The sequence below is a fragment of the Budorcas taxicolor genome, chromosome 9 (genome assembly GCF_023091745.1).
Source record: "Budorcas taxicolor isolate Tak-1 chromosome 9, Takin1.1, whole genome shotgun sequence".
Classification (NCBI taxonomy): Eukaryota; Metazoa; Chordata; class Mammalia; order Artiodactyla; family Bovidae; genus Budorcas; species Budorcas taxicolor.
The window spans coordinates 42,353,802-42,497,980 of NC_068918.1; the positions used below are offsets into that span (position 1 = coordinate 42,353,802).

Genomic DNA, 144,179 nt, shown 5'->3' on the forward strand with positions numbered 1-144,179 from the left:
ATGTGATGGTGAGAAAAGAGATTGAAGTAGCATCAACCCAGGAAAGATGAAAATGCCCCTTCTGAGCAGAGAAGAATCAGCATTTCAGCCAGTGGGCATTGCCTGTTACTTAAAGATGTCTGGATGAAAATAGTAGTGTTTACACTCTTCTCATGCTAATTGGGTATAGAACATGTTCTTTTTTTTTTTTTTTTTAAGTCAATCTCTATGACTGGTGTCCATTATAAACCCTAAACACCAAGATTCAGTAGACAGGCTTTTTTGGGAAACATTTTGTATGTGTTGTCAAATATCATTGCTGGGAAAGTTAAGTGTGTCCTTGTGCAATTCCACTGGAATGAGGCATTTAGAAAATTGTGCCTGGTGTTTCCTGGACTTCACCCTATGCACCTTTACCCTTTTCCTGTCTTCTTCTTTATATTTTCTGTGTAATGACTCATAAGCATGAGTACAATGCTTTCTTGAGTCTTTCAGCAGGACATTCACCCTGGTAGTAGTCTTGGAACTTGTGACATGGCTGCCTAGGCATAGAAACCACCAAAGGGTATTTTAAAAAAGTAATCACGTGTATATTGTTACCCTGCTTATTTAACTTATATGCAGAGTACACCATGAGAAATGCTGGACTGGATGAAGCATAAGCTGGAATCAAGATTTCCGGGAGAAATATCAATAACCTCAGATATGCAGATGACACCACCCTTATGGCAGAAAGCGAAGAAGAACTAAAGAGCCTCTTAATGAAAGTGAAAGAGGAGAGTGAAAAAGTTGGCTTAAAACTCAACATTCAGAAAACTTAAATCATGGCATTGGGTCCTATCACCTCATGGAAAATAGATGGGGGAACAACGGAAACAGACTTTATTTTGGGGGGCTTCAAAATCACTGCAGATGGTGACTGCAGCCATGAAATTAAAAATTGCTTGCTCCTTGGAAGAAAAGTTATGACCAACCTAGACAGCATATTAAAAAGCAAAGACAGACACCTTTGCTAACAAAGGTCCATCTAGTCAAAGCTTTCGTTTTTCCAGTAGTCATGTATGGATGTGAGAGTTGAAGTATAAAGAAAGCTGAGTGCCAAAGAATTGATGCTTTTGAACTGTGGTGTTGGAGAAGACTCTTGAGAGTCCCTTGGACTGCAAGGAAATCCAACCAGTCTATCCTAAAGTAAATCAGTCTTGAATATTCACTGGAAGGACTGATGCTGAAGCTGAAAATCCAATAGTTTGGCCACCTGATGCAAAGAACTGACTCATTTGAAAAGACCCTGATGCTGGGAAAGATTGAAGACTGGAGGAGAAGGGGACGACAGAGGATGAGATTGTTGGTGGTATCACCTACTCAATGGACATGAATTTGAGTAAGCTCCAGGAGTTGGTAATGGACAGGGAAGCCTGGTGTCTTGCAGGGAAGCCCTGCAATCATGGGTAGCAAAGAGTCAGACATGACTGAGTGACTGAACTGAACTGAATCATATGTTTAGTTCAAGCATCAGCTTTTCATTGAAATTTATTGCATATGTAAACAATTTTCATCACCTCTTATAGTTTAATGCCTGGTTCATGGGTCTCCCTCTAAGGTTGTCTTTGCTTCACATAGTCTTTTCCCCAATTAGCGGTGGCCACAGTGAAAGGTTGTTTTCACGTGAAGTTGAAGCACATCTCATCCCAGCTTTTAAAGGGAGAAAAACACAAAGCAAGACAAAGCAGTTCAGGAGACATTTTTTTTAGAAGCGGGCAAAGTAAACCGCAGACCCTGCAGTCTTTATGGGCTTGTGTAGCATGATCAGTACCTCCCTCTTCCTTCATCCTATGAATTGTATGATGAACTCAGCTATAAATAAATATCCCAGACTAGAGCACATCCTCAGTGTGATTCCAGGTATGGTGAAGGTAACATATTTCTGTCCTGCCCCAGTTTGGATGCTCTTTTTATATTGAGCTGGATCACTGAATTTTTTTTCCTCTGTCCCCCACTGATCAGGTCTTCAGTCATCTATGTTAAATGAGCACTTCTCTACACCAGATCTGTGATGCTAGTTCCAGAGAATGAATAGACTGCATTAGCAGTTGCTTGATCAACTGTACTTTTTCCTGACGTCATGCCTTGAAATGCCTGCTGTGGCTGCCTGCTTTTCCAGGAGTGGGGCTTTCATACCTGTGCAGTGCTCTTGCTCCCTGCCTTGCCTCCCTGTGGTCTGTCTATACCTACTCTGGTCCAGGGCAGTTACATGGGAAGCACTTTACATCTCATGCTACATTTCTCGGGGGAGGGAGTAGACAGAATTGACTGAAAAAGGCTCTGCACAAAATGTATGGCATTTATGATACCTTGTGGCATCTCAGGGATTTATTGTTTAACCATTTCACTAAATATGGATTGTCTGCATTTTCCTAGTTTAAGTGTATCAAAATAAATGCTCTTTTTTCATTACAGGACTGTAATATGATTTTCCTCTTTTGATCTATTAATACATTTTCTACTATCGAACTATCCTTGCATTTTTAAAATTAACTTTGCTAGGTCATTCTGTAACATTTAAAAATATTCAAAGTAAACGGGCTTATCTTTTGCTTAAGAGTTTTGTGTCAGTTCTTTTAAGGGCATTTGGTTTGAAGTTTGTATTCTCCTTGTTAGAATGGATGCTAACTTCATATGAGGGAGAGAAACAGTTTCTTTCTTTATCTATGTTCTGGACCAGTTTATATAACATGGAAAAAATTTGTTCCTGGAAAGTTTGAAATAATTCATCTGTAAAACCATCTGCGTCCTGCACATTTTTGAGGAGTAGTTCTGTGACAACTTTATTTTTTCCATGAAAATTGATTTATTTAGATTTTCTACCTCGTCAAGGGCCAATTTTGGTAATTTATATTTTCTTAGACTACTGTTCATTTCTTTCTGATTTTATTATTATAGAGATGTGCAAAGCATTTTCTTGGAGTTCTTTTAATATCCTTTCTGTTCTCTTTTTCATTTCTATCTTTGTGTAGGGGCATTTCTGGCAGCATAATTGCTTCTTGTATGATTGTTACGAGTCAAGTCATTTTTAGATAAATTCTTTAGATAAAGTCCTATAGAGAACAGTGTTAAGAATTAGAGCTCTGGCCTTAATTGTACTATAAAAATACAATGTTAATCATAAAAGTATATGCAAGGGAATTACAAAATATAGGTAATTAGAAGCAAATATTTATAACTCCATAAAACAAATATTTAGAATAAAACATATATTGCAAATACTCCTTTTTTGAGTTTTTTTCTCTGTGGAATTACACTAGGTAAGTGTTCTTAAAATGAATTCAGAAAGTTTGGATTGAGATTGCTTTTCTCTGTTTCTTGAAAGTTTTCTTGAAGCAAAATACAGATGCTTTTTGTTGATCAGGGTAAGATCTTCTGCCTTGAGAATTCCATTGTGCAGAGTTTTTTGAATAGGAAATTCTGGACAGTAAAGTTATTTTCATGATACTTCTATATGACTGATCATAGGGTACAAAGGGTAGAGATGAGTCTGGAGAGAGAGGCAGAGAGCTTATTATGATGTGTCCTGTATGTTATGTACCATCTACAAAAATTTGGGGCTAGATGCTTATAGACAATGGAGAGCCATTGAAAAGTTTTAACCATTAGTGTAAATGATCATATCGCATTTTATAAATATAAGTCAATGTGAGGCATGGATTAGAAGGAAGAAAACATGAAGGCAGAGATACCAGTTACGAAGTCAGTTAGAAGGCAGAAGGGATAGATTCAAACAATATTTAAAAGATGAAATGGCAAGTCTTAAAGACCAACTGAATGTGAAGAGTAGAGTAAAGGGAGATATTTTTATATTGGTTTCCAGATCACCCATGGCATGAATGATTGGGTAAATGATGGCATCATTTGTTAAGGTAATTTGGAAAAGGAACAGATGTTAGTGGGAAGATAATGAATCACTTTGCACGTATTGAATGTTCAGTGAATGTTCTACAGAACCTTCAAGAAGAGCTATGTGTGGGAGCCAGCTGTATTAACTAGTCTAAAATTCAGCAGAGAGGTTTGAGTTGGATCATGAATTTTGGCACAATCATAATACACTAACCAACGGTATGAGATGAGTTTGCCTAAGGAGTGTTTTGTGGAAGAATGAAGAGGGCCCAGAACCAAATCTTGGGAAATACCAAATTTAAAAACAGTTATATTTAAATATAATGTTTCTCCACTCCCTTCCCACGTTAGGTCCTCTCTTCTGATAAATATATTTTCAAATGCTGGGGCTCAAAACTTCGAGTCATATTCCCCCCTCTCCTCTTGAGTCCCCTCTCATTAAGTGTCTCCTCTCTGTCCCTTACTGTCCATTCTCTCTGCCCCTTCCCTAGGGCCCTAGCATCAGCCACCTGGCAAGAGCCCTCTAGATACCAAAAGCTCTTTTGCCTGAGATTGTTTGGGTCAATGGCTTGTCAATGTTGTTTTTAAGTCTATGTAAGCAAGGAATTATAAAAATACAAACATTCATATACCTTCAGTTCAGTTCAGTCGCTAAGTCGTGTCTGACTCTTTGCTACCCCATGAATCACAGCACGCCAGGCCTCCCTGTCCATCACCAACTCCCAGAGTTCACTCAAACTCACGTCCATCGAGTCGGTGATGTCATCCAGCCATCTCATCCTCTGTTGTCCCCTTTTCCTCCTGCCCCCAATCCCTCCCAGCATCAGGGTCTTTTCCAATGAGTCAACTCTTCGCATGAGGTGGCCAAAGTATTGGGGTTTCAGCTTCAGCATCAGTCCTTCCAATGAACACCCAGGACTGATCTCCTTTAGGATGGACTGGTTGGATCTCCTTGCAGTCCAAGGGACTCTCAAGAGTCTTCTCCAACACCACAGTTCAAAAGCATCAATTCGTTGGCACTCAGCTTTCTTTATAGTCCAACTCTCACATCCATACATGACCACTGGAAAAACTATAGCTTTGACTAGATGGACCTTTGTTGGCAAAGTAATATCTCTGCTTTTCAATATGTTATCTAGGTTGGTCATAACTGTCCTTCCAAGGAGTAGGTGTCTTTTAATTTCATGGCTGCAATCACCATCTGCAGTGATTGTGGAGCCCCCCAAAATAAAGTCTGACACTGTTTCCACTGTTTCCCCATCTATGTGCCATGAAGTGATGGGACCAGATGCCATGATCTTCGTTTTCTGAATGTTGAACTTTAAGCCAACTTTTTCACTCTCCTCTTTCACTTTCATCAAGAGGCTTTTTAGTTCCTCTTCACTTTCTGCCATAAGGGTGGTGTCATCTGTATATCTGAGGTTATTGATATTTCTCCTGGCAATCTTGATTCTAGCTTGTGCTTCTTCCAGCCCAGCGTTTCTCATGATGTACTCTGCATAGAAGTTAAAGAAGCAGGGTGACAATATATAGCCTTGACGTACTCCTTTTCCTATTTGGAACCAGTCTGTTGTTCCATGTCCAGTTCTAACTGTCTTCCTGACTTGCATATAGGTTTCTCAAGAGGCAGGTCAGGTGGTCTGGTATTCCCATCTCTTTCAGAATTTTCCACATATACCTTAAGAACCTATATATTTACACTCATTCATCTTTTGATGTAGCCATGATATTTTCCTGACTGTTGATCCATTTATTGCTGTTCTTTATTATCCTCTTGAAGCCATATCCATAATGAATACTAATAACAGTAATAATAAATCTTTTTGTAATACTTTCAATACAGCCGAATCTTTTGTATATCCTTTTAACTCAATCCTTACTGCAGTCTATGAGGTAGGTACTATTATAACCCTATTTTACAGATAAGGAAACTGAGGCACATAAAGCTTATGTAAATTACCCAAAGTCATAGATAACAAATGGTAGAATTGGAATTGGATTGATTAAGTTTAGCTCTGTAGATGCTTGATTATTGTGCTGTACTCTGAAAGTGGAAAACTCTTACAAAGTAACTTGATTATAGAATCTTTCTTGTTGTTCATTTCCACGTCCCTGCCCAATCTTTTGCCTGCCTCAGCCACCCTTAATCCTACAGTGTTTATTACACTCTTAGTCTTTCCCAAAGCTGGTAGTTTGGTTTTCACAGAAACAACCACTCTCTTTCGTTTTGCACTCAGTTAACTTTGTCTTAAAGTATTTAATTAAGTAATGCGTTAGCAATTAAAGTTCACACACATTTGGTAGCAAACATCCCGACTCTTGGTCAGCAGGCAGCTTATCTGGAAGGAGGAGGAGGAATACAAGGGCATGTTAGAATATGTCTTCCTGGCCTCAGCATCCAGAGATTTGAGAAGCAGCATTGACAGCAGGACCTAATGAGGTATTTCAGTGAACAGGGGTCAGTTAAGAGAACTTCTACTTTCTCTCAGTTTCCAGTCTCTTGCCATTCTGATCCATTTTGCTCAGGGCTTTCAGACTGAGTCATTTTTCTGAATGTTTATGTTGCTTGCTCGATCAGAAACATGCAGCCATTTCTCCAATGCCATGGAACAAAGTCCTGAGTCCATTAGAAAATCTAAATTCTTAGCATGGCATTTAAAATCCTCAATGATTTATCCCAAACCATCTCTCTAAATACATTTGCCTTTTCCATGCTCCAGAAATACTAACCTATATTGAGCTTTGGTTTTGAAAACTCATAATCAACTTTATTAAGAATTCCCCTAAGCAGAGTCAAGGCTTCCCCAGTGGCTCGGTGGTAAAGAATCCACCTGCAATGCAGGAGATGCAGATTTGATCCCTGGATTGGAAAGATCTCTTGGAGGAGGGCATGGCAACCCATTCCCGTATTCTTGCCTGGAGAATCCCGTGGACAGAGGAGCCTGGAGGGCTATGGCCCATTGAATTGCGAAGAATCGAACACCACTGTAGTGACTGAGCATACACCCACGCAAGCAGACTCCAGATTTCTGTTAAGTCCTCTGCCCCTCTGTAAATTCTAGATACTGTAATAGCTATAAGGGGTATAAGAAAGGGTCAGAGAAAGGCAGAAACAAAGCATGTAGGATCTGTTGGTTCTGTGATCTCTCCAAGGTTTAGGGGCAGATCTTCCTGATATGACTATGGTAAAAATTTCTGGTTCAAAGATGCCCTTCAGAACTTTCCCATTCTTCCCTCCAGGAGGTAGGATCTCTTGTTTTCTGGTCATAATTTTGAGCAGGAGCTTGTTAACTACTTCTGCAAATAGTATATGATAGAACTGATGTTATATAACTTCCAAAACCAGGGAATAGAAAGGATATAGTCTCCATTTGACTCTCTCCCTTAGGATGCTTGCCCTTTGAACTCTTCCACCATATTTTAATGAAATCAAACTAGCTTTTTTTGGCTAAGAGACCACATGGAGAAGCCCAAGTGGAGAGGAATTCCAGCCCCAGTTGACAGTCAGTATTAACTGCATGACATGTGATCAAATGAGCCTCCAGAAGACTTCAGACCTCAGCTTTGAAGTCTTTCAGCTGAGACCCAGAAAGTATAGGATACAGGCAATCTGACTCCACTATACTCTGTCCAAAAGCCCAACCCATAGAATCTGTGAACATGATTAATTGTTGTTTTTCTCCATCAAATTTTGGAGTAATCTGTTGTGCAGTCACAGTAACTGAAATAGGCCTTTTGTACAAATAAAGTAAATAATACGTTTAGGGATTCTTGTCCCAGAATTTTAACTTAGAAATGGTTGAAGAAGTCCCTTCATTTGAGGACTACTTGCTCAATGCTCTTATCCCCATCTCCTACTCTCATTTACTACTGGGTTGCACTGGACTATGAAGTGGTACCTGGGGCCAGGACTGGCAGTCTCAGTTGACAGCCCGTCACCCCAGGGCCCTCCTATGACCCCCTTGCCATCTTCCCTTTGCTCTAAGCTTGTCAGCTTGCTGCCAGGTCAGTATTGCCAGATGCTTCTTCTTCCCTCTTGGGCACTCCTTAGGCTCCCAGTCAACACTGACAATGTCAGTTACTACCAACCTCGGTCATCTTGGGCCATTTGAAGCTCTGAAATTATTGTGTATGTGCTTCTTAGAAAATCACTCCTGCTTTAGAATTTCTTCACATACTAATCTGCATTCAAAAACAATATTTTCACCTCATGGATAAAAAGGAGGTAAAATGATCACAATATGCTGTAAACAAAAAGGTAAAAAAAGGATTGGAGATATTTTGCTTCTCTTGGCAGCTCTCTCCCATCACCAGTGCCAAAATTCTTCCTGCCTCTTTTTGCCTCTGCAGGCTTTTCTTCATGTCCTTGCCTTTGCCTGGAAATCCCCAGAATTGTGAGTGAGTGAGTGAGTGAGTCTCTCACTCGTGTCTGACTCTTTGCGACCCCGTAGACTATACAGTCCATGGAATTCTCCAGGCCAGAATACTGGAGTGGGTAGCCTTTTCCTTCTCCAGGGGATCTTCCCAACCCAGGGATCAAACCCAGGTCTCCCGCATTGCAGGCGGGTTCTTTACCAGCTGACCTATCAGGGAAGCTCCAGAATTGTACCTATCTTTTTAGCTCAGTTAAAAACTTGTTGTTGTTTATTCACTAAGTCATGTCCAACTCTTTTGTGACCTCATGGACTTCACAAGACTCCTCTGTGCATGGAATTCTCCAGGCAAGAATACTGGAATGGGGAGCGATTTCCTTCTCCAGGGGATTCTCCTGACCCCAGGGACTGAACCCACAGCTCCTGCTTTGCAGAGCATTTCTTTACTGCTGAGCCACCTGGGAAGCTGACCAGCTCCTTTAAGTAGCCATGCTTGGTTTCATCTTATCCAACTTTATGCTCCCTCAGAATTTTGTTTTTAATACTTTAAAATCCTCTTCATGTGATTAAGATATCTGCACACATGGATAATGTCCTTGACTAGATAGTGAGTCTCTGTTAGTGTTTATTTCCTTTGCATTTAGCAGAATGCCTTTCACATAAGAGATCCTCAATACAAGCTCGTTGAGTTAAATTTATAAATGACAAGGAACAGTGAAATAATATGATAAGGTTATCATATTGTAATAAAGTTTATATGATATATATGTATTTCTTATATATTATAATAAGCTTCAGAAATTTAAAACTTATCAGATCCTTGACTTGAGTTTGGTGTATATGTGTACATAAGTATAAATATATATATATATTTACATATATAAATCAGTGTCTCATTTCCTTCACATTTCTGTAAATTATTGTTCTTACTATTGGGGCTTAACTTTGCATTTAATTTCAGAAATGACTTCAAGGAACTTACCTGGGAGAAACAAGGAATTTTAGTGATGGCAAATTATCACACACACCTAGTGTTTAATTTGGATAGTTGGTAGAAGTGTACCCTCATTATTTGGTTCTGATCAAGAATTAATAAACCCTTACAGCAGCTAAATTGTGAAAATTTGAACATGGAAAGTGATAGAAAATATGATAAGAAGAAGCAAGAAAAATTTTTCTATGTTTTAACATAATTTTACTTTAAGTTAAAAAGTGTTATTAGCATATTTCTATTTCAAATTATTTGTTAGATATATTGAATAGCTTCTATTTTGGGAGTGAGATAAACTACATAAAATAATTGCTTAGAACAAGTACACATGAATGAACTGTTCCTTACTAACAATATGATATACATCTTCCATTCAAAGGTATTAATATCAATCCTTTCATTATGCAAAATTTTTTCCAGCCACAGCATTTCAATTAACATACCCATCTATTTCCATATGAACAAGGATCTGTGCTAATTTTACACTAATTCCTAAGATGAATAATTGAGATATTGGATGCAATGTCTCAAAAAACTGAATCTTGTTTGGTGCTTGAAGTAACAAGTCCTGAGCCATGAGTTAATCAAGAAAACTATACATAGGTCTTCATTAACATACCAAGAATCAGCCCACCAATAACAAAATCACTGAACATGCACATTTAATGGTGCAAAATTCAATCACACTTAACTCAGCCTGAAAATATCAGTATCTTAATAATTCCTTGTGTTTATATAGACTAGAAACTTCCTGTGGAGAGAGTGAAGTTCTTTTGCATATCTTTGATTAACCACATTTTAAGAGCAGATGCCATTATCCATACTTGACAAAATATTAAAAAGGTGAAGTAACTTAGCCAAGGTCATAGTGCCAGAAAGAGATCTAAATCAGCTCTAGACGTCTTGGCTGCAATTAACACTCTTCTGAAATCAGAAGTAAACAGGACAAAATATATTTCTACATGTGGATGTTTCCAGGATATTATAAGGTCTCAAATGGTGCTGTCACCAACCTCTGCCTCCCTCCCAGTACTATAGGCAATGAACGAGGACGTGTGAAAAGGGAAGGGGGCACCCGACAGCAGTTTTGAAGCCTTGATTCTGGAAAAGGATATAAATGGCAACCAGAGAAGTTTCTATGTATCCAACTACTGTGAGCTGTGACTTGGTCATAAACATTCCATAGTATGATTCAAGGACTGCTGTAACATGAACATCTGTGATCATGGAATCAGGCACAAAGCACCCAGTTATAACACAGACCCCTTTAAAAATGCTAGAGGATGAAGGCTGCGATGTGGTTCTGGGGAGCCCCAGATGCTGGTCAGTCACTGGGATAAAGGGTAGAGAAAGTGTGAAGGGGAGATGAAATTGGCAGAGTTGTCCTAGGCTCTTGGTAAGTCCACAGTCTTTCCTCAGATGTAACTTTGAGGCCTGGTTAATATTTGTATCTGGAAAGAGAAATAAAAAAAGAGAGAGAGAGAGAGAAAGAAGGAAAGAGAAAAATTCAAGTTAGGGTCATGCTGTTGTATGGCAGAAACCAATAAAACATTGTAGAGCAATTAGCCTCCAATTAAAAATAAATTTTAAAAAAGAAGTTAGGGTTGATACCAGATCTGGATTGGAAAATGAAAGGCATATCTGCCCTCACTCCTCTGTCCTGTGACACTGGAAGTGAAACTTGTTTGTCAGCCTGGATTAGATGCTCTTTATAAATCCTTCTAGTTCTGTCATAATTGTATCTTGCTTAAGTAAAGAGGTGGGAGGGGGGTTTAGGATTGGGAACACGTGTATACCCGTAGCGGATTCATGTTGATGTATGGCAAAACCAATACAATATTGTAAAGTAAAATAAAATAAAATCTGAAAAAAAAGTTTTTGACAATTATAGAACAATGAAATTTATTCCCCAATGCTCTAGTCTGTTAAATGCCCTCCCTGAATGCGTGAAAGTATGGTTGTTCTCTTAAAGGGATAGCTTAAGGCACATAAAGTGCTACAAGGTCATCTCAACAGCAACAGGTAAAAGAGCAAGATGTGCTCTGTTTAGATATGTCAACAGCAAAGCTCACAGAGAACGTGAACTGACTTCATTCAACCCATTTCCAGAAGATGAAGGTATATTAGAATCCTGAAGGGAATAAGGCAGAGAAAACTTTGCCCATAAATCAGCAATTACTGGTAGTTGGTCAATATCAGGTTTGATGAAATGCCAGAGCCCACTAATGATATGAGACCATTAAGTCTTTGGTCCCAAAGTCACTTGCTCAGATTTACCCTGAAGCTTTCTGGGCTTCGAGCTGTTGCTGTGAATAACAAATCTTTTTCTTCTGCTCTCATTTCTGTGCTGCACTTGGGCTTGGTGAAAACAAAAGCAGGCCAGAGAACAGCCCCTAGAGACTGACATTACTGGTTGAGAACTTTGACACATAGAAAGCTAAACTCATCCAGTTCATGCAGTCTTGGCCCATGCCAGAATTATAGCTACAATTCTCTGCAAATACTGACTGCTGGCTTCCTCAGTTACCTTGAAAGATGAATCAGAGACAGTGTTCTGAGACTGTAGGGATGCCCGCTTGTGGCATCACTTATAGATTTTTCTCTTGCACTGGCTCTTTCAGTAAAATGAAAATAGAATCTGGACTTGGCTGTTATTGTTTAGTTGTTAAGTCATGTCTCGACTCTTTTGTGACCCATGGACTATAGCCCACCAGGCTCCCCTGTCCGTGGGATTCTCCAGGCAAGAATACTGGAGTGGATTGACATCTCCTTCTTCAGGGGGTCTTCCAGACCTAATGATCGAACCTGCAGCTCCCGCATTGCAGGCAGATTCTTTAACACTGAGCCGCCACTACTTGGCCTATTCCTAAAGAGATTTAAAACCATCTAAAGGATTCACACACATGTTTAACAAGATTCTATCCATTCAATACCTTGTTTAAGACTTCAGTCAAAGTTGAAATACTGCTCTGTAATATTGGTACTTGGTCTTGCCAAATCCTCATCATTCAGATACAATATTCACAAGTGAAATGGCCTAAAGTGTTCTCTTCAAAGTGTAGGTCAAGGCTCAGTAGCATCCACATTGCCTGGAAGCTTGTTACAAGTTCAGAACTCAGGATCCACCCAAAATCAGAATCTATACTTTAATATAATTTCCAGGAGATTCAAATGCTCATTAAAGTTTGGGAAGTACTGGCATATATGACTTTTACTATTTTTACTACAAATGGTATTTGTCAAGCATTCCCTGAAAAGAATGCCTACTTAGATTCCTACTTACAGTAAGAGGCACAGACAGAACTGAAATAGAATAAACCACCAAACACAATTTGTATGTGAGGTCCAACTCTCAGTCTAAATGAACATAAATGCTTATTAGTGAGAGAATGAACACTGATATTGTCCTCCCCCCCAAATGGCCCCTCCCATCCTCAAAATATGACCTTCACAAAAAGTAGCTCAAAAACCCACTCTTTTGAATTTCAAATACTTGTGTTGTTTCCCTAAAGAAGTACTTTTGAGTGATTGCATTAAGTTTGTTTTCTTGCTGCACTAAAGACTATGAAAAAATATTCATTATTAGGGAAGGAGAACATCCAAATATGAAATTAGCTCAAGACCTCTCATCCTACAAAATAGTCCAACACTATATGAATAGCAATCTACTTAGGAAATAGTAAATAAAGTGCTTGGTTCCATAACAGATCGATCCCACTGACCATTGTTAAATCTTGCTTGGCCCATCTCCAAGATGTTTGTGCTGTCCTGGCAGCCGCAGGCATTCTCAGGGGGCAGGAGGCCAAGAGGCAGGCGGAAGGGGGACCGCTGCCAGCAAACCATCCTGGCTTTTCACCTCTTCTTTTAATGACTTGCTTTGTCAGTTATTTGATTTGGAGGAAAGACCCCCTACTCTAAAGCAATCAGATCTGTCACCATTAAAGGGTGAAATGATAAACAAAACAAAACAAAAATAGCAAAAGGATAGTGTATAATAGGGAACTTAATCCTTGGTAACATTTTGAGAAACCCTTTAAAGAGGAAAGTCAATTTCTCCTCAAAACTTGGAAAACTTCTACAATTTATAATCAGAAGAAAGAGAAAGAAGGAAAGCTTTTTTAACATTTGTTCTCCTATGTTTCTTTGACATGGAGGATTTTTTCCCCGTAAGGTACTGAGGATTCTAGTCAAAAAATCCCAAACATTTATAGCATTATAAAGAGTGATACTTAAAAATGCACTGTTAGGGAGCTTCTTGCCAGATGACATTTGTCCCTTAACACACTATCCAAAAAGAAACATAATCTGTTGCATCTATTTGATTACATCATAGCAAATGGGTTTCCTAGGTGGCTCAGATGGTAACGAATCCACCTGCAATGCAGGAGACCTGGGTTCAATCCCTGGGTTGGGAAGATCCCCTGGAGGAGGGCAAGGCAACGTACTCCAGTATTCTTGCCTGGAGAATCCCCATGGGGAGAGGAGCCTGGGGTCTACAGTCCATAGGGTCGCAAAGAGTTGAACATGACTGAGCAGCTAAGCAGAGCAGAGAGGTGAGAAATACTGCTGGATGAAGGAAATGCATCGTCAAAGGGTACTGAGTTTGGGAGAAGCTTTGTAATAAAGATTCATCAATTATTGTAAAGATTTCATTTTAAATTATGCAGAATAAATTATTCTTGGGGCATGTATACTCACTATATAGACGATATTATTTAACTTATTTAACTTGATGGGGAAAATATGTAAGAATCATTGGTAAAAATAAGATATACTTCTTTATGTTCCAATGGATATAACCTAGGAAAAAATACTTCCGTATTTTTCTTTTAAATAAATACACACTTTATGTTACAGGGGGGCCAGGATATCCACACTTGTGCCAGGGCACAAATAAAGGAATGGATCCTGAGTGTTTATCTGGATAGTTCAGTCCCCCCAAGTCTTCTACTGAGGACAAAATAATTGTGAAGGATTAAAAACTTTGAATTATATGGAACATTACTACTGAAACTCTCAGAAAGTCACGTTACTTTTGCTTTATCTGTATGGCAGAGAAACTGATTTTTTTCTATTGATTACTACGTCACCCTGTGAATAGACCACAGGGATCTGCCTAATGCAGACACAAAAGAACTCTTTCAAAAGCATCTCCACTTAAAACAGGAATAAGTTGGAAGGAGAGAGATTGTAGCTTCATTTGGGCTCCGTGGAGGTCCTGACCACAATCTTCAGCTTGAAAATGAACCATAGGTTCATTGAAGAGAACCATAGGTGTGAAGTTACCTCAGGAAGAGATCTATTCTGTCCACTGCTTCCAGGTGGAGTTTCTCTTTTATCCTCCACCACTGACAATCTTCTATTAATGCTAAAAATTTTAAGTCAATGATCCAAGCTACAGAAGAAAGAACAGTACACGTGAAAACATTAAAAAAATTTTTTTTTGGCTGCACTGAGTCTTTGCTGTGACTTTCTCTAGCTGTGGTGTGCAGGCTTAGATGCCACGTTGCATGTCACTAGACCTTAGGGAAGTCCCCTAAAATATTTTTTTTAAGTATTTCAACATATCCCTTCTAGGCCTATGTAAATTGTCTAAAGGTTTATCTGGTTATTTTAAACCATGTTACTGGTTTGTAATTAGTATTCACTTATTATTGGGCTTCCCTTGTTGCTCAGATGGTAAAGAATCTGCCTGTGATGTGGGAGACCTGGATTCAGTCCCTGGGTTGGGAAGATCCCCTGGAGAAGGGAACGGCTACCCACTCCAGTATTCTTGTCTGGAGAATTTCATGGACAGAGGGTCCTGGCAGGCTACAGTCCATGAGGTCACAAAGAGTTGGACACAACTGAGCAGTTTTCACTCCACTATCAAAGACATCAGCAGTTGTAAGTTAGGAGACTTATATTCAAGTATTGGCTTTGCCAGAAATTTACCTTAAGCCTTTGATTCATTATTTACTTTTTCTAGGCTTTTCTCTCTTCTGATGACAATGGGAAGGGTTAGACTAATGTGAATTTGAAGGTTCTATTCTGACATTTTGTGCTGAAAAGACTCAATTTCTGATCTTCAACACATTTTAATAAATATTAATAATATTCATATATTTGCATACTACTTTATAGCTCACAAAGTGCTTTCACATGTATGATTTCTTTTAAACCTCCCCACTGCCTATGAGTTAGGCATATTTCATAGACCCGAGGACAAGCTCAGATAAGTTGTAGCTTACCCAAGATCACAGAGTTACTTACATAGAGGAGCAGGATAGACAGGTCTTCCTACTCCCAAGTTCAATTTTCTTTCTATTGTATTCAGCTCCTTCAAGGTTATGATAGAAAGACAGAAGCATGATTAGTAAAGGTTTTGTTAAATCATAAAATAATAACATGGTATCATAAAAAAAAAAAAGACTGGATTTAAAGTCGCAGAAGTAGGTTTCATGGACAGTTCTGACACTTTGATTTGGGGAAGTCACCCAACCTCTCTGAGTCCCAGTTTCCTTATCTGTAAAAAGGGGATTTGGACATGACTTTGGGGCTTCTTGCTTAGAATTAGTATTTTCTTTTTAATATCTGTGACTATATCTAGGGAGAAGACTATATCTAGACTAATTTTGTGACACATTAATGTTAAATTGAAGCTTTTTACTAGATTGTAAGAAGTTAAAAAATGGTACACGGAGAGACCACTTCTACTGCTGATTATTCATGCTTTTTCACCAGCTGCATATTAAAAATCTTGGACTAATATTACTGAGTGAAAGTCATTTTCCAACAAACTAGTTAACTTAAAATTTCACAGAGGGGTAAATTATTTTGGCTGAGTTATGTAAGAAATGTATAGGATTGCATTTTCTGAGAGGTCTTGACAGAAGAGCTTGTTTAGGAACCAGTAACAGAAAACCTAAGGGTTTTCTCTTCACCTGCCTGTGAAGACATTTTGGGTCCCCTGGGAAGAATGATGAATGAGATTTCTGCCTCTCTGGTATATTATCTCATTGCCATGCTTACTCCTTGCCATGAAAGCTTATTACAACTGGTAGACATTTCTTTCTAAGAGGAAGAAAAATCACTTGAAAATAGAGGTTATGATGGTGAGTGCTTCAAGAGTTAGAGACAAAGAAGGGTTTTGAACCTGCTGCTTCTTTGCCCGCCTCCCCATCTGAGTAGAACATTGTAACTTTTGAAGCTAACATAGAATAGATCATAACCAGCTTGCTGAGCTGGTGACTTTAAGCACAATTAAGCTTTGTTGGGACTTTCTTTATTTGTAATAGCACTGTTACGGCGTGGGATGCTATTCAGTTGCAAACAACAGTCCATTTAACAACCAGGCATTAGTTCATCTATCAAATCAGCGCCATCATGAACTGATAAGTATCACCCTTTTCCTTGGCCTCACTTGGCTCTTCTGCCCAGCAAACAAAGCATACAATGGCAAGGCCCATGAGATGAGAAGGTTGGAGGGAGAACAGATTGAACAATGATGATCAAAATTCCATTTACTCACAGAAATGGAACTTTGCCCTAGTCTTTTCCTTTCTTTAAATATAACCTTATATACATTCCAAGTAGGACTTCAAATGCCTTTAGAAACAAAACTAAACCAAAATACTACATGAAACAACAGCACCAACTACTACATTTCTTACACACCGAAAAAAGAGAAATGTATGGGAGGGCAAACAGAAGATAGGCACTGAAAGATACGAGTAAGAATTTCATGGCATCATCCCTTCTAATAATCAAAGCTAAAAACAACTCAATGTTGATCACGAGTAGAACAGGTAAATAAATTATGGCATATTTGGGCAACAGAAACTCAATAAACTACTACACTTGACAACATAAATAACTCTCCCAAATCTAATGTTGAGAGAAAGAAGCAAGATTCAGAAGAGTGTATCATGTATGAACCCAACTATATAAAGGCAAAAGTTAGCAAAATGCCTCTCTGGTGTTAGAAGTCAGGATAATAGTTACCTTTGAGGAAGTATAAACAGTACAGATAGGGTTCTGAGTGCTAGTAATTAATTTTTTTATCTGAGTGGTGAATATATGAGTATGCTCACTTTTTATTAAACTCGACTTATATTTTGTGCCTTTTCTGAATATATTTTAATACTTCAATGGAAAGTTTATTTAGAAATTAAATGAGAACCTGTTTTAGGAAGACTGAGTCTGAGTATTTTATGGACATCAGCTCAAGTCTCGCTGGCAACCATGAAAGGGTCAGTTTCATTTACTTGTAATTAATTTATTATTTGCAAGCCACTCTTTATTTTAGAATAGATCTAGATTTACAGAAAAGTTCCAGTGATGGTACAGAGAGTTCCCTTATATCACTCATCCATTTTCCCATTATTGTTAACATTGTTTGTTAAATAGTATGTTTGTTACATCTAAGAAACTAACACTGGTACATCACTATTAACTAAACTAAATTTCATTCATTACTCTACTACAATTAGTTTTCCCACTAATGTTCTTTCCATGTTCCAGGATCACATTAAAAAATACCATGTTACATGTAGTGGCCCCGTTTCCTAAGGGAGAGAGCTCTGGTCTGTGAAAATTTCTGTTTTTTTTTTTCCCATGAAAAAAATTTGGCATTGTGTTCAGGTTTTTTATTAGGATACCTGGACTTTTTGATGCTTTCTCAAGGTTAGACAGGGTTTATGGGTTTTGAGGAAGACTATCACATAGATGAAGTATCCTTTTCATCACACCATGTCAAGGTACATGCTACCAACTTGGCTTATTGCTAACAGTGTTAACTTCCATCTGACCAAGATAGTGTTTCCCAGATTTCTCCACAGTATAGCTACTTTTCTCTCCTTTTTATATTCTTTGGAAGCAAGTCACCAGATGCTGGCTACACTCAAGGAGAGTTGAGGGTACAATGGTGATTAAACTTCAATTTATTTAAAAATTTTCCAGTTTTGTATACAATTTATACTGTACATCATATATTAGTTCCGTTCAGGTATATAATTTAAGAATACATATACTTACTATTTTGCCTCTTTAGGAGTAATTTCTAATAGCAAGTAATGTGTAATTTTACCTTTTTTCATTATTAAATGTTTTCCATCTTAATGGAAACCGTGCAATATGCAAGGTAAATATGCAAACTAAAAAAAGGGTAGTATTGTATCTATTGAAAATACATTAAAATGATTAAGGGAGACATTTTCTTCAACAGAGGTAATAATCACAGGCTTTGGAATGTTGGGAGGGAGATGAGCCTGCAAAAAAGATTTGTATCTGGGACAGAAGAGTTTTGCAAACTTGGTGAAGTATGCCTTTAGAGCACCTATTATTTTTGTTCCCCTTTTCTTCTGAGAACATTAACACCCATAATCCTTGTGCATCCTCTGACCCAACAACTCTAGACTGAAGAAGCCCTAGCTCTACTACACTACTGATGGCAGGCCGATTAGAGGAAGAGATTATTTCCACAGCACATGTGCAACCACTGCCCCTTGAGGAGTAACTGGCAATTCGTAGGGTACCACTCAGGCCAGGACTGCAGTAGGAAGCTCCTCCCCTCAACCAGGGAGGGGGCGGTCCAGACGCCGACGTGGCCCCGCCCCGTCCCTGGCTCCGCCCCTCAGCGCGGCCCGAGCGTCTTCCTTCCGGGTCGCCCTGGGCCGGGCTCGCCGCGGTCTCGCCGCAGCGCGGGAGCCTGGGAGCCGCCCCCGCGCTCCGGCCTTCCCGCGCCGTCTGGTCGCTGGTGAAGCCCACGGCGCGCGCTTCTCCCGGACCCTACAGGGTACGGCCCTTCCTTTACTTCTCCCTCCTGGGGGTCTCCGTCTTCTTTCGGCGCTGGGGCTGGGCCGGGCCCGGGCGGAGCCGCTCTTTGGGGAGCCGGGGCGCCCGGCAGAGGTCCCCGCTCCGGCTTTGCGCTCCCCCGCCGCCAGCTTGCGTTTGCTGGGCTTGCTGGGGACCCTGCAAGCATCTAACTTGCCTCCGGCGCCGCTTCTCTGCACGACTGTCTGCTAGGCGTGAGGCGTCGCCCAATGCGGACGGCGCAGGGTTGTTTACACTGCGGGGTTGGCAGGTAGCGCTGACCCTGCAACCCCGAGTTGGCCACCCTCCCGCCTGGGTACTTGTTGCTCCTGCGCGTGCTACTTTGATTTCTCTTTGGCACCCTGATGGTTTTCGCCTAGTCAGGCCCGTGTCTTAATTCAGAACTGCCACGAGATGCCCGGCAGCAGCCCTGTTTCTGTGTTTAGAGCTATCATTAGAATGCAGTGAGATGATGAGCATTCACTTGGCCTCATTGTCAGCCTGTTTGCAGTGGGAGCGGTTTTGGATTTCCTTGATGGTTTCCCAAATACGTTCGTTGCCACAAAGCCTCTCATGTAGTCACTAGTTAAAATATACAAGTAATTAGAAAGTCAAGATGCTATAAACCTGTGATCAGGTAGTTGAGGGGGCGTCTGGCTTTATGCCCTGGAGGACTCCCTAAGTGCGGGGATCTTGCTTGCTTTGATGTGTTAGAGGACACAGGCTGCCTTTACTGCTTCTTGGCATGCAGTCTTTGGTGTCTTAAGTTCAGAATATAAGTACATTTCCCCCCCTTAAAGCTCACTTCATGCTTGTGTTGTCGTGTATTACATATCGCACCTGTTGGCTGAGTAGAGGGAGATTTTCCTGAGACACCAAGGCTTCTCTAGTCCTTTATTAGACACTAAGCTCTTGGGGGAAAGGGACAGGTATATTTAATCTTTCTAGTGGTACTGTGCATCACCCCATAGTATACACTCTACTTGTTCATTGAATTGGATCCTTCTTTCTGCACTTCCTTTCAGAGTACCATTTCTTTTCTTCCCTCTTGCTCCCTTTTTACTACTCCCCCCAAATTTGCTTTTTCTGGGCCCTGCATTTTCATACTCTTCCTTTTTATTATGGAGGTAAAAATCAAAGAGGTCAAATCAGTATAAGATAATTATATCCTTTTTACCAGCACCCATGATCTAGTCCTGTGTAGGAGGCATCTTAAAATGTTGCTATTTATCTTTTACTTCTAACCATGGCCAGTAAAGGGAAAACTCCCTCTTATTTCTTTACTGTGTTAGTTTCATTGCCACATCCTCTTTGACTTTTGCTGTGACGAACGTAATCAGTTTTAACTTCATGGGTCTAACTCTGGTATCCTCTTAAGAATGGTGTTTTGCCACATGACTTGTATATAAATATACTCCTTTATTTTCTTCTAGTACTTTTAATAGTCTTATTCTTCATATTTGGGCTTCCCAGGTGGCTCAGTGGTAAAGTGTCTGTCTGCCAATGCAGGAGATGCCGGAGATGCAGGTTTGATCCCTGGGACGGGAGGATCCCCTGGAGAGGGAAATGGCAACCCATTCCAGTATTCTTGCCTGGAAAACCCATGGAAAAAGAAGCCTGGTGGGCTAATCCATGGGGTTGCAAAGAGTTGGACATGACTTGGCAACCGAGCATTCTTCATATTTGTCTTTACCTCAGTTATATTTAATATAAGCAAGGAAATAAAGCACCCCTTTTTCTCTCATAGTTGTTAGCCATTGTCCCCACCAGCAATTGTAGAATTCCATTTTCCCCTACTGATAGCAAATACTGTTTTATCTGAGGCCCTAATTCTAGTATATTCTTGAAAGTTTTACTGAATTAATGTTTAGCAATCTCTGGCTTCCTGTGCTGATACCATGCTGCTCTTATTACTTTAGTTTTATAATGTGTTTTAATGTCTAGTGCTTCAAACAGTGCCTGGCATATTGTAGACATCTCTAAACATTTTTGAAATGAACTCATTTAGAGAGGGTAACTTGACTCCCTTTTTACCCCTTCCTCTCTACCCTACCCCTTCCTTAAAGTGTCTTGCCTCTTGAAATTATTTAGTTCCTTAGTGTGAATGCTTATACACAGTATTGCTGGGTCAAAAGTTATACCTTTTTTAAAAAATAAAAAGTTACATATGTTTTAAATTATGATAGATCGTTCCATATTTCTCTTCAAAAGGTTGTTGTCAGAGTCAGTTTACACAGTTTCTGAAAATGTTGCCTGCTGTTGCTGTATCATTGCCAGGAATTGTCAAGATTGAGTTTTACCCTATTTGTAAGCTCACAGTTTCATGGATGCTGGTAGAAGACAGGAGCCAGCAATAACAGTAGCCAGAGATTATTTAAACTAATAATTATTTAAATTAGATAAGTTTAGATAATTTTATCGAAGTATCTAAACTTTAGAAAGTTTAGATAATTATTTTAACTTTTACTTTATATTGGAGTATAGCAGATTAACAATTTTGTTGTAGTTTCAGGTGGACAGCAAAGGAACTCAGCCATACATATACATGTATCCATTCTCCCCTAAACTCCCCTTCCATCCAGGCTGCCACATAACATTGAGAGAATTTCCTGTGCTATACAGTTCTTATTGTTTTTTAGTTGCTAAAGTCTTTGTTGGTTATCCATTTTAGATATAGCAGTATGTACATGTCAGTCCCAAACTCCCTAACTATCCCTTTCCCCAGCAACCATAAATTCATTCTCTAAGTCTGTGAATCTGTATCTGTTTTGTAAATAAGTTCATTTGTGTATTTTTTGAGGCTTCCCTGGTGGCTCAGTGGTGAAGAATCTGCCTGCAATGTAGGACATGTGGGTTTGATCCCTGGGTACAGAAGATCCCCTGGAGAAGCAAGTGGCAGCCCACTCCAGTATTCTTGCCTGGGAAATCCCGTGGACAGAGGAGCCTGGAGGGCTACGGTCCATGGGGTCCCAGTCCATAGGATTTCAAAAGAGTCAGACACAACTCAGTGACTAAATGACAACAAATAATTCTTTTAATATTTTGCATATAAAAAATGTCCTATGATATTTCTCCTTCTCTGAGTTTACAATCTCTAGGTCCATCCATGATGCCGCAAATGGCATCATTTCTTTATTTTTAATGGCTGAGTAATATTCCACTGTATATATTTACCACATCACATCTTCTGTATCCATTCCTCTGTCGATGGACATTTAGGTTCCTTCCATGTCTTGGCTATCGTACACGGTACTACAGTGAACGTTGAGGTGCGTGTATCCTTTCAGACCATGTTTTCCTCTGGATATATAATTTCCCTGGTGGCTCAGGTGGTAAAGAGTCTGCCTGCAGTGCGGGAGACGTGGGTGCTATGCCTGGGTTGGGAAGATCCCTTGGAGAAGGGAATGGCAACCCATTCCAGTATTCTTGCCTGGAGAATCCCATGGACAGAGGCATCTGGTGGGCTTCAATCCATGGGGTCACAAAGACCTGGACATGACTGAAACGACCAGCACTTCCACTTCACTTTCATATGCCCAGGAGTGGGATTCTGGGGTGATATACTAGCTTTATTTTTAGATTTTTGAGGAACTTGCATACTGTTCTCCATAGTGGCAGTACCAATTTACATTCCCACCAACAGTGTAGGAGGGTCCCCTTTTCTCTACACCCTCTCCAGCATTTATTGTTTGTGGATTTTTTGATGATGACCATTTTGACTCGTGTGAGGTGATAACTCAGTGCAGTTTTGATTTGCATTTCTCTAATAATTAGTGATGCTGAATATTTTTTCATGTGCCTTTAGGCCACCTGTGTGTCTACTTTGGAGAAATGTCTGTTTAGATCTTTTACCTATTTTTTTGTTGGGTTGTCTGTTTTGATGATACTAAGCCTCATGAGGCTATCTAAAAGGGTTGTGCAAGCTTCCTGATGAGAAGGACTGGCAGTGAGAAGAACTGGTTCTTGCTCTGGTGGTTAGGGCCTTGCTCACTCAGTTCAGTTCAGTCGCTGAGTCATGGCCGACTCTTTGCGACCCCATGAATCGTAGCACGCCAGGCCTCCCTGTCCGTCACCAACTCCTGGAGTTCACTCAGACTCACGTCCATCGAGTCAGTGATGCCATCCAGCCATCTCATCCTCTGTCGTCCCCTTCTCCTCCTGCCCCCAATCCCTCCCAGCATCAGGGTCTTTTCCAGTGAGTCAACTCTTTGCATGAGGTGGCCAAAGTACTGGAGTTTCAGCTTTAGCATCATTCCTTCCAAAGAAATCCCAGGACTGATCTCCTTCAGAATCTGATCTTGCAGTCCAAGGGACTCTCAAGAGTCTTCTCCAACACTACAGTTCAAAAGCATCAATTCTTCAGCACTCAGCTTTCTTCACAGTCCAACTCTCATCCATACGTGACCACTGGAAAAACCATAGCCTTGACTAGATGGACCTTTGTTGGCAAAGTAATGTCTCTGCTTTTCAACATGCTATCTAGGTTGGTCATAACTTTTCTTCCAAGGAGTAAGCGTGTTTTAATTTCATGACTGTAGTCACCATCTGCAGTGCTTTTGGAGCCCAGAAAAATAAAGTCTGCCACTGTTTCCACTGTTTCCCCATCTATTTCCCATGAAGTGATGGGACCAGATGCCATGATCTTCGTTTTCTGAATGTTGAGCTTTAAGCCAACTTTTTCACTCTCCACTTTTACTTTCATCTGGCTTTTTAGTTCCTCTTCACTGTCTGCCATAAGGGTGGTGTCATCTGCATATCGGAGGTTATTGATATTTCTCCCGGCAATCTTGACTCCAGCTTGTACTTCTTCCAGCCCAGCGTTTCTCATGATGTACTCTGCATATAAGTTAAATAAGCAGGGTGACAATATATAGCCTTGATGTCCTCCTTTTCCTATTTGGAACCAGTCTGTTGTTCCATGTCCAGTTCTAACTGTTGCCTCCTGACCTGCATACAGGTTTCTCAAGAGGCAGGTTAGGTGGTCTGGTATTCCCATCTCTTTCAGAATTTTCCATAGTTGATTGTGATCCACACAGTCAAAGGCTTTGGCATAGTCAATAAAGCAGAAATCGATGTTTTTCTAGAACTCTCTTGCTTTTTCCATGATCCAGCAGATGTTGGCAATTTGATCTCTGGTTCCTCTGCCTTTTCTAAAACCAGCTTGGACATCTGGAAGTTCACGGTTCACGTATTGCTGAAGCTTGGCTTGGAGAATTTTAAGCATTACTTTACTAGTGTGTGAGATGAGTGCAATTGTACAGTAGTTTGAGCATTCTTTGGCATTGCCTTTCTTTGAGATTGGAGTGAAAACTGACCTTTTGCAGTCCTGTGGCCACTGCTGAGTTTTCCAAATTTGCTGGCATATTGAGTGCAGTACTTTCACAGCATCATCTTTCAGGATTTGAAACAGCTCAACTGGAATTCCATCACCTCCACTAGCTTTGTTTGTAGTGATGCTTTCTAAGGCCCACTTGACTTCACATTCCAGGATGTCTGGCTCTAGATGAGTGATCACACCGTTGTGATTATCTGGGTCATGAAGATCCTTTTTGTACAGTTCTTCTGTGTATTCTTGGCACCTCTTCTTAGTATCTTCTGCTTCTGTTAGGTCCATGCCATTTCTGTCCTTTATCAAGCCCATCTTTGCATGAAATGTTCCCTTGGTATCTCTAATTTTCTTGAAGAGATCTCTAGTCTTTCCCATTCTGTTTTTTTCCTCTATTTCTTTGCACTGATCGCTGAGGAAGGCTTTCTTATCTCTTCTTGCTATTCTTTGGAACTCTGCATTCAGATGCTTATATCTTTCCTTTTCTCCTTTGCTTTTTGCTTCCCTTTTCACAGCTATTTGTAAGGCCTCCTCAGACAGCCGTTTTGCTTTTTTGCATTTCTTTTCCATGGGGATGGTCTTGATCCCTGTCTCCTGTACAATGTCACGAACCTCAGTGCATAGTTCATCAGGCCCTCTATCTATCAGATCTAGTCCCTTAAATCTATTTCTCACTTCCACTGTATAATCATAAGGGATTTGATTTAGGTCCTACCTGAATGGTCTAGTGGTTTTCCCTGCTTTCTTCGACTTAAGTCTGAATTTGGCAATAAGGAGTTCATGATCTGAGCCACAGTCAGCTCCTGGTCTTGTTTTTGTTGACCGTATAGAGCTTCTCCATCTTTGGCTGCAAAGTATATAATCAATCTGATTTCCGTGTTTACTATCTGGTGATGTCTATGTGTAGAGTCTTCTCTTGTGTTGTTGGAAGAGGGTGTTTGCTATGACCAGTGCATTTTCTTGGCAGAGCTCTATTGGTCTTTGCCCTGCTTCATTCCACATTCCAAGGCCAAATTTGCCTGTTACTCCAGGTTTTTCTTGACTTCCTACTTTTGCATTCCAGTCCCCTAGAATGAAAAGGACATCTTTTTTTGGTGTTAGTTCTAAAAGGTCTTGTAGGTCTTCATAGACCCGTTCAACTTCAGCTTCTTCAGCATTACTGTTTGGGGCATAGACTTGGATTACTGTGATATTGAATGGTTTGCCTTGGAAACAGAGATCATTCTGTCGTTTTTGAGATTGCATCCACGTACTGCATTTTGGGCTCTTTTGTTGACCATGATGGCTACTCCATTTCTTCTGAGGGATTCCTGCCCGCAATAGTAGATATAATGGTCATCTGAGTTAAATTCACCCATTCCAGTCCATTTTAGTTCACTGATTCCTAGAATGTCGACTTTCACTCTTGCTATCTCCTGTTTGACCGCTTCCAATTTGCCTTGATTCATGGACCTGACATTCCAGGTTCCTATGCAATATTGCTCTTTACAGCATTGGACCTTGCTTCTATCACCAGTCACATCCACAACTGGGTATTGTTTTTGTTTTGGCTCCATCCATTCATTCTTTCTGGAGTTATTTCTCCACTGATCTCCAGTAGTATATTGGGCACCTACTGACCTGGGGAGTTCCTCTTTCAGTATCCTATCATTTTGCCTTTTCATACTGTTCATGGGGTTCTCAAGGCAAGAATACTGAAGTGGTTTGCCATTCCCTTCTCCAGTGGACCACATTCTGTCAGACCTCTCCACCATGACCCGCCCCTCTTGGGTGGCCCCACGGGCATGGCTTAGTTTCATTGAGTTAGACAAGGCTGTGGTCCTAGTGTGATTAGATTGACTCGTTTTCTGTGAGTATGGTTTCAGTGTGACTGCCCTCTGATGCCCTCTTGAAACACCTGCCGTCTTACTTGGGTTTCTCTTACCTTGGATGTGGGGTATCTCTTCACAACTGCTCCAGCAAAGTGCAGCTGCTGCTCCTTACCTTGGACGAGAAGTATCTCCTCACCGCACCCCTCCTGACCTTGAACATGGAATAGCTCCTCTAGGCCCTTCTGCGCCCGCGCAGCCCAGCCACCACTCCTTGGACTGGGGTAGCTCCTCCCGGCCGCCACCCCTGACCTCGGACACGGGGTAGCTCCTCCCGGCCGTTCCTGCGCCGTCGCAGCCTGGCACTCTCGGCCGCTGCCCCTGACCTCGAATGTGGGATAACTCCTCTTGGCCACCGCCCCTCGGCCATGGGGTCCTCCCGGCTTCTGCCCCTGACCTCGGACTTGGAGTAGCTCCTCTCAGTAAAACTTTAATCTGCTTGTCTGCTGCTGGGTGGGGCTGTGATCCCTCTCTATTAGTTGTTTGGCCTAAGGACCCAGCCCTGGAGCCTACAGACTCTATGGTCCGGCCTGTGGTGGCCTCCATGAGAGCTCACACCAGTTGGTACTCCTAGAACTGCTGGTGCCAGTCCCCTTGTCCTTGAGGTGAACCACTGCCACCCCACACCTCTGCAGACACCCTCCAACTCTATAGGTGGGCTTGGTTCAGTCTCGTGTAGGGTCACAGCTCCTTCCCGCTGCGTCCTGCTGTGCACAAGGTTTTGTGTGTACCCTCCAAGAGTGGAGTCTCTGTTTCTCCCAGTTCCATGGAAGTCCTGCAGTCGAATCCCACTGGCCTTCAAAGTCAGATTCCTTGGGGATTCCTAGTCCCTTTGCTGGACCTGCAGGCTGGGAATCCTGATGTGGGGCTCAGAACCTTCAATTCACAATAGTGGGAGAGCTTCTGTGGTTTTCTCCAGTTTGTGGGCCACCCACCTGGCAGGTGTGGGATTTGATTTTATCCTAATTGCACCGCTTCTGCGGTCTCATTGACTCTTCTTTGTCTTTTAATGTGGGGTATCTTTTTTTGTCAGTTTCAGCATCTTTGTGTTGCTGGTTGTTCAGCAGTTAGTTGTGGTTCAGTGCTTTCCCAGGAGGAGGTGAGCGCATGTCCTTCTACCATTCTTTTCTTCTGTAACTTCCTTTATCCCTGATTTCCACAGGGTGATGTGATGAGGGCCAGGGAGTTCAAGCATATGCAGTAGATTAGATTATAGGAGTAAAACCCTGAGTTTAGGGAACCTGACTGTTCATAATAGGCTGCAAGCAAGTCTGCGTAACCTTTACCCTAGAGAGAGACATTATCTTTATTATGCTGGATAATAAAAAAACAAATCTGTCCTCTACTCCAGAGGGAGACTTCTCTGTATCTGCCAACAATGTTCACTGTATAAAGAACCTTTGAAAGGATAGTCTGGAACAGAGATTATCAGTGTCCCTGCTTATGAGATGTGCAGAAATGTGAGAGACCTGTGAAGAATTGTTCTGAAACAGTCACTGCTAAAATGATATCATTTCTTTACATTTTATGATTTTATGGATGAAAGGTACTTTTACTGTTTTAATTTTGCATTTGTTTGCTTATTGATGGAGTTGAATATCTACTTGCCTGTTCATATTCTTTGCTTAATTTTCTGTTGATGTTCCTCTTTTTCATGTTAATTGGTAATAGCTCTTTATATGTCATCTATCAGTGACTTGGTACACCGTTGGCTAGTATTTTTTCATAGTTTATTCTTTAAATGCTTTTTCTGGGAGCTTTTGCCGTATTGTTTTTGTTGTTCAGTCACTAAGTGGTGCCTGACTCTGTGACCACATGGACTGCAGCACACCACGCTCCTCTGTCCTTCTCTGCCTCCCAGAGTTTGCTCAAACTCATGTCTGTTGAGTTGGTGATGCTATCTAATCATCTAGAAAGTTTTAATATGTATATTGTCAGTTCTGTATTCTCTTCCTTTATGGCATCCTGAGTTTCTACCCCAAGGTTATTAAAATGCTCTTTGTACATATTCTCTGACTGGGTATTTTGTGTTACTTATTTAAATTTTAAAAACTAGTTGCTTGGATAATACAGTTGACCCTTAAATAACATGGGTTTGACTTGCAGGAATCCATGTAGGTGTGGATTTTTTTCAGTAGTAAATGCTCAGTACTAAACAAGTCACTGTTGGATGAACCTAGGGATAGAAAATTGTGGATAAGGAGGAACTGTGTATATACATGGCCAGTTGTAAGTTATACATGGGTTTTCAGCTGCACAGAAGGCTGGTGCTCCTAACCCCTGCATTGTTCAAGGATCAACTGTGTTTTAAATTTACTTTTCTAAGTGTTTAGACATTTTCCCAAAATATTTTTGATAAGCTGTCATTTCCCTGTTTTTTTTCTTGACACATTCCTTGTACCATATCACTATTTACTGTTTTCTCAAAACTGATAAATCAGTAAGCAGAATATATTAGTCTCTTACTGTGACTATGAATTTGATTGGATTCATCTTTGTAGGTGTTTGTTCTTAGTGGATTTCAATCTTACAAAATATAAATATTTTTTGCTCTGTTTGATGATTTCTGATATTACTGTTGCCATCTCTGTCAGTTTTGTGTGTATTGGATAGATTTTTATTGCTCATATGTTTCTTTCAGTTACTTACATTGTTTTGTTTTACTCTCTTATAAATATCAAGCATCATTTAGTCAGACTTTCATTTTTCCTTCCAACCTTCGCCCTCCCAACCTGAAAGTTTGTGTTTATTATTTATTTTGTATTGTTAAAAAAACTTTTTATAAAAGCTAATTATAGGTTCACATGCAATTGAAAGAAAGAATAAAGGAATATCTTATGTATACTTCATCCAGTTTCTTCCTGTAGCAACATCTTGCGTGACTAGAACACTATAGTACACCTGCGAAATTGACATTGACCCAATCTACACACTTTGCTCAGATTTCCTCAGTTTTACATACCTTTGTGTGTGTGTTCTCTGACATTTTATGTAGATCTTGCCACCACCACCATAGTCAAAATGTAGAATCACTCCATTACAAGGATCCCTTGTGCAAAAGGACTTACTTTTTCACAGGAAAATTTAACCTATTCGTATTTACTTTTTTTTTTTCTGCCATGAAAGTTTGGAAATTCTAAAATGATGTAGAACTGACTTTCTTTTGCCTTTATTCCTCCATTTAATGAGGCAAGACCTTGACTCTTTGCCTTCCCCACATTCTTGGTTCTATTGATTTGATTTCCTTTTATATCACTTGTGTTTTTCCCTAGCCATCCTTTTCAACTTTACTACTACTGCATCTAATGATTTAAATTTAACTATAAGGTCACTGGTCACTTGAATATTGTGTCTTCCTCTTTTAAAATTTATTTAATTCATTTGTTTTTTGACTGGAATACTTTCTTGAGTAATGTTTTTAAGATGAGTTATGGGAGGAATACTTGCATGTCCAGAAATAGTTTCTGGCTTGTTGTTTGTTTTTCTATGTGAATAAAACTTTGAGTCAGTTCTTTTTCCTTTGTAATTTCTAAAATGTTCCATTATCTTTTAGCATTTTTTTGAACTTTCATCAGTTTCAATCTCTTCTTGAATTCACTTTATATAGATGCTGGGTTTCTTGCATCTGTGTTCCTATTTTTTCATTTAAATCTTCAATTTATTTTGACTACAATGATTTTAATTTCTAAAAATTAGAAAAGAATTAAATTAGCTTATACTTATTTTATGGAGCCTATGCCATGTGAATCCACACTAAAGATAATAGTCATTATTTAAAAACGCTTCTCCTATTTTTTGCATTAATTGTTGTTGGAGACCAGTTGCTCTAATTGGCCAAGTTGCTTTTTGGTCTTTAGGGTGGATGTCTACGGCCAGGTGAGTTGGCTGGGGCTCTGAGATCAGGCTTTGCCCTGAGCAAATGCATGGGCAGAACATGTCAACTCTTAGATATTTTTCAGGGTGTGCTGGTAAAAAACTGATTAATAAGTTAGGATGCCCATAAACAGCCCAATTCTGGGATACCAGACCTCTAACCTGTCTTGGTCCACAGCAAAGACTAAAAATAAAAGCATGCAGAACAGTTTCATTGCCATAAGAATTCCTTTGTGTGGCCCCTTTGTAGTCATCAGACTCAATCCTGTCTTCTTCCCTAACTCCCCAGTAAACACTGATCTGCTTTCCTTCCCTATAATTTTACCTTTTCCAGAGTATCGTATACATGAAATTAAACAATTGTGTAGCCTCTGTGTGTGTCTTCTTGCACTTACAAAATGCATTTTAAGTCATCTTTGCCGTTACCTGAGTCAGTAACTCATTCTTTGTTATTACTGAATAGTATTTCACTGAATAGGTGTACCACTGTTTATCCATTTGCCTGTTGAAGGACATCTTGGACATCTCCAGATTGGAATGAGAATGAATAAATCTGCTCTAAACATTTGTGTACAGGTTTTTGTTTGAATAACTGAACTGATAGGTTTTAATACATTTGAGTAGATATCCTAGGAGTGGAATGCTAGATGGTTTGGTAAGGGTATATAACTTTATAAACTTTCAGACTTAACCAAAGTGGCTGTACCATTTCGTATTCCCACCGGAAGTGTTTGTAGCATCCAGTTTGATATCATCTTAGAATTGATTAATCTGTAACTGTTCTCAGATTTAAGATATTAAACACTGTCTGTCTTAGGGTTGATTCTTTTGAAACTGCTCCTGAGTAAAACATTTGCCAGGACACACAAAGTATGTCATAAAAGAAAAACAAATGATAAATTGGACTTAAAAATTGAAAACTTTTCTAAAGAGAAGCTATTTTCTAAAGATAAATCTATTATCAAGTAGATGAAAAAGCAAGCACAAATAGGGAGAGACTGGAAGAAGCTATTTGAAAAACATATATCTAGAAAAGATTGTATTTAGAATGTATAAAGAACTCTTATAACTCAATAAATAATAAGAAAACAAAAAAATGAGTAATAAAAAGACAATTAAAAAATGGGAAAAATACCCATTTCACTAAAGAAGATACATGTGGCAAATAAGGACATGAAAATAAGGACACATCATTACTAGTCAATTGAGAAATGCAAACTAAAACCATAAGGTATCATGACCCACCCACTGGATGGCTAAAGATTGACAATAATAACTGTTGGTGAAGATATGGAGCAACTAGAACTCTCATACATTGTTGGTGGGAATGTAAAACGTTACACTCATTTTGTAAACAGTTTGGTTCTAGAAACAACCCAAATGTCTATCAGCAGGTGAATGAATATGTCTGCTTATAGAGATGATTCAGCAATAAAGGAACAAACGACTGATAAACATAACAAGAGGGATAAATCTCAGTTATGCTGAGCCAAATAAATTAGACACAAAAGTACAGACATATTTCACTTTATGTAACTAGAATAAAAGGTAGTCTAATTTATAGTGACAACAACAGCAGTATGTTTTATTTTTTCCTGGCACAGGGAGTAGATGGGTGATTCAGTTCGGTTCAGTTGCTCAGTTGTGTCTGACTCTTTGCGACCCCATGAATCACAGCATGCCAGGCCTCCCTGCCCATCACCAACTCCTGGAGTCCACCCAAACCCATGTTCATTAAGTCAGTGATGCCATCCAACCATCTCATCCTCTGTCGTCCCCTTCTCCTCCTGCCCTCAATCTTTCCCAGCATCAGGGTCTTTTCCATTGAGTCAGCTCTTCACATCAGGTGGCCAAAGTATTGGAGTTTCAGCTTCAACATCAGTCCTTCCAATGAACACCCAGGACTGATCTCCTTTAGGATGGACTGGTTGGATCTCCTTGCAGTCCAAGGGACTCTCAAGAGTCTTCTCTAACACCACAGTTCAAAAGCATCAATTCTTCTGCGCTCAGCTTTCTTTATAGTCCAACTCTCATGTCTATACATGACCACTGGAAAAGCCATAGCCTTGACTAGACAGACCTTTGTTGGCAAAGTAATGTCTCTGCTTTTTAATATGCTCTCTAGGTTGGTCATAACTTTCCTTCTAAGGAGTGTCTTTTAATTTCATGGCTGCAGTCACCATCTGCAGTGATTTTGGAGCCCAGAAAAATAAAGTCTGACACTGTTTCCACTGTTTTCCCGTCTTATTTCCCATGAAGTGATGGGACCGGATGCCACGATCTTGTTTTCTGAATATTGAGCCTTAAGCCAACTTTTTCACTCTCCTCTTTCACTTTCATCAAGAGGCTCTTTAGTTCTTTTTCACTTTCTGCCATAAGCATGTTGTCATTTGCATATCTGAGGTTATTGATATTTCTACCAGCAATCTTGATTCCAGCTTGTGCTTCCTCCAGCCCAGATGGGTGATTGGGAGAAGAGAAATTTTTTATTGGGTTGGTCAAAAAATTTGGGTTTTTCTGTAACATCTTATGGGAAGACCCAAACTAGCTTTTTGGCCAACCAATGTATCTTGGTCCTAGTGGTGGTTTGCATTGTTAAATGTCTTTGTCAAACCTCATTGAACTGTGCACTTAAAATGGAGTACATGTTTTAGAATGTAAATTATACTCCAAAGTTAATTTAACAGTATTATGCCATTTTAATTAATTATTCTTTTAGCCTGAATGGCTAGCAGTGACATACCTATGGTTTTGTACTTGGATTTTTGTTAGGAAGGCTAACTAAATTCAGTTATTTTTTTATTAGGTAAAATACTTTTTATTTTAATGTACAAATGTATCACTAGTATTTGGCTAAAATAAATTTACATTTACCTTACAGTTTTAAGAGCTAGAAAGGTTTTTTTTTTTCCTTTCTTCAGTGCATGCATTAAAATTATGTGCAACCAGATATTCTTAAATTTTAATACTCTAGGTTTTAGTTAAATATATATCATGTGTTTGTTAAAGTTTTCGGGTTATTCTAATTTATAGTTCTTCCAACTCAGATGATTTATTCTTACTCATCATAAATAATTAGAAAAATGTAAAACAGAGATAGCACTAGTGGCATTTGTAACTAAGGTACTTTATAGTATCATGCCTGTGTGACTAGAAACTTCCTTATTTGTCACTTGTGAAATAGTATCTTTGGTGGGAAGAGGGTTTCCATGTCTATTGTGTCAGAAAATTACAATTCACTTAGCCTACCGCTATGTGGCTTTTTTTTTTTTAACATTGACTCCTAAATTCCTTTCTCTTGCTACTAAAAGATTGCTTGTGAAATAGTTCGTAAATTTAGATTTGCTTGTTAAAGTCTAGGAAAGAAAGAAAAGAAATAAAGCATTGTACAGAACTAACCATTGTCAGTTGCTAGTTTAAGGTGGTTCTGAACCTCATCCTTTGTTTTCTGACAAGTTTATTCCTAGTTTCGCTTGTTAGGCATTTCCTGCTTCATCCTCACCATTTGCGCGTTAACTCAGCAGAAATTCTGAAGAGCCCATTGTGTTCCATACTTTCTGTATTTTCAAGGCCTACTTTGATTTCTGGAAGATTTTTGTTTATCTCTTTGGTTTTCAAGTATTTTCCCTGGCCTTCAGGTATTTTTTCCTGGTTGCTTCTCCTTTTGCTTTATTTGCCTGGGTTTTCAAATAGCCATGAAGCTGGATAGAAGGCTCTCTTTTCTTTGTTCATCCACATGGTTCAGTTGAACTCTACCTGTTTATTCTGTGTTGGGACCTTGTTGATTAAAACCTATAGTCATAATAAAAATGTTTCAACTGGAGAAGAATTTACATAGAGGAAGAGAGAGGCACTTAATGTCATAATATTCCACCCACAATAGTCCCCTTACTGACACTGCTGTATGTTTTCAATGTAGTTCATTGTGAATAATGATGGAGGAAGAGGGATGCTTTTGTAAGACTTGACCTTTGCCCCTCCCTAGTGTATCTAATAGAAAAATATTAACCTGTCTTTTTTACCCTTACTGTTACATTACTGCCCTTTTTGGCTTATCTCTTCTCTTTCACTCTGAAGTTGTCTCTCTCTTGCTTTTTAAAGAACTTTTTCATCCACAGTGTTTTCCAGTTCTCCGTAATCACCATATGGTCTTAACATAGATTTGGAGTGTTAAAAAAATCATCATATTTGAGAAAATAGCTTCTTTTACCTCTCCAATCATGTCTTTCATGAATCTTTCTTTAATTTCAATCAGAGTTTCTTTGTGGCCAAGGTCAGGTCTCTTTTATGTATTCAAGGCTGCTTTTGTATTAACAGAAGTTACCACTTTTTTACATTCTCTTTGAATAGTAAAATTTCAATATATATATACTATTCCTTACTGGATGGCTTCAAGGAAGGTTATATATGTGATTCTTACCTATTGTGTTTCTGTTTTTATTATCCATTTTTCTCTTTTTCTCTGTATCAAGATATGGATCATTGTTTTTTGCTTCTTTTTGCGGGGGGGGAGTCTGCTGCTGCTGCTGCTGCTAAGTCGCTTCAGTCGTGTCTGACTCTGTGCGACCCCATAGACGGCAGCCCACCAGGCTCCCCCGCCCCTGGGATTCTCCAGGCAAGAACACTGGAGTGGGTTGCCATTTCCTTCTCCAATTCAGCAAAGTGAAAAGTGAAAGGGAAGTCGCTCAGTTGTGTCCAACCCTTAGCATGGACTGCAGCCTACCAGGCTTCTCCATCCATGGGATTTTCCAGGCAAGAGTACTGGAGTGGGGTGCCACTGCCTTCTCTACATGTGCCTTATCTTGAAGGGTCACTGGTTTATTTTTGTGTCTATTTTAAACTTATTTAATTCTCTTCTGCCATCTACTCTGCTGGTCTCAAAAAAATGAATAAATGTTTACTGAGCATATATTGGCATGTGCTAAGCCATAAGGATATAGTTCTCATTAAGAAACATTCTTTTAACTTGAGGACTTTGTAGTCTATTATAGTAGAAAAAAATATCTCAGCACGTAAGAAATGGTGGGCTTCCCAGGTGGCACAGTGGTAAAGAATCCGTTTGTCAATGCAAGAAATGCAAGAGATACGGGTTTGATCCCTAGGGGTTAGGAAGACCCTCTCCACCCTGCACCCCCCCCCCCCCACTCCCCCTGCCCCGGGAATAGGAGGTGGCAACCAACTCCTGTATTTTTGTGTGGAAAATTCCATGGACAGAGGAGCCTGGTGGGCTACATACAATCCAGGGGGCCATAAAGAGTTGGACGACGTGACTGAGCACACACATGTAAGAAATGCACACAAAAGATAAGAGCAAGGAAAAAGTGAGTAGTGGATAAGGTCTGAACCTTATAGGTGAGTAAGAGGGTGTCAAACAGAGGAAGAGTAAGGGAATTTCAGAGCCACATAGCCTCAGTGGGAGACCTGGAGATGCTGAGGTTGAAAGTACAGGTGCAGCTGAGCCGTGGTAGGTGTTCTGGTAGGTCTGTAGGAAGGGTGGGTGTATGAAGTGGAAGACACAGGGAGAAGACTAGGCCAAGCTAAGTGGGAAGTTATTAAAAAGACAGCCTTCCTTTAATGGAACCTTTAAATATTTTAAAAGAATGAGGAGAGAGGAGTCTGAGGGAGGACACAGAAGTTACCAGAAAGGCAGGAGGAGATAGGAGAGCATGTGATGGCGTGGAAGCCTACAGAGGGCAGGCCAGGGGAAGAGGGTTGGTTGGGAGTGTCAGCTGCTATACCAAGTTCAAATATAACCCCTTTCTTTTCTTGACTGATATTTTCCTCCATTCCGCTATGTCTGGATTTCTAGACTCAACCTGAAAAGTCCTTTCCTCAAAGGAGTGCCTCTTGATCAGTTTCAGCAGGATTCAGAAATGACAGCATTTAAAGTTCAGCTTTTTTTCTGGATTTGCTACCACATTCCGCCCTCTATGACATTTTGGTAACATCCTGCAAGGCTGCCGAAACTCTCAGTTTTTTTCTGTCACTTCGCTGATATGTCTCTGTGGGCTATTTTGCAAGTACTTATTGTTATGACTTGCCTTCAATGTAGGACTGTGCCTTTTTGCCTAGCCTTTTTATCTTTTCCCATATCTTTTCACTTTAAAATAAGTTGAGAATCCTCTGCGGGGTTTTAAACTTGTTCTCCAGGTTCTTCCACTATACCATGAACCTAAGCTTTCACGTTCATCGCAAGTTACCTCCTTTTGTTGATTTCATGAAAAGCCCCGTTTCCTTCCTCCTGGTTCCTCTGCCCTCTTCTCTGCAGCTCCTGCCATCCTGTTTCTCTCCGCCTCATCGGCTCCCCATCTCACTTCAAATCTCAGTAGTAAACATATGTTCTCCCTTGTCTATACCTCTTAATTTCTCTTTTCCACTGTTATTGCTTTCTCTGTAATTGTATTATTTAACTTTGTTAAACATTTTATAATATGAAAGATGAGGTTGAAAATAAAGTTGTATTATAATAAAATGATGTCGCATAAAGCAAGTTGTTTCCCAAGGAGTATGAAAGTCTCCTGATACAGGTTAAAATGGCTGTTGTTTTGTATTCCTTGATTGTGCTAGTATAAGCGTTCAGTGTGTTGTGGGGAATTTCTTACTTTGTAATCATTGTTGACAAGTTATTGGATTAAATGAATAAAGATCATTGTATTTCTAATTCAGACATTTTTGTTAAATGGAAAATAGTGTTTTTATATGTTGTGTTTAATAGTAATGTAGTTTTTTGAATGAACTGGCAAAGAAAATGTCTCCCCAAAGGTGTATATTATAGTCACCCTCTTGGACAAATTTAGTGTACCAGACTAATATTTGTTTACTTGCATCTGGGGGGGAAAATCATTTTGTCTCTGAATTCCATTCTCCTCCTAAAGAGGAGTTATTGTATCTTTCACATTTGGTTCATTGCCCATTGGGATATTCATTGGTTATCACAAATTGCCTCAATGCCTTGGCAGAAGTCCAGACAGTACATGGACAATTTGAACTTGTGTATTGGTTGTTGCTGCCCACATGAGTCCTGAAACTGCGGCTCTATTCCCTTTTTCAGCTTCATTTCCCAGGGAAAAGTAGAGTGAGCTATCCTTTCTTCTCCATATGTTCGTCCTCACCCCCAGATACTGTTATGTGTCATCTTAGTTGACTGGGAAGGAGTTTAGAATCAATGAAGGATGGTAACAATGGATTTGTACATTTTCCTTTTTTATTTCTATGCCATGTTTATTTAAAAAAACAAACAGGTGTTAGCTGCATTATATTTCTCTAAATATTATGGCTGGTAAAAGAATAAATATATTAGGTTTTCTAGTGCCTTGCCTTCTTTTTGTCAGTATAGCTTTATCTCACAGAAAATTAACCCCTGTAGATTATTATTATCCGTAGTTGAAAAAAATAAAGCATCTTTTCTACACCGAAGCTTGTTGAGCATACATATATTTATAGTATATATATAATACATGTATTTATAACTCTCACATATAATATGTATATTTATAACTCACCTTTATGTATGTTGCTGCAATGCAAAATTTTGCTTAACACCAGCTTAAAAATGATATTGCCCACATGACAGTCTTGCTGCTTTTGATATTATCCCATAAGCTGATGGTAAAAGCCAGCTGGGAAGCAGTTATAAAGTTTGTGGTTCAGTAGGTCAAATAGAATTTGTCTCAATCTTTTTGCCAAGAATGATTGTGCAAGTTCACATGAATGATGGTATCTTGTTTTGCAGAGGTTTCTTTGGTTTTATAAAACTATTACTTTCTGATAAATGCAGTTTTATAAAGAAAGTAAAAGGAGCTCCATTGCTTCAACTTATAGACTGTGGAGGGAGAAGTGATATCTGAAGATTATAGAGTCAAACCCATCCATCCACCTTGACAAATAGGTTTCTGTCCTTCCCTTGAAGAGTTCCAGGAATAAAACACCCACAGTCTTCCCAAATTAGCTGAGATGTCAATCGAGTGGGATTTTCTGAATTTCACTTTTGCAATTTAATTTTATTTCATTAATTCTTTTTCTTTCAAGAAAGAGAGGGGCCAAGTAACTTCTTTGGGAAATTATGCTTCTTAATTTAACTAGGGGCCTATTTTGAAGTAAAATATAAGCGGTAAAAGAAAGAGCTATGTCATTTCAGGTTTTGGTGTTAAAGATTTGATTGATATTTGTGCATTGGTAAATTTTTTTCTTTGACAGATTTATCCTTGTGGTGGGTGGAATGTTTGAATAAAGAGGTGATATTCTAAATAATTATTTTCCCCACCTTTACAACCCGTCCTATACTTCAGCACTCCATGTTGTCTGTCCTGAGATGAATCTGATTCATTGACTCATGGTTTGTCAGGATGAGAACATGTAACATGTGTTGCAAAAGTACCTTATTTATTTCAATACATGCTTTTGTTCCTCTTTCCCCCCAAAATTCTCGTCCAGAGTGTTCTGTTGTGTCTTGCTCTTAGGGTGCAGGTTCTTCCATTCAGTGAGTCTGCCTACCGTCTGTCATAGTGGTTCATTTTCTACTGTGGTCTGTAAGTTTGTGCTGTGATGCGTCTTTTGTAAGGCTTTATCTGCCTCTGCCAGTTCAGGACTACTGTTTCTTTTTAGATCTTTTGGCTTGGGGATGGTACAGCGATTCTCAACCGTGAAGGCAGTGTGAATCTAGGCCCATACTCTGCGTGGTACTTGCCTAACAGGGTTCTGACTTCCCTCCGCTGACTTTCTCCCCACTGCCCACGTTGATGTCAAGTATCCTTTGGCTTCCTGGCCAGTGAGCTAAGCTTTCATGTTCCTGGTTTCATAGATAGGGTGATTTCTCCTGAATTTTGGCTTTAGGAAGATTCTTCCAAATGGGACCTGTGGCTTGAAGTCACCTCTCTGCATGGGTGTTGAAAGTCCTCTTATTACAACCACTGAGACCTATAATGGGTTCCCGGAGTCATAGCTTCAGTTTCTGTTGTCTGCTCTTTGATTTTCCTCTTTGTTTCTCACAACTGTAGGTTTTCCTCACTTGTTTCTAACTCAGCCCTTTATTTCCTGTTTTACTGGTTATATTTTGTCAAGCATTTCAGTGTGTTTGGATCTGGCCAGGATTGAGAGGCAGAAGGTGCCATTGTATGTGCTGTGCTAAGTCACTTCAGTCATGTCTGACTCCTTGTGACCGTACGGACTGCAGCCTGCCAGACGCCTCTGTTCATGGGATTCTCCAGGCAAGAATACTGGAGTGGCTTGCCATTTCTTCCTCCAGGGAATCTTCCCAACCCCGGGATCCAACCTGTTTCCTGCATCTCTTGCATTGCAGTGGGGTTATTTACTGCTAGCATCACCTGTGAAGATGCGGGTATCTAATTTTAACTTACTTTAGATTTTTATAGCTTTTTTCCCCTCATCATCTTTCTGTCAACATGTGTCATATTTCGTGTACTGAGTGCTTTGATAAATGAAGTCTTTGGCTATATTCCTTCCTCCAAGAAACTTTGTCCTAATGTAGGCCCTTGTGGAAATGAGTACATACCTGATACAAAGGTGGTGCCAGATAATAAGCCTACTTATGGAATAAAGAGGTGGGAAAAGGAATGGTAGAATCAGGGAGATTAAAGTAAAATATAAAGGATGTTTAGAAGGTGACAGAGTTGACTGCATTAGAAGTAAAGAAATGGGTCTAGCTTGAGGAGAGCCTTGAAATGCCAAACCAAGAGGTTTAGATTGTATCTGGTATGTAAGAACAAAAAGCTGTGAGAGGTTTTGCGTAGGAGAGATGTCTAATATTTTATAATCTTTGTGTACTGTTTTGAAAGGCTGGCACATTGCTCTACTAAAGAAAAATTGCTGTATTTTCCTTCTTTTACTTAGGAGAGGTTAAACTCAAGGCTTCATAGGTAGAAAAATGAGTATGCTTGATTGCCTTGTTTGTGTAGCCAAGAGGTTAGCTGGTCAGTCCAGACGGGCCAGGTCTGTCGTGAACTAGGAGAGCTGGCTGAGAACAGGAGTGGCCACCAGGGAAGCCCAGGCCTCTTCTCATAGGGTCTTCTTGACTATTAAAAGTTACAGACTTCTTCAACTTTACAAATCACTGTTTGGTCCTATTAAGGTATATCCACCCAGGGACACGTCTTACCCTTGGGCTTCCCTGGTGGCTCAGATGGTAAAGAATCTGCCTGCAGTGCAGGAGATTCAGGTTCAATCCCTAGGTTGGGAAGATCCCCTGGAGAAGGAAATGACAACCCACTCCAGTAGTCTTGCCTGGGAAGTCCCATGGACAGAGGAGCCTGGTGGGCTACAGTCCATGGGGTCACAAAGAGTCAGACATGACTGAGCAGCTAAGCACTTAGCATGAGTATATCTGCTGGCATGGTTTGACCCATAAGCTATGGGTTTGTAACCTTCATATAGAAAGGGTTCATTTATAATATTTGTGTTACATTCTATCATAAAATTTAAAAAATATATTAATTATTCAAAATTGTCCATGCAATTCAGAAAAACGTGACTGTTCTATTTGAGTGTTCTGTATCTAGTAAGTAGCTGTTTCTCTATGATAATAATCTTGTTGGGATATTTGGCTTCCTAAGTTAGAAATAAAACATATTTTTTAAAACTCTTGTCTTACAGGTAAAAGAATGTCATATTTCAATATTTGCACTTGAAATCAGGGTGTACCTGTTAGGCCACATGGATGCGTGCCAACCTTTGCGTTTCCGATGTGTATCCTGTGACCGATCTGTCTAGGGTGAGTGATTTCTAAGAGGAGCTGGCAACCAACCAGATGCCAGCCAGCCATGGACTGCCCTCACAAATAATGCTGGGAGTTATAATAAATTAAACACTGTCTGGTGATCTGTGATGTGTAAGGCAGTTAATTTAGTTGGTCTGGATTAACTGTCAGCTCTAGAAAACTATATTCCCATAATGTGAAATCTGTACTTAGCATGTTCAGAAGTGAGTCATAATTAACAATAGGGAATCATTTGTTAAAATGTGAAGTTATAAAATGCCTAAGATCCTTTTGGATTTACAGCAGTATTTTAGTGGCTTGCCATATATTTTAAATAATTTTAATTTTAAAAGTTCAAGGACTTAGTATTTCTTGAAGGATAGTTATAATTTTGTACAAAATGGGGTTTTTGGGGTTGTACGTCTTCCATTGCCTTATAATATCAGTTTTGCTCCCCGTATAGCATAAAATTATATACATTTTCAATATTCAGGTTTCTTAAAAGTACATTAGATAGATAATTTAGAGATTCACATCTACAGTGAATTTTTTGTTTGTTTGTTTCATTCTGGGAAATTACATTGGGTAAAAAGCCTGTTTGTTACCTTATTCATGCATTTCTCTACTTATTTAAATTATTTTTTTTCACCAAGCCATTCATTTTTTTAGAACATCCTTCAAAGAGTTCATGCGTCTTACTGAGGACACCTGACCTTTTGAAGCTTCATAATTCACACCTAGATGTCACCAGTCTTTCCCATGTTAACAGTTCTGACTATGTTTTATTATATGTGCCTTCGGCGCCGAGCCAGGACGGCTACAAGAGGAGAAATAATGAACAGCCATAGAACTGTAGAATCAAACAGCCGGACCTCCCCTCTAAATGCAGAGGTGGTCCAGTATGCCAAAGAGGTAGTGGATTTCAGCTCCCATTATGGGAGTGAGAATAGCATGTCCTATACCATGTGGAACTTAGCAGGTGTCCCAAATGTATTTCCAAGTTCCGGTGACTTTACTCAGACAGCTGTGTTTCGAACTTACGGAACATGGTGGGATCAGTGTCCCAGTGCTCCTGTGCCATTCAAGAGGACACCGGCAAATTTCCAGAGCCAAGACTATGTGGAACTTGCTTTTGAACAACAGGTGTATCCTACAGCTGTTCATGTTCTGGAAACCTATCATCCTGGAGCAGTCATTAGAATTCTAGCTTGTTCTGCAAACCCCTATTCCCCAGGTCCACCGGCTGAAGTCAGGTAAGACTCATTTTTTTTCTTAATGACCACATTTTATTGCTGAAAGATGGTGGTGGTTTCAATACTGGAGGTCTTTTTTCATTGAAAGCATTCTCTTAGGTAATTTAAACAAATTTAATTTTTAAAATTTTCCCTTACTTTTCTGATAGGGAAAGAAGGGTCAGATAAATTTAATGCATTCTTTATACCTATAATACCTCACCCCATAATAATCATGGATTGTGAGATTTGTGTGTGAGTTTACTATAAATGAAAAGCATGATTTGAACTAACTGGAACATGAGCCAATTTGAGAAGTTAGTTGGAAGTATGATTTCTAACATATTTTCAAACAGGCATCATGTTATTGCTTGTAAACACTGTGGTTAACTCAAAGTCAGCCTACAGAGTAACACTTTAGAGGAGGTCCTTCAGGGATTAGCTTTAATGTTAAATGGATGTTTTTGTAACAAGTATATTCATTTAAAAATAAATGCTGCCTTAAGTGTTCATGCATTCTCCCTAAAAACCTATTTATTTACATCATTGATTTGCATCATGGTGCCTCTCTCTTCCTCTCTTGTTTCTGTAATTCAACCTCCTGATTTTTTAGAATCTAATTATTTGACTAGGTAATTATATTCAGTAATCTAAAAAGTACATAATGCAGTCTTATACCCTGTTCTCCATGTGCCTAGGATCCACCCCGCACTCAAAGAAACCACTTTTATCCACTTCCTTTGCATTGTTCCAAAGTTTTGTTATGCAGATATAAACAAATACAAATATATTCATTTTACTTTTCTTTATACACAAAAATAAGCACACTTTACATTGTTCTACACCTTATTTGTTTCATTTAGTGGCATATATTGGATCTTTTCATATAAATGCAAAGAGCTTCCTTATTCTTTTCTACAGTTGCAAATAATGGACAGTATATGCCAACTTATTAACCACTCCCCTATTGATGGCTTCTTAGTTGTTTCCATACTTTGCTATTATTAGTGTTGATGCAATGAATAACCTTGCTCTTGAGTCACTTTGCATGTGTACAGGCATGCATGTGGGTAACTTGCGAGAAATTTTGCTGGGCCAAGGGTCTGTGTATTTGTAGTGTTCGCATGTGCCAGACTTCCCTTCAAGGAGGCTCTACCTATTTGTATTCTCACCAGCAGTGTACGTGCATGTGTGTTTTACCAAAGCCTCACCTGTAGAGTGTTTTAAGAAATTTCAGCATTTTTGTTAATTTGGTAGGTGAAAAATGTTATCTCATGTTAACTTTAAGTTAAAATTCTTTTATCATCTCTGAGGTTGAATGTTTTCTCATGTTTAAGAGCCATTTATATTTCCTTCTCCTTGAACTATCATGTTATTAATATTTGTCCATTTTCTATTACTTGTTGATCTTACCAATTTTAAATCTTTATATTGTTTCATTTATTCATTCATTAAATATTTGAGTGTCTACCATGTACTAAGCATTGTTCTCTGTTGAGGTACGTTAATGAACAATGAACAAAATAGACAAAAATCTCTGCCCTTATGAGCTTATTCTAGGCCAAGAGCAGTTTGTGGGCACCTGTAAAACTATAGGAGCTCAACTGCCCATGGAGGAGGAGTAGGCACAGATCTGGTGTGGTTTAACACACTCCCCCCTTTGAGTTGAGAAGAGGTCCTTGTCTCCTCAGCTCCAAGGAACACCTCCCAGGCTACCAGGAAGCAAATACAGAATACAGCTCAGCTCAAGCTGGACACTGCTGGTATACTCTTTATTCATTCTTATAAGAACAAGTTTGATAATTCATTGTCAACAATGTTATTAATGAATCAGGTTTTTAAAACACAGAAAACCAGTATCCTTTATTATACAGACTTTTTTCTTTTTTCTGAAAGGGGATGCTTTGAATTTCTTTGAATAGGATGCTTGCTTATGTGAAAACTGTTTTGTTGGATTCTGTCATTCTCTGCCTCTTTCCTACAAAGCTATCTAGTTTTTCCTTAAAAAGATGAATCAGTATCTGGATAAGATATAAAACTTAATTTCTGCATAACTGATGATGACTATAAATCATGCTCTTGGGTTCCAGGCTGAGCACTGTAGTGTGTGATTGTGATGAAAATGACAACTGTATATTTACAGATGTAAGTCTACTTTGCTTAGCTGATTTTTAGCCTTACTCTACAGAAAACACCATTCATTTTTGAGGAAAAGAATATAACTAATATATATTACTGCAGGATAAAAAAGGGCCTAAAATTTTTACTGATTATGAAGTCAGTTTCATTGTTTAAAAAACTTGTTAGAAAATACCCCACAATTTGTATTAAAAAAACCCAATTCTTCTGCCCAGATTTAGTAAATGTTAGCATTCTGGTGAATCTTTAGACAGTCAAGAAACATTGATTGAACACCTTCTCTGTCCACTCACTGCTGGGAACAAAACAGAGGGCTGGACTGATGTGAGTCTTGTTCTTTGGGTTTTACAGGCCAGCCTGGAAAAGGGCTGGGGTACTGCTGGGTGCCTGTGCTGACAGAGGAAAGTCTGTGGGGCTCAGAGACGTCCTCCCAGAGGAAGGGACTTCCTTGGGACTGAGGGTTGAGTAAGGCTTTAATTTGGATAGAAAAGGTGAAGTGAGAACAGCATGTGCAAAAGCGGAATCATGAGGTGAAATCCTGGTGTTCCAAGAAGTGAGACAAGTCCCAGAGTGGAGAGAACAAGCTGTCGAGGGGTCACAAGCTCTGGGAATTCATAGAGCTCTTGGATCCAGTTTCCCAGAAGCAGACCTGAGAAGACTGTTCCTCAACCAAGGGTTTGTTAGGAAAGTGCTCCTGGAGAAACCAGGAAGGGAGCAGGGAAAGTGCTGTAAGGAAGGGAAGAAGGCAAGGATGCAGTGTCCTGTGAAGTCCCAGTCAGCCTGGAGCTGAGTTGCCAGGGAGCTGGACTCGGACACCCTTCTTGGTCTGTCTTGGGCTGTGAGCTGGGGGAATGGGAGGGGGATGGAAGTCTTCCAGAGACCTGCCACTCTCTGATGAAGAGGCTCTGGGAGCCCATGTGGTTCTCTATAGAAGGCTGCAATTGGGAGCTCTAAGGAGCAAGGCTGCAGATCTGGGGTATGAGCATGGAACTACCAGGAGCGTAAGTAGAGAAAGTCAGCTTTAGTCCACTGGTAGACATAATATATTGATAATAAAAGAGAACTGGTACAGAGTTGCCAGATTATTTACTTTGCTACCAATGTAATTTTCATCACTGTCATTTCATAAAAGAAACCCAAGTTTATACTGAGAAATTAGCATGCTCAGAATCTCAAATAAAGAGCAGTTGGCAGCTTTACATGTGTATGTGTGCGTGTATGTGTGTGTTCAGTCTCTTGCTCATGCCTGGGTCTGACTCTTTGTGACCCTGTGGACTGGGGCCCACTAGGCTCCTCTGTCCATGGGATTTTCCTGGCAGGATTACTGGAGCGGATTGCCATTTCCTTCTCCAGGGGATCTTCACGACCTAGGGATCAAATCTGAGTCTCTTGCACTGCAGGCAGTTTCTTAACCACTGAGCCACCTGGGAAGCCCTTATTTCCACCTTAGGGCTTAGCAAGTAAGAGAGTGTGTTGGAGTAGTTCAAGAATTTGTTAATGGGAAATGAATGTGTCCCAGAAAATTGAAAAGCAATCTTGCCCCATTTTGTCTGATTACATTTCTTATATTCGGTGAGTGAAGTGGGAAAGTTACAAGTAGTCCTGTAAGATCTCAGAGTCTTTTGACTTCTTGCCTAGTGTTCTACCAAGAGAAAAGAAAATCGTATAGAGTGTCCTGGTCCTGAGGATAAGATCTTAATAGATGCTTATGTAAGAGTCAGAAAAAAGGCAAGTTTAGGGTTACACATTGGAAGAGAGAGAGACAGGAAAGAGAGAAGAGAAATTGAGGTCATATTAAAAAAACTGATTGGAATAAAGCTATTTGGGGTTAAAATTTAGTGGTACTCTTGAGTGTTGAAAGCATTTTCACTATATAGTATTGAAGTTAAGACAGCAGGGAGAAAGAAAATGGTTGTCACAGGATTTGCTGCCAAAGGAAGTTGCTTAAGCAGTGATTTCACAAATTGGTCATGATCTGGTCTCCTTGACTTTGTGAAGCATGATTTTGTCATTTAAGTCCGAAATAATCAGACCCTTTACTGGTTCTTTTTTAAAGCAGATGCCAGTTTGTTAGTGCCCAGTAGTGGCGGGCTGAGGAACACAGGGTGAGTTAAGTATACCTCTTAGAATACTTTACTTTTATTCTTGTTTTCTTATTCTCTCCTTTCACTTTCAGCTGGTAAAATGAAACAGTGTTGGCAAGAGATCTACTACTAGATGTACTTAGTAACCAGGAAGAATTTTGGATACAGGGGAATAATTTGCATCTATGTGCCTGGCTTCCAACATGAATATGTTAGAAAACTTGCTTTCTCCAATTTCTGTTGATAAACATCTCTCTTCCTCTCTTGTCCACCTGCTGCTTCCTGGGAGCCCTAGAGAGACTTTCTCAGTGGGTAACAGTGGTCAGCAGTTACAGAGACAGAGTGTCTGGTGTCCAAGCACTGGACACATAGTAGGCATTCAGTACAATCAAGAGAAAGAAAAATAAGTGGACTGGTGAAGAGAATGCTGATACCACCCCGGAATTAAGTGCTTCAAGTGCAGATGAAGCACAGTCTGATGGGGATTCCACACTAAATTCTGTACATGCGACTGTAGATTTAAAATAATTGTTTGTCAGATTTGTCTAGTAGAGAAATATACTGTATGGGCAGATAAAGTTAGCATATAAATGTGCAGACTACAGAAGCCATGACTTAGAGCAGTTTAGTCTCATCAGTGCAGCTCTGGGTCTAAAGGATTAAGAGAGTCAGGGCTGTCTCATGGAAAATTATGTGTAAGTGTGTATGTTTGTGTGTATTACGTGTACATAGGCATGCACATGTGCATATATTTGTATCTGCTTGCTTGCTTTCACTCACTAGTTTTTAAAGTTCAGGCTTTAGTTTTCTAAACAGAAAGATTTTGGCATAGGAAATAAAACCAATATTTTAGAATAGTCATTATTTTGTAATAACATTTTATAGCCTATGAAAACATTGAATCATTGTGTTGTACACCTGAAACTAATGTTATAAATCAACTATACTATAATTTTAAAAAGATATTGATATATTCTCTTATTGGATAGATATTTTTCTAACTTTAAAATAATATGATCTAGTTCTGGTAGAATTTTAAACAAAAATTCACTTTAGTGCAGATACCCCTAAATCAATTGTATTGGTCTCATAGTTAATGTTAATTTAAATGGCCACAGACCTATAAAATAATTTTTCATCTTTTTAGCACTTTTCTTAGTTACTTTTTAGGTTATCAAGAAAAATCAAAATAAAATATAATTAATGATACCTGAATTTTTTTATGTTTAGACATTTAAAAATATTTCTAAAAACTGATGATTTGATATTATTCTACTTTAAGTATGCTGTCATATTTAAACTTATGATTTATGTATAACTATATAATATTTACACTATCTAAAGTCAGAAGCAAAAGTGATACTAAAATAGCGTTAACGCTTACATGTTTAAACATGCTAGAAACGTTAAGGAAGTCGTTTCAAAGTATCATCTTAACCTTGTCCATTTTGCAAAGTAGAGAGAGGGGGAGACTTTAGTAGATTAATACATTATTTCAATAGAATATTTCTGCTCTAATCAATGCTTGTTTTCAAGCTTATATTTGTAATTTTATAATGTAATTTGCATTATAATACAAGTCCAGCTCTGCATAAAGAACATGTTTTGTCTGTGTCTTTATTTATTGCAAAGGACCTGGCAGAGGTGATTTCTATATTACATTTTCAGTGTTTCTGTTAAGCGTCATAAAAACTTCTCATTGAAGCTAAACAATAAAATAGGCTGGTTTTGTCCACATGTGCTATGAACCAGAGCAGGCAGTTATTTCACAGGGTCCTGAGTGGTCCTTGCTTCTTGGACATGAGAAAAACCTCCAGCATCACTTGATGTCATTTTCCAGCAGCAACAAAAGGATGAGCAAAACCGAAGTCTGAGTTTTCTCATACCTTCTGCCATGTACCCCAGGATTCTTGGAAACAATCTGTCCAAAGTTAGGAAAGTGTTTCCCTACGAACATGGTTTTAAATGTTTCATACTTCTGTTCCTGTACGGCTAGCTCTGAACTGCCTGGATCTTCAGTAGAGTGTTCAGATCAATACCATTGTTAGAAACCCTCAAGATTTTTGCATTTAGACTTTAGGAGCACTTCTTAATATAGGCTGGCATTTCAAATTTGCTCTTCTGCCTTGTCACAGAGAGTGAGAATGCTCATCCTGCTCTCGTTTCCTCAAATCTGCCACACCCTGCTGTGTTCCTTGAACTCTTCCCCTGCCTCCCAAGGCTGGTTATACAGCGGGGCCAGTCTCTCTATTCCTACTTTCAGGTTGTCTCTAGATACAAATACTCAGAGTCTCTTTATATGTTTGATGGGTTTTATTCCTAGTGTTCAGGAGAGAAGTAGCAAATCTCACAAATACAGGGTGATCGTAAGGGTTTTGTTAACTGTAAAAGTTCCTGCTGTTATTGTCAGTGATATGTTTACTGGAATCCCCACTGAGTTTTTGCCTTATGCTTTTATTCCTAAAGGTAGAAATTGCCAAAATTCCCTTCTCCTGAAATTGGTGCTGTATGCCTATCTTGCTCCCATCTTGGCCTAAAGACCATTATGGTACTTGTATGTCGATGACTTCTATAGTCTTGGCTCAGATTTCTTCCCTGAGTTTCACAGTCTTTTGTATATTTCAGTTTCCTAAATGCTTTGCTGTAGTCAATTTTTACATAGGTATCAATAAGTCATTGGGGCAAGGAGATGAACTGACAATATACTGGAAGGAAGAAAATTTGATATGATCAATAAGCATATATATGAAAACATTTTAAGTATTATTAATAGTGAATTATAAATTATGTCACAGAGATATGGGTCAGTATGAATTTAGAGATTTTTTTTTTTTAAACAGAGAATACTGGGAACTCCCTGGTAGTCCAGTGGTTAAGACTCCAGGCTCCCAAGGAAGGGCCTGGGTTCAATCCCTGGTCAGGGAATTAGATCCCACATACTGCAACCAAAGATCCTGAATACTGTAACTGAGACCTGGTACAGCCAAATAAAAAAATATATACATAAAAATAGAAGATGCTTTCAGTGGCTATTCTTATATGCTGTTGGCATAAGCTCCTTTGAAAATAGTTTGCAGTATTTATTGGGAGACTTTAAAGTGTACTTAGACTTGACATAAAATCTTTATTTAAAAGTTCTGCCAGCTAAAGTAAATTTAAACAGCAAAAGAAGTATTTGTTGAAGTATTTCTGTCCGTGTTGTTAATTTTCTCTGATATATTAGAAAAAAGTATTAGAAAAATGGTTATTTATGCTAAATATGTGAGAGTATATCTATTTAATGATGCTATGTTATGAAGAATCTTTAATAATTTTGGAAAATAATTTTATAAGAATATCTATGTAAAGACATGGAATATGAGTTAGTCCTTGAAGAAAAGATGGGCTGATGATTGTAATTTAGGCGTTTCATTGTGTGGAGAGGCAACATGAGCAAATACATTTCTGTGAAAATAAATTTATTATCTGGAAAGTAATGATTAACCTGGCTGAATAGTAGAAGTTCATTTTGAAGAAATAGGAGAAAATGTTACTTACCTGTTAACATGTTAGCTAGTTGCCAGGTATGGAGGATGCAAAGATGACTCCAAGATGACAATAATGGAAATTTAGGAGAAGGGCATATATGAGACAGTTTCATGAAAACTCTGATAAAACGTAAATGGCACCCCACTCCAGTACTCTTGCCTGGAAAATCCCATGGATGGAGGAGCCTGGTAGGCTGCAGTCCATGGGGTCACCGAAGAGTCGGACACGACTGAGCGACTTCACTTTCACTTTTCACTTTCATGCATTGGAGAAGGAAATGGCAACCCACTCCAGTGTTCTTGCCTGGAGAATCCCAGAGACGGCGGAGCCTGGTGGGCTGCCGTCTATGGGATCGCACAGAGTCGGACATGACTGAAGCGGCAGCAGCAGCAGCAGCAGCAGCAGCAATGACTGGGTAAAAGAAAATCAAGGATAATGAAAACTTTGAATTTGTATGATGCCAGTAACAGACATGGGAAAGAAGACTTTACGAGGCAAGGTGGTCAGTTTAGTTTCCACAGTTGGTTTAGGGCACACACACAGGAATGCTTGCTTTCTTTTTTTTAAAGTTAATTAATTTATTTATGGCTGCAGTGGGTCTTCTTTGCTCCACAGGCTTTCTCTAGTTGCGGCAGGTGGGGGCTTCTCTTTGTTGCAGTGCTCGGCTTTCTTATGGCGGTGCCTTCTCTTGCTGCGGATCACAGGCTCTAGGCATGGGGCTAGGTAGTTGCAGCAAATGGGCTTATTTGCTTCATGGCATGTGGGATCTTCCCACACCAGGGACTGAACCTATGTCCCTTGCATTGGCAGGCAGAATCTTATCCACTGTGCTGTCAGGGAAGTACAGGAGTGCTTGCTTTCATGTGCTTTAATACTTGGAGTTTACTTTTTCTGTAAAACTGAATGTTGTTTATGTACCTCTGACTAGTGATTCCAGTTTTTAACTAACTGTGAAATCTGCCTAAAATTACTTTCTAAGGAGTTGTAAAAATAATTCAAGTAGTAAAAATATTTTAAGTATAAGGTCTATGGCATTTAGATTAAAAATTTTTTCATGTCCTGGTAATAATTATTGGTTCGATTGTATCTATCTGCCTTGTTTAATGGCTTTGCTTCATACTGGAACATATTGGGCATGGGGCCCTAACTTTACAGTAACAGAAATGTCATTCTAAATGGTATTATAGAGGAATTTCTTTCTTTGGCAGATGGGAGACTCTTTGGTCAGAGAAACCTACAAAGGTGAATGCTTCCCAAGCTCGCCAGTTTAAACCTTGTATTAAGCAGATAAATTTTCCTACAAATCTTATACGCCTGGAAATAAATAGTTCTCTTCTGGATTACTACACTGAATTAGATGCAGTTGTATTACATGGTATGAAGGACAAGCCCATGCTTTCTCTCAAGACTTCACTTATTGACATGAATGATCTAGAAGATGATGACTATGAAGAAAAGGATGATTGTGAAATCGACAATCTGAACAAAAAGTTTAGCAGTACTGCTCTCAGGGAAGGGCCAAGCAATGGATATTTTGATAGACTACCCTATGAGGTAAGCCAAAGATATTCAGTAGCAATATTGGACATACTATCATTTTAAAAATATTTAGACATTAATGTTTATTTTGCTGAATGTCAGAGAAATTGGAGCATTAGTGAAGTATACTAATCTGATGTATTGTGTGTTTTGACTTTGGAAAAACTAGACAAAATTGTATTCAGTAACTTCACCCCTTTTGTTTTGGATTGACTCTAGTGATTCTGGACAAATTCTTAGATATATGTTGGTTTATCACTGATTAATAATAACCAAAATACACAAAGCAGTAATAAATTACGCTCTACTTTAATTCACAGTTACACAGTGTAAGCACGGGCAATATGTATTTAATGTGATACCAGTTATTTTAAAGATGATTTGTTGTGAAAATAGTATTAATATGGTTGTGAGAGGAATCCTCATTCTGTTTAACAGTGCACAGTTTCTCCAAGTGTAACTTACTCTTCTCTACTAACTCTAGTCTATGTTCTTCTAACCAGATATAATTTTTGGTCTAGGCGGGCTCAGGGAGGCTTTACCTAAAGTCTTGTTTTCGGTGTGTCTCCACAGGGTTGTTTCTAGGGTATATTTAGCACTCCTGGCTCCCAGACATCCGATGCCATTAGCGCATCTCCTGGAATGGGGGTGGGGCCAGGCATTTCTGGCCCCCGCTGAGAAGAGCTGTGTGTGGTTTAAAATATTAATAATGTAATCAGATCTTTTCAAGAAAATTTTCTAAACTCAAACTACCATGGAGAGGGCTGTCATGTAGATGAAACTGACTAGGAAATCTCTGAGGATATTCATACTCTGAGGGTATAAATAAAGGGTCAAGAACAGAATTCTAGAATTACTAACATCCAAGAGTCAAATACAGGCGGCCAAGTCAGAAAAGGCACTTGGGACAAAGATGAGAGTGTCTTAAAAGCAGTGATAGGGAGCTAAAGAGGTATAGAGAATGTAAAATGGGTGTGGTCGGCCACACCACTGCAGAGCTCACTGACAGTGGCCCCTGCTTTTGGTCATTGGGAGAGCTTTGGTAATCCTTTACCATTATCAGTTCAATGGAACTATGACCATAGGTGAGAAATGGGAAAAACTTTACCACATCTGGTTAAGCCATCAAGGAGAGGGGAAGAAGCAGAGACAAAAATATTTGGTGTCTGAGCATAAGCAGAAAAAAAAACTTCTGTTAATGTACTCTAATTATGGGCTATAACGTGGATAAGACTGTTCACCAATAATGAATAATACTTGGCATCCTGACTAACACTCCAGTCCTTCATGTCATATTCAGAGAAGGGCATATCAAAATGAGGGAGAGTATGACATTTTTATAGATACTATTTGCTCTAATTTATCATTTAAAAGGAGAGAAGATGGGTGGCAGAAGATGCAACAGAGTAGGAAGGTTGCTGTTGTAACACAGGTTGGGAGAGATTTCAGCATGTTTTTATGCTGTAGGGAAGGAGACTGTAGAGAGTTAAAGCTTCTGGTACATGCAGGGGGTTTAGTCAATACAACAAAGTCATGTGGAAGAACTGGGAGATAGAATCAGTCGTCCTGAAGGATGTTAAATAGCCATGATGAAAGCAGTGCAATGTATAGAGGGCTAATGCTCCAAAACACCAAGTGATTTCACAGTGAGGAAAAGGAGAAACTGTTTTTTAAAGTTACCCAAATTATAGGTACTTCAAGTCATTTTAAGGGGGAAAAAAACTCCACATTTAAATAAATAAGCCAAGTGATATCATCTTTTCATTGTTGAAAGTAATTGTATTATGAGTGGAATGAATTTTGAGGGCAGATCAACTTTTTTGAGAGTCCTTTTCTACATTGCATGGTGTCAAATGGTACTTTAGACTAGGATGTTTTTGTTGTTTAGTCGCTAAGTCATGTCTGACTCTTTTGTGACCCCATGGACTGTAGCCGGCCAGGCTCCTCTGTACGTGGGATTTCCTAGACAAGAATACTGGAGTGGGTTGCCATTTCCTTCTCTAGGAGATCTACCTGACCCAAGGATTGAACCCACGTCTCCTGCATTGGCAGATGGATTCTTTACCACTGAGTCACCTGAAAAGTCTTAGGCTAGGATGCTGCTGCTAAGTCACTTTGGTCGTGTCTGACTCTGTGTGACCCCATAGATGGCAGCCCACCAGACTCCCCCATCCCTGGGATTCTCCAGGCAAGAATTGGAGTGGGTTGCCATTTCCTTCTCCAGTGCATGAAAGTGGAAAGTGAAAGTGAAGTCACTCAGTCGTGTCCAACCCTTAGCAACCTCATGGACTGTAGCCTATCAGGCTCCTCCGTCCATGGGATTTTCCAGGCAAGAGTACTGGAGTGGGGTGCCGTTGCCTTCTCTGTAGGCTAGCATACCCAGATATAAAAACATGGTTGACAGACATTAGCTACTGGATGAGTAATGATTAACAGGTATTGTGGGCCTAAAGCCTGTTATTTTTCACTTAATCAAAATCCAAAAGTGCTTTTTCACATGCCAATGTCATGGTCTCAATAATTTCATTATTCTTTTTTTATTTTGATATTTGCTTACAATATAACATTAGGGGGCTTCCATGGTGTCTCAGATGGTAAAGAATCTACTTGCAATGTGGGAGTCCCAGGTTTAACCCCTGGGTTGGTAAGATCCCTTAGAGAAAGGAATGGCAACTCACTCCAGTATTGCTGCCTGGAGAATATTAAGGATCAGGAAATATTTTCACACAGTACACATCTTTTAATATTGGTGACTTTTGTTTGGAATGATGCCAGCAATTGCTGGGAGTTATTTAAATTACAAATCATCTGGAAAAAAATAAATTATTTATCCTCTGGTACAGGGATATATTTAAGTTTTAATGCTTCTTTGTACTAACTGCTTTAAAATTTTACTGAAATAACTTTTAATATTGTAGTTAAAACAACAAATATTTAAGGTCCTACTGTTACCAAGCCTAGATGGATCATAGGTTCCTTCAGACATTTAAGAAGTGATCACATTCTGTGTTATTTAAACTCTTTCTTAGAACAAAGAAAAAGGAAAGGTTTTAACTTCTTAATGAAGCTGATATAACACTATAGCACATAAAAATGAACTTACAGACTGATTTTACTTCTGCATCAAAATATAGTGAATAGAATTACTTAAAAATAAAAAAATCATTCAGGATGTATTCCTGCAATTAAGGGTATTTAGGTATTAGATAATATATATGATAATATACAGTACTATAAAATGGTAACATAGTCAAAGGAGAAAAATTCTACGGTCATCTCAGTAGATGTGCAAAATTGTTTGACAAATGGCAGCTGGATAGAAATCCAAATTTTTATCAATGTCAGTTTAAAAGTAAATATCTTATTAAGCTAGCCATGAATTGTCTGCTACCAAGTATTAGTAACTGAGAGCTAACATCATATTTAATTATCAAACACTAGAAGTGTTCAGTATGGTTGTCACTAGCCACATGTACTATTGAGTACTTTATGTCTAATCTGAAGTGAAATAAGCTGAAAATATACACATAAGATTTCAAAGACTTAATATGACAAAAAAAGATTTAGTTTCTCAGTAATAATTTTTATGTTGAGCACATGTTGAAATGATCATTTTAATATCTCTCATCAAATAAAATACATTAAAATTAATATCACCTATTTTTGAATTTATTTTATTTTTTAATTTCATTGAGGAATAATGACAAATATAATTGTTTGTATTTAAAGTGTACAACATGGCTTGATATACACTGTGTAGTGATTACCAAGATCAAGATAACTGACACATATATCACCTCCCGTTTTTAACTCTTTTGTGTGAATGTTTGTGGTGAGAATGCTTAAGATCTACTCTAAGCAACTTTCAAGTATACAGTACTATATTATTAACTAGAGTCTTTTGACTTCTAACAACTTGTAGTTACTAAAAAAATTTTAAATTACATATGTGCCTCACACTTTTGGCTCACATACAAATTAGAGTCAGGAACAAGACAACACTTTTACTTAACATTGTTCCAGATATACTATCCAGTGCTGGAAGATGGGAGAAAGAAATAAGAGGCGTGCTTTTTGAAAAGAAAACTGTAAAATTATTGTCATTTGCAGACAATATGATTATGTATTAGAACACTCAGGAGAATAGACCAAAAACTATTCGGAACAATAAGTAAGTTGGCAGGTTACAGAATTAATAGATTAAAAAAATCAGTAGATTTAAGAACTCTAGGATCAAAAAAGATAGTTAAATGATAAATTATGCCATGCTCTTGAGTAGGAAGACACAACAAAGAGATCAGTTTTCTTTAATAAAATCTATGTGTTCAATGAAGTTCTAGGTAAAATGCAAACATAATTTGTTTACTTTTTAATATAAAAGTTCACCTAAAGACTATGAAAGTACTCAGGAAAATTTTGGAAAAGAAGAGTGATGGAGGGAGCCCAAGTCCCACCAGAGAATAAAACATATTACGAAGCCATAGTACCGATATTTGTGGGTCAGCAATGAAGGTAGATTCTCATTTGCAACCAAATAATCCAGTACATTCCCACACACAAACTTTTTTTTAATATATTTATTTTAATTGGAGGCTGATTGCAGTACTGTGGTGGTGTTTGCCATACATATGAGATGAATCAGCCACAGGTGTACGTGTGTCCCCTCGTCCTGAACCACCCCCCCCCCCACCCCCCATCGCATCCCTCTGGTTGTCCCAGTGCGCTGGCTTTGAGTGTGCAGTTTCATGCTGTGAACTTGGACTGGTCATCTGCTTCACATATGGTAATATACATGCTTCAGTGCTATTCCAGCAAATCATCCCACCTCTCCCTCTCCCACAGAATCCAAAAGTCTGTTCTTTACATCTGTGTCTCTTTTGCTGTCTTGCATATAGGGTCATCATTACCATCTTTCTAAATTCCATGTGTATGCGTTAATATACTGTGTTGATGTTTTTCTTTCTGACTTACTTCACTCTGTATAATAGGCTCCAGTTTCATCCACCTCATTAGAACTGACTCAAGTGTGTTCTTTTTTATAGCTGAATAATTTCCCATTGTGTATATGTACCACAACTTTCTTATCCATTCGTCTGCTGATGGACATCTTGGTTGCTTCCATGTCCTGGCTATTATAAACAGCGCCGCAGTGAACATTGGGGAACACGTGTCTCTTTCAGTTCTGGTTTTCTCAGTGTGTATGCCCAGCAGTGGGATTGCTGGGTCATATGGCAGTTCTATTTCCAGTTTTTTAAGGACTCCCCACACTGTTCTCCATAGTGACTGTACTAGTTTGCATTCCCACCAATAGAGTAAGAGGGTTCCCTTTTCTCCACATCCTCTCCAGCATTTATTGTTTGTAGACTTTTTGATGGCAGCCATTCTGACTGGCGTGAGATGGTACTCATTGTGGTTTTGATTTGCATTTCTCTGATAATGAGTGATGTTGAGCATCTTTTCATGCCACATGTAAACATTTAAAAAGACAGAACAGAACTTATTTGACCCAGTGGGCTATTGCTATGGGAGAAATAAATGGAATAGAATAGAGACCAACAAGAAAGAAAGAAACATTGGGAAGTCCCTTGGCAAGAGTTACATTTCTGTAGTTAAAAGCAAAACAAACAAAACTCTAACATGACAGTGCCCTGCTATTTTTGTGCTGTTTTTTTTGTTTTTGTTTTTCCTTTTCCTGCCTTTCAGGATGGCAACATTAAAAGTATTGATACTAGTCTGGATAGGTTATGAGTGAATGGGTACTTTTATACACTGTTTGTATAAATTGATGCAAACATTCTGAAGGGCAATTTTGTGTTTGTATCAAAACTTTTAAATGCATGAAATTTATCCTATGATATATTTGCAAAATTTACCAAAATATGCATACATACACACAATGATATTGCAGTGTTATTTACAGTAGGGAATAAACCAGGAAATACATCAATGAGAAGTTAGTTGAATTAGTGGGTCACATCTACAAAGTGGCATGGGGTGGATTTGTGTGTGCAAATGTAGAAATATCTACATCATTCAATGAGAAAAGCAAGGGGAAGAACAGTGTTTAAAGTATCATTCTTTTGGTGCAAATCCAGGAATAGAATTTCATACATATTTATCTGGAAAAGAGCAGAAAAAGTGTTAGCAGTGTTTACCAAGGGGTTGAGGGATTATTAGATTTGAGGGTAGAGAGGGAAAATCTTATCATTTTCTACCTGCCTTCAGAGTTTGGGTTTTCTAATATTTTACCTGAATTTTCTCTTGTTATTTGTTTAATATTTTGCATGTTGACAGTTTGCATGTCATCTGGATGGTGAGAGTTTAGACTAATTTTTAATTTCCCTGTTTTTATAACACAAACACCCACACCCCTTAATGTTATTTTCAAAAGTCAAGTTCACATGTTAAAAATAAATAATAAAAACACCCCAAGCCTTCTTATACTTAATATGTGTATAATCAACGTGCATTTTTATATGTACTTTTTAAGCTTATTTTAAATATATTGTTGTCACTCTTTGTTGTAGTGTGGCCTCAAACAGGGTTATTCTGACCTGAAAATAATACCGGGCTTACATAGTTAAATAAATTGATGAAGAACATTTAGGTTAAAGGGCATAATCACAAATCAAAAAGTATAGCTAGATAAATGCACTGCGTTAAGTGAAAAAGTCATCCTTCTCTCTCATCTAGAGGTTTCTTTTTTTACCATTCAGCAAATATTCGATTTTTTTTCTTCGTGTTTCTTGGTTCAGGATAGGCTCCTTAGCTATGATTCTTTGAAAATTAGTTTAGAAGCCCTCAACTGTTCACCATTAAGAAAAAACAAATCTTGAACTACTAACAGTTCAAAGAAACTATTAGAATTAGAGATAAATATCTTTTTGTTTCCTCCTCCTTAATACTCTTTTGGTATCTGTTAGCTACCCCATCATCATTGCCAGTGGCTTTAAGCAGGCTCCTGATTCCTGGAATTCTGCAGTTTCCCTTCCTGCCTCCAGGAATACCCCCTGCAGTGATCCTTCTAAAACACAAATCTGACTCTGTCACTCTGCAGCTCAAATCCCTTAGAGACTCCTCCTCATTGCTTTTGGCGTAAATCCAGTCTCCTCTGTGAGGCTCTCGTCTTTCCTCTCCCCAGTTTTGCCTCCCACTCTTTAGAGTTGAGCCTTCGTGGTCCAAGTCTCCTGTGTCTTGTCAGGCTCTAGTGGCAGCCTATGCTCCTAGCAAAGTTATTAAAACAGTCATTGTCCTTATCAACATCCCACTGAACTCTGAAAACCCTGAAAGGGGGAGCTCTTCTCTCACCAGTGATAGATGTGTAATCGATGTTCAGTAAAGGTTAAGTCTGTGACAAATTGTATTATTCAATAGATTACCAATATATACTTTTTGCACTGTTAAAAAAAAAGACTAACTAACATGAATTGAGTATACAGTGAACACTCTTGAAATGTAATATATATAGCCTTATGTATGTATGGGTACTACTGATGTGGATAATTCTGTTGAATATTGATTTATTTAGTATGTGAAAATACTGTTACAAAATGTATGATACTGTTGTTCTTTATTAGATCATATCATATGCTTCATAAAGTGATACCGTTTTTTCAGTCTGGGTGAACTTGGTTTCTCTGTTTTATGTAGCTCATTCAACTGATTCTGAATCATCTTACGCTACCAGACCTGTGTAGATTAGCACAGACTTGCAAACTACTGAACCAACATTGCTGTGATCCTCTGCAGTATATCCACCTCAATCTGCAACCGTACTGGGCGAAACTAAATGACACCTCTCTAGAATTTCTGCAGGCTCGCTGTGCTCTTGTGCAGTGGCTTAATTTATCTTGGACCGGCAATAGAGGATTCATCTCTGTTGTGGGATTTAGCAGGTTAGTGCCAAACCTCGTTGAGGTTATTTCACCAGCAGACTGTACTTGCTATATAGTAGTTAACATAATAAAAGTTTGAAATTATATACCAGGTACTTTATAGAAATCAAGAGAAATACATTTGTGTATCTTGTTCAGAATGCTTCTGGTTACAAAAGTGGATGAGTTCATTTCGCCATCCTCTTACATCTCAGCTTCATAAGATGGAGGGGAAATTATGTCCTTTACCTCAAATTTTTCAAAATCCCAAGTAACTTTCAACAGAGGTCCTTTTTTTTTCTTGCTCATATTTTCAGCACAGATGATTAACACATTTTAAGAACTATTTCCAAATCAAAATCTACCTCTCTAATGTGATTTGTCAGAAATGGAAAACAATTTATTATAGAACATTTTTAATTAAATCTTAATTACATGTGCAATACATCACCCAAATTTAGAAGCTCATTTAAACTAATTATGTTGAAAATGCAATTGCATGTTAAATAGGCGACCACACTTGCAGACCTGCCCAGGTGTTTCTGCTCCTTTCTCTTTAAGCATTTAGTTTCCTTACTATTAAATGTCACCTGTTAAACATTTGAAAGCCTGCACGCGTGCATATTCATTTAGCAACGCCATAGTCATTTTTTCTTGTGATACAAACAGGTGTTTTTCTCTTAACCTTGGTGATGGTTATTCTCATTGTAAGTTACAGTATAATCCATTTCATTAAGTTAAGTAATGAAGAAATAGACACTTTGGGGAAATTACCTGTTATTTTTGATTAACGAATAATCGCCTATCATGTTTTTAGAAGTTAGAATGAACTACAGCTTTCCCTACACACATCCCCAGTGGATGCATTCCTACACAGTGGCTTATGAATTAGAAATTTGTATTTTGAGCTTTGTTTCCCCTTGACTTAGAGTATAAAATTAAAGATGCAGTTCCAGAAATAAATATTTGATACCCTTAGATTCAGATGAAATCATATTTGAAATAGCACCAATGTGTTCAAAATGCTAATATTAATAGTTTGTGCATCAAAATAAAAAAACACAAGCAATAATGGCTTACAGCACATGTTGAAACCATGGACGCACTGGGTTTCTTTCTTTTCTGCCAGAAACAGAACTAGAGGAAGGGGTTCTTAGATAAAGTGTTCTGGGACTTGAGGGTCAGAATCTAAAGATTCTGTAACATGCTATGTATACAAAATTCTTTTTATTATGTAAATTTGCTTAAGAGGGGGGATATACATATATATATATATAATAGTAGGTATTATATATATGTAAGAAAATGAGTTGTTTCTTTTCGGCAGTGTAATTTTGGTGAATTCTGATAGAATCCACATTTTGAAAATTGCTGAATTTTTGACAGCTCTCCATTGGAACACAGCTTAGTCCTTTCTGCTTCCCTTTCTCCAAACACACCCTTCATTGGCAAATTGTCCTCACTGCTAATGGGACCAAGAAGAACTGAGGCTAATGATGACTGTGGGTATTCAGAGAGTGCACTATGGATCATAAACCAAGACTAACCGAGAGCAGATAGAACCATTGGTATCAGTAAGCATTATTTTACATTGTAAGGACTTTGGGGTATTTTAATTCCCCTCATAGCTCTTTCTTCAATGTTCCCCACTGTTTGGGACTTATTATATGATTGTTTTCACTGTTGGTGTGTAGTGTGTAAAGCATTATGGTGAGTATTGTGGACCACGTGAAGAGGTAGATGATGTAGTTCCTGCTACAAAAACGATACAGATATAAAGATAAACATTTAAACATATCTTTCCTATATTTTTATAAATAAAATAGCAGGGAGGCAGCTATGAGTAAAGATATTAAAGAAAACATTGGTAATGAATGACCAAGTCCAACTCCTAGGCAAAATGTGGCATATGCCCATAGTATAATGAGTAAAATATAAAGATAATATTAAATCAGTTTTTAGGAACTCTCTTTTTGTAGCTTCTTCTGGTGCATGAGCAGAAACATAAGTTGTTAGAAGAAAACTTCACAATGCTATTTTAAGAAGTTTAGACTTGCAATGGATAAGGTTAAAGCTCCAATCTACTTTCTCACCAGCAATTTCTCTTCCATTTTCAATTCGCCCCTTTAGTTGCTGTGGAGCTGTTTGAATACTCACAAAAGTACATACATAAATTTAAGTTTTCTGTATTTCACAGGAGTATTTCAGCCTAGAAAACCATGTATCTTGATAGCATTCCTTTGAGCATAGTCATTGTTCCCATTAAGAAAAGAAAAAGTTGAAATAACAGAGAAAGAGTCTTTTTGGGGATGGGAGATACTGGAGCTTTGCCTACTGATTACTGTTGGCCCCCTTGACTTGACTGCTGAATTGATAGTCATTATGGCTTGTAGGCAGCATTCCCAGAATAAACAATAAATATTCATGGCTTGATTATTAATGAATAATCTATGAGTAAGTGTGGTCTATTTATGCTCATTACTGTGAAGAAGGTTTATTTATAATACTTTAAAGGGAAAAAAAGTACATTTTTGAACTAGAAACTGATGATGATGAGTTGCCTTTTGAGCAAGTCTTTGGGAAAAGTTTGATATAGGTAATTTTTGTTGCCTAAAAACCTTATCCTCACAAACTGAAACTGTTTCACTGCACTTTGAAGAAGTTAGGAATTTATTTTATTCAAAATAGCGGGAAGTGGAATACTGAGAACTTAAAACTTTTAATCAGTTATTAAAATCCTATTCTATCTACAGATTTGTGATTGGTAACTTCAAGTCCTGCTCATGTATATCATTGTTCATTAAGATCACACTTTCCTCTTAGAATACACTCCCTAAAGTCTTGGATATTCCTTTGCCACCCTGTTTGTCTGTGCTCTGAGGCTTAATTATACCATTTTGATATTCAAAAAGCCTTAGATTCCATTTTTTCTGCTATAGTCTTTCTTCAGATAGTTGCTCAAACTAATCAGCTTGAGCTCCACCTCAGTTATGTAGAGGTTTCTACCCCTAGCCCATCTACTTGTTCCCTTCAGAAAACACTGTTGGATGCTTTTTAGGTTTAAGGACTTGATGTTTTGACACAAAACTACAGTTTTATGCAATAGAGAGCTTTTTGCGTATTCATATATTTGTTTCGGAGAAGGCAGTGGCACCCCACTCCAGTACTCTTGCCTGGAAAATCCCATGGATGGAGGAGCCTGGTAGGCTGCAGTCCATGGGGTCGCTAAGAGTCACACGTGACTGAGCGACTTCACTTTCACTTTTCACTTTCATGCATTGGAGAAGGAAATGGCAATCCACTCCAGTGTTCTTGCCTGGAGAATCTCAGGGACGGGGGAGCCTAGGAGGAGGCCGTCTATGGGGATGCACAGAGTCGGACACGACTGCAGCGACTTAGCAGCAGCAGCAGCATATTTGTCTGTTCAGCTGCCTGCCAGTGCTTTACACTGTTGTGTCCTTCTAGATGGTCAGCTCCTAGAGATTAAAGACAAGTGATGACAGTTTCATGTCCTATCATTGCTGGATGGTGCCGTACACAGTTAAGCAAGAAGTTTTGTTTTTAATAACTTTATTTTGGATCTGATATAGTAAATAATGCTCCAGCTATTTGGAATTAACAATATCTTAAATATACTGTTTTATAAAATTCAGTGAGGGCCAGCTACAAAACATGAGATGAGGATTCAGAGCCGTGGATATTTATACCTAATTCTCCTCTTTACCTTGAAACTTCAGGCAGGTTGTAAGGATTGGTGCTTTTTATTTTGTGATGAATAAACTCAGATTAAATCATTCATTCACATAATGTTAATTATTTTAGGGTACAAATTAGCATTTAGTAAATTACTTCTTATGTACCTGTATTTCTCTGGACAAATGAATTCACCTTATAAGGATAGACTATTTATTTATCTCTCCAGAGACTCCTTTTCTCATAGCAGGAGACCTAGTTTGGGATTGTTTATCTGAACTTAGGTTTTCTCTTAATACCCTCAATATCAAGAAATACTTGATGAGAATTCATAAGATGGAATGAACAGGCTTCAGGAAATAAACAAGCTATAGTTCTCTTTTCAGGTGACCAGTATTACAATTGAGATGAATAAACAGATGACTAAGATCTGTAATTATGTGTTAAAACTTTATGAGGAACATTAAGGAAGGAAATGAGTTGTATTCAGCTAATAATTGATTCTGCTATTTCTGCCTTCTTGTAGTGGAAATATGAAAAAGCCGGTGGTGTAGATCTCATAAGTTTAGGAAGAGTTAACTATGGGGATATTGATTAAATAACCTACTCAGTAAAAATATAGAATATAGAAAAAGGGAGAGAGTCATAAAGGTAGTGTAAGCATGATCATTGTCATTATTGTGCTTCCAAATTCTATCATTCATTACATCAATTTGGGAAGTTTTCTAGTCTATTAACAGCTTTCTAATGATTGGCTTGCTATCTTTAGAAGGGGAAAGTTCATTAATAAGAGAAAAGAGAAAAGGGGTATCAAAGTATTCCAAGTCTAATACTAAAAAGAACTGTAGAACAAAGTGCTTTTGCCAAATAATGAAGACCTTCAATAGATAAGATGCCTAAAGATTTTAATTTTAAGAGTTAATATACTCATTTACTCATTTATATTAACTCTTAAAATTAAAATCTTTAGGCATCTTATATCTGCAAATAATTTTAGAAGCATCAAATCAAAATAGGGTACTCTACATCTCTGGAGCCCGACTTTCATTTCTAGATTGCTAGCTTATAAATGATGATGAACTAGCCATGGCTACAGTGTATGTTCAAAATAATGTGAAAATGTTCATTTTGTTATATTTCCTAGTTTGACCCTCTTACAGGAAAAAACTGAGTCCATAGAACCTAGTCTGCTCCAGAGCAGAGGAAATTTAAATTCCTCAAATGCATTTTCATAATTGGAAGAGTTATTCAGCAAATTCATCAAGTGTTTTTATGCACCTGACATCATGCTAAGTACTAAGTATAGGAAGGATAGACTCAATATAAACAGATCAGTAAATAGGGAAATTATGGTTAACAGAATTTTGGTTGAGAAATAGAGAAGCTGAGTTTATTCAGTTCAGTATGTAGAAGATACGTTGTTAACTGAGTACCCATTGCTTCCCTTTGAAATAGATCCCCAGTCTGAATATTGAGCACCACAATCGGTGCCACCACCTCCATCCAGTGCACCATCCCCTCTTCCCTGAATATGGTTATGGTGTCCTGATGATCTCCCAGTTTTCACCCCTGTTCCCCTTCAGTTTATTCTCCACACAGAAACCAGAGTGATCCTGTTAAAACACAAGCAAGTGGTGCCACAGCTCTGCTCAAAAACCCTCTGATGTCTGAGAAGCCCGTCTCCCTCAAAATAAAAGCCAGAGTCTTTGGAGGGTACACACTCTATGACCTGCCCCTTAGCACTCTGATCTGCTCCCATCTGCCTCTCCCTTTGTGCCTGCTTGCAGTTCCCAACTCGAGGCGTCTGAGGTGTCCTGCCTCTGAGCTGCCATCCTTGCTGCTGCCTGCTTGCCACTTCTCTAGGGAACTCCTTTGCTCATCCTCTTGCTTCCTTTGGGTCTTGACTCACCTTCTTAGTGAGGCTTCCCTGTCTACTCTTCACACTTTCTGTTGTCCTTCTCTGCTTTTTTTTTTTCCTTCTTGGCACCCTTCACTCTCTAATATACTATTAATTTTACTCATTTATTTGTTCATGGTCTGCCTCTCCTACTGAAAAGTAAGTAAGCTCCATGAGAGCAGGGACTTTGCCCACGAAGTCCCAACTTCTCAGTGTCTAGAGTAACGCAGGGTCATAGTAGGAGCTCAGTTAATATTTGTTGAGTGAATCCCTGAAGGTGCTTGATGTAAACTGTCAATTTAGCCAGTACAGTAGCAGAGAACAGTAGTGAAACACGTGGGAGGAAATCAAGGTGAGGGGATAGCTTGAAGAGTGCCCGAGAATTTGAAGGAAGGAGAGGGTGTGTGAAATGGTGTGAAATGCCCCAATAAATCAAGTAATACAAGGGCTGGAAAGAAAGGCCCTTTAACTTGGCATTTAAAAGGAAAGGATGAATTTAGGGAAAGCAGAACATAGACTGCAATGGATTAAGAATAACCGGATGTTCTTGGATGTTTGGGTGTAAATAAGCTCTGTGGGCTACTGACTTATTTGCAATATTTAAATAAGTTTGTAGCAATTACATTTTTATTGTTTGTGTGTTGGCTAAGATTTCACTTTTAATATTTGTGGGGCGCTCTGGCCTTTGCAGACTTCTTTCACATCACTGTAGAATGTTCAAAACCACAAGCAGTGTGGTGAGTGCTGTTACATGTTTCTAGTCTGCCGTCTACTGCTGAGGGAGTGCTGTGTGTGTGTGTGCGTGCGTGCCCTTAGTCACATCCGCCTCTGCAACTATATGAATAGAGGAATCCACCGCAGTTCTCTGTCCATGGAGAATCCCTTGGACTGTGGAGCCTGGTGGGCTGCCGTCTGTGGGGTTGCACAGAGTCGGACACAACTGACACGACTTAGCAGCAGCAGCAGCAGCAGCAGCAGCTAGGTATTAAATAAGAGCAGTCAAGAAACATATCTCACCAGTATGGTTAAACCAACCCAGAAATTTTCTGAGTTGAGAGGAGGCTAGTCTGGTCTGTTTTGAGGTCATTTAGTTAGAGCTGTCTCTTTGTGTGCCATGTTCAAAATAAATTATCCAGTACCAGATGGGTACTGTTTAGGAGGAAATATCTTCCAGAAGTTGAGAGTTTTGTTATATTTTGTTTGTTGGCTCTATCAGCTCAGGTGTGAATTACAGGTAAGTAGAAGAAAAGAGAAATTAAGAAAGCAGAAATTAAGAAAGAGAAATTAAGAAAGCACCCTCTTGCTTTCTTAATTTCCCACTTAGCAGTAGCTGACTTTCTATGTGATGTGAATCCATTTAATCTTCTCAGGTTGATTTATTGTAGCCTAACCATGCCTGTTTCGGCAGGTAGTAAATGAGAATTTAAGTGAAACAAGTTTTTTTATTTTCCCTGATAGAAATCTGTTCTTCTGAAGGTGTCTGCTTAGAGTCGATATAATTCCAAAGTGCTTGCAAAAAACATGTTTTAGTTTTATGAAATTCACACGGAGCATTGTATTTACAGGTTTCTGAAGGTCTGCGGATCTGAATTAGTGCGCCTTGAATTATCCTGCAGCCACTTCCTTAATGAAACTTGCTTGGAGATTATTTCTGAGATGTGCCCAAATCTACAGGACTTAAATCTCTCCTCCTGTGATAAACTACCACCTCAGGCTTTCAGCCACATCGCCAAGTTGTGTGGCCTGAAACGACTTGTTCTCTATCGAACAAAAGTAGAGGTAAGATTTACACTTTTAGTAATATAATGACCAGCAGAATGATCAGTTGCCTGTAATTGCTCATAATAATATGATTTATGATTTTCAAATAAGTTTATGACACCACCTGACTATCCTAAAACAATTAGAGCTGATTCAGTCATTTTATGATTAGTCTGTTGTATTTTGTTTGTTTGTTTCTTTGTTTTTCAATTTAGGAAAATGTTACCCTCTGTGCTCTTAAAATTTTTTTAATGCTGTTCGTGTTTCTAGGTAAAGAAGCAAGCAGTAGGCTGAGGTGAGCTGAAATGCTGGCGGGGAATTAGTTCGTGAAAGTGGTGGGAGGAAAATGTGTAGGAGGACGTTTGCTTGGAGTGAGAGGAAGCAAAGTGGAATTCATCCAGGAGCTAACTTCAGAGTTAAAATTCCTAATACATAGTTTAGAAGTCTCATTAAAGAACAATGGAGTCATGTAATATTTATTGATCTCCTTGCTTTTTTTCCACTTAGCTCTAGGACATCTTACCAGATCATTATATATATTACCACTTGACTCTTTTCGTAACTGTGTAGTTTATGTTTTACCATGATCAACTCAATTATTCCCCAAATGGTCAACATTTCAGTTTTTCCAGCTGTTTTTCTTTTACAAACCATCTAGCATTAGCATTATTTTGCAGTTTTCTGTGTACTGGCTATTGTTGCTATAGGATAGAGTTCTGTAAGTAGTACTGCTGGTCAGAATACGTGCCTGGACCCTTATAATAAACATCCACTTACTGCTGTATATCTGTTTCCTCTACTCTAGTCATGTTGGCCTTCCTTCTGTCCCTTGAACATTCCAGTCCAGTCCCAGCTCATGGTTTTTGTCCTATGCCGGTCTGGAATATCCTTCCAGTTTGTTATATGGCTGCCCTCTTCTCAACTCAGTGACCTACTTAAATATTTTTTTTCAGAGATGGTTTCTTAGACGTTAATAAAAGGTAGCCTCCTCACCCCTTTCTGGTTGGCTCCTGTCATTTCATATCACCTAGTGTATTTTCTTTCTAACAGTTTTATCACTGTGAAATCATCATGTTGGTTTTCTTATGATCATCTGTCTCCTTATACTAGGACATATGTTTTGTGACGGTAGGAGCCTTATCTATATTTTTCATTGCCATGTTCCTGATATCTAGTATAGTACCTGGTAAAGATTGGCCATTCAGTAAATATTCAGTAAATATTTAAAAGACAAATTACTTTTCCAAAATGACATACCAGTTGCCTCTCCACTCTAGTGAACCCTTGCCTGCTTTGAATGTTGCCTTGGCCAGGTATTTTGAGAATCATTTACATGTAATGTACTTAGAGGGTGCCAAACACATAATAAACTCTCAATAAATATTATCTGCTAAAACAGTAGTAAGAGTAATAATAATTATTATGGCAATTCTGTATATGTTTTGCTGTGTGGTAGGGAAGGTCTCCTCTCTCTATTCTTTTTTAAACTTAAATCCTTGTGTATTATTAGTCTTTCAGGTATATCTTTCAGCAAAGATTTTGTTGGGAGTGCCTGTATTATATTTCATTTTGTTCTTTAATAAGACTTCATATCTGTTCATAAATGTCTTATTTAACATTCAAGAGCAGGTTATAGTTTTCTTCATTTAGATTTTATATCCTTCTGGTTAAATTTATCCCTTGTCTTTTATAGTCTCAGACACTATTTTATTTCATTTTAATTGGTTATTTTTAATATAAAGAAAATTTGAGTTTTGTATATTTGTCTTGTATCTGCTCCCCTTACTGAATGCTTATAATTGTTATAATAACTTATATCTTTTGAGTTTTCTAATGATGTAATTGTGTAATCTGGAAATTAATATACTTTTTCTTTCTGTTCCAATGTTTAAAGTATTGCTACGATAAGTAGAACTTCATAAATAATGTAGAATAATAGAGTCACAATAGGTATACCAATCTTAATTCTAATATAGAGGGAATTTTTTCTTTTTTTAATATTTATATGACAAATATGTGCCAGGTACTAGTGTAGGCACTGAGACTTCATTAGTGAACTAAATAGACAACTCCTCATGTAACTTACTAATTTTATCTATTGTTTGATGTTCTTTCTGATAAATATCATATGAGTAAGACTATTTTTATCAAAAATGTGTATTGTATTAAAAATTCTTAAAGCCTCCATTACCACACTGATCATTTTTCTTCTTTTATTTGTTAATATAATGATTTATGCTGGACAGTCCTTACATTCCTGGGATAATTCCTACATGTTTTAGCTTAATACATAGCTAGACTATTTTCCTAATATTTTTGAGCCAGATTGCCTGGATTTGGATTCTACTTTGGATATCACTTACTAATTATATTACCTTGAGGAAGTTTCTTGATGCCTCGTTTCCGTCTACGTAAGTGGATATAATGATAATATACCTTTCAAATGGTTGTTGTGAGAATTAACATGATTTAATATACATGAAGAGTTTACAACAGTACCTGTTTCACAGTAAACATTCTTTAAGAGTTAAGACTTATTTATCAATACTTTTTACATCTACTTTCTTAAATGAAATTGAGCTGTGTTTTTCCTTTTCACGCCATTTTATCATGTTTGGAGCTTGGACATCTTGGCAAAAAATATTTGTGACATTGACATCTTTTGCTTGGGTATTTGTTATTCAGTTGCTAAGTTGTGTCTGATTCTTTGCAACCAAAGGGACTGCAACATGCCAGGGTTCCCTGTCTTGCACTATCTTCTGGAGTTTGCTCAAACACATCCTTTGAGTTGGTGATGCCATCCACTTGTCTCATCCTCTGTTGCCCCCTTCTCCTGCCCTCAATCTTTCTCATTCCAGTGAGTCAACTCTTCGCATCAGGTGGCCAAAGTGTTGGAGCTTCACCTTCAGCATCAGTCCTTCATGAATATTCAGTGTTAATTTCCTTTAGGATTTACTGATTTGATCTCCTTGCTGTACAAGGGACTCTCAAGAGTCTTCTCCAATACCACAGTTCGAAGCATCACTTCTTCGGCGCTCAGCCTTCTTAATGTAACTCTCACATCCATACATGACTACTGAGAAAACCATAGCTTTGACTTTGTTGGCAAAGTGGTGTCTCTGCTTTTTAATACACTTTCTAGGTTTGTTATAGCTTTTCTTTAGGCAGTAAGCATCTTTCAGTTTCATGGCTGCAGTTACCATCTGCAGTGATTTTGGAGTCCAAGAAAATAAAATCTGCCACTGTTCCACTTTTTCCCCATCTATTAGCCATGAAGTACTGGGACTGGTATGCCACAGTTTTAGTTTTATGAATGTCGAGTTTTAAGTCAGCTTTTTCACTCTCCTCTTTCACCCTCAAGAGGCTCTTTAGTTTCCCTTTGCTTTCTGCCATTCAAGTGGTAGAATAACTTTAATAAATGAGAATTATCTGTTAGGTAGAATTTATCTATAAAACTATCTGGGTGTATAGCTTTTTTATTGCTAGATCAGAGTAGATATCTTTAGCTTGACATAGTTTTTAAACTAATCCATGGAAACATGAATATAGTATTCCTGACTTGGGACAGAGTTTTAGCCAGAGTTCAGCTGGTGACTTGGTGGAAAGAAAACTTTGATGCTAGTTCTAGCCCCACCAGTAACAAGCTTAGTGACCTCTTAGTGATCTCTTTCACATCCTAGACTCTCAAGTTCCAGGGTTCTTTATCTGTAGAATGAGAAGACTTTTGTTCCTGAATGCCTGTTTAAAGATAGTGTTAGTCCATGTCTTCATTAGTCCGTGGTGAAGTGACTCACGATTTATGAGGGTGTAAAATTGTCAGCTAACTTTGCTTGAGTAGATTTTGCATTCTGAAATTATGCCACACCTGTGTTTTACTGGTATATTTACTGTTTTATATTGCCTTGTGTGCTGTAAAGTTTGATACCCTCTGAGCAAGATAACACCTCATTTAAAAAATCTTCTGATTAAATTTAACTTTAAGAAGAAATGTAGCTTAGTTCATTATTAAGTAAACCTTCAGAAAGAAAAATAGGGTAAAAATGAAGAAATTATATAACTTGCTAGGCATCTTACATCTGGGTTGATTTGTAAAAATCTTTCCCATGATATGCTTTTGAAATGTTATAAATTCACATCATCTAAGTGTGAGGGAATCATTAAATAGTCTACAATTTTCTTCAATTTACCTCCAGAAGCTGATAGTATATGATTATATATATTTTAAAAAGTTTGATTTTATAGGGATTGAGAAGATTTCATAGCTCAAGACTGGAGACCTTATACATATGTATCCAAGTCTAAATAGCATCAACTATGCTTCCCCCAGTCACTTAAACATAGATGTGAAATCATTGTATGATTTCATTAAGTAAAATTTGGTTTGTACCATATGTTACTACCTATTAAAGTTTGTTTTTATTAATCCAGCTGCTAAAAGACCATAAAATCATTTTTAAATTTATTCTAGATGATTTTTCTGACATTTAGTACATAGATAAAATTATAAAATTGATTTTCATTGATCTGCATTGGACTTACAATAAAATAAAAAATAGTCTCATTTTAGTGATACAAACGGCAAAATTCAAAATGGGAAAAAAACCTACCCAGGCGGTGTTGACTTTTAACAGCTTCCCAGCTCTGTATTCAGTGCTCTCTGCCTATACTTTATTTACATCTGTTATCTTGTCATTCTCAGATCTGCATCAGACTCCCCTATAGGCACTAAGTGACTCAGAGGAATAAAGGGAAAAGACAGCACAATCAACTGGTCTCTTTTAAAACAAACCGAAGTGACACACTGGTAATCGTATCAATCTGTAAGCACTTCCCTTGTTACCTAGGCAAAACATCGTGGGCTACCGGTAGCTCAGGTGGTTAAGAATCTGCCAGCAATTTGGGAGACTTGGGTTTGATCCCTGGGTCAGGAAGATCCCCTGGAGAAGGGAATGCAGCCCACTCCAGTTTTCTTGTCTGGAGAATTCCATGGAGAGAAGAGCCTGGTGGGCTACAGTCATGGGGTCACAAAGAGCTGGACATGACTGAGCGAAAAACACTGTGTCAACCCTTTTTCCCTTCCGTAAGTGCACTGTTTCAGTCCTGCACTGGTTGTTGGTGGATGAGAAAACTGAGTGAGAAGACAAGATGTAGGGGACTGGCTTCTCTCTAAATCTTCACATGATCATTGGCAGGACATTCAGATGTTTTAAACCGTTGTGAAAAGAAAAAAACAGCAATTGATTTCAGATGCCTCTGATGGCTCTAAGGAAATATATGAGGAGAAAAAGAAGATATGAATTTGAACTTCTTGGGAGAGGTATTTTTTTTTTTCTTTTAAGGAATACAGATTATCCAGTGCCAGCCACTTTTACCTTTTTTTCCCCCCTAAACTCTATGTAATTCTAAAATAAGCAAAAATTAGTATTACAAAATATTGATACCATGATAGCATATTATGTTCAGAGAGACCAATTTATGATATAGTAGACTTATGTTTTATTTATCTATATATAATCTACATTAGTAAGTGGAATACATTTATGCCATTTTTTAGGATTTAAGCAAGTGTGTGTGCATGGTGAATATAGCTTTAGAGGATATTGGAACCTGGGGCTTTTGTCCCAAAGTTTGAGAAAACTCGCTGGGTATATTTTGTTTGCTGTCCTAGACATTTTGCATATTATTTAATCCTTTAGTCCAGTGAGAGTAAGTGTTATTCTTACGTTCAGTTCAGTCGCTCAGTCCAACTCTTTGCGACCCCATGGACTGCAGCACGCCAGGCTTCCCTGTCCATCACCAACTCCTTAAGCTTGCTCAAACTCATGTCCATAGAGTCGGTGATGCCATCCAACTATCTCATTCTTTGTTGTCCCCTTCTCCTCCCACCTTCAATCTTTCCCAGCATCATGGTCTTCTCCAATGAGTCAGTTCTTTGCATCAGGTGGCCAAAGTGTTGGAGCTTCAGCTTTAGCATCAGTCTTTCCAATGAATATTCAGGACTGATTTCCTTTAGGATTGCCTGGTTTGATCTCCTTGCAGTCCAAGGGACTCTCAAGAAGCTTCTCTAACACCACAGTTCAAAAGCATCGATTCTTTGCTGCTCGGCTTTCTTTACTTTACATATGTTGAAATGCTGCTGCTGCTAAGTCACTTCAGTCGTGTCCGACTCTGTGTGACCCCATAGACAGCAGCCCACCAGGCTCCCCCGTCCCTGCGATTCTCCAGGCAAGAACACTGGAGTGGGTTGCCATTTCCTTCTCCAATGCATGAAAGTGAAAAGTAAAAGGGAACTCCCTCAGTCGTGTTCGACTCTTCTCGACCCCATGGACTGCAGCCTGCCAGGCTCCTCTGTCCATGGGATTTTCCAGGCAAGAGTACTGGAGTGATGTTGAAATGAAAGCCCCCCAAAAGTTAATGTTTCCCAGTGACACAGAGCAACAAATTAGAATTAAGATTTGATCCCAGATTTGGTGGCCTCCGTGTGACAGTGAAAATTGTAAGATACATAAGAGCATAGGATAGTAGTTCTTTTAATAGCTTGGCTACCTCTATATAATAGAGAAGGAAATGGTAGCCCACTCCAGTATTCTTGCCTGGAGAATTTCATGGACAGAGGAACCTGGTGGGCTACAGTCCGTGGGATCACAAAGAGTTGAAAATGACTCAGCAAATAAAATAGAGCTTTTTCTTTACCACTTAATCCTTTTCTAATCTTCAATTGGTAAGGAAATAAAACATTGTAACTAAGATATACAACATTTTGATCGGGTGTAAAATACAAACTATGAAGTTATATTCTGTAAATACTTTCCAGTCTAAATTGCTATAGGAAAGTAGACTTTGATTTTTATTATGACCAAACTTATTTTGAAGTCTTAGTTCTGAATTTGTAATACCAGTTATTCAAATCACATTTAGAAACATTTAGGTAATAGTTTGTATAATCAATACATAATAAACTACCTCAAGCAAATGGTTTATATATATGGGCCAAGTCTCAATATTGTATCATAGTGGGGAGCAGCACTGGGACATATAATCCTCCAAATATTTTAGCATGTAAAGTAATGCATAGCTGATGTCTAGGTGGTGTGATCTTAAGTGGTTAGGTATAGCCAAGCATGTTTCTGGCCTGGGTACTGAATTAGAATGAGAACCCAGGAGAATGAAACTTGAGTAGGGGAGAAGGCAATGGCACCCCACTCCAGTACTCTTGCCTGGAAAATCCCATGGGCGGAGGAGCCTGATAGGCTGCAGTCCATGGGGTCGCTAAGAGTCGGACACGACTGAGCGACTTCACTTTCACTTTTCACTTTCATGCATTGGAGAAGGAAATGGCAACCCACTCCAGTGTTCTTGCCTGGAGAATCCCAGGGATGGGGGAGCCTGGTGGGCCTCCGGCTCTGGGGTTGCACAGAGTCAAACATGACTGAAGCGACTTAGCAGCAGCAGCAGGGTCAGAATTGCCCTATATGCCGGTAGGTAGAGCCTGGTATGCTGATGTGGCACCTCCCTGAGCCAATGGTGAAACAGTGGGTCCAGAGCACTATACTTCTCTGTACCTGATAGATTTTACCAACAAGGCCTGCTGCAGTGACCACTGAGCCTCATGTATAACCTTGTTAGAAACTGGGGTTGTATCACAATGCATTTTGTGTATACTGTCTGATTGCTACTTTGGTAGTCAATTAAAATGAAAGCAACCTTAAGACAAGCCCCAAGTGTCATTTTGAAACCCAGCCTTTTATGCCCTGGCCTAGTTCATTAAGATTTTTCTCCTCAGCTCCACTGCTTTGGATTATACCATAGCTAGTACCCTACTGTGAGAAGAAGCAGCAGTAGGATCTTTATCAGACTTTAACTAAGGTTAAAACTGCTCAGCAGCAAGTTCTGAGTATCTGATTCAGACATTATTTTATAATATAAAAACTGGGAAGATATTTGTTTTTTAGTCTGTATCAGAGACCCACATCATAAAACAGTTTTCTTGGTTTTCCCACTTGAAAGATTTATGTGCTTGAGAAAGTCACTTATACTAAGCTGAAAGTTTACCTGTTAAAAAATTTACCCAATCACACAGGCTATTGAGAAGACCAAATTAGATCATACTTGTAAATAACATCACACTGTAAATTAGATAGACTTGTGTACATGTGAAAACGATAGTATAGATTTTTTCAGTATAATCCTACAAGTTACTCCCAACTTTGTGAAGTATTCTTATGGATCCTCCTAAATAGGAATATCTTTTCCGTCATGTGCTATGGGAGAAGGCAATGGCACCCTACTCCAGTACGCTTGCCTGGAAAATCCCATGGATGGAGGAGCCTGGTAGGCTGCAGTCCATGGGGTCGCTAAGAGTCAGACACAACTGAAGTGACTTAGCAGCAGCAGCAGCAGCATGTGCTATGAGGGACTTAGGTTAAATTACTGCCTTCATGCTTCTGATCTGTTTCTGGTAAAAGGAAAGTACATTCCTAACTTATAAACTCCATAATGAGAGGGATCATGTTTGACTCTTTATGTCTTTACAGCTAGTATATAGAACATTGTCTGGTATTCACTATAGTGAATATATATAGTAGATACTTGGTAAACCTGTGTTGAATGAATGAGTGATAGCTCTCGCTTGTCAATCTATCTTTTCTTTGTTCGATAAGTTAGTAAGCATCAGATAAGTTTGTCTTTCTACAGAATAACCACATCAGCTAAGCAGATGGATGGGAGATCTACAACTCGGAAAACTTGTAAAAAAATATTTTTGAACTTGTATTTGTCCAGAATTTCTAGCTCTAAAAGATAGTGAAATACATTTCTGTTTGTTTTGTTAGTTTATTTCATGAGATCTTTTTCTTTCTTTAGATATGTTTAGGATTGTGATGAAAAATTGCTTCATCAGAGATACAGCAAATGTCTTCTTAAAACATCAAAAAAAAAAAAAGAGAGAGAAAATCATTAGATAACCTCTTTTTCAGAGTTAGGGGTATATATACATTGAATTTCAGTAGATGCAGGGCTGTAACTGTATGCCTGATGAAAAGATAGTGCAAAGGGATGGAAAACAGAAATGACCCATATGCTGAGGTTAAGACCCTATTTAATGCGTGATCTCAGAATAACTAGTGAAACGAATGGTTAAATGCAGTAATTTTCTTTTTACTGAATTTGGTGGGTCCTTGATGATTGTATAGGCAAGACTTAAGGCAAAAGGTGAGGACAAACATGAAGAAGACTTTAATTGTAGTTAGTTTCTTCTACGATTAATGACAAGGAAGTTATTATAGTAGAGTGAGATATGTAATGATTGGAAAGACTTCAAGTTCTTTTAGTCCTTTTTATCTCTATTCACAAGATTCTTATTACTTACGATAAACATTAATTACAAGTCCTTCTTTAGCCATACATGATGATGTATTTTTGTGAGAGAGAGCTGTAGAAACTTAACTCATGAAATAGACTCTTAAATACTTGAAAGAGCTTTTATTTTGAAATAATTTTAGACTTATGAAAAGTTGCATACAAAATAGATTGCTCTCCTTTATGCATATTTTTTCCGGAACCATTTGAAAGTAATAAAGATATAACTCTCCTTTACCCCTAAAGGGGCATATATCTGCAACTATTCTTAAATACTTGTTCCATGGGCTGAATTGTGTCTCCCCAAAATTTATGTGTTGGAGTCCTGACCCCTAGTACCTCATAACGTGAGGTATTTGGAGATAGGGACTTTCAAGAGATGATTAAGTTAAATGAGGTCATTAGGGCGGGGCCTAATCCAATATGAGTGGTCTCCTTATGAGAAGAGATTAGGCCACAGATACACAGAGGGAAGACTATATGAAAGCACCAAAAGCAAATGGCAGGTTTCAAGCCAAGAGGAGAGGCCTGAGAAGAAATTAACCCTGCTAACACCTCGATCTCAGACTTCTAGCCTCCAGAATTGTGAAAAAATTAATCTCTGTTGTTTAAGTTACCCAGTCTACAGTATTTTGTCATGGCAGTTCTAGCAAACTAATACAACTTGTACAGGATGGCATAGGATAGCTTTTTAACACATTGCAGAAAAAGTGGCTTCCAAAGAAGGCCTTCACATTGTCTAAAGCAATATGGGTTAGTGTTAGGAGTTTCAACCTGTTTACCTTTTCTTTGTTTTGGGGGAAAAAATGTCTGGAGTTGGGGGTGAGTTGGGGTGTGTAGGTTGCTCAGTAAGAATGTCATTCTGTTGCTTAGCAGCAGACAAGAGAACCAAGAGTGTTTTTTTTTTAAGTTGGAGTTATAAATGGAACACCTGCATCCAGTTTTGATTGCCTCACTTCAAGAATGATAGAGCATAAATTGAAAGAATCTGAAGAAGTGAAAAAACTGACTATAGGTATTGTAGGGGACTAGCATATGACAGTAATCCGTAAGTGTGGTACAGCAAGTGTTTACCGGGCTCGCTGTGCTGGCACAAGTTTCAAGGGCCCCACTGCCTTCATCTTAATGGACTAGAAGACAAACAAAAGCAGTTGATCTTTACTTCTGTTGAATATCAAAACTTGCTTCCTATTTTCTTTCTCCTGTGCTGGTTTATATATAAGTAAAATGTGTACCACTCCCATCTGTTGATGAGAGCACCTGCGCTTTCCTACAGAAGATGCATGTCTTTTGAAAACAGTATGATTTGACTTAGTGCCATGAATTTGCTTTCTGACACATAATAATGATGTTCTTCTGGCTGCATTCTTACTTGATTTAAAGAACATATTTATGTATATTGGTAAGTAGAGCACAGATGGCCTTTATTTTGTTTATTTATTTTTAAAAGCTTTTGGCCAAGTCACGGGACTGTCGGATCTTAGCTGCCTGACCAGGGATTGAACCTAGACCCCCTGCAGTGGACGTGTGCAGAGCCTTAACCACTGAACAGCATGGGAAGCCCCTGACCTTTCTTTAGTAGAGTGAGTGCAGCTAACAAACTCAGGAGGACGAATGGCCTCTCACCAAAACCAGTGCTGCTTACTAACTGAGATCAAGATCGAGAGGAACACTTGAAGTAGGAAGAACCTACTTTGGTCACCTCTGTTGACTAATGCAGACTGTTGTTAGCTGTACCTAAAATGCAGTCCATTTTAGAGAGCTTCATTTAGCTAGGTAACATGTAAACAGTGGAAACAGTGTTAGGCTTTATTTTTTTTGGCTCCAAAATCACTGTAGATGGTGATTGCAGCCATGAAATTAAAAGATGCTTACTCCTTGGAAGGAAAGTTATGACCAACCTAGATAGCATATTCAAAAGCAGAGACATTACTTTGCTAACAAAGGTCTGTCTAGTCAAGGCTATGGTTTTTCCAGTGGTCATGTATGGATGTGCGAGTTGGACTGTGAAGAAAGCTGAGCACCAAAGAATTGATGCTTTTGAACTGTGGTGTTGGAGAAGACTCCTGAGAGTCTCTTGGACTGCAAGGAGATCCAACCAGTCCATCCTAAAGGAGACCAGTCCTGGGTGTTCTTTGGAAGGACTGATGTTGAAGCTGAAACTCCAATACTTTGGCCACCTGATGCAAAGAGTTGACTCATTGGAAAAGACCCTGATGCTGGGAGGGATTGGGGGCAGGAGGAAAAGGGGACGACAGAGGATGGGATGGCTGGATGGCATCACTGACTTGATGGACAGTGAGTTTGGGTAAACTCCAGGAGTTGGTGATGGACAGGGAGGCCTGGTGTGCTGCGATTCATGGGGTCGCAAAGAGTTGAACACGACTGAGCAACTGAACTGAACTGAAAACAAAAGATACTAATAATTACTTGTTTTTAAACAGAATCAAGAATTGATTGTAATAACTTTTCATATATTATATTCTAAAACTGACAAACTTTTAAAAGTCCTTAATATAGGTCTCCAGGAAAGACTATGTCTATACTTCTTTTCTATCTTGGATGAGTTTATAGAAGTGCCAGTGGAAATGAGGCTTTTGGTGGAGGTGAGTGTGTGTGACCTGTGTGATTGGCCATGATTCAGCTACAGTGACAAGCCTGTTGGCTTCTTGGGGGTCAGATTCATTATCATCCACAATCATGACAGTAAGCAATATACCAGGTATAAGCAATCTACCTGGTAAGGACACATTCATTAAAAACAGCTGATTAGCACATTCTTTCATTATTGGCACATCACAGGGGAAACCAGATTACAGTTATGAGACCTGTATAGTGAGTTTAGAATGAGAACCATGAGCGTTACTTATGTGACTTAAATGCTTCAAGACTTCAGCACAAAACAGATTGATAACTCCCTCTTAGCAGGAAGGAAAGGTATGCTTTTGGAAGCAGATAGTCTTTGGACGTGTGCACCCTCTTCACCTGAGCATAATTTAGATGAACAGTGTCAAGCAAGTGTGCTTCAGACTTGTCTTCTGTGCTCTCTAAACAATCCAACCCTTAACCCTCAGATCAGAGCATTCTTTCTGTTAATGTAGGCAGTAAGGTTACAGCCCAGTTCAGCTGGTATGCAAAATGCCATGACTTTTTGACTGCACATCTCTGCCATCATCCATCATGGGCTGATATGGAAAATGATTGGTTTAGTCATCTGTGACCAAAGATATGTTCAACTGTATTATTATAGGAGAGATCCACTACCATGGTAGAAATAAACTCTGAAATGAGACCATAGGGCAAGGCATATGTGTGTGATTTGGTCTTAGGTTTTATTGTTTCACACACATTGGTTTTTGGAATTTGACACTGGGAAAGGTCAGTTTTCATTCCAACCTCAAAGAAGGGCAGTGCCAAAGAATGTTCAAACTACCACATCATTGCACTCATGCTAGCAAGGTAATGCTCAAAATCCTTCAAGCTAATCTTCAGCAGAATGTGAACCAAGAAATTCCAGATGTACAAGCTGGATTTAAAAAATGCAGAGGAACCAGAGATCAAATTGCCAACATTCATTGGATTATACATGTGCTTCATTGACTATGTGAAAGTCTTTGACTGTGTGGATCACAACAAACTGGAAAACTCTTAAAGAGATGGGAATACTAGACCACCTTAACTCTCCTAAGAAACCTGTATGAAGGTCAAGAAGAAACAGACGTGGAACGATGGACTGGTTCAAAATTGAAAAGGAGTATGACAAGACTTACATTGTCACTCTGCTTATTTAACTCGCCCAAGATAGTTTCTTGGGCAAACTCTGGGATATGGTGAGGGACAGGGAAGCCTGGTTGCAAAGAGTCAGACTCGACTGAGCGACTGAATAATGACATGATCTTGAACGTTCTCTTTTTAGAGCTCAATCAGATGTCTAACTTTTCTACCACAATGTTGATCTTCAGGTTTAACCTGTTAAAGACAATATTACTTTCAAGTTGTGGTTATGTATCAGGATATAAACTGTATCATATTGTGTATTTAAACAGTATAAAAGAGACAGTTTATAGTAAAGATTTATATAAACATCTATAAAGTAATTGAATTTAAATATCCTAAATATAGTTAGTTTCAAGTACTTTAAATAGTTCTTAAAATACTTCAACTTTTAGTCTATATTTCCCTTACCCAAATTTATTGATATCAGAATTCTGGGCCCCAAAAATACTAGAGAAAGAGAAATTCATACATGTATGTGTATCTTAAATTTCAGTAATTGAGTTATTGTGTTCTTAGGATTTCTTTGGTGGTATTTATGTAAATTTATAAATATTCATTAGTGAATATACTTTTCTAACATCTCATCTCATTACTTGTAGTTACTGCTTTGACAGTGAAAGCACATTTGTGATAAGGTGATGTCACTAGTCTATTTTATTTAATGTATGTTTGTGATATATAGACTTGTTATCTGTTTCATTAATATGCTGTCTAGGAATCATGTTTTAGAGTAGAAAATACTGATTTAAAAAATTCTACCATCCTATATTAAGAGTGTTGTAAGTAAGGTTGTATTTGCTATTAAAGATAAGCAACAATTTTTAACTGTAAAAAATTTTAATTGTAAAACTTATTAACTAGTTACAATAACTATAAACCTATATTAATGTAAAATAGTGACCATAATATTGCATATGTGGATTATATAAGGTCTCATTATATTATAAAATATGCATGATACATAAATATATATAATTGTTATTCTACTAAGCTATAAATCAGGACTATCTAAAACTTATATGTGAGTATAATAAGCATCAGTTATCATTTTACTAAGTATTTTTGCTTAGCCCTTTAGAAGTCTGGAAGAAAGGAGATTATGATAGATTACTTTATGGCTAGCATCTCTTCAAAAAACTGTCAATGAAAATTTGAATTTCTATCTTCTTTCATCTTTTACATATGCTTTAAAAAATATTTATTTATTTATTATTGGCTGTGCTAGGTCTTCATTGCTGCAGAAGCTCTGTCTAGTTTCAGTGAGCAGAGGCTCTTCTTTAGGGTGATATGCAGGCTTCTCATTGCAGTGGTTTCTCTTGTTGCATATCAGGCTCTAGAGTGCTACTAAGGCTTTGGTAGTTGTGGCATGTGGGCTCAGTATTTGGGACTCCTGGCTTCTGGAGCACAGGCTTAATAGTTGTGCAAGGGCTTAGTTGCTCCACGGCATGTGGGATCTTCCTGGACCAGGCAGTATACCAGTGTCTTCTTCATTGGCAGGCGGCTTCTTTCCCACAAGCCACCAGGGAATCCCTCCTTTATTTCTTAATAAATTTCCTTGTAACAAGTAGTGGCAATAATAATTGTCTGTAACCTATAGTTATCCATTGGATTTTGAAGCTGCTGATCAAGGCCAGTAGGTAGATTTCAGGTAGAATACGAAAGGATTCTTTCTTTATGAGTGAAAATCCTACTTATCAGGTGCCAGCATTCATCTAGAGCAGGGGTCCCTAACCTCTGGGATCTAATGCCTGATGATTTGAGGTAGAGCTGATGTAATAATAGAAATAAAGTGCACAATAAATATAGTGCACTTTAATCATCCCCAAACTGGTCCCCCCAACCCTGGTCCGTGGAAAAATTATCTTCCAGGAAACCTGTCACTGGTGCCTAAGAGGCTGGGGACTACTGACCTAGAGTATGTTTTGAAAATTCTGTAGAAGGAATTAACATGAATCCAGTCACTTCTTAGTGACTCCCCTTCCACAGTGATTTAAATAACGTTGACCTTTGTTTAAAAATTGCAAACTCATTTGAAAATGAATCTGCTGCTTTGCATTATTAAAGCTTCTAACTATTTAAATTGTATTTTAATTTTATAGAGCTACTCTTATGCTTATATTGAATTTTACAGGACTAACCAGCAGAATTTGTCAATTTGGGGACCTTAAAGGTATCTTAAATCTTTTAAATGAGAGGTTCATAAAATTGGTCAGTTTTTATTTCTGAATACCTTTTTTGCAGTACCCTTAATGTAGCTTTAATCCATCTGTTTGTGTGTTCTAGAAGTGTAGAAGTGCTTCAAGTAGTCATTAAGGTAGAATTGTTTTCTTAAGTTGGAGGTGGGCCTGTTCATTCTGAGGATAGTAAATATTTTCGACCTTGCAGGCCATATGGTCTCTGTCGTAACTACTCAGCCCTGCTGCTGTAGAATGAAAAGTTATAAACAATACAAAAAGAAATGGGTGTGCCTTGTTTCAACAAAACTTTATTTACAAAAACAGACGATAGTCCAATGAGCAGTGTTTCATCAGCTCCTGCTCTAAATCATTGAGTCTGTGGTTTTTCTAAAATCAGGTCATTTTATGCCTGGAAGTGAAGAGGCAGTTTCTGCTTTTTGCTTTATCATCAATAGTAGTACTTTCATTCTGAATACTAATAGAATAGAGAAAAGAAAAGATACTAAAGATACTCTAGAAGGAGACTGGTTAACTGGATTTGGAGAGATTGCAGGCTGATCTATAGACTTGTACTCTATACCTGGGAAAGGTTGAAAGCAGGAAGAGAAGGGGACAACATAGGATGAGACGGTTGGATGGCATCACTGACTCGATGGACATGAGTTTGAGCAGGCTCTGGGCGTTGGTTATGGACAGGGATGCCTGGTGTGCTGCAGTCTGTGGGGTTGCAGAGTTGGACACAACTGAGTGACCAACCTCAACTGGTATCTGGGTATTCCTACAGTCTCTGGCTTATCATGAGCTCTGCTGGAGAAAGTCAGGAAACTGTTAACTTGTGCTGGCTCACCTCAGTGCTCCCAATCAACCCTTTTATTTATCTCTATTTGACTCCTTGTTACATTCCTCACAGCATCTCTTCCAAGGTCATTCTTATCCCCTCATAGCTTGGTGTCAGCATTTGATCTCTCATCTCTTATTTAGGAAAGATGTGTGATATCATTCAATATGAATCTCTTATGTTCTATGTTAGTTCCTTTTTTAAGGTAGGAATGGAAAGTTATCATTTTTATGTATAATTAAATGAATTTTTAATTCTCAATTTAATATGCAGACTGTGTAAGTTATTGTAAAATATTTGCCTAAATAAGTATAATTAGCTGTGAACAGTGAAGGAACTCAGCCATACATATACATGTATCCATTCTCCCCCAAACACCCCTCCCATCCAGGCTGCCACATAACATTGAGCAGAGTTCCATTTACTATTCAGTAGGTCCTTGTTGGTAATTCATTTTAAATATAGCACTAACTGCTTTCTTTTTTTTTTGGTTTTATAACACTTGAAATAGATTAAACAGAGGTTGTATACTATCATTTTAATTTTGTTAGATGGTATTTATTTAGCTCTAATATTTAGAAAGTTTGCCACATGTTTGAGTAGTAATTTTTTTTTGTAGTTTATAAAAGAAAAACTAGTAATCTGAATGTTTTGCATTGTTTGTTTTAAAATTTGTCACAGTGGGCATGTAATCAAGTGAAATTTTGATTGTTTAGAGATGTTTCAGGAACCATGATTATGTAGCAGTCTCGCACACCTTTGGGTTTCTTTAGTGGTGAGACCCTTTTCACTGCCCAGGATGGATGGGCTGAAATGGCAGGAACATGACTAGAAAGCACACAGTATATACGTTTCAGTGAGCATGTTGCTAGTGACAGGTGCTCGATGGTTGTTGGGATCCTTGTCAACAAAGAGAATCCTTTGACATTAAAGTCACCGGCTCCATCCTGATTTGGGGTGGCTATTGGCAGTTCCATCAGGCTGCAGCTGATCAGTGAATGTCAAAGCTGTGCTGTTCTACAGTCACCAGCTCTCGTGTGTGTGTGTGTGTGTGTGTGTGTGTGTGTGTGTGTGTTTTAGGGAGGGATGGTTTGGCTTATCTTGTTATTTCGTCTTCACCAGGCTTTCAAATTGCTTACCTTTGGGAAATGCACTGAGAGGTCATAGGGAATATAGGTGTCTTTAGGACATGCAAAATCATATACAGAGTGATGACTTATGTGGAGACGAGTAATGATTACCTTGACTCCAAGGCAATCAATGGTGTGAACACCTGGGGACTCATTAAATGGCATTTGTGGTGTCTGTAACTGAGGTTTTGAGCTCTATTTCAGGAAAAGCAGTGACAGCCCTTAATGTCTAATTGACCTCTTTGTTTCACTTTCTTTCTTTTTCCTTATTTGCGTCTGATGTGGGTCCCAATGCAGCAAACAGCCCTGCTCAGCATTTTGAACTTCTGTTCAGACCTTCAGCACCTCAGTTTGGGTAGTTGTGTCATGGTAAGTATTGGAAAATTACTTTTTCTTCCCATGGGTGAATTTTATCCTGACTCAACCCACACCCACTCGCAGCTTTTCAGATTTATGGTTAGCAACTGTGCACCCCACTTTCAAACATTTTTCTTAAATTGAAGAGTTTGTCTTTGAAACATGGACATTACTTATCTGTGAGAACAAGGAGAGAAGTATAGTGTGGTATAAAGTGGGTGGTTCTGCCTCAAGTAAGATGTTATCTCAGACAAGCTATTTACCTCTCTGGGCTTCTTTACAAAATAGTAAATCAATCATACCCAAATGCCAGTAGTTTGGTAACTTTTTCACGAGGCTAATTTTAGTTTTTGAGATCTGAGATTATTTCCTGGAAATGTTGATGATAGTAGATAAATTTATTTTGTTTGCTTTTGCATTTGTTTTACTGCCCTTATTGAGTAAGATAAAATGATGGACACCAGCCTATGTTGATGCTCACATATTTTTGAAGCAGTGGTCACTGGTCTGTGAAATCCAAAAGTCTAGGGAGTCTTGGAATAATCTTGAGATTTAAAATTGTAGTTTACATGTCATTAAAAGAGTTCATGCCATGAATTAAATGTTTTTCAACTAAATGGCATGGTTAATAGATAGTACTGACACTTAAGGGACAGCAGAGCCCTTGGTGTGTTTGTGTGTGTGTGTTCTGTGTATGTGTATGTGTGCATACACACTCAAAGGAAATGCATCTCCCAGTGTAACTGACTGTAGAGCAATCTATTCCTTTTTATTTTTTTACCTGTCCCCCCCAACCCCAACGCACACACTCAAAGCAGACTCAGGAAATCCTAAATCATTCCAGTTTTGCATCCACTTATTAGGAAGACCTTAATAAGCAGGATGGTTGCAAGATCACAGTTTCTTAGGCTTTGTTAAACCACATGTATAGACTCAGGCGGGCTTCTTTGGTGGCTCCGACCATAAAGAATCTGCCTGTGGTGCAGGAGACCTGGGTTTGATCCCTGGGTTAGGAAGATCTCCTGGAGAAGGGAAAGGCTACCCACTCCGATAGTCTTGTCTGGAAAATTCAATGGACAGACGAGCCTATCAGTCTACAGTCCATGGAGCTGCAAAGAGTCAGACGTGACTGAGGTGCTGACACTTTCACTTTCATAGGCTTAGGCTCATCTTGGTCTCTGGAGACAGTCTTGGGAGCCTACTCACTCAGTATTAAGTTTTGCTTACTTCTGATCAACTTTTTACCTTAGTAAGCCATTTCATGGGCTTCTGTTGGGTCCTTCTAGTTTCTCTTCTAGATGAACTCAGTGACATTCCGTGGCACTTTCTGTGACAACACACCAGCCAGTTACTGTCACTTGGATCTTTGCCTATTGTTAGCCCGCCTTCTTTAGATTAGTAAGGACCCTGTTTTAACTTTGGCTAAAGGTTTCTGCCTGTTAATTACCTCCCCATAAAGTAGAGCAGCATTTTCTAGAAAAACAGGCTTCTGATCACAGGTACTTTAGAGTTGGAATTGTGTATGTTTATAGTTGGAATTAGGTGTAGTAGCAGGCAATATTTTCCAAAGTTGACCTATGGAACGTTAGTCCTAAAAGATATTCAATTTAGAAAGTTGTGTATTTATGGGAAAGAGTAGGGCAAATAGGAATTCTGGGTCAAAATTAGGAAACAATGCTCCTATATCCTCCTCCTGACATCTTCAATAGTATGTCCTACAATAAAGAGAGTTTGCCTTTGCTTAAGCCAATATTTTCTAGCTTTACCTGACACTGAACCTGTTTTTCCATATTACATCTATGAACGTGTCCCCCTCGTTCCCAGAGACCCTGGCAGCCGCTACTGCCTCCTTCAACCCCTGCCACTGTGATCACTCTCGCAGCACCTTGTTTTATTATTTTACTTATCACTCTCTGAATTTATTTTGCTCACTTATCTGTCTGTATGTCTTTCCAAGAAATGCGAACACAGTATTTTTTTTTTTTTGGTTCACTGTTGTTCCGGATGTCTGGAGTAGTGCTGGCACATTGTAGATGAAAATATGAATAAAGAAATAAACAAAAGGAAGTAATCATTGACAATGTTTGCTGTTTCATTTCCTTTGATGTCTGGTGATAATGCCAATACCTGATTATAACAAAAGCAAATAAAACTCTTAAAAAAGAATCTGTTTAAAGAAACATCATTAAAACAGTCAAAGTCCATGAACAATGTTTAATTCTTGATTAGTAGACGCTTATCCCATAATCATGAGTTAAATCACTTGACACCTCTGATAACTGACAACAGCTAATGTATCACGATCTAACTTATTTTCCGGTTGCATTTTCAGTCTCCAGGGACCTCCTTTAACCAAAACTAGTATCCTTTTTAATGCTATCAACATATTCACTTACTATTTTAATGCCTAGCAAAGTACAGACCTTTCTCAGGGAGATCTTACATACCTATCAAAGTGGCAACAGCACTGTCAAAATGGGAGGCATACACTAAATAATCCTCAGATTCTTCGAGAGGGCCTGAGGATTTCAGGCTGCCTTTGGATTTAATTCATTAACATCCTGTCTGGAATTCTTTTAAGTGGCTTTTTAAGGACGTGATTACTCTTGCTGTTTTATGAAACAGCGGCCGCTCTGGGAGATGAGTGAGCAGATCTGTATTAACTGCAATGTGGGGATGTTTACGTGGAAGCAAACAACAGGAGGTGATTAAGGATGTTTGAACATGCTCCAGACAGTTTCTGTTTCTGAGCATGGTATGGGAAAGACTGAAATTACTTGATTTCCAGATTGAAGACTACGATGTGACAGCTAGCATGATAGGAGCCAAGTGTAAAAAACTCCGGACTCTGGATCTGTGGAGATGTAAGAACATCACTGAGAGCGGGATAGCCGAACTGGCTTCAGGGTGTCCGCTTCTGGAGGAACTTGACCTTGGCTGGTGCCCTACTCTGCAGAGCAGCACCGGGTGCTTTGCCAGACTGGCACGCCAGCTTCCAAACTTGCAGAAACTCTTTCTAACAGCTAACAGGTCGGTGTGTGACACAGACATCGAAGAACTGGCGTGTAATTGTATCAGATTACGCCAATTGGACATATTAGGTAAGGTGCAGTCTGTAAGTTTTGTTTTAAAGCCTTGACATAAAAGCTAATCTCAGACATTTTATAAAGAAAAAAAAAAATCTTGGATGCAATCAAAATGTTGTCTTGATAATTATAACTGTCCTTAAGTAAGAGAGGGAGGGCAATAACAGAATTTTATCATTGAATTTATCAGAAAGCTCTGAATAATCCTTAGTTCTTAGTCTAGTGAGAAGAATGAGAGTTTGGATGAGCCGTGTTCTCCATTTTTATTGACAGATAAGAAATAATTCGTTTGTATAATGAATTCAAGACACACACACATGGCTTCTTGATGTTAAATTCTTGATTAAAGAATACTGTAAGTCTCTATCCCTGATGATTGTGCTTTTAGGAGTAGTTCTACCCTAAGGCAGAGCTATTGAAAATGCTTCCCAGTTCTGGGATTCCTTGTGTCTTTATTGCAATTTACAGCCAGAAACTGTGTGATATTTTGTTACTTCTGATGTTGGCCAGAATTGCTAGAATGCCATGGTTATAATTGTCCACACAGTTATGAACCCAAAACACTTGCACTGTGTTTCTGGCAATCTGTTAATACTAATAGATTAGTCCTTGAAGTGCTAGTTATATCTTTTCCTGTTTATTCAACATTTAACCAAAGGGAAACCTGAAGATTTTCAGCACTGGTGTTTCTGGTTTCACTTAAACTCTCTCCACAGTCCAGGCTTTGGTACATTTGTAGGTGTTGCTTATATAGTCACATGTTACTTATCAGAGTTACTTATAGGCAGAAATTGTTTCTTAAAAACTTAGGAATTGAAAATTAAGCTTATGGGGTTAATAGTTACAAACTAAGTAACAAAGATATATATATGCTAGAATTATATCCAGTATCTTATAATAACTTATAATGGAATATAATCTTCAAAAATTACTGAATTCATTGTACCATATACCTGAAACTAATACAATATTATAAATCAACTCTACTTCAGTAAAAGTAAATACATTTTAGAAAATCAATGAAAAAGTTGATTTTAAAAATTTAGGAAGAACTTCTTGTTTATTATATACACACTATGAGCTAGATACTTCATCTGTGTTATATTCTCCTTTATCTTCATAGCTCAGAAATCTGGATATCATTTGTCTTTTCATAGTTGAGGGTGCTGGAGCCAGCAGTTAACATGTAACAGAGCAAGGGTCAAGTACAAGGATTTTGAGCCCAGGATCAGTACTGTCTTTTCAAAACACCACATCTACCTAACTTGCTTGTTTCTTTTCCTACCTATTCACGTTCTCCCTTGAATTAGCCTAGACTTTTTTTTATAAGATAAATATTTTGAAATGTTCAAAAAAAAGTCAAAGTCACAGGGACGATGAGAAAAAGCAGCCAAAGGCCTTTAAAAATAATCATGCCGTGGTAGATTCATGTTGATGTATGGCAAAACCAATACAATATTGTAAAGTAATTAGCCTCCAATTAAAATAAATAAATTTGTATTAAAAAAAATAATAATCATGAATTCCATCAGGCTTCACTTCAGAGGATGGTGCCAGTGTTGTTTAAAATCTATTTTACAGTTCTCCCTCCAAAAAAACCCTCAAATAAACCCCGAAACATACTAGAATGGAAAGTAGCCAGTATCTGAAAGAGATGCCACCAAACTCCAAACACATAAGTAACACTGATCCCAAAACGAAGCACAGGTGTTATGGACCATGGGGTCAGTTGTCAGGTAGCCTAAGTTTGGTCTATGAATGTATGAATTACTTGACAGAGACATAAAAGAAATACAGGTAAGAAGTATCATGACTTCTTTTGAAATATTTGTGACTTGCATGAGGAAGGGAGTATCATTATTTATTTTGCTGAGTACAGTTATATAATTTTCAATGGAAGATGACCATCATGCAAATATATTGGAGCATCTTATTTCAAATATAAAGAGCACAGTAAAAAAAGTCACTAATAATAATTCATAATGTTAACACCGAAGTGACTGTATGCTTTATACTGTTCTGAGCATATTTTAACTTATTTAATCATCACCATAACCTCATGCGGTATTAATAGATATATTAGCCACAGAAGAGAAAACAGGTAGAAATAAGTTAAATGATTTGTCCAGGGCTCCTGACTAGTAAGGAATTTGGACTTGAACCAGAGTCTCTGCTTCTAACCACGCTGCTGTATTTTTATTGTTTTTTGGTTTCTTTTCACCATTTAGTGTTAGAATCCTTATTGTTTTCTTTTAGAAGGGATTCTTAGTTAAACCATGCTGATATTCATTATTTTATTTGTCATTTTGTGATTAGCACATATGAATGTTAAGTGGCATAACTTCTTCATACTGAACGTACGTATCTGTCAGTACAAAGCTGAATAAGATAGAGTACCTGTCGTCAGAGAGTTGATAACCTAGCAAGAAGAAATAAAACAAGCATATAAATAACTGTAATGCAAGGTAGAAGCAAGTCCATCGTGATGAGGCTCAAAGCAAAGAGAAATATATATATGATGAGAGAAATAAAGAAAGGCTTAATTCAAAAGGCTAATAGGGGACTGCCCTGGTGGTCCAGTGGTTGAGTGTGTCAGTGTAGGGGACACTGGTTCTATCCCTGGTCCAGGAAGATCCCACATGCTGTGGGGCAACTGAGCCCATGTGCTACAGCTACTGAAGCCCAGCTGTCTTAGAGCCCACGCTCTGCAAGAAGGGAAGCCCTGCAGGGAGAAACCCACGTGCTACAGCTAGAGAGGAGCCCTTGCTTGCCGCAACTAGAGAAAACCCGTGCTGAGCAATGGAGATCCAGCACAGCCCCAAATAAATAAATATGTAAAATAATTTTTTTTTAAAAAAGGCTAATAGGTATTTGAAAGATAGACTTAAAAAATGAGCAGGAAATTGGGGGAGGAGGGCATTTTAGGCAGAAAGAATAGCATGAAGCAAAAGCAGAGGAGTTGAAATCACAGGATATCTTTAGAGAACAGACAGTCTTATTTGATCTAAAATGTTGATATAATGGAGGGTAACATGGGGAGTTTTGAACACCAGGATGAGGAATCTGCACAAAATTAAGGAAGAGCTCTTACTGGGCTTCGGTTAGGGGTATGAATGATATATTTAGAGCTATGTTTTAGGAATCCTTACCTGGAAATGAGTAGTAGGTGACTTGGAGAAGGAAGAGATCAAAACCAGAGATTGGCTGCCATAATCCATCTAATGCAGGTCTACACCAGGGTAATGGCATTGGGAAATTAGCCACCATCCCTTCATCCTTTTGTTGATTACACACCTATTGAGCATATACTGTGTTTGGCCTTGTTTTCAACACTGGAGATACTCAGTGCCCTGAAAGAGCAAGCTGACTGAAAACAGGACTGTGTCCTAAGTAGACGACAAAACCACAGCACAGAGTGCCCTGGAAGAATACGACAGGGGACACTAGCCCAGTTAAATGTTCAGTCTCTGACTTCCTTCCCTGAAATTCTCTTGGGCTTTAGGAGCTCCGGATTTATCAGGAAAGACTTCCCTAGTGGCTCAGTGGTAAGGAATCCAAGCTGCAATGCAGGAAACACAGGTTTGATCCTTGAGTCCAGAAGATCCTCTGGAGGAGGAAATGGCAACTCACTCCAGTATTCTTGCCTGGGGAATCCGATGGACAGAGGAGTCTGGCGGGCTACAGTCCATGGGGTCACAAAAGATTTGGACACGACTTAGCAACTGAACAACAACAGTTTATCAGGAAACTCCGATTCAAATGACCAAGACTGGCAAATAGACAATGGTCACAACCCTAGGTGAAAAACTTCACAGGCTTCGGTGAAGTTTTCTGATCTTATATAACAAAATCCCCATCAGGATAGCTTACAGTATAGTGTTAGTCTCTCAGCCGTGTCTGACTCTTTGTGACCCCGTGGACTGTAGCCCACCAGACTCTTCTGTCCATGTAATTCTCCAGGCATGAATACTGGAATGGGTAGCCATTCCCTTCTCCAGGGAATCTGCCTGACCCAATCTCCCACATTGCAGGCAGATTCTTTACCGTCCGAGCCACCAACTAAAGCATACAAAAAAGACAGTTATCATGAAGATACAGGTGTCCATCTCAGATCCCATGGGTAGAAGCTGCCTGTGGTCAGACCTCAGGAGGGACCGAAAACCATCAAAAGGCGAGGGAGCTTTTTCTCATTTTCCTTTCTTCTCCTGTCTTGCCTGCTGAGGCCCCCATCCCTGATGCCCTCCCTGTGCTTCCGTAGGCTTTGTGTCTGCATCTCCCTCTGGTCTTGCTTTGTTCTTCTCTTGTCATGCTCTCCACGCTCTCCATCTCTGCTTCTCTGGGTACACATGGCCAAATATCGCAATCCTGACCCAGTTTTCCATGTCTTTAGTTCAAGAGATTGAGTGGGCACTGGAGACTTTACTGAATCCCAATTCTGAATTCCCAGGAGGATCTGCATTTTTTTGTCACAGGGCTGGTCACAGTCAGGATAGCAGTATAGTCACAGCTTCAGGAGTCTGTGGCAGGGAGGGGAGGAGATAGGATTTCTCAGAGCAAAAGGCATAGACTACTGTTTCAGAAACTTTAATTCCCATCCCACGAATGTATACGCAATACCATTGTGGGTTTTTTTTTTTTCCCTCCCTAGAAAATCTGTAGTTACAACACATGACATCTTAGAGCCTAGTCATATTTGGTATGTTTTGAGTACCTGCCATGTATCAGGTGCTTTACTTAATTTATATGATTTATATTCCATCTGAATACCCCATAATCACTTCAAATTTATTATGAGCTAAATAGTACTCATCAGCCATCATTTGTCTTCCAGTCATGCCATTTTATACTTACTGTAAAACTTATCAAGTTGTATTGTACTTATTAGCTTTCAACTCTGGTCAATGAGTTCTTTAAGGCAGGCGCATGTCTTACTCATCTTTGTATCTCCAGTGCCCTGAGACAGAAGTTTCTACAGGGTAGTTGTTCAGTAATTGCACTGCATGGAATTAGAGGTTGAATAATTGTAAGTATTGAGGCCCGATTTGACCCACAGGTTCAGGAAAATGAGATGTGCAAACAGTTTTGAACTGGGGCGAACAGAAATAGGAAAGTCTGGAGGAGCTGATTGGAAAGGGTAAGAGGTAGGAATGAAAATCAAATGGGTAGGTCATTGATGAAATTCAGGTCCTAGATTCACCAGCTTGGCTGGAAAAATATTTTTTACAGGACAATTTCAATATTAAGTCTTTTAAGAAATGTTCTCAATTTTTAAAAGGCTATTTTAAATGTGTTTTAAATAATTAACAAAAGGAACTTTTCATCAGGATATTATATAAAGGTTGTATAATATTTTGTTTTGTATTGTTTTTAAACAGGAACAAGAATGGTAAGTCCGGCCTCCTTAAGAAAACTCCTGGAATCTTGCAAAGATCTCTCCTTACTTGATGTGTCCTTCTGTTCTCAGATTGATAATAGAGCTGTGCTGGAACTCAGTGCGAGCTTTCCGAAAGTGTTCATAAAAAAGAGCTTTACCCAGTGACTTCATATATATCCTGTAATAAAATGAATGTGCTTTTTTAGGGTTTTATTTTGGGGTTGGTTTTGTTTAGTTTTTATAATGGTGGGCATGTCTTAATGTCCCATTAAGACATTTGTGGATTTTAAAGAAAAATGTGGAATTGTCCCTTAAATCACTGCATCAATGATTTAAACAGATGTTTTCACAAAATAATGTAAGCACTTTCCTTCAAGAATATTTGAGTGGCTCATATTGTTTTTATCTTTGGTTAATCAGTGGTATAATGCTTTAGTCAGTAACTATATGTTTGATAAAAGTAATATGGAAACATTTTAACTTATTTTGAAAGGAGCACTTTGGACAATAAAGTATCATGATATTTATGCAAAAATAAAATTAATTTTTCACACTTCCATGTAAGGATGCCTTATTAATAATAAGCCTTATGACCTGGCCAGTATTCTGTTTGGCATGTACAAAATTGTCAGAGTTGTTTGAAGGAAGAATCTTATTTTTCATCTGTTAAGGTTATTTTTTAAGTTGATATACTAATTATTCAAGTTGAAACTTTTTAGTTTCTCCACTTTTCTGATATATTTATCTATTTTACTGTTGGATAATAACAGTATAAAAAGATGGGCAAAGATAAGAACAAGAGGTCCTAAATGAAATAATTTTACAATTGCTCAGCAGATGCCTTAAAAATTTGCCAGAGGGAAAGGGTTAAGTCATCTGAATTATATGTGGATTTTATTCATTTGTTTTTTCTGTGCCCCAGCACCTTAAATAATCAGAAACCAGCTATAGTGGAGGAAACAAAGAAAAGAAACATTGTTTTGTTAATTGTAAATTGATTTAGTTCTGCTGCTAAGAAAGTAGACAGAAAATATTTTGTGGAATGAAAAAGCAGGGCTGTTCCAAATACCAAACTAATGTTAAATGTTTACTGTAACAAAATTTATTTTCCCACACAGGGCAAAGTGTAAATTTCCAATATCCACACTTCCTAGAGTGATCCTATAGAACTCTGCTGTTCAACACAGCAGCCACTAGCCACATGTGGCTGTTTTATTTAACTTGGATTTAATTAAAAATTCCATTCCTAGGTTGTACTAGCCACATTTCAAGTGTTCAGTAGTTCCCTGAGGCTAGTGGTTATCATATTGGACAGCACTACTCTATAATTTCTTGTTATAAGATGTAGTCATTTAAGAAGAAGCATATTTGGGTTAAAAATTAGCATAGTTAACATATATCTCTAGGAAATTTTTGAAGATACTCTCAATAGTATGTATAGGAAAGCATTTTTACCCCTACCAAAGTTCTTAAGCTAGTGAATTTATACATGTGGGAAATAGTAGGCATTCAGTAAATAGTTGTTGAATGAATAAGAATATATTATTGAATTCAGCCATATGTCAAATTTTAAAATTATAAATTACAAGTAGTACTGTGCCTATTCTTTTATAGAATATAAAGAATGTAGTATGTGACATTTAAAATATTAAAATAGTAATCCAGTCTCCTCCACATAAGAAACCATTGTATGAGAGTTGCTGTCCTTTTGATACGCCCCACATCTTCTGTTTGATGGCAGAAGCAAAGGGCAGTAAGAAAAGGGCTTTCTTGGTCTCCATTACTATCTTCAAGCACTTGCTTTTCACTCAGGAATATATGTAAGCATCATCTTAAATGTCTTTTTCAATGGAGGATGGGATTTATAATTTGACTACCAACTGGGTGAAGTAGTGCTTTTCTCTTAAGCTAACAGCTATCATTGAATTAATACTTCCTGTGAGGCACTGTTTCCTGTGGATTCCATTTATAACTCATTTAGTCTTCATAATAACCCTGTATGGTAGATATCATTGGTTACTCCCATTTACAGGTGAGGAAACTAAGACAAAGAAAGATCAAAGAACTTATCTCATAACCACAGCTGCTACTAGCAGAGCCAAGCATACACACCCAAGCCATCTGGCCTTCGATGCTGTACGGTCAGTCTGTGCTTTAAAAGTGTCCAGGTGAGGCACCTGGTTCTAGGGCAGAGGTTGGCAAACATTTTCTGTAAAGACCTGGATACTGAATATTTCAGGCAGTATTTCAGGCAGACCTAATACTGAATACTGTGGGCTAAGAGGCAAAAAATTGAGATTATTTTGTAAGTATATATATAACTCAAGAGAAAATGAATTTCCACAAAATTTTTATTGACAGAATTCAAAACAAAAATGATTGAAGTTTTCTGTATTGCAGTTCTACTAACTGAAAGAAATAGTTTGGAGGAGGGTAACATTTCACTTAGTTTGGAGTCAGTGTTAATATTTCCTGTCATCAAAATAGAAAAAAATTGATTGTACATATTCATCTGTTAATGTTCATCTGTAGTAAGATTTTACATATTTTGTCTTTGAAAATATCTTTTCATACAGATAAGGATTGCCAAATACATTAATCCATGAGAATATGATTTTCATGGAGCAGATTTATCACTTGGAAGGCATTAATAGAATTTCATTAGGTTCTTTCTTCCCTTGATATTTTCCTTTCAGGATATTACATTGCAAATTATTCACTTCCCGACTCACTTCCTGATTGAAGTTTAGGTGGAAGTTCCTCAATTGCACAATAGAATAGATTTTGACAAGTAGGTATTTTCTTTATACTTACATTCAGAGATCCAGAAAACACTGCCAGACCTGTTGGAACTCAGAAAATACATCTGCTGCAAATTCATGTGAGAATGGAGCTCCTGTCATTTGTCTTACCTTTCCATAGCACAGGAAGTAATAAAGCAGCTCTGTGTTAACGTTATGATTCACTGTTAGTTGTCATCAATATTACTTTGTTGTATTAAGTTTCACATAGAAGCACTCTTTTGCTGGCTTCACCTCCAGAGCTTTTAATTCAGTTGTTGTTGTTTAGTCACTAAGTTGTGTCTGACTCTCTGTGACCCCATGGGCTGTAGCCTGTCAGGCTTCTCTGTCCGTGGGATTTCTCAGGCAAGAATACTGGAGTGTGTTGCCGTTTCCTTCTCCAGGAATCTTCCTGACCCAGGGATGAAACTCACATCTGCATTGTCTGGCAGATTAACACTGAGCCACCTGGGAAGCCTTCTGATTCAGTAGAATTTGCGTTTCTAGTACTAGTTAGGCATTCCTGCTCCTGCTGCTCTGAGGGCCACCCTTTGAGAAACACTGCTCTACAGTTCTCCTTAGGTCTGAATCTTTCTCTTAATCCCAGTGAATCCACATACAGTGGGAATAACTATTGTCATATTGTTGTGCACTGTTTCCATTTTTGGTTGAATTCATTATAAAACATTATCGAGCCTGCAACAAAAGCTAAATTCCAAAGCCATTCAATATTCTGTAATAGTGGCTGAGGGCATTTCTTCTAGTTCAGAAAAATCTCAATATCAGCTCTGACCTCAAAAACTCACAATAAAACGACCACTGTTTAGCTAACTGTTGTATGAGACGACCAATAAGGATATTCAGCTTCTTTATCTGATGAAAAATAGCAGAACTAATGATGGTTAGATGAAGTTCTCCACTGACATTGCTTTTCCAGTAGCACAATAACACAATATTAAATCATATATATTTCATGAAGTACTTGTTGATGAATAATACAGTAAACAATTATAGGTTTTAAACTGCATTTTCACAAGCTTTGTAAATTTGACCAACTAAACCTTTTGTTTTCTGCTCCACACATATTTTTACCACCACTGATTGTAACACATCTTAGCAGGTTCTACTTCAGGTTATACTGAATTCATATTTTCTTAACTTACTAGAAAATATTCTTGTCTATAATTGTTCCATGCAGACCACTCATAGAAACCAACTCTTCAGTCACTTCAACCTTGGCATTGACTCATCAAATAAATAATGATAACTTGGCAGTATCAGTAACATCTGTTGACACATCAAGAGCCAAGGAGAACCACTCAGAATCATTTGCTTTGGTTTTGTATTGACTAATGATGTTGTTCCCAGTGTTCTCAATTCTTTGGGCCAAAAGGCTAATTTATTAGTCTTAAGCAGGTTTACTTTGGACACATTTCTTCAGCTGATGAATCAAAAACAATTTAATTAACTTACCATTGGTAAAAGGCTTTCCTTGCTTGGCTAACAAATGAGCCACTTACAAACTTACTTTACAGCTTTATTTTCATTTTTATAATTTTTACAAAGACATTCTGATGTGATAAGATACCTTGTTTTAAGTTTTCTAATATTTCTGGCCATTGCATTCCTATGAACTGAGAATATTGTGGTGAGTGCTTAGTATGGTAATTCCCATGTAATAGTCTTTCAGAGCGGCTACAGTGTCACTGCGTTTTAAGCACAATGCTTTGCCATCTAATTTGGTAACAAAATAATCCATACTCTTCTGTGCCTTAAATACATGACACTCGAATTTACTTTTCTCTTTTGTTGTTCCAACTTTATGGGTATGCACTGGTAATAAAAACTGTAAAAATATTGTGGAATGACAGTACGTGTGGCATTCAGAATGTTGGTAGCAATAGCTGTATCACTACGATTTGTAATGTGCCAAGCAGCAGTGCAAAATGATGAGAGCGTCAGGTAGGCCTCTGTTGCTGCTACTCAGCTCTGCCATTGTAGTCTGGAAGCCACCATTGACAAAAAGTGAATACGTGTAGTAACATTCCAATAAAACTGTATTTCTGGACACTTAAAGTTGAATTTCATATAATTTTCATGTGTCACAAAATATAATTCTTCTTTTGATATGTTTATTATTAGCTTTTTTCTAATGGAAATGGTAGAAAACATTTTTAAGTTGCAGTCTGAATTTGGCTTGTGGGCCTAATTTTTGACCCCTTTAGGAGGAGATTCTGAAATCAGTTAATGTAGCTTTGCCCATTCCTAATTTTATACATCAGAATCAAACCTGTTCTCAGCTTTTATCTTTTTCATTTTACCATTTAGATTTTAGAATTAAGAACAGTATTTTGCTAACTTAAGCTAAACTAAGCTAAGTGAAAGTAGCTCAGTTGTGTCTGATTCTTTGTGACCCCATTGACTATACAATCCATGGAATTCTCCGTGTCAGAATACTGGGGTGGGTAGCCATTCCCTTCTCCAGGGTATCTTCCTGACCCAGGAATCAAACCAGGGTTTCCTTTGTTGCAGGCAGATTCTTTACCAGCTGAGTGACCAGGAAAGCCATTTTGCTGACTTAGAGAAAATAAAACTTCTACCATGACAAGAATTTTGGTTGAGATATTTTTTGTTGAGGTATATTTGACAATTAAGAATGGTATATATTTTAAGGTATACAATTCATTAATTTTATATACATTGTGCAAAAAAATCACCACATTCAAGCTAATTAATATATCCGCCTATTCAAATAGTCAACACTTTTTTTTGGTGGTGACAATAAGACCCACCCTATTAGCGAATTTTAAGTATACAGTGAAGTATTGGTAACTCTAGTCATATTGTTGTACATTAAATCTTCAGAACTTATTATGTTTAACTGAAACTTTGTACTTTTTCACCAACATCTCCCCATTTCTCCCTCCTAAGTCCCTGGTAACCACCATTATAGTCTCTGTTTCTATGAATTTGACTATTTTAGATTTCACATAGAAGTGAGATCATGTAGTATTTTTTTCTCTCTGTCTTGTTTCACTTAGCACAATGTCCTCCAGTTTCATCCATGTTGTAGATAGCAGGATTTCTTTTTTAAGGCTGAATAATATTCTGTCTTACACTTAGATGCACCACATTTTTTTATTTGTTCCTCTCTTAACATTTAGGTGGTTTCCCTACCTTGGCTTCTGTGAATGTGTGAATAATGCTGAAATGAGTGTGGTAGTGCAGATTCTCAGAAATGGGATTGCTGGATGCTGTGGTATTTCTGGTTTTAGTTTTTTGAGGAACCTCCATATTGTTTTCATAAAGGCCATACCAATTTATATTCCTACCAACAATGTACAAGGGTTCCCTTAATAAAAGTGAATGTGTAGATTATCCATTAAAGTTTAAGGCCTGATGACTCATTATTGCTAGCATTGTCAACTGACTTAAAATTTTTTATTATTATCTATCTTAGAATTTTGGTAAGACAAATGACCTTCCTGGTGGCCCTTAATAGACAAAGATATCTCCCAGAGTCTGGGAGCATAATTAAAGGATCCTCTCAATTTAACTTGCTTGTATAAAAATACACAATATGCAGCAAAATGTTGAGGCAGTTGAAATTCTTCCTTTCCTTTCAAGTGATTAATTTTGAGCCAATATGTAGCAAAGCAAAGCTGATTTCTTGGCAGAATTATTTTTATTTTTTAGTGTTTCCCTAGGAATTAACTTAGAAACTGAAAACTCATATTTGCAAGTGTAAAAATACTAACCAAGAAAGTCAGTAAAAATTATGTGCCGTGTATATTAGTAGTGAATTTTCTGGATTTTCATTTTTTACTTTAAGGTATTAAAGGATGCCTATTACTGACAGAGTAATTTTCAAAGCCATTTATCAGTGTTGCATCTTAGTTCTCTTCCATTTAGCACATTTAATATTGATACTTCAGAATAACTCTTTTTTTTAAGTTACTCCAAAAATTATGTCAGTGACCGCTAACAGATAATGTTAATAAGCGTTAATGTCAATAAGCAAATGAGGTGATTGGCACCTATAGCTGCAAGTCAAAGGGGAAGAGATAAATTACTTTAATCAGAGATGATTTATGATGTATATTTTATATATTGCTTTATAAATGTGGATAGAGGCCAAGATTTTTCCTTTGGCAGAGCAGAGTGTCTTTAATATTTTTGCTTATAAGTCTAAATTTTTGGCTTAAATTTTTGTGCATATGAATACAATTAATGGTTTATTTGATTTTGAAAGAAAAAAGGCTGTTATGTTCAGATGAAGGAAGATTTTTATCAGTGTTTTTGGTAAAGTAAATTAGTGCAGTCTTAGCTGTAAAATTTTTAAGGAAAAGTTTTAAAGCAAAACAGTCATATGATCAGATAAGTTATATAGATTACACCAAAGGAAAAAAATGCTCTGTTACAAATCAGAGTCTGTACAGACAACTGACTGAGATGTTTAAAATTTTATTTGTATAAAAATGCTGTTCAATGCCTAATGATTTTTATTGTTCATATTATTCTGTACTTTAGAATAATAAGATAAGCTTGAGTATCTCATTAGCTCACTTTCAAAACTGATCGTTTCAGGACACTGCTGAATATAATGGAAGGTTTGGGTAAATAGGTTTGTGTCACAGTCTCTATGAAATTAGACGAGAATAAGCCTGGAAGATAAGCTATCATCTATGTGCTGAACAGTAGCAATCCATCCTTATGCTATGAAATGCCATCGACTCGGGGGCATTTTGTAACCTGTAAAATTACATGAGTCTGCAATTAAACTGTAAACTGCAGTTACACTGTTACTTACTTTTCCTTTATATTTTCTCAGTAGTTACCCCAAATAAGATTTATTCACTTCCAGTTTGTTTAATTTGTTACTAGTTTTGTATTGTTTGGTATTGTTATTAGTTTAATATAGTATTTTCCTACTTTTAGTTATTAAGTATCTTGTACTGTGGTACATGCTTTTTGTAGAACCCAATTAATTCACTACCAGTTAGCTCCTAAGTTGTTCCACAGTTTTTAGTCACACCCAAACTACTTCTAGTGAGCTAGACTGGAATAAATGACAAGATAAAACACATTCATCCATCCATTTAGTCAACAGTATGTATTGACACTGATAGCTCAGTTGGTAAAGAATTCACCTGCAATGCAGGAGACCCTGGTTCAGTTCCTGCGTCAGGAAGATCTGCTGGAGAAGGGATAGGCTACCCACTCCAGTATTCTTGGGCTCCCCTTGGGGCTTCACTGGTAAAGAATTTGCCTGCAATGCAGGAGACCTGGGTTTGATCCCTGGGTTGGGAAGATCCCCTAAAGAAGGGAAAGGCTACCCACTCCAGTATTCTGGCCTAGAGAACTCCATGGATGTATACTTAGCTCCTAAGTTGTTCCGCAGTCTTTAGTCACACCCAAGCTACTTCTAGTGAGCTAGACTGGAATAAATGTCACAAGATAAAACACATCCACCCATTTAGTCAACAGTATATATTGACAACAAAACTATTTTGATATGTGTGCTAGGCAAAGATTAGGGGTGGGGCAGGTTTGCAGAATGTGTATAAATAACAACAAAGTAATTTTCAAAAATGGCTATGTGCCAAGAAGAAATTTTATGGTGAATAAGTAGGGGATGCAACGAATTCAACAAAATTAGATTTCTTTACTGCTGAACTTTAGAATCTCTTCTAGCTAATGGACATGATAAAGGTGAGAAAGAGTGAAGACTTGTAGTGATTGCCAATTTTCCAGGGAATACCTGTAAACATCTCTTGGAAACTTTAGTTTCTTGAAGCACAGTTTGGAAAATGCTGCTAAGCAGCATAATATAGTATAGTATCAAAAGTATTCACTACAGTAATTTTTCATTATTTGCTAAAGATTATGCATTGTAATTTGTTTCTATGAAAAATATTTTTAATTTTTATTTAAGAAGATTAGGAAGTTGACTAATACTTTGATGATATAAATTTAAAAAAAAAATTTCTGAGCATGATTACTTTATATTTTGGCCCATAATTTGTAACTCAATTTTTATTCATATATTAGATTTTTAGAATATGTGTTTACCATTGGTATCCTAAAATTCTGTGAAATATGCATCATGGTCTACCCATTAGAAATGCATAAAGGAACTGCTGCAGCATCTGATTATTTTTAATATTTATTTCAGTATTAATAACATTGAATGGCAATAGAATTTCACTGTCAAGTTAATTTGTATGTTATACTATACCATAAACTATTCTAATAATCAACTGTGTAGTAACTGAAAAAAGTAGAAATTTTAGGTTAACTTTATCAGTGACCATTTTTAAAATATTTATATAATATTTTTAAAGGTATAGTGACAGCATCTACTTCTGTCATCTGTTTTGCTAAAGTCTTCAAATAAAGGAAGGTAGTAATTTATTATGAGAATCATTTCTTCCCTAATAGATACTTTTACATGAACCCATTACATGTTAATCACCTATATATACATTTATTTATTTCAATCTCACAAATAAATGTGCATTTAATTTCTCTTATAAACCTTTTTAAAGTGGGAAGTTATATTTCAGCAATGTGTTCTATAGAATATTTATAAATTGATGCTAAGATTACAACAACAAAAGCTAGAAAACTGTTAATACTAACACACATTCTGGCATACAGTTGTTCTTATTTGAGAGATTTTTTGCTGACAGACACCTCATATAAAGAACTGGGAATGTTGAAGCCCTGCTAACTTGTTTAAAAGTCTTAAAAATAATCGTACCCAATAAAATCTAAAATAGGTATACATTTTTATAATCAAATATTTCTAAAGTTGAAAGACCTTTAAATGTGTTTTTAGCATACGTTACTCTTACTATTTGTCAGCAGTATCTGGCCCTGTGTATCTGCCCAGAAAGTAGAAACACTTTTAGACTATTGAACTTCAGTCTTTGAGAATATCTTCTGACTTCCCATCTATGGGCACTTCTTGTCAAAATCAAGGGTCCCGGGTCTTACACTGAGTGCACCGGTTTTACCAGTCTTGAGTCCGTGGAGCGGCGCTCCTGGTTGCTCTCTCCTCACTGCCTTCTGTTCTCCTCAACCTCTGTACCAAGTCACTGGTGGTGGTGGTGGTGGTGGTGGTCAGTCACTAAGTCGTGTCTGACTCTCTGTGACCCTGTGGACTGTAGCCATGCTCCTCTTTCTATGAAATTCCCCAGGCAAGAATACTGGAGTGGGTTGCCATTTCCTTCTCCAGGGTGTCTTCCTGACCCTGGGATTCAGCCCACATCTCCTGTGGTGGCAGGCAGATTCTTTACCACTGAGGCCAGCAGGGAAGACTGTAAAAAACCACTAGCTTCCATTGTAATTCTGTAGCTTCAAATCCTTCCCCCATAAATCAAATTAGAATATCTATTTTATTAATGCTTTGAACATTAAAATATGAAATGTTAAAGAAGTTGAATTTATAACCCTATTGGTACACTGATAAGTGTTTAGACACCAGCTTTCTGGTGGAGGGGGTTAAAGCCCTGATTTGTAGTGTTTTCCAATTTTTGTCTTCTAAATTCTCCCACTATGACTGATTTCAGGCTATCAATGTGAAGCCCTTCAAGGCTGAGGTGGGATGAGATGCAGACACTGAACTGGCTCCAATTCACACCACCACTGGATGATACTATTAAACACTGATAGGCAAAATACACCTATTGCTAGTTTTCTCCCAGAGGTGATATTAATATTACCTGTAATCAAGCGGTCCTTCAAACTCTATGAAAATTTTCCTTGCCATTGAATACACTGAAAGAATAAAATTTAAAAATATTTTGTCTAAGCTGATATTCAGTAATCGGTAGGAGAATTAATATAAAGAAGAAAAACTGAAAAAAACTGATAAGGAGAAGCAAGTTGTTTCTGCTAATGTGAAACCAACACTGGTCATGGGATTACAATTTTAAAAAAACATTTCCCTATATTTCCATGGACTCTGAAAGTTATGTCCCCAGATAAATTGTGACATTTCCTCTCTGCATGTTGGTGCAATTTTATATTATGAAATTGTCATGTAGATTCATTACACCTATTTTCTAGACACAAATGACCATAACTGAAATATGTACCTATCCATATACTGACAGCTAAACTACATAAGATCATTCCATCACTAATATATATGCAGGCACATAGATAAGATATTTATATATTTTTTATAATAAAGATTTTGGGCTTGAGAACCTCAAAACTTTTGATATTTTTCTGCTTCAGGTACCAGATTTTTGCTCTGGATATGGAAGCATTTGGGTGCTAGCTTTATCAGGTTACAATGAATAACAATCTCAAAATGTCAGTGGCTTTCAATAACATCTATTTCTCACTCATGTGACAAGTTGGCTTCTCTGGATTGGTTGCTGTGGCTGTCCTTCAAGATGTGGTTCCGGCTCAGGTCTGCCTCACCAGGACCCAGGCTGAAAGAGAAGGGCTCATTTGGGATATACCCTTGCAGTGGCAGGGGCCACTGATGCAGGAGAATTGGCAGCAACAAGAAATGCATACAAAAGTGTTTAAGTGTGTATGTGTGCGTGTGTGCTAAATAGTTTTGGACATGTCCGACTCTGTGACTCAACAGACTGTAGCCACCAGGCTCCTCTGTCCATGGGATTCTCCAGGCAAGAATACTGTAGTGGGTTGCCATGCCCTTCTCCAGGGGATCTTCTAGACCCAGGGGTCAAACCCACATTTTTTATGTCTCCTGCATTGGCAGGTGGGTTCTTTACTACTAGTGCCACCTGGGAAATCCCTTAAGTGTGAATACTACTCATCAAGTCTGTTCATATTGTGTTGGTCAAAGAAAGTCATGTGACTCAGCCCAGTCATTGGGCAAGAAGGCTACTCATCCTATTGGAACCACGGTGAGTCATCACCAGTCATCACCATTGGGAACAGGTAATTCTGAACAGTGATACCACCTGCATGCACGTGGGTGCTCAGTAGCTAAGTCATGTTGGACTCTTTGCAACCCCATGGGCCAGACTCCTCTGTCCATGGGATTTTCCAAGCAAGAATACTGGAGTGGGTTGCCATTTCCTCCTCCAAGGGATCTTTACAACCCAGGGATTGAACCCAGGTCTCCTGCATTTCCTGCATTGGCAGGTGGATTCTTTACCACTGAGCCACCAGGGAAGCCTCCGTATACCACAAATATTTGTGGTCACTATGAGTAGCCCAAGTATGTCAAAGTAATATGAAAGAAAATAATATGTCAATGTTTTTAAAGAAGAAATAGATTACTGATTACATTGGTGTAGGTTCAGGATTTCTGGAAGGATCCTCACTCTTTGTATTTTCTATTTCATTTTTTAGAAAACAAAATGATTCCCAAATATTACTATCACTTAAGCCTGTATGAAATTAAAAATATGATAAAAATCACAGAAATATTCCTAGATAAGTGATGGTGTAGTGATGGAAACAGCAGAGGCAAAATGGGAGCCATGTATCCAGTCTGGACTGTTTGGCTGTTCATTCAATTTTTCTGAGTCTCAATTTTCTCATTTGTAAGAAAGTTGTTCTATAAGTTTTCTATGGTCATTCTTACTGTATAGCTCTCATTCTAATGCTTTCTTATTGTCAGCTAATCAACAGCATATCCTTCTACAATTTTTTATTATAGTTTAACTCACTTTTTCTTAGAATTAAGAGAGTTCCAGAAAAACATCTATTTCTGCTTTATTGACTATGCCAAAGCCTTTGACTGTGTGGATCACAATAAACTGTGGAAAATTCTGAAAGAGATGGGAATACCAGACCACCTGACCTGCCTCTTGAGAAACCTGTGTGCAGGTCAGGAAGCAACAGTTTAGAACTGGACATGGAACAACAGACTGGTTCCAAATAGGAAAAGGAGTACGTTAAGGCTGTATATTGTCACCCTGCTTCAGTTCAGTTCAGTCGCTCAGTCGTGTCCAACTCTTTGCGACCCCATGAATCGCAGCATGCCAGGCCTCCCTGTCCATCACCAACTCCCGGAGTTCACTCAGACTCACGTCCATCAAGTCAGCGATGCCATTCAGCCATCTCATCCTCTGTCGTCCCCTTCTCCTCCTGCCCCCAATCCCTCCCTGCATCAGAGTCTTTTCCAGTGAGTCAACTCTTCGCATGAGGTGGCCAAAGTGCTGGAGTTTCAGCTTCAGCATCATTCCTTCCAAAGAAATCCCAGGGCTGATCTCCTTCAGAATGGACTAGTTGGATCTCCTTACAGTCCAAGGGACTCTCAAGAGTCTTCTCCAACACCACAGTTCAAAAGCATCAATTCTTTGGCGCTCAGCTTTCTTCACAGTCCAACTCTCACATCCATACATGACCACAGGAAAAACCATAGCCTTGACTAGAAGGACCTCAGTTGGCAAAGTAATGTCTGTGGTTTTGAATATGCTATCTAGGTTGGTCAGAACTTTTCTTCCAAGGAGTAAGCGTCTTTTAATTTCATGGCTGCAATCACCACCTGCAGTGATTTTCGAGCCCCCCAAAATAAAGTCTGACACTGTTTCCATTGTTTCCCCGTCTATTTCCCATGAAGTGATGGGACCAGATGCCATGATCTTCATTTTCTGAATGTTGAGCTTTAAGTCAACTTTTTCACCTTCTTCTTTCACTTTCATCAAGAGGCTTTTTAGTTCCTCTTCACTTTCTGTCATAAGGGTGGTGTTATCTGCATATCTGAGGTTGTTGATATTTCTCCTGGCAATCCTGATTCCAGCTTGTGTTTCTTCCAGTCCAGCGTTTCTCATGATGTACTCTGCATAGAAGTTAAATAAGCAGGATGACAATATACAGCCTTGATGGACTCCTTTTCCTATTTGGAACCAGTCTGTTGTTCCATGTCCAGTTCTAACTGTTGCTTCTTGACCTGTATACAGATTTCTCAAGAGGCAGGTCAGGTGGTCTGGTATTCCCATCTCTTTCAGAATTTTCCACAGTTTATTGTGATCCACACAGTCAAAGGCTTTGGCATAATCAATAAAGCAGAAATAGATGTTTTTCTGGAACTCTCTTGCTTTTTTCATGACCCAACGGATGTTGGCAATTTGATCCCTGGTTCCTCTGCCTTTTCTAAAACCAGCTTGAACATCAGGAAGTTCACGGTTCACGTATTGCTGAAGCCTGGCTTAAAGAACTTTGAGCATTACTTTACTAGCATGTGAGATGAGTGCAATTGTGTGGTGGTTTGAGCATTCTTTGGCATTGCCTTTCTTTGGGATTGAAATGAAAACTGACCTTTTCCAGTCCTGTGGCCACTGCTGAGTTTTCCAAATTTGCTGGCATATTGAGTGCAGCACTTTCACAGCATCATCTTTCAGGATTTGAAACAGCTCAACTGGAATTCCATCACCTCCTTATATGTAGAGTACAGCATGAGAAACGCTGGGCTGGATGAAGCACAAGCTGGAGTCAAGATTGCCAGGAGAAATAACAATAACCTCAGATATGCAGCCCTTCTGGCAGAAAGTGAAAAGGAACTAAAAAGCCTCTTGATGAAAGTGAAAGAGGAGAGTGAAAAAGCTGGCTTAAAGCTCAACATTCAGAAAACGAAGATCATGGCATCTGGTCCCATCACTTCATGGCAAATAGATGGGAAACTGTCAGACTTTATTTTGGGGGGCTCCAAAATCACTGCAGATGGAGATTGCAGCCATGAAATTAAAAGACACTTACTCCTTGGAAGGAAAGATATGACCAACCTGCTGCTGCTGCAGCTAAGTCACTTCAGTTGTGTCCGACTCTGTGCGACCCCACAGACAGCAGCCCACTAGGCTCCCCCGTCCCTGGGATTCTCTAGGCAAGAACACTGGAGTGGGTTGCCATTTCCTTCTCCAATGCATGAAAGTGAAAAGTGAAAGTGAAGTCGCTCAGTCATGTCCAACTCCTAGCGACTCCATGGACTGCGGCCTACCAGGCTCCTCTGTCCATGGATTTTCCAGGCAACAGTATTGGAGTGGGGTGCCATTGCCTTCTCCTAGATAGCATATTAAAAAGCAGAGACATTACTTTGCCAACAAAGGTTCATCTAGTCAAGGCTATGGTTTTTCCAGTGGTCATGTACGGATGTGAGAGTTGGACTGTAAAGAAAGCTGAGGACCGAAGAATTGATGCTTTTGAACTGTGGTGCTGGAGAACACTCTTGAGCATCCCTTGGACTGCAAGGAGAGCCAACCAGTCCATCCTAAAGGAGATCAATCCTGGGTGTTCATTGGAAGAACTGATGCTGAAGCTGAAACTCCAATACTTTGGCCACCTGATGCAAAGAGTTGACTCATTGGAAAAGATTCTGATGCTGGGAGGGATTGGGGGCAGGAGGATAAGGAGGATGAGATGGTTGGATGGCATCACTGACTTGATGGACATGAGTTTGGGTAAACTCCAGGAGTTGGTGATGGACAGGGAGGCCTGGCGTGCTGTGATTCATAGGGTCGCAAAGAGTCGGACATGACTGAGCGACTGAAATGAACTGAACTGAACTGAATGTCTTTGCTATTCTTTAATATCCTTTAATATTAATGTCTTTAATATTCTTTTATTCATCTTGTGCCCAATTAAAAAATAGATTTGAGATAAGCTTTTATCTTAATATTTAAACTACTACTCTTCTGTTACTCTGAGATTTGTTGGTTTAAACATCACTGTGTATAAGAATCATCTGGAAACTTGTTTTAAATGTAAATTTCCAGTCCTCAAACCCCTGGAGACTTTGAGACTAGATAGAATCTAGAAAACAATATATTTAGCAAGCATCCCAGGTGTCCAAACTAGTCTAAGCAGTACAAATCCTATAAATTATTTTGCTAATAATAATTTTTTTAAACCCACATACTGGGATACTATATACTTAGCATAATAATTTAAGATTAGTTAATACCATGCTTCTCAATTTTACATTCATTATTTGGTTTTTGTATTTTGTCTTTGTGAATTTAGTTTTTCTGTTAACACATTTAGTGTATGGGACCTCTGTAAGTAGTATAATTATGTTCGTATATAAGTTTTAGAGATGTGGAAACCAAAATATCTTAATATTCCTTTGAAGTAAAAGTGCTTTAGTTAGTATTAGCCTTCTCCAAATGCATACAGGGCAGATCCATCTCAGGATAAATAGTGCCACAAAATGAAATATTGAATACTACAAAATTAGTACTGCTGCTGGATTATTACATCCAGTCCTCTGGTTCTTCCCTTGTTTTCTTTCAGTCTAATCTCGACATCCATATACTTCTTGTGACTTGTACTCAGGTCATTTCTCTGCTTAAAATTCTCCAGAATAACCGCCAAAGCCTGTATTCTATCGGATCTTAGCTCCTCAATGCCCCCCTTTGCCCTCAACTTGCTCTTTGATGAAATGCTCTTCCCAATATACCTTCTCCATGCCAGTTCTGACTTTACTTATATTTCTGCTCAAATATTGCCTACAAAATCAGACCCTTATTGATAATCCAAAATAAAATAATATGGGCTCTTCCATCCATCAATCACTAGCCTCTATACCTTGCTATATTGTTTATAAAAGCACTATTATGACTGTAACACTTATGACTATTTGACAAACTGTGGATTGATTTATATTTACCCCCTACCATTTTAGCTCAATAAGCACAAAGAGTGCTTTGTTCACAGCCCAGTCTTCAGAGTTTAGAATAATACCTGAAACATAGTAGGTACTCAGTAAATATTTGTTGAAAAAATTTTTTGAGATGATCCACAGCTTAGCCTGTCTCTAGTAAAAGGCACAGCTATTAAGATCCAAGTTTTATAAAATAGGCAATGTTTTAAAAGGCAGTTATATTTTCTCTTAATGTCCCATCTATTTTGAGTCATTTTAATTTATTACCTTCAGATTTATCATCTCTTTTGCAAACTCTCTACTTTCCATCTTTTTCTAGTCTATTGTTTAATTATACGTGATACTTTATTTTGAATGGTGGCAATTTAAAGTTGATTTTTCATTTCAACAAGTTTTAATTACTTAATTGAAATATGAAACTTCAACTATGAATTCAGTGTTGGTGAGAGGCATGAGATTTACATTCCCATAAAACCGTGCACTTACCTTCATATGAAACATATATGCGATAGTACATGAATGGGTAATAGCGTTCAGGATTTCCTTTGAAAACTAGAAAACTTCCTGATTAAAAAACAAGAAGATAATTTATTCCTCAGCATCCTCTGACACATGGCCTCTAAAACCAGCACATATACTGGTAGAGGTTTTTCTATCATAAAAATAAGCTGATTGGAAGAGAAATGAGATTATTCAGACAATAGGTCTAAAGCACTTAGAAAACTGAAGGAAAAAAGTAGTTGTTGAAATGCTTACAGCACTTTTAGTAGAATAAGATTAAAATGCATTAAAACAGTCTGCTTATTTGGGCATTTTCCCTGTCCTCACCTGACTTTCCTGTTTGTCACTTACTGCCTGGTCTTCTAGATGTTCCCTATGTGCTAGTATATTGTCAGGTATTAAGGTCTGGGTCACCTCACCAGGTAGAGAACCAGAACCAGCAGAGATGCTTGCCAAAAGCAAAGAGAGCACAGTAGTGTAAGGAAGCAGTCATGAATACCAGCCAGGACCACGTGACCAGTTACAGCAACAAGGACTAAAATTGCCCTATTTCCTCCTTATTTTGCTATGAAAATGTCTCTGTGTCTATTTGTATAGCAAATAGCTTGGTTGTTCCTTATTCAATCTCCTTGTCAGGCAGTATAAGATATATTATCTTTATATCATGATATTTAAGTATTGTTAACTTTCCACCATAGTATTTAAGTTAGAGGATATCAAGGAGAGTAAACATCTAAGGACTCTGTATCCTCTTCTGGGGAAAGGGCTAGTGCATTTCTGGCTGTATGAAGACAACCTTGTATACAACAAGGTACAGTTGTACCATGTTAGGCAGAATTATGACCTTCTTATTGTCTTTAATAGGGGCTTCCCAGGTTACTAAGTGATGAAGAATTCACCCGCAATGCAGGAGACCTGGGTTCGATCCCTGGGTCAGGAAGATCCTCTGGAGAAGGAAATGGCAACCCACTCCAGTGTTCTTGCCTGGAAAATCCCATGGACAGAGGAGCCTAGTGGGCTACAGTTCATGGGGTCACAAGAGTTGGACACAGCTTATGGTTTCAGAAGTTATGTATGAATGCCAAGTTGACCAAGAGTACATTTGTGATGGTTAATTTTACATGTCAACTTGGCACTATGGAATGCCCAGATTTTGGGGTCAAACATTATTCTGGATGTACTCTTCGTGTTTGGGTGAGATTAACATTTAAATCAATGTATTTCAAGTAAAGCATAATGCCTTTCTAATGTAGGTGGGCCTTATACAATCAGCTAAAGGTCTGACTAGAACAAAACGCTTAGCCTCTTCCAAGCAAGAGAGAATTTCTCAAGCATACTGCCTTCAGACTTCATCAGTAGCACTGGCTCTTCCTCTTTCTCTAGCAGACTGCCTTTGGACTTGAACTAAAACACTGGTTCTCATGAGTATCCAGTCTATCAGTCCACCCTACAGATTTTGGACTCACCAGCATCCATAATCCTTGACCCAATTCCTTATAATACTGTGTAAACATATGTACATGCATGAAGTGCAAGTGAAAGTGTTAGTTGCTCAGTCGTGTCCGACTGCACCACCCCATGAACTGACGCCCGCCAGGCTGCTCTGTCCTTGGGATTCTCCAGGCAACGCCCACCAGGCTCCTTTGTCCATGGGATTCTCCAGGCAAGAATACTGGAGTGGGTTGCCATGCCCTTCTCCAGGGGATCTTTCTGACCCAGGGATCAAACTTGAGTCTCCTGCATTGCAGGTGGATTCTTTACCACTGAGCCATCTGAGAAGCCCATGTACACACATACATATCTACCTGCACATATACCCTTTCTCCAGAGAACACTGACTAATCCAAAAAAAGCTTATGACCTATATACAAGAAAATAAAGACATTTTAATAACTACATTCAAAACATTGCATAGTATCAATGACATGTTATATGACCACTCAAAGCTAGCAGAAGTTTCCATTACATATAATTTGTATCATCATGCTCTTGCCTACTTTACAACACCTTTACTTTGTTTTTAACGAACATCATTTTTGTAGGACATTTGTTCTTTTATAAACTTGAGATCCAGCATATATGTTTCTTCATCACTAAAGACATTTTTTGTAAATTCTATAAATTAATAGAACGCTGATGCCCAATGAAATACATTTTAAACTTTATGTATTACCAATAATGGTAACAATTTATTTCCTATAAAACAGTAGAAAATGTTTTTGTTGTGTATAGTGCCAATATCTCTAGGCTGAATACAAGATAGGAAGGGAAATAAAAATCAGATTTAAATATGTTGGTGAGTACAGATGTTAAATCAATTACAGATAAAACTGAGCCACAGAAAAAAATATGAAGTTATGAAATATATTTTCAGAATCATTTCAGAAACTTCTATGAGTTATCAGGGCTGTGTAGAACACGTTACAAAACAACATATAAGAAATTAGACTATAGCAATGGTAGGCTTCCTACAAGAAAAAAAGCAATTTTTGAAGTTCCTTCAAGGACAAAAGATAATGGATGTTTTTATAGTTTGCATCTGGGCTAGCTCTATTAGCATCATTAGTGGTAATGTATTCCAGAAGCCATTTAATGTAATTATGCAGATAATATTTTTTCGTTAAGAATGTTGTGGAATTTCAAATAAGTACATTTTTTAGATGAAATCTTCTAATCTTCTAAGAGTAGTTTCCTAGAAAGGTCTATTACCTCTACAGTAAGAAATAGGGAAACTGTAGGTTAAGAGATAAATAACCTTTGTTTTTGTAACTCACTTAAATATTGATACAACCTATTTGAAGTTGTTAAGTCAGGATAGAAGAGAAAAAGAGCTTTCCAAGCATACTTACTCCAAGTCATAACCAAGAGATGATAAAAATGCAAGTGTTACTGTATTAAAAGTACATTGATTATAGTAGACATTATTTAATTTATTTATTTTGCTTGTTCAAGCCAAATTTAACCCTTCTTGAACCACCACCCTGATTTTCTTTGGGAAAATTAGACTCTCAGACTCTTAGAACATATGATTAGAAAGCAGCTGATTCTTTGGTTTTAGAAGTTAGCATGTGAACTCAGGACTGACCAGACCATTGCAACCCTCCTTACACACACCTGTACACACACACACACACACACACACACACACACACACACACACAGATTGTTTAAAAAAGATGGGCAATAAAACTAATTCTGGGCCTCAGGTGGAACTCTTCAAGCTGTGGCTCCTCGTTGTACTGAATACAAACTTACACCATCTTCTGACTAGCAGTTCCGGTCACCAGAATGCATTCAGTTGCCAGGAGATGAAATGAGCCAGACTCAGTCCTGCTGATGCCTTTTGTCCTCTAGGACTGAGTCATTGCAGAAGGGTTATGTTGTCTGACTGAATAAATTCCCTATTTTGTTTTTGGGTTTTGTTTTGCTCTTGAGGGTTTTAAAAGCTGGTTTGATTGAATTTCAGTTTAGTTGCAAATGGAAGCATCTTAACCATCAGATCCTACTATGCTGAAGAATGTTCTTATAGAAAACTCTTCCTCCCACCCATTTCCTATAAAGGGCAAGTTCTCTTTGTCTTTTCCATTTGTTCCCTCTATAGAGTGCCATCCTACTTCCTGCCAGATCCCATTGCCAGGCTCCTCTGTCCATGGAATTTTCCAGGCAAGAACACTGGAGTGGGTTGTCATTTCCTACTCCAGAGGATCTTTCCAACCCAGAGATCAAACCTGAGTCTCTTGCGTCTCCTGCATTGCAGGCAGATTCTTTACCACTGTGCCACCTGAGAAGCCTCTCATTTTATTAAAACACTGCTAAATAATTTTCTTACCTTACTCTTCCTAGCTTTGAATTCTCCTCCAATGAAGATTTTTAATTGAGTCAGCTTACACATTATACCTATTGCTTCTGTTGTTCTATTTTTTTTTAAAAAAATAGGACTTCCCTGGTGGCTCAGACGGTAAAGCGTCTGTCTACAATGCGGGAGACCTGGGTTCGATCCCTGGGTTGGGAAGATTCCCTGGAGAAGGAAATGGCAACCCACTCCAGTACTCTTGCCTGGAAAATCCCATGGATGGAGGAGCTTGGTGCAGGATACTGTCCATGGGGTCGCAAAGAGTCGGGCACGACTTCACTTTCACTTTCTGTTGTTCTGGAAATTGGTATATATTCATGTATTAGGATTATAAATTCCTTGTGTAAGTATAAATAATACTGATAACAGAGGAGTTCAGAGCTCCCACACATACTTACCAATAAGTACAGTCATATGAGTTGGTTGTGTGAAAAATTTCATGTAGTGTAAAGTTTCAGTTCATATTAGACATCCCTCAGAGGACTGTGAGTTGGGAAGGAATGATGCCCCAAGAATTTTAAAATATTTAATTGTACTGTGATGTTGAACTGGTAAGACTTCCCTTTGTGAACATTTTCTTATGACTTCAGCTTACTGTCAAATGTGCCTGACCATTTGCCTGACCAGTACAAGCCCATTCTCATATTACTTTCTTTCAGTTGTTTATTACTGCATTGTAACCATCTGAGAATGTCTGGTTTAAAAGAATAATGATGCATTGTTTCTCCCAATTCTGTGGATTGTTTGGGCAGTTCATCTGATCTTTAGTGAGCAGTCTTACGGCTACCTTCAGCTAGCTGATTGGCTGGGCTTGCATTCAGCCAGGTTGTTGGCTGAGGCACCTCTCCTCTCCCCTCAGAGGTTCCAAGAGTGCAAAAATGGAAGTTACAAGGTCTTTTAAAGATTAGCCTGTAAGCCATGGAGAGTCAGGTCTATGGCTGCGTCTTAATAGAAGTGAGGACTAGCCCAGCTTAGGTAGAACAGTGGTAGAAGAATAACTCTATCACTTGATGGGAGGAAGAATGGCAAAATCTCATTGCAGAAAGGGATGCTGTATAGGGCCTCTTGTGTGACCATCTTCGGAAACAATCTACCTCACTCTTGTTTTTATTTATAATGGACGAAGAAACTAGGATACTTTTTATTTCCTAATCCTCTTGACACATACAGCAGAATCCTTCCAGAACCCTGTTGTATTTATAAAAGTACTCCAAATGAAAAGTAGTGATTTTTATTGGAAAGTGTTTCTGAAGGGGCAAGTATTAGAACATACAGTTATTTAAAAGTAACACATACCGCAAATGGCAACCCACTCCAGTGTTCTTGCCTGGAGAATCCCAGGGACAGGGGAGCCTGGTGGGCTGTTGTCTCTGGGGTCACACAGAGTCGGACACGACTGAAGCGACTTAGCAGCAGCAGCAGCATACCTGCTAGTCTATTTTTTTTTTTTTGGCTTATATACACAACTAAGCAGATAGTTTGTAATATATATAGGTTTTGCTCTTATTGAAAAAGGCAAAACATACCGTAATCACTAATTCTGCCTCTTACTCTGCTTTGTAGAACTTCAATTTTTGAAAATATAACTGGTTTGGAAGAGCAATACAGGCCTTTGAACCAATATCTTGCATTATGTAAGCCTGAAAAGTGTAGCAGCATTTCTAAGATACCTTTTGCATTTCAAATATTTAATATATTTTCTATAAAATGTGGTTTATTCAAAAGTTTTATATCAGTTACATTAGGTTTTAAAACATGAAAAATAAACTTACATGTGTAAAAATATCTAGAAAAATATTTTAAAATTCAAGTGGCAAAACTATATTCAGGATAGCAGTTCCTCTGGTAGGGAAGAGAGGAGAAGGCCATCAAGGAGCCATAACTGAGGGGTGAATAATATATTGTTTTATTTCTTAAATGGGGTAGTAGGTGTGTAGGTATTTGTTATATTTTCCCTAGACCTTTCTATATGAAACACTGCAAAATTATAAAAAGAATGTTATCCTTATAGTTATCATCTGATTGACAGTATTCAGATCTATGCTACCTGAAACTCTTTCAGAAATATTTTTATAATTGGTTTCTAAAATGTTGCCTCACTATACAGATTATTCTGCTAAGGCAGCCCCCGTGCACTATCATTTCATAATACCCTTTTGTCTTCTTTTCAAATTAATTATGTAATGACAAGCAGAGAGACTCCACCGCATACATACATCTTCCAACTCAGAGCCGACAGCCTGGCCAGTTCACTTCGTTGCACCTGAGAGGTTTATTATATGGTATATTTTATAAAATACTGCACAGGATGGGCCAGGCTTGTAGTAGTATGTCTACACCTGAAAAAAATGCTTTTGAAAGGACTCCAGAAAACTTTAATTCTCTTGATATATTGGGACTACATCTTATTCAGACAACTATTGCAGAAAATAGTTTCTCATTTTTCTTCCAATATCCTCCAAATATTAATTTCTAACAAACATTTCTGGGTGAAAAGTTCTTTTCTGAATACCACTTAGGAAGATCCTAAGGAAAAAATAAAATAAAAATAAAAAAAGGTCCTCTTTTCAGCTTAGTTTTAAACAGGAAATAGAGCCAGGAGGGAATTCCCTGGTGGTGCAGTGGTTTGGATTTGGTGCAGTGGCAACCCACTCCAGTGCTCTTGCCTGGAGAATCCCATGGACAGAGAAGCCTGGTAGGCTACAGTCCATGGGGTCGCTAAGAGTTGGACACGACTGAGCGACTTCACTTTCATTTTTCACTTTCATGCATTGGAGAAGGAAATGGCAACCCACTCCAGTATTCATGCCTGGAGAATCTCAGGGACAGAGGAGCCTGTTGGGCTGCCGTCTATGGGGTCGCACAGAGTCGGACACGACTGACGCGACTTAACAGCAGCAGCAGCAACAGTGGTTTGGATTTGGTGCTTTCACTGCTGTGGCTCCGGGTTCAATCCCTGGTCTGGAAACTTAAGACCATCCCAGAAGCTGTGGTGTGGCAAAACAAACAAATAAACAAACAAACAAAAAACACTGTAGGTTGACTATCTGTGGCATGTAAAAGAGAAAGAGAAATGAATGATGTGAAGGCAGTTTGTGGTCTGTTGTTTAAGCCAGGCAGTCTCAGTTCCTTTATACTATAATCAAGAGAATGTTGACATACTTGTATTCCACTGGCCTCTATTCAAATTGCCTGTTTCTCCTAACAAAAAGCCATCCAGTATACCATTCCTATCTTTTGATGGCTAGGAAATCTGAGAAAGGGGTTTCTGTACCTTAATTGGGAAGTAGTATTAAATGTATACAAATATTATGCTCAAATCTAACCCCTCTAGTTATAGATGACTTGACATGTTAAATAAGGAAAGTTTAATGTATGTCCAAGTTTCTTTAAAATAGACTCCTTTCTTTAACTCCCTTGGAAGCAAATAAAGATTTGGATGGAAATACATGGTAGAAGATACATGAAAAAAAGAAGTGATATGGCTCACACAGGCTTCTGGCAAGTTACAGGAAGCCTGGCTGTGGTTCTTTTGTAAAGGTTTCTCAGTCTGTGGATCCCACCTACTATGTATGAAAAACGTGTGGCCTCTGATATATGTTACTTTTCTCTTCCTTCCTATTCTCTTCAGCTCAGTTACAGAAGAACCATTTAGGAAAGAGCCTCACATATGTTAGGTGCTTAATGAAAATTTCCTAATTGAAATTAAGTTGATTTTACCAGGGTCTGCCTTAGAGACAGGTTCAATAAAGAGGGAAATGTTGCTGAGAAACCTATCCTGATGGCATAATGTGTTTGTGTGTGTGTGTGTGTGTGTGTGTGTAAGACAGAGAGACAGAGAGAGAAGAAACTAGTGAAACCAGCACATCTGAAACAGAAGTTTTTTCTGCAACTCCCCTTGCTTCCATTTCTCAGTCCTTGTCCATCTAATTCCCCCCACCTCCCCCCACCCCCACCTGTAATCATGGCCTGGCCATTCTCTCTCTCCTTTCCACCAGCTGCTGTCTCTTGCAGACTTCTTCGACCACTTGGAGTCAGGACTCCGGCAGGCCCCCCGAGATCACCTCCTTGATTTCTGTTCTCCCCAACCTCCCCAATGCACTGCCCAGCCTCTCTTCCTTCCTGAAGCGTGACTGTCATCGGATCACTCCTCTACAATGGCTCTTAATTGCCTTTCGAATCTAATTAAAACTTCTTCAAGACCCTCTTCTAATTAACTCCATAGGAGGCTCCCTTAGCGGCCATCTCAAGCCGGGTGCCTCCTGTGCTCTGGCCCAGCGACCAAACCAGCTACTTCCTTTTCCTGCTTCTGCTCCTCTCCTTGGGCCAATCTCCTCCTACCTAGAGGGACCGCTTCTTTCTTTTTATCTGCCACAGCACTGTGTTTTTTAAACAGAAAGAATGCTAAATTACCTTTCCCTCCCAACTTTGATTACTCCAACTAAGGATCCTAATCGGTGAAACGTGGGTGTGTCCTTTTGGAAATGCGTGTGTTTTCACGTCCAGGCATTAGCAAAGCCTTGTTGCAGGGAGCAGCGCCCACACATTGGTTCAGGACTCCGTGCGTTTGGTAGAAGGCCTGCGGGCTTGGGGCTAGTGTTTTGGTTTTTCTTGCAAAGAGTGACGGTTCATCTAGTGTGCAGTCCTTGGTTCCCACCCGGAGGCTTCCCGGTTCCGTCTTCTCTTCTCTTCCTCGCCCGCAAGGCACGATGCCCCTGGGGTTTTCAGCAACTTCCGCAGCCCCTCCGCCCGCATCCCGGCGCGGCGGGGCCGGGGAAGCCCCGGGGCTTCCCAGGCGTTCAGAAGGAAACCATCCAGGCTACAGACCTTGGAGCGCGGCTGGGGTCCCCCTGGAGCGGACCGCGGGTCGCGCAGGTCATTTCCCGGCGGGAACACCTCCTCGTCTGAGCTGGGCGGCTTCTCCGGGTTCCCGGCTGCAGGATGCTGGGGCCCCCGCTGCTCCCCTCAGCGTGGCGGCTCCGGCCGCCAACCGATCGCCTCTTGCCTCACCAACTTGAACTCCTGGGGAGACAAAGTGTTTGTAAAACTTGGCCCTGGCCCAGCCCCGGCCGCCCCGCTTTGCCAACAAGAAGAGGGAGGGCAGCTCTGAGCGGCCCCGGGCGAACCTCGCCCCGCCTGCGCTTCAGGCACCGCGCCCAGCCCGCGCCTTCGGGTCTCCAGCCGGGACAGGCGCGCAGACTCCGCTTTGCCAGCGTGCGACCTTCACCTGGGATTCCAGCTCTGGTGTGGCCCGGCGTCACCGGGAACCTCTGACTCTACCCGGCTGCGCGCCCCACGGGGGCCTTCTGGCGCTGGCACAGGGAGGGACTGGCCGGGCCACTCCCTAAGGTGGCGGAAGGGACCTGAGGGTGGTGGCAGGACTCTCTGAGTGGGATGGGGCCCCCTCTGAATGGCGGAGTGGGAGATCGGCTTCCAACACAGCCTCTCCGGGCGACTCCGGAATGTCGCAGAGCGCCTGATGGACCCAAACTGTCTTTATGACTGGATGTGGCCCTCCAGCGTTGGGCCTCCCTGCAGGTGGGAGGCCTGCATCGATTCAGGATGGGCTGCTGGTGGCTAGTGCTGTTGTTCCTGCTGCTACCGTGTGTGTGTGCCATTGGCTCTAAGTGTACCATCCCGCTATTCCCTTCCTGACGAATGCCAGCTGCTATAAATGACACCCAGGGAAGGACGCAATAAATGTGAAGAGGTTGTAAGATGTTAAAGACATTGAGTGTTTTGCAGGCGTCCTGGGCTAGGCCTGCCATCACGGTGTGGCTAAAATCGCTGTGGTTACTAATATGTGGTGCCAGAGGTCCTCATGAGGGTTTTAGCTACCAGTGAGGGTCTGTGGCTAGGTGATCAAGAATCCGCCTGCCAATGCAGGAGACATAGGTTCCGTCCCTGGGTAGGGAAGATCCCCTGGAATAGGAAGTGACAATCCACTCCAATATTCTTGCCTGTAAAATTTCATGGACAGAGGAGCCTGGCAGGCTACAGTCCATGGGACCACGGAGAGTCAGACACGATTGAGTGACTGAACACGAAGAGCCTGAATATCCTAAATACAAAAAATGGAGTGCAGCGGCAGCCCAGTTTTAAAGCTAACCAGAATTGGTGATGCCTTTTCTGGATAATGCAACTGAGATGGCCATGAATTTCTCTTTCCCCACACTGGTAGACATAAGGCTACATCGTTATTTTTAAGTTAAAAACTTTTCTTGTTGGGTGGTCACAGCAGAGGCTCCACTGGAGTTGGCAACAGTAGTCCTTTCCAGTAGGGTTGCACTTTTATTCACATTCATGAACATTTTTTCATTTGAGCCTTACTTAAATCCTGTTGGAAAGAAAGAAGTGGTATTAACCACATTCTGCACAGGAAGAAACTGAGATTCAGAAGTGTCCACTGACTCCCCTCAGGCTGCTCACACTGAAGTGCACAGTTGGTGCACAAATGCAGATGTTCTGACTGCAGGCCCAGTTCCAGCTCCATCAGTGCCGCCAGGCCTTGATTTCCTCTTTTGCCTCTTGTCATGTTCCTTGGGAGAAGGCAGAGGGGAAAATCACCATATATGATGAACATGGCCTACACGGTGAGAGAGGAACTGTGGGCTCTGAAGGAAGCAAAGTTCAGCTCCAAATGCTAAGCTGGTATCTCCGGTTAGGTGTTGCGGGGAGGAGGAGATGTTTTCCCTATTCTGGGAAGTTCTTTCATGGATGGGTCTCTATTCAAGTTAAATATGGAAACTCTCTTTTGAACCTTAAAACTGAACAAACTTACTAGACAGGAAGAAATCACAAGTGAAACCTGAATTGAAATAACATTCACTGGGCTCCCTTTCTCCTGCGGTTAACCATTTCGTCTAGCCTGGCTTTCTGGTCTTGATGGCCCTGAAAAGCTGGGGCTTCTGTGAGACTGAAGACTTGCCCACCCCAGTCCAAACATGCAGGAACCAAGGACTGGGGGACCTGGTCTTTTATCTTTCTTTGGGAATTTTTCTGGTGTTGAATGTATGGTCTTTGCAGATAGTTTTTCAAACTCCTACTTAGGAACTAAGTGGTATACAAACTATCAATACTTTCTAGAACTGCATGTTTAGAAACCTTTGAATAAGTCAGATGCATAGAGTCACCTCACAAGTGTTTGGTTAGAAGGAACTCAGGGAAGGAATGTAGACAAAGGAGGCAAAGGAGGACGATAGGGAAGGAGAATTGGATCTTCAACAAAATATTTGAATAGATTTAGGAGGCTGTAAAATTCAAAGTAATTCTGAGCCGGTGCCACTGTGGGGCGCCAAAGTTCTACTCGGCTAAGGCCTGCGGTCGTCTTGGGTGCGAGGACAGACGTCCTGGAGAACAGATGCACCGGGGGAAGAAAGGGGGGAGGAAGGAGGGAAGGGAAAGGAGGGGTGGGGCTGGGGTGTCCTTTATTCTCCAGTTAAACTCGCCTGGGAGACTTTGTTACATAACAAGTCTGTGCGTGGAGGAAAAAAGACTTTGTTAGAAGGGAGGAAGGAAGGAACGAGGGTGTGAGTGGGGGGAAGCTCTTAGAAAAGATCTCGGACCACTGAGCTGACCAAGGAGCACAGACGCACCCCTTCGCTTCAGGAATTCTTGGGTTTCTACTCAAACAGAGGCCACGACCACTTTTAAAGGGGACGAGCGAGGAGGGGCTACAGATTGGGAGAGGCTCCTCTCTCCACTATCACACCAGCTGCCCCGCCCAACCTTCCCTCCTCCCTCACCCCCCCCCCCACGCCCCATTTGGGGGCTGCCGCCTCGAAGAAACCGGTCCCTTTCTCCTCCGGGACGCGGCGGGGTTGCCCAACTCCATCTGCAGCCCCCGAGGACTCCTAGGCGGTGATAAAGGGCGGCCACCCCAGCCCGCGAGCGCCCGGGATGCTCAGCCGTCAGCTGTCGGGAGGCGCTGATTTCATTCCCGCGCGGCTTTCTCAGCAGGCGGCTGGGGGCGCCGGGCGGGGGCCGGCGGGGGCCGGCGGGGGCGGGGTGAGGGCAGGAGGCGGGAGGCGGCCGCCGCAACCCGGGTAGACTGAACGCCCCGGCCCCGCCAGGGTTTATTACATCCCCGCCACCGGCAAAGGTTAGGAACGCGCATTTGGAGATGGGATAATCCGAGTTTAAATATTAACAATAAAAGCAGAGCCGGTGGAATATTTACCTAGAAACGGAGCAGATCTCCTTCTGCCAGGGGTGAGGAGCACGGAGGAGGCCCCGCTCTCAGGCCTGGGGCTCCGGCTGGGCTCTTCCCAGTGGCATCACGGGAGCCACCCAAGACTCACCTCGGGAGCGTCCTCGGATTGTAGTTAAGCGGGGAGGGCCGCGGACCCCCCTCGCTTGGCCAAGTGGATCGGAGTCCGTGGGGCTCGCTCCGAATCTTCTGCTTTGTCATATTCTTCTTTTTAAGGGCCTCCCTGACCAACAAAAGGTGGCGGAAAGTGCGTTGGATCAATAGCAAAGATTGTTATTTAGATAACGAATTAATCTCCCTGTTATAATACTTTTTATAGTGAACTTTGCACCCCTTCTATAAGAAAAAGGAATTTAAAGGGAAAAAAAGTCTCAAACAGGATTAAGGTTTTAATTACAATTCCCTATCGAAATAGTATGTTTGATGAGCTGATCTTATCAATTAATAGTAACATTAAAGCTCAAGAAACAGATTCACGGGAAATATGCTTCAGGACGTCTCTTAAAAGTAATCGCACCTGGGGAACTAACGAAGCAGCGGGCCAGCGAACCGGCGTCCAAGCAGATTTCCGCCCCGCGTCTGCTCGGACTTCGTCAGTGCGGGGAGCGCATCTGGGTCTCAGGATGGGGTGGGGGCGGCGGGCCCAGCCCTACGAGACGCGGCCGCGCGGGTGGGAGGGAAATAATACATAACAGACGCCTCTTCCAAGCCGAGGCCCACATCAAAGTTGGGGCTCCGCAAGGGCCATGCAGTTCACTGCGTTTGGGTCAGCGTTATATTCCAGGGGCAAATAAAGTAATTTGAACATGCACCAACAGTTTTCCATAAAATACGAGTTAAAAGAAGTAATAGAACTAATCACTGTCTCCTCAAATCAAGTAGAAAACATTTCAATGCACTAATTAGAGTAATTAGAATAATAAGCCTCTGCCTATATGTGGTAAGACAATGTGTACAAACAACTTTATTTAATGTATACTGGTAATCAGCGATGCGTGCCTGCTTGAATGCTTAGCGCAATAAAACTACCCTCCGTCCGCCCAAACAATCAAATACAAATTAGTTTAATGATTGTGCCTGCTGAATGTCTTAGAAATCCACAGGCAGAGGCGAGTAAATAGAAGCATCCTTGTTTGCGTGCGTCCCCGCCCGGACCGGCCCAGGGGCTGGGTGAGTGGCCGCGGGCGGGCGCGGCGGGAGCGAGCAGGAGGCCCCGCGCGCGGGGCGGAGGCCGGGCCAGGCGCCAGCACGGTCCTGCGCCCGCCGGAGCCCCTGCCTCTGTCCTGGCCGCCTTCCCACCCCTCCTAGGCCGGCTTTCCGCCTTGGGGCCCAGTCGCGCACCTCAGGCCCCAGGAGCCCCAGTGTCCCGCTGGGCTTCCCCTCCTCCGGAGGCGAAAGGCCTTGGTAGAACTCCCTGCGCCCGTCGACAGGGGTTTTAAGAATTGAGTTATTTCCTTCCACCAAGCGACGCTTCCCAGCGGCCTTGGGGGACCAAGGGACCATCCGCCTGGGCCTTGGGTACCCAGACCCCAGAGGAGAATCTCGGGCCTCGGGTGGTGCGGCGCGGCCCCTCCCCGCTCGCTGCCCTCAGCTCTAACTTGGGATGATGGGGTGTCCAGAGGGGCTCCCAGATTCCCTTCTCTGGGGAACCGAGTTTCCTCCTGTGTAGATCTGAGAGTGACTTTTGGCCCAGCAGGGAGAGATCAATGTCCGAGGGTTTAGAGATTCGTTTTTCTCCCAGTTTCAGTGCTTGGGAGCTGAGGTCAGTGGCAGCCACAAGTTTGACGGCTGTGGGCTGAACACGCTACACAAGTTCGCTTATCAGCTCTCGGCTCCCCTGCTCCATTCCTTGGCCCTCCCCGTTTCCCCACCCCTTCTCCCACAAAAGCGACAAACAGGAAAAGGCCCAATTACCTACTTTACAGGCAGCTTATCCTTTTTCCCTCCCCAGTTCTCCTGCGGTTGCCTCCTCTGCCCTCTTCTCTTGGGGCTCCTTCTTCCACGATTGCCTCTATCAAGCAGAAAACCGTGTCCTGGGCCCAACTTGGCAGAGACAAACGGAAAAGCTGCGCAGGCAGAAAGCTAGGAGATTCACTGCCCCCGGACCCTCGACCCTTAGTCACCTCTCTGCCCCCATGGCATCTGTGCCCGGGCCAAGCGCGCCCCCGGAGAGACCTCGCCAACTCAGCGCGACTACAAACAACTTCCCCGGGGGCGGCGGTCGCACCCTGGGCGTCTGCCCTCGTTCTCCTGACCATCAGATCTCCTCTGGCCAGATAACCATATCTACCCGTCGTCTACCCTCCCTCGGCCTCCCAGGATCTGCCTGGACAAAGCCTGAACAAGGAGTGTGCTGGAATGGCCCAGAAGGTCTGGGCTGTTCAACCTGCCCCTAAAGGGTTGGGGCGTCCGAGCCTCTGGAGCCTCAGAGAATCTCCATCTCTGGCGAAAACACTTAGAGGTAGTTCTTCATCCCTCAGCGAAGGCCGGGGCTGGAATCGGGAGAAAGCGAGGCTCCTCTCCCTTCGGTCCCCCAACCGCCCAGCCGGCGGGAGATGAGGGGAGCAACCCGGGACTATCTTTCCAAGCTGGGCTCTCCGAGGTAGGGGGCGCGCAGCCGGGCTGTGGTGTCTCCCGGGCGCCCAGCCGAGACCCGCGCGCAGGACACTAGCCCGCCTGGCTCAGTCGCTGTAACAACTTGGAAGAAATATTGTTAGGAGAGCAAACAAACAAACAAACACAAAGTTGTTAATGTCAAATCATTCTCTCCAGAATCCAGTGCTGTGGAACACAAAATTCCTCGGACGGGATGAGATTTCTTAAGAGCAGGACGGAGGACTCCCAACACTCTCCACAAGGATTTGCCCAAACAGTAGAGCCCAGTAATTCACAATGGCTGATTTTACAAGCCCTCAAGAAACTTTTTCTTTTTCCCACTCTGCTGCCAAACTTTGGCCATATTTAGTTGTGCGTGGGTTTTTTCTTTCTTTCTTTTTAAACAACAAACCCAGAGCAAACACTGATGGGAGGAAAAATACATGCTCCAAATCAAAATGGATGCAGATTCAAATTTACTCCATCGCGAGGTTTCCTATCGCCGTCATTCTGCACACTGAGAGTTAATCGTATACAATTCATAACAATCAAAATCCCCTCCATATCACTCAGATGGGGTCCAAGTGCTCCCCTGTCTTTCTGAAATCAGTGACAAGTGAGTCTTTGTGGGGCATTTATTTTCTTCTTTTCTCTAGATGACAGCTCCCCATTCTGAGAGCAGAGAGCTGTTTGCTGCCAGCTACACACCACCCCAGAGCCCAGGCTCCTCATCCGCGAGGCGTATGGAAGTCCCCCCCCACCCCAATCCCAGACAAAGAGCTATAAAAACTCAGAAAAGACGTGGAAGAAATGAAGTTTAAGATATAGATGCACTTTTACTGATGTATTAAATAACATTTAAGACATTTAAAAAAGTAATACATCTTCATGTTATCAACAACCAGAATTCTGGGAACAATGAGAGAGGCCAGGGTTGTTTGGATGCGACATGATATTGTGTTTAAAACCTCTAATAGCTAAGCCAAGCAGAGTTGTTATTATGGTAAAGGGAAAGTACTACACGATAAAGTTAATTAACTTTTTTCTTTAAAAAAAAAGGGAGGAAACATATTTCCTAGCTTCCCACCAAACACAAGAACAATGTGAAAATATTTTGATTTTTCTTTATCTCCATAACCAAGCAAAGCCTTAAAGAAAACTAAAAAGCCATTTTCTGGCCCTCTGTACTCACATCTATATAAGGGGCATTGAAATAAGTCTGGCTTAAGTTCTACAAATGTGAGCAAGTTTATTCCATAATTTGCTAGTTAAGTGGCAAGCCCCTGCCACTTGTGCGTGATTTCCCATCCTGAATCAAGTGATGATAGGTACCAGGAGCCTTGGTTCTCTCCTACCACCATCCGTCCCCTGTGAAGAGACTATGCATCATTGAAAAAGTAAACTTCCCTGAACAGGGAAAACATTTGTTTAAAATTTAGCTGTAGGTCCCATTTAGTCATGTTGTCAAGATTTGTCCATAGCACTTCAAGATGCATCTTTTTCTTTCATTTTAAATAAACACTGTCCCTCTTGCCTCACTGAGATATACAAGCAGACCCCAAAAAACACTTATACCTTTGACCTTCCCTTCACCATCCTTCTTCCTTTTTCTGTGTAAGCTCCGTTCTTTCCCTCATTCTTTACCTTGTCTAAGAATTTAATAGAATCTAGAACTGAGTTCTATAAACTGATTGAAAAATCAACAAAGACAAATCACAGAGAACAGTGATAAAAAGATCATTTCTCTCACCCTGCAATCCAGCACTAGCCAAGTCGCTGCTTCCACAGTAAGGCAAATGAAAGGCAAATGAATGCAGCATATAGACACACAAGGGCAGGTACCTGTGCGTTCACATACCACCCCCAGCCCCATTGTTGCTGTTGCATCTCTTTATTAGTTGCTTTTGGAGAAATAAAATGATAGAAAGATGAGTGCCTTTATTAAAGCCATTTCACCAGAAAATTTTGCCAACCAGTGTGGCTCCCTCGGTAGGAGCTGGAAGGGAAGGAGAATATTGCTATTGTTGTTGCATCTGAAATATATAGGAGGTAACTTCGTGGGAACCGAGAATATTTAGAAGTGCCAAGCATAATATTATTTATGGCCATTCTCTCCAGCTGACCATCGCATAACTCTCCCACAGGATTGTTTCTTCCCCATCTTACACCATAAATTTTAAAAGGAAACACAGGAACTCTTTCAGGATGGCTGTATTCTGCGTTATTGTCTTTAGGAAAACGAACGGGTTGGTCATGGCTAGTCAGCATTTTAGGGATGACTGCCCCACAGATTTCTCTCAGTGGCAATGATGGAGTTTTTCATCTTAGCATGCCATACACTCCCCAAAAGGGCATCAAAAACTGCCAGAGTAGTTCTAGAGTCAGAATGGCAGGCATGGGTCAAAACCATGGCGTGTCCGTTTAACACGTGACAGTTTCCAGTCAGTAGCCCCTGTGGCTAAGAACAAAAAACACCTTCTCAAGGTCCACTCAAATGCCCTGCAGAGGGCACATGCTGCTTGTTTTCTGCCTACAATGGAGGGGGATATTGACCCAGAACTCAAATCTATAGCCAGCTTAAACATTTTACCCATCAGCATGACTGCGGCCACAAAATACTTCTTCTTTCTGTCACTTCTCTTTCAGACTATTGATAAGATCATTTGGCTGAATCTGTTTGGGACCTGGGTATTATTGACTAGGAGTTAGAAAAGATGATCAGATGTAATAAGCCCAGAAACTACCTTTCAAATGGGCATGCATACTTAAACCACTGTTCCAAGGAGGGTTTTAAATACATCAGCAAACTTGTAAACTAATGCAACACTGCTTGTATTTCTAACCTTAAAACTGATTTTGGTTAAGTGTGATGTTCCCTCTAAGACTATCTGAAACAATATTATTCACATCCCAATCTTGAGTCTCTTCCATATGTTCTTTTCTTTTTCTTTTATTTCCTGTTTCAGATCCTGTTTGCTTGGCTGATGAGAAATAGACACTACTGTATAAACCATTGCAAATCCCATCTTTTTCTGTAAGCCTGAAAGGAAAAACATATAGCACCTACCTCTAATCACCTGGCAAACACACATAGTGGATATTGCCAGGAGCATTCTTTGTTGAAAGATAGTTGTTAATCATGAAAAAGAATAACTCTCTTAACTAACCCTTGCTCTTCTGTGGGTCCCAAATTATGTGAGGACATGTGGGTAAAAGATAAAAGTTCACCTAGTTCCATGGATGCTCTCCAAAAAAACACAATCAGATAAGGTAAAGCTAACCTAGAAGGAAGATGCAGGGACACTGCAGATATATCAGGGGACAAATATCTCTTTGTCAGACCATGAAATGGAAACAAATTGAAGCTCAAACCCAGTGACCATTTCAATGAAATGCTACAGGCATAGTAACTCCAAGGTTTGGGACCGATAGTTTTTGCAAAGAAAAGTGAACCAGAAGAGTAACTGCTCTTAAAAAAAAAAGCTCCTGAAAGTTATAAACATGAAATCTGGCAGTATATGCATAAAATTTATTCCAAAACTTTATGAAGTATAAAGGAAGGGAAGTGTTTACACACAACTCAACTCAGTCAGTATAAGGTCTAGGGTTTCCCCCCCTTAAAACTTGGCACTATTTTTAAAATAAAATAAAGATATTTCAATAATTAGAACAAACTACGAAGGTATTGTGCATTTCTGTTTTATGTAGATAATAAAATATTACTTTAACATAAATATATAAGGATCTCTGCGATTTTATTTTCCCCACAAGCACAACCAAATGTACCCAAACAAAGTATTTTTAAAGAGACTGAACAAAAAAAATTACATCCCATATAGATTTTGCTTACCTACTCATTTAAAGCTACAGAAAAACAGTTTCCAGAACCTTTTTGCTTTAAAAGAAATAAATATACATTGAGGCAGGCCACTTAAAAATGATATGAAAATATTTCCCTGGGTAGCATTTAAAAAAAAGAAAATAGACAAAGAAACATTTAAACTATTTCTGCATTTCAAAAGACAGATATTAAACATATATACATAGTGGTAAGGTTCAGTGGTAACTTTCATCTTAGTAAACCTATGAGAGTTAGAGGCTACAGACACATCCCCTGAACTCCAGCTTCTGACCTTACCCACTTGGTAATAAGAATTTGAAAATTCATTTCCTCCCTCTACCATTGGCTCTATGCCCTGCTCTGGATTGCTTCTATAAAGGCCAGTTCCCACACCTCAGGAACAGGCGGCATGATGCACCCCCAAGGAGCTCCATGCCATCTCCTTGAGACCTTCACTGGGGGAAATGAAATACAGGCAAATAAATATGCCCATTTATAAGCCATCATTTATCTTGCAAAAACACTGAAAATGAAACAAGCACAGGTGTTTGAAAAGACAATATAAAGCATAGTTCCTAAAACCTTAACGACTGATTGCAATGCTAATTTGATGCTGAACCATCATTTTCTGGTAGTGAGAATTTAATTTTTTAAAATAAAAATTTGTCTAAGACCTAACCAGAAAAAAAAAGCCCCAAACTTTTAAGATGAATACAAAGTATTTTCCCTTTTAGCGCCCTTTTGTGCTGATTATTATTTAATATTTTAACTGATCACAGTTTAATGGTATTTATTTTCAGTAAAGTTACAAGTTGTTGTTTTTTTCCACTTACACTTCTCCATAGAGTCTTTTGTTAAGGGAGTCAACCATTTTCCATCAAGATAAGGTCAAAAAAAAAAAAAAAAGCACTTAAAACTGTTAACAAAGGGAGAGTAGGAAGGATTGAAAATAACATTGTTTTCCTATACTTCATTTGGCTTCTTTAGTAAAAGAGGGGGGAAAGCTGTCCAAGTCAAACTGGTATTTTCTGTAATAAATTACATACGAATAGGGTGTGGGACCTTATATATGATTTGATAAACAAATGAGCTAGTGAAGACAAAAATCAGCCTAGAGTGGAGATATTCTCTGTAGGCATGTGGGTATTTTGTGTGCTAAGAATCATAGTCTATGCATACACCATTAAGTTCCCAGATTATTTTATGTTAAAAAAAAAAGCTATTAGAGGACCAAAGTTTAACTGCTGCTGTCAGCACAAATAATTCCTCATAATTAAGTTATTAAAACTGAAGGCAAAGAACTGAGCTGTGGTGTCTGAAGATATATATTTTCCTTGTTCCTTTCAAGGTGCCACTTTCCTTCTGTTGGACAACTCTGAAAATATATTTAACCTCGGCATTTCCTCTGAGCTCTTTCACAATGGGCCCCGCCTGATAAAATGAAGCAATCAGTCACTCACTATCGATTTCGCTTTTTCTCCCCTCCACAACCTCCCCCAGAAACACTGCCTGAAAATGAAGTTTACTTTGTGGCTGGTCACTGAAACCAATGCTTCACTTTCATTTTTGTATTCCAAACAGGATTCTTGCCTTGGATAAAGCGGGTAGAACATGCCCATTTCCTGAAAGCAGAGAATTGTTTATTTTGTATGAAGTCGATCGGGTTTGCTTTGGTAAAAGGAGCAAATAAACGTTATCCTAATGTAAGGAGATGCGATCTGAAGGTGACCAAAGTTCACAAACAGTAAGAATAAGGAGGGGTAACACAAGAGCATCAGAAATGGAGAGTGGCCAAAAGCTGGCTTCAACTCTCTCCCAGGAATCAAACCAAACCCAACCCGGCAATTTCAAAATTAACGGTGGGAGAAAGAAAAAACATGCTCGTGAATTTATTCATGTAAACTTCAATTTTCCTGCAGTGCAAATTTATGTGGTTAAGTTTTGCCTATATCAAAGAACGTGTGTATTTTTCCCTCTTTCCTGATGGGGATCCACATTGAATAAACACAGCAGCATGTGCCAACACCGAGCATCAGGAGCTGTGTTTTGTATTTACTACGGTTTGGTGGATTTTTTTTTTTCTTTTTGGTAATTTATTTAGTTTTGCCAGGTGTTTAACTCAGTGCTCGCCATCTCTCTCTCTCTCTCTCTCTCTCTCTCTCACACACACACACACACACACACACACACACTTTGCTCACTCTCTCTAGGAGACACTCCACTCCATTGCCTGGGTACTAGTCTGTAAAGGTCAAAACATATCATTACACCTGCTACCGTTTAAAGGATAGTCCAGTGCCTTAGTTGTTTTCCTTATTATTATTTTTTTTCTTTTTAAGGGACGAGGAAATAATAATTAAAAAGAAAATAACAATCAGAAGTTAGAGAGGGAACAAGGGGGTCGGGAAAGGGCCGCGGACCAAAGGGGAGGGGGAGCCCCGCGCTCTGCCCCTCCCCCTCCCGCTCGAGTTCACTGGACGGGTGTCTGCACCCCATGGTGTGGTGGCGTGTCCCTACTCCCCCCGTACACATCCTCGGCGCCCGGCAGAGTCCCTCCGGGAGGGGTCATCCTTTTCTCTTTCTGTCTCCTGTTACAAAACCAAACTCTCACCACCTCCTTCTCCAGCTGTAAGCTGTCCGCGAGGGAGGTGATCTCCTGGGCCGAGGGCTTGGGGCATTTGAGGAAATGGCTCTCCAGAGCCCCCTTGACGCTCACCTCGATGGAGGTCCGCTTTTTCCTCTTGCGCCCCTGCGCTGCGATCTTGTCTATGCTCGTGGGGCTGCCCGAGGACGAGTCCGCCTCCTCCAACCACTTGTTCAACAAAGGCTTCAGCTTGCACATGTTCTTGAAGCTCAGCTGCAGGGCCTCAAACCTGCAGATGGTGGTCTGCGAGAACACGTTGCCGTACAGGGTGCCCAGCGCCAGCCCCACGTCCGCTTGGGTAAATCCCAGTTTGATCCGCCGCTGCTTGAACTGCTTGGCGAACTGCTCCAGGTCATCCGAGGTCGGCGTGTCCTCATCCGAGTGCGGGTCGTGGTGCGCGCCCGGGTGGCCGGGAGGGCCCTGCGGGGGCGGCGGGGGCGGTGGCTGCTGGTGCGCGTGCGAGTGCGGGTGCGGGTGGTGGTCCGCGTGGTGCGGTTCGTCGTGCGCGTCCCGCAGGCCGTGGTGGTGCAGCCCCGCCGGCTGCCCGCCGGCGCCCAGCATGCCGTTCACGGTGAAGCTGGGCTGCGAGTAGAGCAAGCCGCCGTTGGACGCTCCCATGGAGGGCGGGAGGTGCGCCGCAGCCGCTGCGCTCCGCCATGCCCCGGGCCCCGGGTGGTGGTTGGCGGCGTGGTGCACCAGATGCGGTGGCCGCTGCTGCTGCTGTTGCTGCTGCTGCTGCTGCTGTTGTTGTTGTTGCTGCTGCTGCTGCTGCAGGGTGCCCGGCCCGTGCAGCTCGTCGCCTCGGCCGCCCTGCTGTACCACCACCGAGGGCTTGATGTCCGGCTGGCCCAGGGGGCTGGTGGACCAGGGGGAGCCGTCGCCGCCGCCCCCGCCGCCACCCCCGCCCCCGCCGCCGCCGCCACCGCCCCCGCCGCCGCCGCCGTGGGACAGCGCGGTGATCCACTGGTGAGCGTGGCTGAGCGGGTGCCCGTTGCTCTGCAGCGCGCCGTAGTCGCCCTGCACCAGGCTCTGCGCCTCGCGGTAGCCCCCCGCGCCCTGCTGCATGCCGCCCGGCGGCTCGGTGTGCACGATGGAGGCGCTGGAGGTGAGCAGGCTGTAGTGGTTAGACGCTGCGGTCGCCATGACTCTCGGAGCCGGACTGAGCGCTCCGGTTAAAGGAGCCGCGCATTTGACAGTTACTTTTTCGCCTCGGGCTCCTCTCCTCGCTTGCTTTCTGTCTCTCTCCTCTCTCTCTCTCCCCGCCAGCAGGCAGCTCCGACGCCCGCTCCGACGCCTTCTGTGGCTGCTCCTGCTATTACTGCCGCCGCCGCCGCCTCCCGCCCGCCCGCCCGCCCTCGCTCTCTTTCTCCTCCTCTCCCTCCTTGCTCTCGCTCACTCTCCGACTAGCTCAGCGCTCCCCCCTCTCCCTGCTCTCTCCAGCTCTCTCCCGCTCTCTTGGCAGCGCCGGCTCGCAGCGGCACGCGCCTGGGCCCCGCCCCCTCCACCCCCTCCCATTGGCTCCGCGCCCTTTGATTTACGTGGATACCGCTAGCAACCTCCCAGGCCGGCGCCACTGATTGGCGCAGAGATGCCCCCTCCTCCTCCCCCCCCTCCCGGGAACGGAGTCCTTTTAGCTGTTCTCTGATTCCACCCCCCCGCCCCATTCAGATTCTCAGAGTTCTCACCTCCCCTTCTCCCCCACCCCCGGCCTCCTCCGACCCTCTTGGATGGGCCCGCCCCCCATCTGTCTCCCGAGCCGACGCGCCTGGCGGTCCGGGCGGAGAAGTGGCGGGGGGCGGGGGCGCCCCGGCCCTCTATCGACCACAGCCACTTGCAAGACTTGGGTGGCGGTGGGGGGGCGGGGTGTCGGTCCACTTTCTTCTCCCAATAGGGCGGGAGAAGCAGTGAAGAAAGAGGAAGAGAAAGGCTGAGTCCCAACAAGCCAGGGGGAGTCCGACTTTATTCACCTTGGGACACACACACATACAACCCCAACGTCTAATACCTAGAGCCAGAAGTCAGGCTACAACCTCCCCCCCACCCCGCCCCCCCCACCCCACACACACACACGTTGAAGTCTCCTTTCACCAACTGTTAGAATTTCAGTGCCCATGTGCTTCTTGCTCCAGGGTGTGACACTTTTGCCTCCCCAAAGGTGCTTTTATTCGCCTCCCCCCACCCCGCTAGCGCCAGATCTCTTCCTTTCAGGTTCCAGACCCGATGGTCTTCCAGCACCTCGGGGTGGGGACCCCATTAAAGGCAGGCTCCACCGGCGCCTCGGTTTGTAAGAGACTACTTGTTCAGGAGCGGAGGAGTTGCCTGTTCTGACAGCGCAGCGGACTGGACTGAAAACAAAACAAAACTCTAAAAGTCTCTGACACATTCAAACACTGGGGGCGCGCACAGGTTTGGGTTTAGAGAAAACTAGGATCCTACTCGGGTAGCCCTTCAGTTTGTGACAGGAGCGCTGTCAGGGGTGTGTTCGGCCTCCGGGTAAGGGGCAGGGAGGCACCAAGGGCGGCTTCGACTGCGTGAGCGCTTCTCCGTGATCCTGGAGCTTTTGGATGCAACTTTTTCCGCTAGCTGCTTCGAAAGAGAGGAAGAGCGAGTGAAGGAAAATGGGCTGTACTAGGGGAATCTTCCGAATCCTAAACTTCGGCGGACGCCCGCGGGGTGGGGTGGTCTAACTCAGCTGCCAGGCGCTCACTGGCGAACCTGTCTGCTTAGCCTTCAGTAGAGAACTCCGGAGCGAGACTGCGGGACCCTGCACCGGCAGTACGGTTCTACCCAGCACGAGCGTGTCGCGCCGTCAGCGCCGCAGCCACCCGGAGCAGGTGCCTGCCGCCGCTTTCGGAGCCTGCTAGCAAGGGTAGAAGGATCCGGCGCAGGCCGGTGCTGGAGCAGCGGAACCACCACGCACGCTCGAGTGTACCGCGCGAATACTGCAAAGCGAATCAGAAGTTGCTGCCCTGGAAGGCGGGGGTTGGCGGGGGGCGGGTGGAAACCCAACCACAGGGAAAGTGAATTGCGTCCCCACTTCACATCCTCCGCCCTCCGACCCTCGGTCGTCGCCCTTAGCGCTGGCGTTGCGGGCGATCGTGGGTTTGTGAGGGAAGCCAAATCAACGCTCAAGGGGAGCACTTTGGGGCCTCCGAGCATCTTAATCTAGACAGCAAAGTGGAACGGGCCAGAGAATTCATCATGACTAACGAGGAGCGGAGGTCTTTGGGGAGTGGCTGAGCTGTTTATAAATCACCGCGTTGAGCACTCGCCCGGGCAAGGCGCTTTGGCGGAGAATTTCCACGTGCCCTGTGTTTATGAGCGTGTGTGGGGGAGAGAGAGAGAGAAATGGTTAGGGGAGGGGCGAGCCCACAGGCCGCCAACCGAACGGACCTGCATCCCCCCACGCGCGCACCCGCGCGGCGAGGCGAGGACACACACCTTCTGGCGCTGGGTTCTCGCGCAAGCGCGGAGCCACTCTGGCCGCGCGCCTGGGGGCTGCTAGGAATCCCGTAACTTTGCCCGGCTAGGAAAAAATGAAAAAGTCCAAGCCTGGAAGCGCGCAGACTCGGCCGCTGGCGCCCGCGGCTGCTCGACCGGGAGTGAAGGGGCTGGGCTGGGGGCAGGACCGCCTCCCTCAGCAGCGCCTCCGTGTCCCCAGAGCTGGGCGCCTGGCTCTCCTGGGGCTTTGGGAGCGCACGGGCCACTCGCCAGCCGCGTCCTGGCCCAACCCGCCGCGCCTCTTTTCATCACCTCCACCCGCCAACCCTGCCCCCGGCCGCCGGCTGTCCTCCTCCCCAACGGCTCGGCTGGGAGAACTCGGAGCTCCCACAGATGGAAGGATCCAGCCGCCGGGAAGGGCCGCGTCCGGCTGCTGAACAGCTCGCCCCCTCCCCCTTCCGGGGCAGGTGTCTGCTTTTCTCTGGATTTGATTTCTCATTTCTCAAGGGACAAGGCCCTTTGCAGCCGGTGGGGGTGAAACACTCGAGGGAAGAAAAAGGTTTCCAGTCTCCGAGGGAACCGAGGCGGCCAGACTCGGAGTCAGTTTAAAATTTCCCCCAACACACACCCTCCTCTCCTTCTGCCTCCCTTCCCCCAGTTTCAGGCTTTGGGCGCTGGGGTTTTGGGTGGGGGAGCAAGAATAGGCTGCGTGTGTACATCCAAACTTCCTGTCTGCAGCGGGACTTCACTGACGATGACTGCTCGGAGATTCATCCCATGCTGACGTCCCAGCTCTCCACTCCACCCCCCTCCCCCCACCTTCGCTTCATTTCGCTGGCAGGCAACGGAGCCGAAACATTCCCAACAGGGTAAGCCCGGTGGTTCTACTCGATTAATGCACCCAATAAATCCCCGGGAGTACACAAAGCACTGCCCTACCCTTGGGCCTCAGCCTCTGCACCCCACCCCCACCTCCGCAGCCTGGCCAATCACCGGGCGGGCTGGGCTGGGCGCGCACAGAGTCTCTGGGTACCACCTCCCCCCGCGCCATCCCCGCCTCTCCGCCTGTCGCCGGAGGCCCGGTTGGCGCGAACGCCGGGTCCTGAGTACCTCGGCTTCCAGTCTGCCTCCCGGCGAGGCCCCTTCCTGGGGCTCCAGGAACCTCAGAGATTTTAGACCCCCGATGAGGGGTTTTTGGTCCTCCCTTCCTTTCCTCCCACCGTCGTGGGCGCCTTTCTTTGCGGCTGACACCACCGGAGCAGAGTCCACGCGTCTCCCTGCATTTCTCCACCCTCATAAAAGCACGTTGAAAGTGTCTCGGGGAGACACCTCCAGGTTTTGATTCAGCTCATTCCCTTTCACTGTTCAAAGCACTGTTCAAATACAGAGGCTGCTTACGTTGACGTGGAGAGGATTTCAAACAAACCTAAAATGCTTTGAACTGACAAGGTGTCTTGGTATCTCCCTCACTCCAGTACAGTTCCCCGAGATCACTGGCTAGGACAATGGCTGAGCAAGCGGTTCACGCGGGCCTCGCAGCCTCCTTGGCTGACTGCTGGGTCCCCTGGGCCCCTTCCACGAGAACAAGCTCCAGGCGTCCTGAGCAACCTCGCCAGCCCATGCCCTTCCTCTAGGTCCCAGCAAGGGCTCTGCTGAGTCGGTATCCTGACCTGGACTGGTCTGAGGAAGTGGTGCGGACTTCGTACTGCAGTACTTGGAGAGAAAATAACTCAGAGAATCCGAGCTAAACCAAAAAGACAGTTATTTATCCCCACATTGTCACACTTCTCAAAAGCGTGAGCCAGACCTGGGTCTTAGTAGTGCCCAGCACCTTGACCAGAATCTCCCAAAGTCTTCACATGAGTAACACTAATGATATCAACCTGTACACTCTAATTTGAACTCTATCTTAACTTCATCTAGTAAACACACACCATATGTAAAATATCATTTATTGTATTTTTCCATACCAGGTCTTGGCAGAAAAACCGCCATAATCACTCCCAAACATTGAGCTGAAAGGATGCAGTTATTAAAATAGAGGTGAGCTGGTATTTATTCATTTGATAGATCTTAATTTATTTCTTACTGATGTTTTAATAGTTTTATGATAATGGAAATCAGGAAACAAAGGGAATTTTCTTCCAAGGTGGCAGCTGGTTTAAACTTGAGTAAAATTACTTACTGGGATTTCCTTTTTAATATATCCACCTTGGAGGAGGATTCCAAGTCCCTTCTCTCTCTCTCCTTTCTCCCTTATCCCAGTCATTGTATTCCTGGACTTTCTGCTCTTCTGCTAATATCCAGGAGCTGTTTGAGAGCTTCATTTAAATGGAACTTCTTTGCTAAGGGCCTACAGAATGTCAAAACTGAGGTTTCTACTTTAGAGCTTCAGCTTTAAACAACCAATCCACACAAAGAGGCAGCTGGCTCCTTTAATGAAACCCTCCTTAGAGCTTGAAGACTTACAGGCTTAGAGATGCATTTGTAAGAAGCAAGAAAAATGCATTTCCAAGCTGCCAATTCTTGTGAGACACAATAAACATTTACTTTAAAAAAGAACAGAAATTAATATCTTTAATTATGCAGCACAATGTCTTCCCGATTAAAAAAATTCTACATAGATTTATATGTTATTGTGTATATATACATTTTACAAGTTTCTAAATGTGCATCCATCTCCATGTCATGAACGGTTTTGAAGAAGGAAAAGTTTTCTGAAAGTTGAAAACACCCATTCTTCATATTCTTGCCAAATCTGTGTTTGTCCATGTCTCACATATGGATGATTCTATTTTATCTTTACTACTGTGTAAACCAGTAAGATGTAATGTTCTAAGTTCAGTATTTTAAAATGAAATTATTTGAATTTGTGGATATTAATCTGTTTCTCCTTTTCCTCAAGTTCTCAATCTCATCATTAAAAGTGACCCCCCACCTTTGTAGTCCACAAGTGACTATTTTATAGACAGGCACGGCTTGGCTTGAAGACTTCTAAAACCGTATCACGCAGGCAGTCTAGCTATTTCAAGGATTACTTTGAGTAATTTATCAAAGGAAGTCTGCTAAATTTTGAGTGGTGAATATGAGGCCTTACAGGGGAGAGAGCATAAAGGACACATTCCATCAGTGTACAAGGCAAATTCTATTTGGCATTAATACAGCTTGTTTATACCAAAATAGCGGGGAGACAACATGAGAGGATTGGTGGCTCTTAGTTACCTTTCTGAAATTTCCTTTTCAAAGGGCTAACACTCAATGACTTCCTAACAATGAAGCCTGAAGGTGTTTCCCACCCTTATCCCTTGGCCTAAAGCAGGAGGAAATGACAACTTTTTAATAGATAAAAGTAATTTCAACAGAAACCTCGTTCCCTCCAAAGCTTTTGGAGATAGTACCGAGATTAAGTTCTTGCCACAGTCCTTTCTCTTTCTTATCTTCTGGGGCACAGTCTGAGAAGCAGAAGGAGGGGCCAAGAGCACCCCCACACACCTGTGCACAGGTACAGGGGAAAAGTATCCTCAGCTACTTTATGGGTAATGTGTCCAAGATTTAGGGCTGGGTTTCCATCACTGGGGGAAACAGGGCTGCATTTAGTTGAAGTCAGACTTCATTTTTCTTATTTTGGTTGGACAGAGTATGAATACAAATCCCCGCTAAAGTGTAAGAGTGCACTAAGTCCTATTGTTAGTGTCCTGGTGCACTGAGCGAAGTTTTTCTTGTGTACAGTTGACCACAGCGATAATAGCTGTGGACTGGGACCTTCTTCTAGACCTCTCAGTTTCAAAACTGTCATTCTAGGCACTTTGGGGCTTAGTGAAGCTAGAGATGACTATTTTTTAAAAGACTGGTTTCCAGAATGTGGGTCCTGGGAATGCAGAGGCTGGCATTGTCTGGAAGAAGACTCAGGAAAAAGGAGCCTTAGGTTGGAGCAATGAGACCATCTTACCCCTCTGGTCTTTGCTGCGTGTTTTGATGGTAATCTGGGGCAGCTGGGTCCCAGCATTAAATGCAAAAATAGGAAAACAGGACAGGCAGAGCCACAGGCCTGATCATATTGTCGCCCTAGGTCAGAGGAAGAGAATAATGAATAGGCGAGGAGCTCGTGGAAGGGAACTTAATTAACCTTGGGAGAGTGAAAGAAAAGTCAGAGATCAAGCCTAGGCCTGTGGTTTAGGATGCTTATATTTACTTGAATGTGCGGGGTGGAGGAGTAGTCTGTTTCTTGCATTACAGTAACCTTTTTTAAAAAAACACTGAAAAAAGCTGGAGTTTGTGCCCCTCAAGGCCATCCAACCACCCACACAATCTCGCGGAAAACTCCGCGGTGGGATCCCGCGTACTCCGCCGGGAGGCAGTGTGTCCAGGCCTCGGCCTGCGTGGGGCGTAAGCCCGGGTAGGGAGAACGGGCGGCGGCGTCCGGGCGCCCCGGCCTGACCTCCCGGGGGTACCGCTAGGGAACGCCGCGAGCTGGGGGTGGGGGCGTTCCCGGTCACCAAGCCACTGAGATCCTAGGCAGGTCCTGGCTGCGATCCGGGGGAGGAAGGCGAGGGCGAGAAGCGGGAGGCCGGCCATTGTCCAGGGAGGGCGCATTTTTGTCCGGATGCTGCTGGTTGCTATAGCGAGGAGGGAAATCCAAACAGAAGGGCTCAGTTCGCCTCCCTCGGGCCTGGGAGCAGCGTTCTCTCCTCTCAGCCAAAATAAAAGTGCCGCCCGGGGCCTGGCACCCCTTCCCCGGAGAGCTGACAGCGGGCTCGAGAAGAGGGGCCGGGAGGATCCGGGCACCGAACGAGGGGAGGGGATATCCAGCCCAGCAGGGAACAGCCAAGCAGATTACTGCTGGAGCGGGCGGATGCGCCACACACACTCTCTCTCCCCCTACACTTTCCCTGCCATATTTTATTTAGGAAAACTCTTACAACCCTCCCAAACTCGAGAGACGTTTCGATGGGTGAAACCCCCTCCTTGCTTAGACCTGGTGGGAGCGTCTCAGCGCTGGAAGCGCCGTCGGAGGAGAGAGACCTGCGCACGACAGCGACGCTGTACCGGGAAGGAGCGGTGACACCAGAGGCAGAATGAGCTGTTTGTTATGAGTTTAAAAATCACCCAAAGGAAAATTTTACTGGAAAGGCGTATAGATGCGAATTTCTTACATTAAAAAGAGACTCTTATTTTGCAATAGTGTTCTTCCTTTTCTGTTTTTCTTAATATCTTACTATTCAACTTTGAACACAGTGTGTGAAGGGAGGGTTACAATAAAGGCTCCTTACGATTTGGCTTATAATTTCTCCAACCGCAAAACTTAGGACAATTAGGGGAAAACAGCACTATTTAATTAATTACGATCTGTTAGTTTTAGAAAATTTTGAGTTGGTATTTTTTAAAGGAGAGAATATTCGTTTACTCTGGGCGTGGCAAAGAAGTTATGATTTTGTTTGTGGGGACAAGTTATCTGTGCCAGGAGGGAATCAGATAGCAAAAACTTAAAAAAAAATCAATTCTCTTACTCTGCTGTGACTTTTACATTCTCTTTCTTCTCTCTGTGTCTGCCTCTTGCCTAGAAACTGTCTGAAAATCCAGAGAGAAAACTTTTATTTGGCTGGAGGAAGCCATTTGAAAAGCATAACAAGAGAAGTTCTCTCCCTTCCCAACTTAAATTATATCCTTTCCTTCTAAGTGACAAGTCTCTTTGAAAAAAAAAAGTTGAGACAACTTTGTAAGAAGTTCCTTAATTCATAGTAATATTCACATTTTTGAAAATGCTTGAAAGAAATCATGTTAATTAAGAGAACATTTGCAGTAATTTGGTGATAATTATCAGAATCGCCACATATTCGCAGAGGCTTGAACAATTCGTGTTCGGAGAAAAGCAAAACACATTATTTTAATAGTCTGATATGCAAACTATGGACCGTTCAATTACGTGGCTTAATAATGCATACATGATGCGATCTTGTTACTGGGATGGGAAGGTCTGCGGTGAGTCACTCCTAAGACCAAGTGTGCTCTCACATCCAGTAAAATCCATTGCCATGGATCAGGGGCCCCTGCCAAACTGCATCTAAGAGAATAAAAATTAATGACTGAGAATTTGAGCGTTAAATTAACATTAATTATATGACCTGCATGCTGGAAAGATTAAATTTCTTATGCCCTAATTAGATAACGTCTCCTCATACATCAAACAATTTCCGTTTTCATTCCCGGGTTTCAGGAATACAATGCAAGGTGGTGAGAGGCAGTAGTGGAAGGTTTTCCTTCTCTGAGGTCAAAGTTTGGGGTGCCCAGCCACCAACTCCGCTGCTTTCCTTTGTTTCTTTCCGTTGGCTTCATCGGGGAAGAGCCCTCAGGTTGGAAGAGGTCATATTTTAGAGAGTGAATCTCCTCCACCCTGTACAGACAGTGGTAGTTGGAGAACAAGGAGCTTGATGGGCGGTCCTCAAGTAGACCTGGAACGCCAGAGGGACCTGTATCAACTGTCTGGAGAAAACCTGGGTCACTGGCCATTGTCTCAGGCTGAGAAAACTAGGCAGTAAGATCCCAGCGGGGAAGCGGAAGGAGGGGAAGTCCAGCCAAAACGCACCGCCGCGAACCCTTTTCAGAAGAAATGTCAAAGCTAGAATTGCAGGGACGCGAGAGATCCTCGATGTTGTATTTGCAAAAGAAAAAAAGTTTTCTTAGGTGGGAAACAGTCAAAGGCCAAGACAAGGGCACTCAGTTCCTTCGAGAAGAGGTTTGACAAGAGGCTTGTCCGCCGTCTCCCCAGCAGTGCCCTGACATTTTGAAATCTCACACCTTGTTGGCCACAGTGACCCTGAGTCTCTGTCTTACCCTGTCTGGGGCAACACAGGGCGGGGCGTCGGCCACAAGGTGGCTGGGAAGGAGAACCAGATGTTGCGTGGGTCTCCTTACTTTAATACCTGTTGCTGGTGCAGGCGGCAGGGTTTAAGTGAACAGTACAGCCACCGGCCCCCACCTCCAGGACAGATGGTCAGTGGTGGCGCGCGAGTCCGTTCTCTCGGTTCATAAGACGTGACTTAGGGGTCCCAGGGCTTCGAAAAAAGCTGCTCTGTGCAGTTGGCTTGGTAACAATGAAGAGGACCTCAATTCCTGGGATTAGGATATCCTCTTGTATACACCAAGTGGCCCCAGACCTCTCACGTTTCCTTCTCCACCCTCCCCATCCTCCTCGTCTCACCGTCCCCCGGGGACAGTAAAGAACTCCGGGACCTTGCGGACAGCTGCCCCGAGCGCCGGGCGGGACGGAGCAGAGTAAGACTAAAACCTCAAGGCGGCGGACGCTAAGTCACTCAGAATAGAGTTTTCACGTGTCAGTGTTTCCATTCAGCCACTTCCAGGCTTCTGGGGGAAAGGGCAGGTGCGGGAGCGCGCGTCTACGCAGTTCTCAATGGTGTTAACGTGGCAGGGGAAAGGGGTGTCAGGGCAGTTAGCAGATGCCGGCTGCTCGGGGCTCTGCCTGCGGGGTCCCCTTCCCGCGGAGCAGTCGGGACCGGGGTGGGGTAGGGGGAGGTGGGAGCGGAGGCATGAGGAGGGGGCCGGTGAAGAGGGGCTCATCCCGGGCCGAGCCGGCCGGGACACTTCCCGGGGCTCCAGGCCCGGCGGCTTCCTCCCGCCGCCCGCCCTCCGACCTCCAGCGCGCGGCCCCGAGCTCGCTCGGCCGCAGTAGTTACTTCGCGAACCTCAAACTCCCAGTGCAATCCAATCTCAGGGTTGGAATGGACCTGGAAGTTAGAGATCACCGTCTCTCTGGGCCCCGGGGCTGTAGGGGCGCCTGCACGGAGCCCGGTGAAGACCGGGAGCTTCTGCAAAGTTCGGCCGAGTTTGAAACCCAGCGCCCGCGCTCCTCCTCCCCCATCTCTCCCTCCCGGCTGTACAAGGATGGGGTTCCGAACGGAGGGGGTAAGGACCGGAGTAACCGAGGTGAGGCGACAGTGGGAACGGTCGGAAGAGGGTGCATCCCGCCTCCCTGAGAAGCACAGAAATCTCTCTCTTTTGGCAGAGAGACAACTCTGGCGGCAGGTCCACCGAAAGAGAGCGTCGCAGCTGTTGTGGCCAGAACTTTGCAGCCCGGATACTTTGGCTGAGAGAAGCCGCCGCTAGCTCACCGCAGCTTCCCTCCTCCCGTCTCGGCAGCGCTTTCAGTTTGAAGTGTTTCTCCGTTACACAGACCACCCCTCTCTCCCACCTCCCGTCCCCAGCGTGCCTTTGCTGAAAACGGTTACTCCTTTTAAAAATTGGAAAATCAATACCAGTTTAGCCTCTTCCGTGAGATGATGCACTGTCTAACATTACAGGGAGGGAAACCGCCCGGCCGAAGGCATGGCTCCAGCCCCTGGAGAATTTTACGTAGAAATTGACAATGAACCGTGCTCAAGAGCGCTGCTGAAATATACTTTGGCTTAGTAGCACTACTATAAACCTAAGGCACATCTCTTACACATTGTCTGTTTGGTTGTGGCTGAGGTTTGGCTAAACGATTGATCAGAAGCTTGCACCGTGGGTGTTTATTCTTCCTGTTTTCTTGAACCAAATCTTGGATGGCTTCCTGATGGTTTTCAGATGCCATTTGCTGCACAGACAGATCTCATATGCCTACTGCAGATTGTCTTCAAAGTTCTAGTTTAAAGAGCATTATGTAAGCCTCTCTCTATTTACATAAGAGCTTTAACTCAAACCTCTCAGAAAACCATTTATTACCAACTGAAACCCATACAGGGTAGCAGCATAAACGACCTGTATCTTTATGATGCTCTCAAGAACAGCAGTAGTTCATTCTTGAAAAAGTAGATGTAACAAAGAATTGGAACATTTTGCATTTTTTTTCAACTTGGTGTCTTGTAATTTGAGCATCACTCTTAAGCTTAATTCAGACAGTCGGGACATTTATAGGGTACTCTTGTTCTCTGTGAGGTCAGCATTTATCTAGGCCACAGAGCTAGCCCTGCCTCTCTCATTTAATCCCAAATGTGAGAACAAGTTTTAGTTAGTAGAATCAATTAAGTGCAAATTTAACTAAATTCTAAATTATTAAAAGGATCCATGAATACATGATCACTGTAAACAAAAGTCAAACAATAATGTATGGAATAAAATGTAACTTTTCTATTTCACTACCTTCACCTACATCACAGTTCCCATCCTTGAGATAACCACTGCTGATAGTTTAAGTTCCCTTCCCTCCATGGCTCCCCATCTCCTTAACTAAACTTTGGGCCAGATTTTTATTGTTGTGCATTGTTACAATTCCTTTTAGCAAGAGGGGGCCTGGTGAAACAAGAAACTTAGTAATGAAGAGTTCAAGTTTGGGATACTCTAAAGAAGGAAAATGTTGTCTAGTCACGAAGCCGTGTCTGACTCTTTTGCCACCCCAAGGACTGTAGTCAGTCAACCTTCTCTGCTCATGGGATTTCCCAGGCAAGAATACTGAAGTGGGTTGCCATTCCTACCTCCAAGGGATCTTCCGGACCAGGGACTGAACCCAAGTCTCCTGCACTGGCAAGTGGATTCCTTACTGCAGAGCCACCAGGGAAACAAAAAAACTTGTTCCAAATGATGTGGGAAGCGAGCTTTGGAGTATTGCTTTATCATTGCCACTGCACAAGCAGGAAACAAGACAAAGCAAAATATCATTTAGGAACTGGCACTTTCATGTCAATAGAGTCAATAGAAGAGATCAAGTAACGTTCTGGGAACATCTTTGTTTAACTATTAAAAGCTAGAAATATATCGATAAGGTTCTTAGAGTCCAAGGTTCTTCCCGTTGAGCATCTTCTATTTAAACAATCTCACCTGTCGCAGCAGACACAGCCAGCTGCTCTTTACAGCTAGGTCTCCAACATGGGACTTGTCTTGTTAGGGGAAGGGACTAGACTCCCAGACATCCTTTCACTGGATGCCGTTTCTGACACACAGTAAAGCTGTTACCAAGAAAAATTGTAGTCAGGCTGTGTCTCGAGCATCCTGTCCCTTTCCACCCTTCTCATTTTTGCCTATCACCCTGATCCCACAGTTTCAGGTCTGCCCTTTGAGACATTTTAGCCCATTTAGACTCTT

The 144,179-nt window shown here is 40.6% G+C and overlaps 2 protein-coding genes across 3 annotated transcripts; one reads left to right on the plus strand and one right to left on the minus strand.

The window, feature by feature from the left end:
- Window positions 1-18,924: 18,924 nt before the first annotated feature.
- FBXL4 (F-box and leucine rich repeat protein 4) lies at window positions 18,925-93,193 on the plus strand. Of its 2 annotated transcripts, none has more exons than XM_052645736.1 (9): window positions 18,925-19,009; window positions 40,702-40,819; window positions 41,458-42,057; window positions 50,996-51,341; window positions 58,977-59,221; window positions 66,356-66,569; window positions 84,128-84,199; window positions 86,976-87,288; window positions 92,649-93,193. In XM_052645736.1, exons 3-9 carry the CDS (start codon window positions 41,546-41,548, stop codon window positions 92,810-92,812), a joined length of 1,866 nt encoding a protein of 621 aa, XP_052501696.1. In that variant the 5' UTR covers window positions 18,925-19,009; window positions 40,702-40,819; window positions 41,458-41,545; the 3' UTR covers window positions 92,813-93,193. The 2 variants fall into 2 exon arrangements, with proteins under 2 accessions (XP_052501696.1, XP_052501694.1); XM_052645734.1 differs by having other exon boundaries at window positions 41,474-42,057.
- A 37,297-nt stretch (window positions 93,194-130,490) lies between these two features.
- Window positions 130,491-131,807, minus strand: POU3F2 (POU class 3 homeobox 2). The gene has a single exon (XM_052645980.1). The coding sequence runs from the start codon at window positions 131,805-131,807 to the stop codon at window positions 130,491-130,493; it is 1,317 nt and encodes a 438-aa protein (XP_052501940.1).
- Window positions 131,808-144,179: the final 12,372 nt, after the last annotated feature.

What these genes read in the sequence shown, in the direction of transcription:
- POU3F2 (XM_052645980.1), bottom strand. Translation starts at nt 131,807, where the DNA reads ATGGCGACCGCAGCGTCTAACCACTACAGCCTGCTCACCTCCAGCGCC.
- FBXL4 (XM_052645736.1), top strand. Translation starts at nt 41,546, where the DNA reads ATGTCACCAGTCTTTCCCATGTTAACAGTTCTGACTATGTTTTATTAT. An exon ending in GTTTGGGTAGTTGTGTCATG is followed by an intron (nt 84,200 to 86,975) that starts GTAAGTATTGGA and finishes CTTGATTTCCAG; the next exon opens with ATTGAAGACTACGATGTGAC. An exon ending in ACGCCAATTGGACATATTAG is followed by an intron (nt 87,289 to 92,648) that starts GTAAGGTGCAGT and finishes GTTTTTAAACAG; the next exon opens with GAACAAGAATGGTAAGTCCG.